The sequence below is a fragment of the Neovison vison genome, chromosome 8 (assembly GCF_020171115.1).
Source record: "Neovison vison isolate M4711 chromosome 8, ASM_NN_V1, whole genome shotgun sequence".
Taxonomy (NCBI): Eukaryota; Metazoa; Chordata; class Mammalia; order Carnivora; family Mustelidae; genus Neogale; species Neogale vison.
Window position 1 is genome coordinate 138,978,643 of NC_058098.1, and position 144,179 is coordinate 139,122,821.

Consider the following 144,179-nt stretch of genomic DNA (forward strand, 5'->3'; position numbering starts at 1 on the left):
ACAAATGAGTGAAACCATATGATAATTGACTCTCTCTGCTTGACTGATTTCACTCAGCATAATCTCTTCCAGTCCCGTCCATGTTGCTACAAAAGTTGGATATTCGTCCTTTCTAATGGAGGCATAATACTCCATAGTGTATATGGACCACATCTTCCTTATCCATTCATCCGTTGAAGGGCATCTTGGTTCTTTCCATAGTTTGGCGACTGTGGCCATTGCTGCTATAAACATTGGGGTACAGATGGCCCTTCTTTTCACGACATCTGTATCTTTGGGGTAAATACCCAGGAGTGCAATTGCAGGGTCGTAGGGAAGCTCTATTTTTAATTTCTTGAGGAATCTCCACACTGTTCTCCAAAGAGGCTGCACCAACCTGCATTCCCACCAACAGTGTAAGAGGGTTCCCCTTTCTCCACATCCTCTCCAACACATGTTGTTTCCTGTTTTGTTAATTTTGGCCATTCTAACTGGTGTAAGGTGATATCTCAATGTGGTTTTAATTTGAATCTCCCTGAGGGCTAATGATGATGAGCATTTTTTCATGTGTCTGATAGCCATTTGTATTTCTTGATTGGAGAAGTGTCTGTTCATATCTTCTGCCCATTTTTTGATGTGTTTGTCTGTTTCGTGTGGGTTGAGTTTGAGGAGTTCATTATAGATCCTGGATATCAACCTTTTGTCTGTACTGTCATTTGCAAATATCTTCTCCCATTCATTCCTGGAAAAATATAAACTACCAAAATTGAACCAGGAAGAAATCGACAACCTGAATAGACCGATATCTAATAACGAGATTGAAGCAGTGATCAAAAATCTCCCAAAAAACAAGAGCCCAGGACCTGACGGATTCCCTGGGGAATTCTACCAAACCTTCCAAGAAGAAATAACACCTATTCTCCTGAAGCTGTTTCAAAAAATTGAAGCAGAAGGAAAACTTCCAGACTCTTTCTATGAAGCCAGCATTACCCTGATCCCCAAACCAGGCAAGGACCATACCAAAAAGGAGAATTTCAGACCAATATCACTGATGAATATGGATGCTAAGATTCTCAACAAGATCCTAGCCAACAGGATCCAACAACACATTAAAAAGATTATCCACCATGATCAGGTGGGATTCATCCCTGGGCTTCAGGCCTTTCTGATGCCCCGATCCTGGGCTGCTCTTTCTCCTGAGCCATAAAGAGCCTTTGATATTCTTGCTTTTCAAATCAGCGAGCCAGAAAAGCCAGAGTAGGTATGCGAGCAATGCATTCATGCTTAACAATTATTAAAAGGTAAAATGGTAGGATGAGCCAAGAGGAAACTTCAGGGCCAGGTTACCTGGGAAGAACTAAGCCTAAGAAGAGCTTTGCAAGAGTGCTTTGCAGACTGGCCTGAACGTCCCTGACAGTTTTAGCTGCATTTCTATGACACAGAGCAGTGAGGTCTGTACATGGAAGCAGGAGACGTCACGGCCTGAATAACTATCCTGTCCACACCACTTAGAAAAACAATTCCCTCGTAGTTCAACCTGGAGCACTTCTGGGCTTCCTGTTCCTTCTTCTTTCTAAGCAAGTTTACATTACAGAGCCCTAAGACATAGTCATAGCTAGACAAGAGTCCCTCTCTAGGTGGAAAAAAGGGACATTTCGGGTGTCTAAGCCAGAAAACCAGAACTCTTTTGGGTAAATTGGCACCAGGACACCCACACTCATACCTGAATTATTTTGCAGTAATAATGGTTGTCTTTAATCAGTAGTATACTAGTGAATGTTTAACAAGTGACTCTCATGGTTGGGGGTTTGTTGATTTTGTAGCATTTGCTGATTTTTTGCCTTTGTTGACTTAAGGCTACTAGGGTGATATTACTTAAGAGGGAGTTGTGAAGACATGCTCAGAAGCACACCATTATATAATATTTCCACTGTACAGACATAATGGAAGCAAATAACCTCAAAAGCATAGATAGTAGTATATAGGCCATGTACCCAAAGCAGGGAAGCATGCAAATTTCTACAGAGAAATGAATCTCAAAATGTGATCCCAGATCAGCGAGCAACAGTAGCAAAATATGGGTGTTGGTTAGAGGTGCAAATTCTCAGGTGCATTCCAGACCTACTAAATCCAAAACTTTGGGGGTGGGACCCCAAAATCTGTTTTAATAAGCCCTTCATCTGACTCTGAGGCACATTACAGTTTGAGAAACACAGATGAGTCTTAAGAACAATATTTAGAGAGAAAGTGTGGTGTGGTGGAAGGCAAAATTTACTCTTAAAGCACTTGTTTTAACAGTCTTGTGCATGGGAAACAGGAAAAAAAAAAAATAGCAAAACCACACCTCCCTCCCCTCTGGCTCACACATTCCCCTTGAATCAGAGCTGTAGGAGAGCACCTTGGTTACAAACCTTAAATGAGAAAGGTATTTCTTGTAATTATGCTAGTGGTAGATACATGTATCATACAGTCATTTCATTAAAAACTGTTCAAGCATTACTTATAAGTTGACTGTCCCTTGACCACAGTCTGAATCCCAACACCCTCTCCTGAGATTTCCATGCTATGATTTGGTGTAGACCCTTATGTTTTCTATGCATGCGTGTGCCTCTGCATACATATGATGGTGGTGTTTTACAGAAAGGGCATCATCATCTAATATGTCTTTCTGCAATTTAAAATTTTTTACATGTTATGTTTGTCACCATACCGTATATCATTATTTTTAATTTTGATTTAAAAATACATCTTAGAACTATTTTTGTAATAATATGTGTACATTCACCTCAGTATACATGTATGGAGACATCATTATTTATTTGGACATTTCTCCATTTTTGGACAACTGGCACCTACCCATTTGATTTTGTCGATTATAGTAGTGAGCCTGCTGCACCCAGTGCTGATATGCGGCTCCTAATGACTTCAGTCAATAAATATAATGCAGTCATAACCTGTGGTGCTGGTCATGCTCCTGTTGCGGTTCCTTTGTTTGGGATTGCTGGACCAGAGCTTATGAACATTTGAAATGTTAGTACGATCTGTCCGAATTGTCCTCTGCAGTTCCTGGACCAGTTTACACCCCCGTGGTGCTGGTCATGCTCCTGTTGCGGTTCCTTTGAGTTATCAGATTTGGGATTGCTGGACCAGAGGTTACGAACATTTAAAATGTTAGTGCAATCAACATTACCAGCCTTCTAGAAATTGCTGATCTTATGGATCTAAAATGGTCTCTGTTGTTTTAATATAAATTTTCTGTTTACTTCCGGGATGACTAATTTTTTTTTCATATTTGGTTATCAACTTACACTTTTCTTGTGATAATTGCCTGTTTATCTCTTTTGCCCTTCTCTTCCATTAGCTCTTTTATGCATTTCTTATTGATTTTCAAGATCTCTTATTTTCTCCTCTCCCTTTCTCTCTTGTACATAAATATTTCACAACATCTTTGGTCACATAAGAAATTTGTCTTCTAATGCAGAAAAGCTAATTATCTTTCATTCAATGGAAACTGTCTTTTTGTCTCAGTTATGAAACTCTTTTGTAGTCTCACATAGCTGAATATGTTTTTGTATTTGTCAATTATTTTTTAGTTTTATTTTCTTATATTTTTCCTTTTATGAATGGTATGAGGTAGGGATAAAAGCAACTTTTCCTAAATTGATCATTGTCATTTTTTGACATCATTTAGGAATATCTTTTGCTTTCCCCACAGATTATCATGTACTAAAACCTATGTGGTGTTTCTGACTCTGTCTCAGACATTGACCTACTGTTTAGTCCAGTGCTATTATAATATTCTTTTAAATGTTATGGAAAAAATATTTCAACTTTATTATTTTGAAATGTGTTTAAGGATTGACAACAATGATGGTATTTTAAAACTTTTGTCCATGTAGTATATAAAAATATTACTATTTTTACCTCACTGCCAAAACTAGTTCTAGTAAGTCAATCCATTTTTGTAAATTGTATCTTTCCTAAAAATTACTGTTGTTTGTGCTCAGCCCATTTATTTCCATATTCAAAGGCAGAAGAGAAATGGTGTGTAAGGAAATCTTTCCCAGCCCATGTGAGACACAGGGCACCTGATGTCTTCAAAAGGTGTCTTGGGAACATGAACAAGATTTGTAACTCCACATGAAGTCTTGGATTCACAAAATTATGTGTGATTTCCTTAACGGGCAAAACCTGAAATCTCTTCCCTATTTATGTTTAATTGATGATTTCCTAATAATGCAGACTAACTGTCTTAAGTATAGCACTTATTTTGAATTTCAAGGGGATTAAGGAATATCGTGTGTGCCCACCTGTATGTGAATTTTCATTAGATCAATAAAAATGTCTTCGTTCCTTAGATCAGCATCACTAAAATTTAGTACATTACTTTTGGGGGGGGGCAAAAGAAAATTTGAGGGACAATTACCCGAACATGCTGATTCTCTTCTTCTTCTTTTTTTTTCCCATTCAATGTGCATGTTTTTTTCAATTTATTTATTTTCAGAAAAACAGTATTCATTATTTTTTCACCACACCCAGTGCTCCATGCAAGCTGTGCCCTCTATAATACCCACCACCTGGTACCCCAACCTCCCACCCCCCCGCCACTTCAAACCCCTCAGATTGTTTTTCAGAGTCCTTAGTCTCTCATGGTTCACCTCCCCTTCCAATTTACCCAACTTTCCTTCTTCAGAGTCTCTAAAACCTTGGCATATGCTAAACAGAGGAATTTAAGTTCATAATTTAGTTGACTATTTCCAAGCCTACCTGGAAGAGTTACTATTTACATCTGTTGTGTTATAATGGGAACTGATACTGCTTCTTCCTTCTCTGGAGGCCTATTTTGGATAATAAATCCTATGGCTTCCTTGTGCTTGAAGTTGGTAAGTATGTTTGTGTCCACTCGGGCCTACAGTTTTGCTGGCTGACAGTGTTGGGCCTTGCTCTTATGTTCAGAGGTGTTGGGGGATTCATGAATGAGGCTAGTCATGAGCTCAAGGAAGATGCATATACTGAGGATGAAAATCCATCATATGTACTTCTAAGAAGGGATATGCTAAGGTAGAGTAGGATTGTTGGGTTGCAGACATCTGCCTTCAGGGGCCCTGTGTTTGCAGGGAGGTTGCCGAGCACCAAAGGCATGGAGACTTTAGAATAGAGGGTCTGGGGCTTTGACATGACAGGGAGCTGTGCCGAGATAGGAAAGCATGGACCTTGACTTTTACATCTGTCACCTACTAGCTATGTGCCATGAAGCCTTTCTGAGGTTCTTTTAAATGGGAAGAATAATGCTCACTTCACAGGATTGTGAGAATTAAGAGGTATAAATGTGTGTGGAATCACAAATGTACTTGCTGGAATCACATATGAGGAAGGTAAGGAAATGACTGCCGGATGAGGACCAGCATAATGACTTAAAGCAACAGAACATGTTTCTGAAATTAGTGTCAGTCTCTCCAGCAATGTTAATGTTTATTCTCAGTAAGTGTGGGGTGGAGGAGGGAGAAGGAGAAGAGATCTTTGTTACTATGTCTAATTGCTTTGAAGAACATGGATTGAAAAACCCAAATTTGACCTTGATATTTTTGTTTTTGAAAACACTTGCTGTCATCTAATTCAACCCCTACTGTCCTGGCTTGACAAATTCAACAAACCTTGCACAAAACCTCATTGTTTGGTGACTGGGAAGAGCCGGAAGATGGATGTACAGAACACTCCCAAACAGAGAAGTCTGTACACAGTGTAAGTGCTGGTCTTAGAGGGTGATTCAGATGGCCCTCCTGCAGGATAATAACAGAAGTGCCAATTGTGGCTTGAAGAAGACCATTATAATTAAAAAAGAAAAAAGAATTATATGTATAATCAAGTTTAGGGATTATATGCTATTCCTCATCTACCAGCATATTTATCTGCTCAATGGGTGCAATGAACAGTAATTATCTTCTCCAGGCTATGAAAACCTGGTGGCAATTGTCAGCAACAGTGGCATCCTGCTGGCTCACAGTTTGAGGGAGCCTGTTACTGGTAATCTCATCAGGTCCCCTTCCTGGGTCAAATTGTGCTTATGTTGCATCAAGTTTTCTTCTGTATCTTCCCACCCGAAACATGATTCTCATAAAGGTCACAGCTTGCTGAGCACATGGGACATGGGCTTCCAGCCTCAATTCTGCTGGACCCTCCAGTTGTACATTTGATCTGGCACCAAAATAGGGCAGTTTTATGACCAGTTTATGACCCTAAACACCTAAGTAATCATAGTGGCACAGGAGCTTTGTTTCTCTTCCATGTAGACAGGGCCCAAGGCAGACTCTTTGTCCTTTCCCTAAGCCCACTCCCAACATTGCATGTAACTTCTAACTTCTCCATGTTGGAGGAAGGCCAATTTAAGGAAGAACAGGACAGTCTGTAGGGAACAAAAGGGGTTTTCCTCCAATAATGGCATTTTAAAGTCCTCATAGTATTGTTCTTCATCTAAAAATGGGCCTCCGTGAATAGTCTCAATCTTGATGAGTGTGATCGTCTTTCTTCCTTCTCAGCTGAGGAATCAGAGAACAGACCCACAGGAGATGCTCTTTCTTCTAGATCAGAACCTCCCAGCTGGTTCTGTAGTGGGTACAGGTCTTCCAAGACAGTCATCCCTCTCTTTCCTCAGTGTAGGAGGGATTCCTGGGCCTGGTTTTTGTTTTAACTGGCAATTTTACAATACTGCTATTTTCTGTATGTATTATAGCATGAAAACACAGAGAAGCTCTCTTCTAGCAAACATTGTCCAGCATTTCATTCTTTTCTCTGTCATCCTGCTTATTCGAACTTCAGACCCAGAGTCAGTTAGGATGTTGTCCTGCTCACTTAGGTTGGAAGGTCTCTGGGAGATAAGAAGATCCTATAGCCTCCACCATGGAAATATTCTCCAGTCACCCTCTGCCTATGTCCATTTGTCTGTCCATCCATCCATCCATCTACTTGTCTGTCATTTATTTCTCATCAAAAAAATATGGGGACCCCAGATCAGGACTTTGGGAATTAATGCCCCATTGATACTGATGCCCCATGTTTATGAAATAGGTCAGGATCAAATAGTACTTAAGTTTGCCCACAAAGCCTGCTCCAAATTAGGCTGAACTAGTTGCTTGTATTCCCTTCCATAATTTATGCTCAGCAGCATTACTGGTGTCCAGGCTCACAGGTTGTGTGTGATGTGTGAAGTATACCAGATTTGGGTGACAACATTGCTCAAAAAAATATGTCAGCCCTGAGGTTTGATGCCATATTATGTAATGTGACAAAGAATATATTTTGCCAGTAGCTTATCTCAAAATAAAATTTCCTCCCACCTTTCCCACAGAGAAAGCAGAGACTAAATGGATCAATTTCCTTCCCCACTACCAAAGACATTAGACCTGAGAGATAACACCGAAGTATCTTGTCTCCCATATGTCTCCCTGCTTAGCCCCGGTTGGAAGAGTATGTCTGAGTGCCTGGCTAGAGTCTGTTTGCTTCTGGAGATTGCAGTCTGGATCTTCCTCCACTGAAATGGATATAAGGCACATTTCAGAAAGTTAATGGAACACAGAGAACTCCGAGTCCCAGTCTTGAGAACTTAAAAGCATCTACAACTGCACAGTTCCTGTCTATACTGGCATGACTTTATTCTTTGCATCGGCATAATTTTCTATTCCAAGAAACTTTCTGGAAACTCTTAACATAGGAAGATGAAATTGCAAATAACTTTATGGCTTGCACCAGGAGCTTCCTTAAAATCTATTTATTTAAAGAACAGACCACTCGACTAGTCATTATCCCCTTCTTGGCCAATAGGTTGCTTAGTTCATCTCATCAAGCAACTCTTTTCTCACCAAACAATTGAGTATCTTTATGACTCCTTTCAAATGTTTATCTTTCTATGTCCAACAGTTCTAGCCTATAATGAATGAACTTCACCCAGTCCTGATCCATGCATCCCCATTAACAGTTAAAGACGTATTTTATTTTATTTTTTAATTTTTATTTTTTAAATATTTCATTTATTTGACAGAGAGAAAGATCACAAGTAAGCAGAGGGGCAGGCAGAGAGAGAGGAGGAAGCAGGCTCCCTGCTGAGCAGAGAGCCCCGATGCGGGAACTCAATCCCAGGACCCTGAGATCATGACCTGAGCTGAAGGCAGAGGCTTAACCCATGAGCTACCCAGGTGCCTCTAAAGACATATTTTAAAACAGAAACCCCACCCCAGCCACAACCTTTGCCCTTCTCTCAGATGTTACTAAGACACTGTCAGAACTGTGTGGTAGATTCTCCTGCTGCTACAAGCAGTAAACTCAGCTTCACTTTGTCAATGGGTTATATTGGTGATCTTTTGGGACAGTTAGTAGTTGATGCTTTTACCCACAAAACGTAGAAAATATAAATAGTTGCCATTTTCATATGTTACCATCAAAGCAGTTTATAATTTAAATGTCAATTTCCTTATATAATAATATTTCTCAGACATAAAATTCCAGGCTTAAAATTCTGGTCAACAGTGAAGATTTCTGGACCCACTTAGATGAATTCTGATTCATTATGTCTGGGATGGAGTCAGGGATTTTCAGTTCTAGCCTCAGAGGTAACAGGCTGATGGTCCCCAGACTGTTTTAGAGAAACAGTGATCTAGACCCAAACATGGTCATTTGCAGCACAGACAATACCAGCAATTGTTACCTGGGGAAAGAGGTGAAGTAAATAAGTATTTTCTTGTTTCAACAAGATCAAATATGAGTACCCCCGGAGACACACTTAGGTCAGTACTATGGACTTCCACTCAACTGAGAACATAATCTCCTGTCAGAGGATTGACCGAGATCAACCATTTCCTGTGTGGCGAAGTAGGGATTGGAGTTGGCACATCACCACTCATCCAGACTATTTCTTCTTGAGTAGCATCTAAAAATATTTTTTTCAAGCATAATAAAGAAAAGTGCTACACTGACATGCATGTTTCTTCAAGTATTTTCTTCTCCAATTTTATAAAGCCTCCATGTTTCTCTTGAAGTTTCCTTATTGCATCTAACATTCCAGTATTGCCATGCTAAGTCAGCTCTAGTCTAACAATGGACTTGACTCTACTTCCTGCCTGAACTCCTAGGAGACATAGTTACAATCTTGCATCCCTCATAGTGCGAGGTCCTGGTCTTTCTGTGTTTGTTCATTCTCTGGTAGGAGTCAAGGTTCTGCTGGTGGTTGATAGCCTGGTGGCTGCTTCCTGCTCAGGCATGAAGTGGGCCTTAGTGTCTTCCTGACCTGGGACACTTTCCTTTTGCCCCTTTGTGTTTGTTCCGGACCACGTATCCACCTCAGCACTCTGATGACATGCACATTCTCACTCTGAGGAGGTCTGTGTGGGGCAGACACGTTTGTTGTCCGGTGTTCCGTTGCTGGGCATCTAGCCATGTGCACTCTATTCCTTGCTTGCTATGCACTCATCTGCTCTGACACACTCTGTCCTTGTCACATGCCACCCCAGCGTTCACTGGGATTACATCGATGGGATCTGAGTCCGTCAGGCGTGTTCTTTATGGGGCACAGCACACCCACTTTGCCTCCCTTGGCAGGGGGACTGGACTGCCCAGCTGGTGTACTCAACACACCAAACACCTACCCCAGCCCTCTCTGGCCCATGAGTCGTGAGTGTACCTGGCCCATCCAGGCCCTTCACAACACACTCTACTCCTGGGACGCTCCCTGACGAATGCCTGGAGTCATCTTCACTGATCTTCCGACGTTCCTTCTCAAATCTGCTAAAGCTTTAGCCTCCCTTTAGTGTGCTGCTTACTCAGAGGAATCAAGGAGACCAATTGAGGGCTGCTTGCCAACAGGGCTGCACACACATGTATGGCCCCGGGGGCAGGCACTGAAGCTCAGCTTACTCCCGGTGATGGGATATTTACATGTGCAGAACTCTAACTCTTCAACATTTGGGTAAGCACTGGCTATTTATTTATGCATTATCATTATTTTGTGCAGTCCGGGCTTCTACCATGAGCCTTCCCAGTTGGACAGATCTCTTTACCGTGTGTAGTAACTAACTTCTGTTAGGAGGCTTTCTGGGTCTTTGGGATTTAATTCTGCTATTACATATACATCTTTGACTTAAAATACAGAGACTAATTGGTGTGGTAGGCAGCCTTTTTGGTCACTTTTATAAGTTAGCTTCTTCAGAAGCTGACTTTGGGAGGAGAATTCATGAACAGGAATTTAATAACAACGTGCGCTCCAGGGAGATCTGAAAGCAGTGGGAGCACCACACCAGAGGGGCCTGGAACCGATGTCTGGACCATCTCATCATAGGAAATGCATGTCCTTTGACCAGGACAATTGAATTGCCCTGACCCAGGGTGCATCATATGTGTTCTACTTGAATCCTGCCCTGTAATACTACTAACCGATTACACATTCTACTGAGGAGAGGTACCCCAGCACAGATTACATGGAGCTGTAGAAGGAGCCTCTAGGAATAACAGCATAGAATATGCTGTCATTATTCCATTGTCCTCCAGGCTACCTGGCCATTGTGTGTCTTTGAAATGGTGTGTGCATGCTGGAAATGAATATATTCTTCTCTGAAGTCCCTAAAATTATTAAACCTGCTAATAAAGCCTATAACTTCTAACTGGTTCTAAACCATCACTTCCTAAACTATGATCTAGTACAATCTTCCATTTCCAATTTTGTTCTATTCCTATTAGAAAACATTTGGATTTTCCTAAAACATATTTACTGTTACTTACAATTTAGTCTTTTGATTGAGGATATTAATTAAACATGGCAACCCATCTAAGTTTTCCTATATTTTTCACATCATTCTTTCTGCTAGGTATAATCTTTGTATTTACAATTTGCAAACACATTTTACTGTTAAATGTCTTGTCTCAAGTTCTCTTCCTAATTGGGTTAGCATAACTGCAATACTTGGTATAGCTTTAATTTTGTTTATGGGGATGTTTTCATGCTTACCTTTTGATACATTTTGAAATTCTGCAGCCATTTTTTCTGATCCAGAGTAGATCTTAATGCCAGGCACTATGCCATCCTAAATTTCATCATCTTATTTTACTTATGTTTTGCTAGGATTCACAGGACTCCAATGTTAGATAGTTCCTGTAAGACTCTGAATTTGAAAATGATATCTGTTCTTCTGTTTTTCTCAAATCTATCTTCTATAGTTGTCAGGGTGAAAACAAAACAAAATTAAACAGAATAATGTGTAAGGGAACTTTAAGTGTCAGTTGGTGGTTTAAAAAAAAAAGTGTGGGAAGTACCCCCGGGATTTACTTGAATATTGCAATATGTCATATAAGAGAAGCTCCTCCAAGTTCTGGTGTCACTGGTTAATGTGAAGAAGAAAGGAAGATTCATGGTAAAAATGAGTCACAAATTTTAGTTTTCATATGGAAAAACAAAGTTCCCAAATTCTTAGAGCAATCTCGTAGACCAAAACAGACTTCATAGGACATAGGAAGCCAGAATAATCCTGCAATCCTTAAAAATAAGAATCAATAATTTAATCTCTTCATCCAAAGATCATAGCAGCTTCTAAAGGGGCAAGCCACAGAGTGAAGGGAGGGAGTGATGCGAATATCTTTTGGAAGAGTGCAAGCAAGAGGTGCCCCCAGTACCAAGGCTCTGAGGTAAGAGCATGCCCAGGGTGTCTGAGAGGTGGTGAAGAAGGTGGAATCCTGGAGCAGAGGGAGTGGGCAGAGAGCAAGGGGGCAGATAGTGGCATCAGAGGCCTTCTAGGAGACACAAACCCCATAAGCCCAAAGACTAATTTAGGAACCTTGTCCTCATCTACAACCCAGAAACCCTGCTCTTGAATATACTCTAGGGGAATGCAACCTTATGCACAAGGTGGCTGATCCCAGAATACCCCACCAGCTCAAGGCTTATAGTCTAGACACAGTCTAGTGCCACCAGCAAGAAAACGGGTATCTACATTGCAGGTGTCTTTCCACAATGGAATGTGACAGACAAGTTCTAGAGCTACATCTCCCTACATATCAGTAACTGGCACAAACAGTGTCATTTATCTGAATGTTTTTAACGCTTTATGTGTGTGTGTATGTGTGTTTCTGTGTAGGTATATGTGTGTTTTACTAAATTTTTTAGAATCTTGAAAAGAATTATGGAACTGATTGCAAGGATGTAATGAAGAAATTTCAATTTTTATGAGTCGCTTAAAAGTACATGGGTGTGTTTTGCTACCTATTTCTGTTAAGGACTCAGATTGGTTGAACTTTACTTATTCTTACTGCTGGAAATCAGATTTCTTTTACAATGGGTTTAAAACAGACACTTTTAGGGTTTCCTGGCCCTCTGAGATGTTATTAATCTCTGGTTTGGGGAGCTGGCAGAGGGAGTCTTCCCCCTCCCCCATTCTACTGTCATCACTAAATGTTCTCACAGCTGGGAGGATTGTTGGGGAATCCTCAGAAAGAGCTAGAAGAGCTACCTCATTTGTTCTGTATGTCCAGATCGCTGCCTAGAATAGATACCCAAAGAAACTGGGTCATGTGATTTGATGTAGAGAACCTGATATACGCCATGTGTACACTCAAGAAAAGGTGGGTCACTATGGAGATGAACTAGAGAACAGTGCTTTGTACGGGGAATGAAGCCTCCCCAATTCAGGGTATATGATTTTATTTATGTAAATGTTTTCATATCTTGACCTGATTTTCTAGTTCTCTGGGTGTTTTGCGCGACAGACAGTGGTAAGGTAACTTTACCTGCTCAGAGACCTAGTCCTTTCGTCCCTGCTCTTTCCCACACCTGTCATCTGGACCCTTGTCCCCGGCCACCCTCGCCACCCTCACAAGCCTACCGCAGCAGAGATTCATTCCTCTGCATCTCAGAATTCAGAGAATTTGAAAAAAATTCCTCCTGAAAAATCATGTGTCCTAGTGACCTGAAGGAAAACATGCTAAGGGGGGAGAGGGGAGAAAGATGTCTAAAAACTAAACTTCTACACACACTTTAATTGTATCTTACAGCTCTGAGAGGACAGCGTTCCCACCCACAACAGTGCAACTCGGGTGTCCAGAAATCTACATAGTCCTAAAGCCAAATCAAATTGAAACAAAGATCAGCAATTTTTAAAATAACTTTTGTCTTCAAAACTCATTTGGTGACAATACTCCTCTACTTACATGAACTGTTTGTGTGTCTCATTTAGTGTAAATACAAGGTTTAACTGGAAATAGGAGTGTATTTAAAGACTAGATGCAGCCCCCAGATACTTATGGGCTGCCAGTGTTAAAGGCCCAAACTTGCTTGCTTTCTTAAAATCTAGAAAAACACTGAATTCTAAAATAAATCTGGCTGAAACATTTCCCAAAGGGAACTTATCAGCTCCCCATTTCATCTACATTGTTGCTTTCTTTCCTTCTTCCTGTACTCCAAATACCAGCATGAAACACTATCTTTTGTAGAAAAAAAAAAAAAAGGTGATGTATTGGTACTCCACTGTACTTAAATCTTAGAAAGGACTACAGTGTGGGGCGCTGGGTGGCTCAGTCAGTTGAGCCTCCCACTCTTGATTTCGGCTCAGGTCATGATGTCAGGGTTGTGAGATCAAGCCCCGAATAGGGATCTGTGCGGCACATGGAGCTGCTTGGGATTCTCTCTCTGCCTCCCCACAACCCTGCTCTCTCTCTAAATTAAATTAAGTTAAATTAAATTAAATTTTAAAAAAACCTACAGAGTACTGAGCAGTTTTGAACAAGTTGTTGTTACATAGGATCTCAGTTATTTTAAGGATTTGGCAAACTTCAGCTGTGAATGTTTAGAGTTTTAGTTAATCTTCTCACACTGGAGTACATAATTATTAAGCATGATGGATTATTCCACATTCAGCTTAAATAATTTAGACTAGCACATTCAATAGTGCTAATGGTAGGCAACTTGACTTTCAGAATGATGGTATGCATTTCTGAAAATAACTTTTTACTATTTTCCATTCCAAAAACAGAAAGAAAAAAAAAAGTGACGAGGCTGAGGTGAGCTCCAGGTAACAATGGGGATTGTTTCACTTAGATTGTAAGTCACACCTGAAGCCCAAGGGTGACAAGCACTCACGTAAATGTCAGGGGAAGCTGTTTTGAAGTCACCGAATCAAAATTTCATTGTGAATTCAGTTTTATGTGCTTCTCCTAAATAAGACAGATTTTATGTGGAGTGCACTCTTCAGAAAAGGCAAAGTCACAACCCCGTCTGGACTGATAAAGAACGAAGAGTCAGCCGCAGTGGGAAGAGTAGGTGTTTTTAAAGCAACACTTGCTGCAGAAGGAGCAATCCAGAGCAGAGTTCTTGTTTTAAATAAAAATGCTAAAGGATCACACGGTGTGCAGGTAGAAGGCAAGATCTCCTATTTACTGCACCTGGAGAGAAGAGAGATTGCTTGAGATACAAGCATTGAAAGAATGGGGTTTTACTCATCAGCCACCGAGCCCAGGAAAGGCTCTGTCCTAAAGGTCAGGTCATAGGAATTCTGGCTCAGCCTGAACCTGGAACTTGTAGCGCTACTTGGAGCAAGAATAATGTTAATAATCGTCACTAATATCTACTATGTGCCAGGTGTTTAATTTAATTCTTGCAGTGTTATCTCCATTATTTAGAAGTCACTGAAGCTTCAGTAGGAGGGCCGGAGGCAGTGACTAAGACGTGATGAGCAGCCTAGTCATCTATAAATCTCACTAGACCACATCTTTTTCCTAGAGTCTAGTTGAGAAATTGTGTCAAATGCCTCCTGTTTCCCTCCCACCTTCTCCCAGCCTCCAGTAGTCTGACTTTCAAGTATTTTATAATGTACATTTGCAAAGTTGTACTTGATGTGGCTCAGTGATACTAACAACAAAAAATCCCTGATGTTTCTTTTAAAAGTAAGATGGCAATGGCATACAGTTAATGAATTTAATAAGTATTTACTAAATTCTTACAATGGGCCAGGTTTACACTTCATAGAGATCAAATCCAGATATGATCCCCACCTTCATGGAAAGAGTTAAAGATATTAATGAAATAATCACATTAACAGATACATAATACAAATTGGATGGCTCTAATTCTGGGTGAGCAGATAAAACTGGATGAGGCTTATTAGGGAATGACGACTGGAGAAAGGGGGCTGGCACGAAGATTTGTAGGTGCTAGCTGAGTGAGCGAGTATCATCCCAGGTGGAGGAGGCAGCCTGACGAAGGCAGAAAGAACACAGACTTACAAGGAACTGAGAAGGCGGGAGAGTGGGGGTTGGGGGGGCATGCATCAAGAGCAAGAAAAAAAAAAAACGCAGAGGTAAAGTAGACAGGAGCCAGACAAGAGGGGTCCCATGTGAGCAATGGCAGACTTTATTCCCAGAGCCACGGGATGTCATCAGCAAATCTGACCATAGACCATAAACTGGCCGATCTAGCTCCAGTGGGGAGAACTGGATGGAGCAAGACAGAGTACATGGAGGGATGCTGGCTAGAAGGCCATGTCTGTAGCTGAGAGATGATGTAGCTTGGGCCAGGATTTTGCAGGGTACACTGAAAGAAATAGATGGGATTGAGAAATGTTTTGGAGGAAGAACTTGACAGGCCTTTCTGAATTGTGTGTGGGGTGAGGTGGGAAGGAAAGTCAGATGATCTCTGGATTTCTGTCTGGTACAACTTTCAAGAGAGTGGAAGCACTCAAAATATCAGATCTGGAGGAAAATCGTAATTTGGCCTTGAAGTTGCATTTGTGATTCCTTAGAGACATTCAAGCGAACGAACTAAGTAAGAGAGGGTCAGAGCTAGAGTGTGTGCTTGGGAAGACTGGGGGAGAAGTAGCTTCCTCGGAGAGTCTCTCAGTGGCCAGACATCCTGATAAGGGCTCAGGAGACCTGTTGCCCCACAGAAAAGGAGGAGGAGCTGGGAGTCGCCGGGATGGAGTCAGGGAATATACAGGTTGGCCGAGAAGAACACCACATACAGAGCCAGCGCTGCCCGTGTCCCCCCTGCGGGAGGGGTTCTCACACTGGACACCATGAACAGCAGCCATCTGCGGAGAGCTTGGCTTCCTTTGTGATCACTGCTTCCTTTTCTAGATGTGGCTTCTAAAGCTCTAGGTGGGAAAGTGGCTGGAGCAGGGCCCTCAGCTAGTCAGCACCACGCCTGACCCTTTCCTCAGACGGTCACTCCCTTCCCTACCCTGTGTCACTCACGTCAGCACGGGGTCTGCTCTCAAAATCCCAGACGTTTCTTCAAATTATGTTCCGGCTCGTACAGAGATGACAGTGGCCATGTTTACGCTGCCCGCTGCTCCAGGCCCCTGCGGTAGGTGGAATTTGGTATTGTCTGGCTCACCCAGTGTCCCTGTCCCCATGCCCAGTGACACTCCTATGCCGAAGCTGGATTTCAGTCGGTGCCGAGAAGCCCCTCAGTGCAGGTGGGACGTGTCATCCTGGCCGAAGTCTGGGTTGATAGTGGGAATTAGTCCAGGTGGAGGTGTAAGGGAGGCCCCTGGCGAGGAGAGGGGGACAAGGAGGGAAAGGCAGAGAGAACTGTTCTGTGACTGTGCGGAGGGCCGTGAGGGGCTTCGATTTAAAAAATATTTCATTTGTTGCAAATTGCAATGAAAGGGTATCAGTTTTTTACATAACTTACCTGAGAAACAGAGTGAAATGGTAGGGGAATGTTTCACTCCCTGCTTGTTAACCGGCTCTCAGTTGTCAGATCTGTGATGCGTGAACAAGTCCAGTAAAGTGTAGTGTTTTAACAAGAGAAGATGTAGCGAGTGTCCACACCAACGACCTAGAGGAGGAAAGTCACGAGAAGCTCGAACACGAAAGCCGCGCCCCGGCCGGTAACCCTGAGCGCGAGGAGCAAAAACGGAAGCGGAGTCCGGGCTCAGAAGGGGCCGTGACGTGTCCGGAGGTCAGCAGGCGGACGGCCAGAAGGGCAGTGTTCGTGCGTGTGCGACGCGCACGCGTGTGCACAACCGCGCGTGAGGACGGTGACCGCAGCGCCCGAGCCGCGGCAAACCCGCCGGAAGCGCCGACGGCCGCGCGCACAGACGCGGAGCTGAGGCCGCGCCGGTGGGGCCGGCGCCGTCTCTCGGTCGATCGCCCAGCCGCACGCACTCCGGTAACACATGCGCCCACAGACGACGATAAACCGGTTTGTTGTTCTTCGTGTTTCTGCGAGAAACAGCATCAAAGAGGAAGGAGTGAGCGCACAAAACGGCCAAGATGCTAAAAAACTTAAGACCCTCCGGTACCCGCCGTGAATGAAATCGCATTTTCGCAAACACCGTCTTTAGAGACCGGGAGCGCCCGCAGCAGGAGCCAGGGGCCCAGCCTGTCGCGGCCGACCGGGTGCCATGCGTGCGGCCTGCAGTCATACCGCACAGCGAGCTTCCAGACCTGGGGTGCGGCACCCCAGAGGCGCCTCCCTCAGCGCCCTTCATTCCGCGCCAAGAGCTGCTAGGAACAAAGCAGGAAGTGCCTGCCCTGGGAGCTCCAGGCCCTGAGGTCGCACCGCCTAGAGGGAGGCCCTGGCACCTCCGTAAGTGCTTTTCCGCCACATGGGAGCCGAGCGCTGCCCCGGAAGTGGGACCAGAAGCCGAGCGTTGTCCCGGAAGTGGGACTGGAAGCCGAGTGCTGCCCCGGAAGTGGGACCGGAAGCCGAACGCTGCCCCGGAAGTGGGCTGGGATCCGAACGCCATCCCGGAAGTAGGACAGGAAGCCAAGCGCTGCTCCGGAAGTGGGACTGGAACCTGAACACCGTCCCGGAAGTGGGCCTGGAAGCTCTTGCATCCTTGCGCAGCATCTCCGTGGAGCAAGTGTGTTGGAGATGGGTAAGCCAGTGCCCCGTGTCTCCTGGGTGAGAGCGTTCTGGAGGAGAGGCCCTTTCCATCCTGCCCACTACTTTCCACAGCCACCCAAGGTCAAAACGAGGCATAGAGCCTGGTGCAAACACGTCGGATTCCTACCAGGGACGGTTCCGCGGGCAGGAACCTCAGGGAGGGAACCGCCTCCTGCCTGGGAGCGCTGCTCCTGAGAAGCTGCTTCCCGAGGCCCAGGAACAGGGCTGGGGGCGAGCCCTGTGCTCGGCCCAGTCATCCCTGGAAGCTTGTCCCTGCACCCCTGCCCCTGCTGTATACCTAGTACGTTCAAGGTTGATGGCCTTGAACTTTGGTTGATGGCCGAGGAGGTTAAGAAAAACGTTATTGGATAAATTGTGATAGAGAAAGAACCCCCTTGTGTCCCACTGATGCTTTTTAGTTGGGGAATTCCCGTTGTCCCAATTCACTTGACTGTTTGGGGTGGTGTTTAGGTTTGTGTTTACAGAGTACTCACTGATTTGGGTGACAAAGCCAAGTGGCACATCGGAGGGGCTTATTTTGTTGAACTCAAGGTTATTGGGCTCCCTCTCCCCTTTCATCCGCACGCCCATCACGCCTGTTTCTGAAGTACTGGTAGGACATGCATGGAAAAGTTCTGCTTTAGGAATGGATTGCGTCTGAGCCTTTCGTGTGTTGGTCGTTTCTTTAGGATTTGAAACACGTACCCTGATAAAGATAATGGCAAAGAATACAGCTATAGATGACTCCAACGATCACTTTATTAGTGCTTAATTTTAATTGAAATAGGCTACCATGGGGGCTACTTGAGGCCTACGTCTGTAAAAAGAGAGTGAAAGGAGTGAAAAACTCGGTTTTGTGGGTATTGTGTTTTCTCAGCACAAAAGAGCACCTGTTCTTCACCCCCCACCCCTACACCTGTTGTAAGCCTTGGTGGCCCCGGTTCTTCAGTACAGAATGAGAAGGGCATACAGGAAAGTTGTTGAGGAGATGGGTGGGCAGAATAAAAGTGGGCTTGTAGAGGAGAAAGAGTAAAACCCTCCAGCCAGTCTGGGTACTGGGATTAGGCCAAATTTTCAAACATCTACACTGTACTAAATGGACAGTAATTTGGCCAGTATCCAACTTCAAGGATCAAAGAAGTGAAGGTCACTCAATCAGTCTATATTTGCGTGGTAAGTTATGATATGAGAAGTGTTTTCACCTACCTTATCTGATTTAATTTGTCCCAAACCTTGTGAAATGGTTGTAACTTACAGATGTCACATCAGTGGAAACAACCAAGGCTTAGACAGCAACTTGCTTTATCCAAGCCAGAAATAAACCCAGATTTTATGATTCTAATCTATTCACTTAAGAGTGCAATTACTACCTACAGAGAACACATCCACACTTAAAATGCTTTGGTCAAAGTGAGGACAGATTTCAATTACTCAATCTGCATTTTTTACCTTTTTTTTCCCCCAAAGAGAATATCTTGGTAAATTATCCTGATCCTATTTCAGATGCTAAAAATTGGTCCCCATGTCTCTGCCTCAGGGAAGGCTGGCTTTATGTGTTCACATGTGTCTTCTTTGAGAAAAGCCCCCCCTGACATCCAGCATGGATGCCTGAGGACCATAGGCACCGTGCAGCCCCGTGCTCTGGCTCTTTATAATGAAATGACTTGAAGGTCCTCAGGAATTGAGCCCAGAAAACCTCACCTTGTTTGTCTCTTGATGCGCCTCAGCCTTCCCATTGAGTTCATCTACCCCATAGCAAAGTCCCCATGAATATAGACTCTAGAGATTCTGTCTGGTAATTGTTCAATAAACTTTGAATTTTACTTCAGATATATCAGTGGAGAAGAAGCCTGCTAAATAAATCAGTTAAGCACATTTCTGCAGAGTATTTATACACATGGCTTCCAAAAAAGATTATTCTTTATAATTAGCAAGATGGCTTTTTCATGTTAACTCAGAAGAACTCAGTTCAGCAGCCATGAACCAAGTCACACATGCCCCTAGGAAATGAACGTGTCATGATCTAATCGAGAAGAGGGCCGAGGCTGCCTAACCTGTCGCATGGCAGAAGTTCTTCCTGTCTAGGTACAACTGGAAATAATGCAGTCCTTTTCTGAAATCCTGTGACAACTGTGTTTGCCCCAGACATTCAAGAAATGGGAGCCATGGTGGCTTAAACATGCAGGAAAGTTATTGGGGGAAAGACAAAATGAAGAGAGAGCCAGGAGGGGCTGGGAGAGCCTTTAGAACATGTGCCAATTGGACCCTGAGTAGAGGAAGGAGGGACAGAGGAACAGAGTTTGGAAGAAAGTGTCTCGAGTGGCCATGAACTTCTCAGGAAAGTTCAGCCAAGCTGCTAGCTATGCTTAGGTCAAAGGTGTCTATCAGAGGAGTCCTGAATCCCCTTAGAAGGACCAGCTTTGGTGTCTCTGTCATGTGCAGACATGCTAGGAGAAGCCCATGGGAGTTTGGCGTTGCAGTGATGATTTCAGGTAATAGCAGCTGGATCCTTGGTCATCTGGAGATCTGAGAGGTGCATTCTCAAGGCCACTACTGCACCTTTCTGATAAGACGAATAGTCATGAAAATGATGTGTGGTTGGCTGAATAATCCCCGTGCTCTGAGATGTCCATGTCATATTCCCTGAAATCTGCGAATACTTCCTTACATGGCAAAGTGGGTTTGGCATCTGCTGGAGATAGGAGCCTGTGTTGGCTTGGCTTGGTGGGACCGGTGTTATCACAAGGGAGGCAGGAGAATCAGAGTCAGAGTAAGAGATCAGAGAGACTGAACTTAGAAGATGCCATGCTGCTGGCTCTGAAAGTGGAATAGGAAGTCAGAGCCAAGGAGTGCAGATGCCTCTAAGAGCTGGGAGAGGCAAAGAAGTCCGTTTTCTTAAGGGATGTTCAGACTGTTGACTTCAGCTTGGTGAAACCCACTTCTGACCTCTGACCTCCAGAACTGAAAGACAATAAATTTACATTGTTTCAAGCCACAGATTCATGGAGATCTGTTACAGCAGAATTAGGAAACTAGCGCCGTTTTTATGACGTGTCATTCACTAAAGGGAGCAAGCCAGAGGAGACCTACACGGTGCTGCCGAATTCCAGTGGAGACAAGAGTCCCATGCAGTCAGAGTGAAAACAGAGGTCGGGGCTTGTGAGCCAGGAAGACCTCGATTCTATTTCCCACTCTGTCGCTGGCTCTGTGGCTTTGGACAAGGCATGTGACCACTCTGCAGGATGTGTTCCTCATCAGGATAAGGGGATTTTCAGGGTTGTCATGAGAGCTAGACATTGAAAGGTACAATAATAATATGGAAGGATCCCAGGAAACCAGCTCTGTTCATAGGACAGCTAGAAGTAATAATAATATTATTTTTATTTGATCATGCTGAATGGTTTTCATTAATTCATTTAGTCAAAGCTTTATTTACTACCTCTTCTGTGCCAAGTGCTGGGCTAGGTATTGAAGATAAATTTGGTGAAATGATAGAATTTGGTGAATTTGGTCAATAACAAAGAGCTCCAATCCTGGGAAACAAGCAATGTAGGCAAATAAAGCATTAAAGAAATTAAACATTTTTGATGGAGGACTGTGACATCTATTGAATATGCAATAATATCTGTGTCCAAGACAACTGAAAAGTACCTTTTAACACACTAGTCTCTACCTTTTCTTCCCTATAGCTACCAGGCTATCATTCACCTGAACTGGCTGCATTCCTTTCTAGCCCCAGGACATTTGCACTTACCAGTTTCCTCTGACTGAAATGGTCTCCCCGTCTCACATATGACATGGTTAATTCTTTATTATTCTTGCCCAAGTGACTGATATCTCACCTTCAGAGGCCTTTTCTAACCATTCAGTTTCAAAGTGGCTCTTGTTCCATTGGTTTCTATTTCTCCCCTGCTGCTTCTTTTATTTTTTAAATTAAATTAAATTTTGTCTTATTTTATATTGGTATTTATTTTTTGAAGAACAGTTAAGGTGCAATGTTATATTAGTTTCATATGAACAACATACTATTTGATAATTCTGTACATTAGGTGGTGCCCACCACAGTCAGTGTACTTACCATCTGTCACCATACACCGTTATTATAATATTATTGACTATATTCCCCATGCTGTACTTTTCATCCCCATGACTTACTTCAGAACTGGAAGTTTGTACCTCTTTTTTTTTTTTTTTTTAGTTTGTACCTTTTTTTTTTTAAGATTTTATTTATTGATTTGACAGAGAGAGATCACAAGTAGGCAGAGAGAGAGAGGAGGAAGCAGGCTCCCTGCTGAGCAGAGAGCCCGATGTAGGACTCGATCCCAGGACCCTGAAATCATGACCTGAGCCGAAGGCAGCGGCTTAACCCACTGAGCCACCCAGGCGCCCTAGTTTGTACCTCTTAATTCCCTTCATCTTTTTGGCCATCCCTCCTTTCCCCCTCTGACAACCTCCAAGTTATTTTTTTTTCTTCAGTATTTATAACTGTTTCTGTTTGTTCATTTGTTTTATTTCTTTAGATTCTACTTATAAGTGAAATGGTACAATGCTTGTATTTCTCTCACTTAGTTCACTTAGCATAATATCCTCTAGCTCCATCCATGTGGTCATGAATGGCAAGGTTTTGTTCTTTTCTATGGCTGAGTAATATTCCATTGTGGTATAAACCTTGTCTTCTTTACCCATTCAACAGTCGATGTGCACTTGGCTTGATTCCATGTCTTGGCTATTGTGAGTAAAGCTGCAGTAAGCATAAAGGTATCAGATATCTTTTCAAATTAATGTTTTTGTTTTCTTTTGGTAAATACCCACTAGTGGATTATTGCATCATATGGTAATTAGATTTTTAATTTTGAGGACTCTCCATACTGTTTCCCATGGTGGCTGCAGCAGTTTGCATTCCCACCAATGGTGCACGAGAGTTCACCTTTTTCTCCATATCGTCACCAACACTGTTTTTTCTTGTTTTTAATTCCAGCCATTCTGAGCCCCTCATTCTTTCATGTTAGCATTTACCACAACTTAATTTCTTTCATTTATTTATGTGATCACTTGTTTGTATTTGCTGCTCTCCTGGGCCCATACGCTTCAGGGAATAGTGACAACGTCTGGCACGTCCAGCATTGAATGTCTACACCCGGGACAGTGCTCAGATCATTGTAGGTACTCAGTGCATATTTATTTTGTTTATGAAGATACTGGGGTTGCTATTGGGGGTGCTTGAGTTATTTTCAGTATTTAAAAACATCAAATAGAAATAACAAGACCTGAATTTTATTAAACTTTTATTCTCAGAAAGAACTTATGATAAAGCAACATAGAGAAAAATAACAAAATTATTTATAGTCATTTCTTATTATTTACAGTAGTTCTACAAAGTTATCATAAATAATGAATTAACAAATACTGAGCCATTGCTCCTGGGGGAAATACAGGGTTGGGTTCCTGAGAGCCTCTAGTAACAGCATCTTTGTCAGTGGATTAGTATATAATTTTGCTAAATGTGTGTTTCCATATAGAGAAATCTTATTTAACATAGAGTATTGATTCATTAGCATTGAACTGAATAGCACTGTACCTCGCACCTGGATGAAGCTTACATAATGTGATTTTCTCCCTACTGGCATCTTACCACCTTCTCACATTTGGAACCCTAGGCTGCACCCACATGCTTGTGGGCGATTTTAAGCCACAAAATCACCAGCAAAAAGCACAGAAATGAACCTGAGAAAGGTGACATAAATCCGACCATGAGAAGGACACTTGTCCACAGTAAGAGAGTGGCAACAAGAAGCAGAGTGTTGCTGTGTCCATTCTGAGCGGAGCACATGCCCGTGGAGTGACTCAAGTATGGTACCTCCCTGCGCATGTTCCTGAGTGACGTTGGCAGACTTTGAGGGTTACATACAAGTTTTAGAGAATAGACAGATTCACACATACAGAATCTGTGAATATTGAGAGTCGACTCTATTTCCTTTTAGCCAAATGTAGCCCCTTAGGATGACAGTAGTGGGCTGTCTTCTGTCAACACCACCTCTGATAATAGCTAACATGGTAATTTCTGGAATTTTCATGTCCGGCAAATGAGTGTTTTGGACATTCAGCATGGGATGTGTGTGGCCACAGCTGCAGGTAAGGGCTGCCCTGCATGCTCTGGGTTGGAGTCCAGGGTGCCGGTGGCTCCTGGCTGGTCTCGTTCTGCTGCATTCCATTTCTTCCACAGAAGTGGATTTGAGAATGATGCCACAGAATAGTTCATAATTCATTCTAGAAAACAACTTAAAGATTTAAAAGGTTAAAAAGCATGCAGGAAGGCAGCATAATATCTGGCAGCTGAGGGCGATGTGGGCTGGAAGTTCTACACTTTTCCTTCAGTTTGTCACAGACTGGCTATTGGACCCTAGGAGCATTCTGACCTCTCAAATTTTAGACTTGTTTATTTACAAAGTAGGGGCTATTCTACTACCTTCTTCAAAAGAGATTCTAATGACCAGTGAGATAATGAAAGTGCTTTGTGAACAGTCACATAAAGTACACACACGTATGTGTGCATCTGACTGTGTGCACATGTAAACGTGAACCTTTTCATCTGGCCCCTCTTCCATCACATCTGTCGCCCTTCACCCACTCTGGTTCTCTTAAAGCTGGTGCATCATATGCACAAGTATCTGAAGGATAAAGGGCCGCTGAGTAGAGCCTGGAAGAGGCAGGCGTGGGCGGGGGCAGGTGCGAACCTGGGGTGCAGATAGGATGCGAGCGCTCTGTGTGGGAGGGCAGGGAGGATGTGGGCTGGGTGTCGCTTGAGCAGGGGACGTAGGTGCCTACTTGCCCTACCAAGAAGGGATGCAGGATCACAGCCTTAAAGTGTATCGTTTTCTTAGCTAATTCCAGAACACGCTGCATCCTTAGACTTGCCCCAGATTTCACTCGTATATTCAGCGGAGGGAACCTGTGGAGTTTCCCATCAGCCAGTGGTGCAGGGCCTGCCGAGCAGTAAGGTTCTGTGATGTGTTTTCCACACAGGTTGCTGGTCCCTGAGCTTCCCACCGATTCTCTCAGGGAAATAGCGCTGAGTGCTGTGAACCTACCTCCTCAAAGCACTGAGGCCTCAGAGCAGAATGTGTTCTGCCTGCACTTCAAATGCATCCCAAGGAGGCCTGGCTCCCCAGTGCTCTTTCTTGGTTCTGAAGCATATGGAGGTGGGGGAGGGGGTGGATAGGAACCCAGAGGCCTGGGCTGTCCAGGCCCAGGGTGGCTCTGAAAGAGAAAATCTGTCACTGCCAGTGTTCACTCCCCTTTGATATGCGCAGAACCCCCGGAGAGTGTGAAGGATGAAACAAGGTGATTTAAAGAGGTAGGAACAGGAAATTCAACCAGAAGTCTGCTTCTACTTCAGACTGCGGCTGGTTGACCTCACTGAGGTAGATGGACGTTTCCTCATCCCACACTCAACAGTATAGAACAGGACCCAGGTTTCCTTTCATGAAGGAGGTCCAGTCTTAACAAGCGAGTCTTGTTAAGACTTCTCAGGAGTCCCCTGAGAAGTTCTGTGGTTGTCACACTCTCTTCGCCCTCGTAATTGGTCAGTAGGTGGTCAGGACAGAATGCCACTTATGGTCAGTCTTCAGCGAGATAACCTAGAAATATACTGGGGCTCCCTGAGCAGTGGGTAGCACGTGTGTAAGACTGACATTACAGAGGCTGACAGAAGGCAGTTGCTATGAGGTGAAGAGAAGAAAAGATCTGAGAGAATTTAACCAAATGGAACTAACTAAGCTTGACGACCAGTTAGAGGTGGTTGGAGGAGAGAAAACATTAGATTTTGCCCACTTGGATTTGATGTGTCTGCGGGACTCCTAAGCGGAGGGACTCAGTGGAAAGTTGGGTACACTGGTCAGGAGTCTGCGGGGCAACAACAAATCACTTTACTCGGAAGTAAGTGGAGGAAAAGGGAGAGATGGCTTGGGGACAGCATGTGCTGGTGGGGTGGGGGATGGGTGCTCACCTTCAGCACCCTGCAGTTTATGCGACTGTCTCCCAGTCCCTGTGTCCTGAAGGCTGGGTTTGGATTCTTTATGCATTACCAGAGTCTTACACAAACGTTTTTCTAGTGATGTTGTCTCTTCCCCTCTGTTATTCAGTAAAATATCCATTGCATGCCTGCGATACGCCAGGTTCTGATCTGATCAGCCTCTGGCAATATGTTTGGTATATATGGTAAAGTATATTTTAGAGGAAGAACAAACTAATTTATGAATGAATGAAGTCTTCACGGAGTTTTAGACTTGTACTAATTAAATAAAATAATTTTCACTGGAAATTCTGTATGACGGCCCCAGAGTGCTGCTGAGTCCCTGGCAAAAAGCTGTTGACCGGTAACTACATGTTGGTATTCCCTGGAAAGAAACCTGCTATAGTTCAGGACGGAACTCTGGGCCCCCTGTGCGGCACAGCTGAATGTGAACAAGTTCATGAACCATACTTGGGTGTGTTCTCATACAGCTATGTCTGGACATTCCTACTAAAGTCTGTGGTGATGATGCAGGCTGTCTCTGAGGAAAGCACAGGCTCTCTCTGGCTCTTGTTTCTCTTTTCTCTTTATGCAGAGCCCTCCCATCTCTGCTTTACTGTTTTCTTTCATAATCACCTGATTTTCAACCCCTCAGCTTTGTCTTGGACTGTCGCTGATGGACCATAGCAGCTAAGGACACCAGCTACAAGTTTCCAAGGGTATCTGGATGGTGGGGCTGACACTGGTCTTCGGTAAAACCAGGGTCAAGGCCAAGTCATGGATGGCTAACACACACATGAGCAGATCGTGAAACCAGGTGGACCTGGAAGGTCTCAGGTGCTTCCTACGTGTGGGTTACACAGTTGCCATACCAGGGTGTAGTACTTCTGAGTGAGGCTTATTGCTCTGATGAAAACTGTCCCAGTGCTTCTTCCTTTATTTTTCACAGAGTGATCCTTGACTCTGCCAGCCTGGCCCACTTTACCAAATGTCCTTCTCCACAAATGAGCCTCTGTCCTGGTATGCGTGTCATCTGTTGTCTTCTGCATGGGTCTGTCTTCCTTGGAGGGCTTGTGGTCAGCTTTCTCTGCGTTTTGGGTTGATCTCCACTAGCATAATGCTCAATTATGGACCCACACTCCCAAGAGAGGAGGGTTCTAGAAGTGGTCCTCAGACTCAAATTGTTACAAGTAGTTGCTAACTGCCTCCAGATCCCAAGCTGCCCTGCATACAAATATGTCCATATAATATACTACTTGGTCAGTTTTCTCTTGATCTTGTTACCAACTGGTATCAATTCTCAGGAGACCAAGGTTACTAGCAAGATCTCCACTCTAAAGAGTACCCCTGAGGGGTGTGTGTGGTGTGCATGCCTCTGTGTGTGTGTGTGTGTGTTTGTGTGTGTAAGAGAGAGAGAGAGAGAGAGAGAGAGAGAGAGAGAGTTTGGGGATGGTGGTGTTGCTGTTGTTATTTTAACTACTCATTTTAAGATATGTCCCCTAGAACTAATGTTGGATTATTAAATGAAAATTATTTTTGTTGCCATGCTGATATTTCAGTCTTTCAAATAAAGTTTCTTTTTTAACCTTCTTTGACAGCTAATCATGTTAGTTGAGTCTGTGTTTAATGAGAGACAAAGGGCAGTGACTAAGACTTAAATAGTCTGGTCCAATCTTAGGACTTACTGACTGTGGTCTTGAGCGGGTCATGAAACCACTGAACCTTAGTTTTTTTCTTACTTGAAAAATAGCATAATCTTTGCCAAACTGGCATAGATGTTTTAAAAAATAAGTTAGATAAAAATGTTCAAATTATTTGTTAACTCTGTGAACAGAATAAATGAAAATCAGTTGCGATGTCACTGTCATCCTCTTTATAATTACTTAATTCTCTTGACCTTGTAGTTGCCTTTTTTTAAACTTTCATGAAGATAGAGATCACATTCGGATGCATATGTTGTACACAGTCATATGAAAACACCCAGCACAGTGTATGGCCCAAAAAAGGCACCCCAGAAATCCTAGACACAGAATGAATAGATCCTCTAGATGGGGGATTTTCAAAGAGAATAGTAAGTTACTAATGGCTCATAAACTGAATATAATGGAACATGTCTAGAAAAAAGAAAAAAGAGAAGGCAGAGCAAAATGAAATGAATGAAATGGAAACAGAGAATTGGTGCAGCACAGCCAGTTCAGCTGGGGACTCCTGTGCTGCTGCTGTGATTTGTCTGTCATTGACGTGCCTGCGAATTTGCATTTGTTTGACTCCCAGGGTATAACACTGGTAGCATTCGTGCTCCTATCCAGAGACACGGTCAAAATGTGTAAAAAACAAAACAAAACAAAAACAAACTATGTCTCTAGACAAGAGGAATCAAGATTTTCAAATCCAGGGAACATTCCACAATAGACAATGTGAGTGAAGAAAATTCTGTGCTGGAAGTAGTCAGGGGTATGTCCCGGGAGAGGGTATGCAGAAGGCAGGCTCCTGCCTTTTCCTCCTCTCAGAAGATGTATAAAAGCAACAAGGAGAATGTAAAAAAGGAAAAAAAAAAGTACAATCTCCACTTTTAGTTGAATTTAGCCACACATTAAATCCACAGATTTCTAAAATATACATAAAGCCTATCAAAAGAACCCAAGATCATGCAGAAATCTGGTGTGAGGAGTGGAAGAGGGGATGCCAGCACTACTGAGAGACACAGCAGGTGACCTTGGAATAGGCAAGATTGTCACCCTGAAGTGACAGTGTTTCCCACGGGAGGGATAGCAATGGTTTGGACACCAGGAAGAGCAGGGATGATGGTAGAACTGTTTCTGGACCTAGTCTGAGTCTGGGAGAAGATAAAGTAGGGCATAGAATGTTCCCCACATTTTATTAGAAGGAAACAGTTTCTGGGGCAGTGTAAACTATAGAGCCTTGAGCTTTGAACTTTGCATCGCTACCCTGCCATACTGGTTTCTCTCCAACACCCACCACTCTCAGAAATTAGTGAGGGGATCTAAGAGGATCCAGCCCATCCAATACTAAGTACAAAGGGAGACAGCAGAGACACAAAGATACTTAAGAAATGAACTCAGAAAACCTGGCAGCGCACAATCGGTCACTTGTCAGAAAGTGTTGTCATGTAGCAATGGAAAATTCCCCAGTTATTTCCTGACAAAAACCACAACAACAGCAACACAAAAGGCATTGAAATAGTTAACTCTGAGAGGAGGGATCCCAGTTCAGAAGTCTAAGACCGGAGGAAGAAATGGCAAGCTGGTGAGAAGATCAACAGTGCCGACATAACCAGAACAAGACGGGAGCAGAGGAACAGAAGCATCCAAACGGGAGGTGTGGGAGAGTGGACGCTTCACCAAATCTACCGAGAGACAGGCTATAAATGAGAGATATGGGGAAGGTGATAGGAAAACAAAGGACTAAAAAGGAGAAAAAAGAACAAGATAGTTAATGAAAGACTAGAAAAGTAATGGTAACACTCACTTAATTGGGGTCCCCAAAGAAGCATCAGAACACAGTGATGTACAAGTACTTAATGTTGCAAGGGAGAGCAGTTACTTTCCTGGAATGAAAGATTGGAATCTACATATTGAAAGTCTCCACTCTGTGACATGGAAAGGTGACAGGTGACAATCAACTTTCAGTCATACTTGAATGAAGTTCATGGTTTTAAAGAGAAAGAATCCATAGGGCAACTGGGCAGAAAGCCACTAGTAAGGGCAAAAAGAATAGTTGGTTCCAAGTTCCTCACCCTCCTCAAACAACATGTTTCTCAAAAGAAAAATGAAGGGTCGGCCCACACCTTAAACTGTATACCAGTATAATTCCAAAATGATCAGGTATTAGAATATAAAAAATTAAACCATCAACATACGAAAAGAAATAGAGGTACATGATCTTAAGCTTGTTTTGAGGAAGACAATTTTAATATGGTTCAAAATTTGTAAGTAACACAGGAGAATAATGATACATTTGACAAAGTTAAAAAAAAAACTACAAAAAGCCCTTCTGCATAAAAATAACCATATAAGTCAAATCAAAAGTGGGAAAGCTAAAAAATGCTTATATTTCCTACCCCCAAAAGACTGACATCTGTCATATATAAAAAATTCTAAGAAACTTTTTGTGAAATGACTAACAGAACAGTAGGAACCTGGGCGAAGGGTAGGTAAGTGGACCTTTTATAAGAGAGGAGCTACAAGTCGCTCCCAGGCATGTAGAACGATGCTCAGATTCTCTCAGGCATGAGAAGAGTAACTACAAACCACACCGAGGACCATTTTTATCTGTGTTTAGTAGAGTAAAGAATTTCATCACACTGTTGGTGTCTGCATCAGTGGCCACAGTCAGACACATGATGGATTGCAAGTCACTAAAACCTTTTGCAGGGCAGTTTGGTAGTGGCTGTCAGAGCTGCATGTGCCCGTGCTCTCGGACAGTTCCCCACGTTGAGGCTTCTGAGGGTGTATCCATGTGTACACGTACGCAGATGATGGTGGAAAAGCGCTGTCCGCCACAGCAGAGTACTGAAATCTAGCAATATGGCCGTCAGTGGGGGCTATTTAAATGATTGGGCCTGTCTCTATTCCAGACATTCTGTCCAGCTGTTAAAACACATAATAATGGCACTCTGTTGGTACATATAAGCATATTCCACATACATTCAACTCGTCCAGAAAAAAGGATGGAAACAAGTATATATTTGTATCTTGTGCTTGAGGAGATTCTGGAAGGATGCTCAGGGAACTTGGTGGTTCTTTGATCTTGTCTGGGCCACCAGATGGAAGGGTATATATACCATACACATGTTCCTTCTGATAAACTTCATAAATCTAAAACATTGGCACATATACACACCTGCAAAATCTAAATTGATGTAAGGATTCTGAGGGATAATTTGGAAGCAAATTTCAAAAGCCTTAAAAGTAAATCTACCTCAAGGGTCCAAGAAGCCCATATATAGGGAATACCCATAGGTGCTAAAAACAAACTTTATGAACCTTCCAATTTCTTGTAAGTATATTAATGAATTGGGATAGAAGGCAATTTTCTTACGTAACAACAGGTATCTTAAGCAAAAGACCATCATTTTTCTTACTTGGAAACACTAGAAGAATTGTAGTTAAAGTCAGCTGAAAACCAATAAAGTGAAGTCTCATCATTGTCATTTAGCACAGTCACTATCCACATTAACTAGAGAAGCACTAAAAACATACCAAAAAATTCAAAGGGATAAGCAAAATGATCTTTATTTGCAGTCTATAACCATTTAATGTATCCCACTGTCTTAAATTGAGGACAACATGAGGCAGGAATATGGCATTTCCCCCAGCCCAATGGGTTTTGTCCTAACATTACTCTTCCAGCACACTATCCATTTGCCCACTGCTTGAAAGGACAGATGCATAGTCTGTTTATGCCTTTATTTTGTTCCATTGGTGTATTTGTCAAGTTCTCTACCAGCCAGTGCTCCTTTAGATTCTATATGTTTGTGCTATATTTTGATATTTGGTATTGTTCACCCTTTTCAGAATTAAAAAGTAATTTTTTCTGTGACTAAAATGACCATAAAGTAAGTGCAAAGAAAGAAGGTATATTGATCAAATACTTAAATACGTAACAACAGCTAAATTGGGTGATGCCCGCCCTTTCCCTTCTGATATTCAGCATTGCTCGGGAGTGGGCAATTGACTATTAGCACCATCCGTGCATGGGAGAGAACCTGAGGCAACCATTAGAAAAGGAAACATTTTCAACAATAATATATGAATTGTCTTTTTCTTATTAATTATTTAACCATCATCAGCCCATCAGTAAAACACCCAGACAGGTGCGATAACAATTAAATTGAACTCAGTTTGTATATTCTGTATTTGTATATTCTGTATTCTCAATTTGATATTCAGTAATCAAACTGTTTTTGAAATTTTGGTAAATTTTAGTTGCACAAAAACTATATAATTTTCAGACTATATTATGAGGTTTTATTTGTCAAGATGGGCAGATAAAACCTACTTTATTTAACGGTTTCTTGGTTTGCTTTATAACTTTCAAATATTTTGACAATGGGCCCCTTGCCACATTCTTGCCCTTGGCCCTGCAAATTGAGGAATGGGCCTCCCCAGTCACTGACCATCACCTCCAACATCTGTGGGATCTGGGTTGTGTTCCTGGGCTGGTAACTTCACCTCTCTGAGCATCAGACCAACCCCCACCAGCCCTGCCGTCCCCAGCGGCTGCTTTTTAGAAAGTCCTGTGCACATCAGAGGGTCCTCTGGCTTGGATTTGGTGGCCTTATCTCCAGAGCAGACTCCAGTTGCCTGAAGGGCAGTGACCACAAGTTGTCTGGCATTTCCCACACATCTAGCCCTCAGGAGTAAGCATGTAACTGCTTCTTCTCAGCCCCTTCTAGTTCCTGCTTCACTTTGCAAAGGAGCCAGGGAACTGAGAACATGGTTTGAGGGTCTTTGACTCCAGGCCTTGCCATTGTTACCCTGCAGGAAAGGGAGGACTGTGGCCTTTGCCCCCAGTCTGGCTGCCCCCATGGCCATTAGGCTGAGAGGATGGACTGGAGAACCCATTGTCCCAATCACGCTCCCTAATCCTGCCTCTCACCACCTGACTCTGAATCCATTGACTACAGTGTTCCTCCTTCTGGCCAAAGCCACCAAAGCATGTTTCCATCAACTGACACCTGGGATGACAAATCACAGTGCCCCCTCACTACACTTCCTTCCCAGCAACTGCCTAATGGCCAGAAAGTATCCTCAGGACAGTGAGTATGGGGAGTGGAGGGAAGAACAGAGAGCAGGCGATTAAAGCTTGTGAGTGTGTACATTCCGTATGGGCTAACATGAGGATCTTAGCTGTGCTGACTCTCTGGAAACCAGTGCTGAATAATTGTTAGTCAATTATTTCATGGAGTTCTTTAGCAGATATGGACGGAATCCATCACTTCACTGCCAAATTTTGTCCTGGATGACCCTTAGCTTTCAGCTCTGCAGACCAACCATCCCTGCCTCTTAGACATCACCTTCCTGCTCCCCAACATGTAGGCCTAATTCAGGCTCCTGGGATCCTACTGTCAATCTGCAGAATAATGCCATGCCCATTGGGATAGAAATTTGAGGAATGTATGATATTTATTTCTAAATAAGTGTTGTTTGGTTGTGGTTAAATAAAATGAAAAATTTGCATTAAATATGCTCATTTATATCTCCTTTTATGAAGCCCTCTTCAGCATTTATCTTGCAGATCTAAAATTCTTTAAGATTATAATACCAGTACTAGAGTTTACTTAGGGGTGCTCTGTGAGTGCCTAATAAAGGTCATCTTTTGTTCAGTGGGAATCTTTGCAATGCTGACAAATTTCATATCCGTGTAATAGTTTTAAAAGATGGGAAAAAACAAAGCAAAATTAGCTATGCTTGATTAACAAGGTCTGGGAAATAATGTTGACATTTTCATCAGAATTATTACATAGTCCAGAAGAAAACAGAAATATTGTAATGAGAGGGAAATTGAAGGGGGAATGATCAGCATTTCTGTGGGCCACTTTGGAAGCCCACTGGTCAGGACCTTTCAGTGAGTAAATTAGTTTAACATGTGTATAGAAATAGTTCTCCGAGTTGGATTTTCTTAATGTACAATTATAATAATTCCATAGGTTCAAATTCCCTCCCCCCCCCTTTTTTTGCAAATAAAGCAATAAAAGACAACATATGTAAGTTTTTAAAGAGGAATCTCCAGGGGCTGGGGGGGGAGGAAACCAAGCCACCATGTCAATTTTATGCCTTTTTTTCCAAGTGTTTTGGACTGTGAAACAAGAATGTCTTCCAAAATCACATTAGTTGAAGCCTTGGGTGGTTGGGGAGTGGAGGCCAGGAGAAATGTTGCAGTGAGTTTTGCTTTCCTGAAGCTGTTGTTGAATTACTCACAGCCCATCTGACTCATGTTCTGCATTCTGGGCTCACCACGAGGTCCTGGTGCCCTCATGTTCCTCTGTATCACAGGCTGCAGAGATCAGGGAGTGAACCAGGGGGAACAGAAACTATGCAGCATCGGCTTTGGGGATCTTCCTAACAGAAGACACTCAACAGTAGAGTGTGCCCCTCCCCCGAAGTACGTGGGGAGAAGAGCTGGACTGTAACTGCTGGGGGCAAAATGGGGGTGAGAGGCACCGAGAAAAACCCACACAGGTTAGAATGTTTTTGTGAGGGGATTCGGGCCCTCAGAGTGATGGATTCAACCAGAGAGTCCCATATTCTTTTGCCATATGCCCATGTGACGAGAGAACAAAATACACAGCTACACGTACAGGTTTTCCTGTTTTATACGAGGGAATTGACATCCTGCAACACCAAGACTCCCCCTGAGTTCTTCTCCAGTTACTGGCACAACAGTTAGGACCACTTTTCATATAAAACCTTTATGCCTGCAATTGTTCATGAATTTCCCCAGGAAATTAACTGCATCAAATATTGCTAAGTGGTTACTTTTGACCCCATTCTCCCAAAAGGTCCAAGAGTAGTCAGAGTTTACTCAATCACAAAAATAGAGCACATGTCTACTATGTGCCAGCCGTTTTTCTAGGCCCTGAGGACACACAGCACACAGAAACTAAGTCCCTACATTTCTACCAGATGCCCCGGTGATGGGAGGTTGTTGAGATAAACAAAAGATGTACATATGTTAGAGCTTCATAAATGCGAAAAGTTGAAATAAAGCAGGATAGAGGGCGAGGAAGTGACAAAGGTGCTGTTTTAATTAGGCAGGACAGGTACTTTCTCGGCTTAGATGGCCTCGGGAGAGGCCTGCAGGAGGCAGCGTGGAGAGCCACGCCGACCTAGACAGGAGGGGATCCCAGTCAGAACAGCCAGCAGTGTCAGAGGCCCTGAGACTGGGATCTGATCTACTGGGCAGGTCTGAGGAACATTCCGGAGGCCAACATGGCTGGAGGAGACTGGTAAGCTGGTGGATCCTGGTGAAAAAAGGTAGTTTGTAGGAAGGTAGTGTGTACAAAAATGAGTTATAAAATGATATTATGCAAGACTGACTAATAATTATGTTAACAGAACTTATTAATGAACATCACATTTACTAAAATAATAATTACAGACTTAAGAAACTTGGAGATCGTATGAAATTAATAATTTGCCTAGTTCCCAAAATTGCCTTGAAGACAAAAGAAATTTAGGGGCGCCTGGGTGGCTCAGTCTATTATGCGCCAGATTCTTGATTTCGGCTCAGGTCATGATCTTGGGATTGTGAAATCAAGTCCTGCGGCAGGCTCCATGCTAGCAGGGGGTCTGGGGTTCTGTCTTACTCTGCCACAACCCCCACTTGTGCGCTCTCTCTCTCTCTCTCTCTCTCTCTAAAAATAAATCTTAGGGGAAAAAAATGAAGAAGACAAAGGAAATTTGAACAGAAAAATAATTATAGAGAAAATTAAGGCTCTCTGAAACAGGGCCTGTCAATTATCAATCTCGTGCCCTCAGATCAATCACACCCTTTCTAAAACAACAGAATTCCTTTAGGTGTCTAAGGGAGTGTGAGGCTAAGCTTTCTCAGTAGAGGGCGCTGGAGGGGTATGGCAGAGAGAAGAGGCTTTCCCTAGAGGGTGGGAGGCCCTGGCCTTGTGGGGTGAGGACCCCGGTAGGGCCAGGCCTCACCCCTGCCCTTCCTGCTTACCCCGTTCAGTCTCATAGACGTGATTTGGCAGAGAGCTTCTGTGGGCCTCTTGACATGGAAACGAGAGTCGTGTGTGACCCTCCGTCCGTAACCTCTTGATAGGACAGCTTCAGCAAACCGCTGTCCTATGTGTACACAGCTCCCTAGGGCCCAGAAGGTCACTCACAGGCCAGCTGTTCCTTTGCATCTCCCTCACCCCATGTTGGTCCATTCCTCTCCCAGAGCAGCCCTCTGTCTCTGAAAGCCGCCTGTGACCAGCTGTTTCCCAGCTACACACTTAAGGGTGACCGACCTACTGTTTGCCAAGTGATAGTTCACCAACCAGCTCCTACCTGGCTAACCCAGAGACCTCTTCTATGTGCAGGGCCCCAAATACACCTTGTCCAACAAAGTCTGAAACCCTTCCAAATTTTAGTCCTTTCTTGGGTGCCCTCCCTCAGTCCTAGGGTACCAGAGAGAGTTCCCTTATCCTGTATCAGTTACTCTTATCATAGTAAATAATTGTTTATATGATATTTCTTTATGTAATCTGTCATGTGGTTTCTGTCTCTGAATTGGACCGAGATTGTTGCAGAGCCCAAACTAGGCTTTTAAAAACCTTTAACTTAGATGATTTGATTTTAATGCAAATTCTTTCTCTGTGTGTATATTTTCACAGAGCCAGCATAAAAATGTAAGAATAAAAAAGCCACTATTCTCACTGATAGATATTGATGTCAAGATATTACATAAAACAACAACAAACAGTAGTACTCTAAGAAAAGAGCACAGCATGTTGGTCAGTCTCCTGCGTCAACCTGGCTGGGCTACGGCCCTCAGATACTCAGGGAAGCGTTCATCTCGATGTTTCTGTGAAGAGACTTTGTAGTTGTCATCCAAGTCCATAATCCATTGAGATTAAGTAAACGGAAATGATCTCAGATGATCTGGGTGAGCCTGATTCAATCAGTTGAAAGGCCTGAGGAGCAGAGCTGCCTCTTCTCTGGAGAAGAAATCCCTGCGTTCGTTCGCACCAGCTTCCTGTCATGCCTGAGAGTTCCAGCGTGCAGTTCCTGATGGCCTGCTGTGTGGGGGCTGGGCTTGCGTGGCCAGCCCCCAGAATGACATAAATGATCTCCTGGCAGTATTATCTCTTCTTTCCAACAGAGTGAAGTTCAGTCTGGGATGTAAAGAAACTATTTTATGATCATGAGAAGATTGGATTGCCATTTCAGTCCTTCCATCAAAATAAAGTGACTAATGGATTTAAAAATACAGAAGAGCACTACTGAGAAAGCAGTTGGTTGTTAGGGAGTGGTAAAGTCTTTCTAGGTATGATACAAAACCAAAAAAGCCATAAAGGAAATAAATGAGATATTTGATCATATAGTGATTTTAAAAAATCTGAATTACAAAAAATTCACAAAATGAAGTCAAAGGTCAAAGGCCAAAGGGACATATTTATAAGAGAACAACTTACTCCCTTCCCATGTAAATAACTAGCACAAATCAAAAAGAAAGAATTAAATAACCCATTGCAAGTAGGCACAGGTAGAAAGAGGCAGAACTTACAAATGGAAGTGACCTCCTGGTCAAATCAAAAAAGACTTCCCTCAGTATCAATTCAATAAATTTAAATTAACAAAATTATAGAAAAACTGATTGTAAACGATCTGGGTAAGGGTTCAAGGAAATAGAGAGGCTCGTGCCCTGCTGCTGAGTATCAGTTATTAGACGAAAATGGGCAATATCCGTTGTAGTGGGTTTTTTATTATGTCCGGTTAGCTGTATATAGGAGTACGTCGTTAGTTTTTGATGCAGTGTCCAGTGATTCATTAGTTGCATATAATATCCAGTGCTCATCATATCATGTGCCCTTCTTAATACCCGTCACACAGCTACCCCCTCCCTCAGTTTGTTTCCCAGAGTCCATAATCTCTCATGGTTTGTCTCCCTCTCTGATTTCCCCACTTCAGTTTTCTCTCCCTTCCCCTATGGTGTTCTGTGCTATTACTTATGTTCCATATCTGAGTGAAACCATATGATAATCGTCTCTCTGTGCCTGACTTATTTCACTCAGCATAATCCCCTCCAGTTCCGTCCATGTCGATGCAAATGGTGGGTACTCATCCTTTCTGATGGCTGAAGAATATTCCATTGTGCATATGGACGACATCTTATTCATTCATCCGTTGAAGGGTATTTTGGCTCCTTCCATAGTTTAGCTACTGTGGACGTTGCTGCTATGAACATTGGAGTGTAGGTGCCCCTTCTTTTCACTACATCAGTATCTTTGGGTTAAATACCCATCTGTATCTTTGCTGGGTTGTAGTATAGCTCTATTTTTTTTTTTTAATTTCTTTTCAGTGTAACAGTATTCATTGTTTTTGCACCACACCCAGTGCTTCATGCAATATGTGCCCTCTCCAATACCCACCACCTGGCTTCCCCAACCTCCCACCCCCCCACCCCTTCAAAACCCTCAGGTTGTTTTTCAGAGTCCACAGTCTCTCATGGTTCACCTCCCCTTCCAATTTCCCTCAACTCCCTTCTCTTCTCCATCTCCCCTTGTCCTCCATGTTATTGGGTTATGCTCCGCAAATAAGTGAAACCATAACATCTTAAGGAACCTCCATACTGTTTACCGGAGCAGCTGTACCAGCTTGCATTCTCACCAACAGTGTAAGAGGATTCTCCTTTCTCCATATCCTCTCCAGCATGTGTTGTTTCCTGTTTTGTTAATTTGTTAATTGTAATGATTTTAGAATGGTCATGCCATTGGAATCAGTGGTTCTATTTTAGGAATTTATCCTATGGAACAATCTCACTGTCGTACAACATCTATGTGAAATCAAAGTCCTTAGGTGTTTGTAAATAGTGGAAAATTTGGAAACCGACCGAATATGTGGTTGTGTTCACCTCTGATCCATAGGAGTGTCATTGGGCCCATTCATTGCACACTTGCCCTCAGAGCTCTCCCTGCTTCTGAGGCATGCAGGTCTCCAAAGCCACATCCAAAATCACCAGAGTGGTCCAAAATAAAGGAGAACTTAATTTTCCTGTTTTGTTTTTGTTTTTTTTTAATTTTCTTGGTTCCAACAATCTCCTTATCTTCACCAAAGAATCCTGTGTATCTCCAGTAAAATCTTCTAGGACGCCCGTCCCAGCCTACTCCTCCAGTCCCCTCTTTCCTCACTCTCCAATACCAACGTCTGTCATTCTGTCTCAGATCAAAGCAAACAGGAAGCTGGTGCAGATGCTTCCTTGGGCCACTTGCATTTCTTATCTCCTCCTCACTGCTTTCAGAGGTTGTTGCCTCAGGTGGTTGGTGCAAGAGTGTGTCCTGTTCTGGGAACCCGGGTCAAGTGTTGAGCAGCCGCATTCCCGGAAGTGTCAGCACAGCTAGTGCTGCGGGGGCACCCACACCGGCCACACGGCCTCGCGTCAGGGTGACTCTGACCTGTGGGTCTCGTGGACATTACTTGAGTCCCGGCACAACCCTCACTTCCTATGTGGAGGCCTCCGTTTGGATACCTTGCTTGCGCCGTCCCTTCCTGAGGTAACTAGGACAGAAACTTGCCAGATCTTCTCTGATAAGGACAGCCAGCAAACTCCATGGTCTGCTTTCCCCCATGCCATCCATCTCCGAGCCAGATTATGAGTTTGGGTGGGAGAGAAGGGGGAATGCCGGGTTTTCTGAGTGCTTTCTTGTGGTGTGTACAGCGCATGACCTAACAGTAAAGGGAGAGTTTAGAACCCTACTGTGGATTGTGTCCCCAGAACAGATACGTGGAAGTCTCAATCCCAGGTGCCTGTAAATGCGACCTTCTTTGGAAATAGGCTTTTGTAAATGCAATCCATTAAGACGGGGCCACACTGGAGTAGGATGGTCCCTTCACCCTGTATGACCGGTGTCCTTGTAACAAGAGGCGAAGACACCCGCATGGGGGGAATGCCATGTGCCAGTGGAGGCAGAGATTGGATGAAGGCAAGATTATTTGGTGTCTCTAAGCCAAGGAAGGCCAAGGCTTCCAAGCAACCACCAGCAACTGGAAGAGGTGAGGACAGACCCTCCCCTAGAGCCTGCAGAGTCAGCATGGCCTTAGGACACCTGGATGAGAGATTTCTGGCATCCCCAGCTCTGAGAGAACAAGTGTGTGTCGTTTTAAGCCAGCCCATCTGTGGTTCTCGGCGGCAGCAGGAGGCAGAGCCAGCCCTGGAGTGTCCCTGTCCCTGCCCTGTCCTTGCTCTCTTCCATCTCACCAGTCTCAGGCCATTCACCTCAAGGAGACTATGAGCTGCTTAGAGACAAATTCTTTTGTTTTTCTTATCCGGGTTTCCTAGAGCAAAGTTCAGCCAACTAAGGCCTGAGGGCCAAATCCAGCCCCCTGCCTGATTCTGTCACTATTGGCCCTCCGCCCCGCCCGTCTGGTCAAGTGCCCTTCGTGGCTGCCCCCCAGCCCCAGATATGAGTCATCAGAGACCACGTGGCTCATGAAACATTGACTCCCTGACCTTTATAGAAAAGGTCTGCCAGGCCCTACCCTAGGCCATAATAAACATTCTTCACATTTTTAGACAAATAAATGGAATGGATTCACGCCCATAAGATTAGCCCATCCACTCTTCTCCAGGGGTGACGAGGGGTGAGGCAGCGACCCTTTGTCTCCCCAGCTCAGCGAGAGGAAGACGGCCTGGGCTCCTCACAGGACTTACAAGAGGGAAACTGCATGGTGACCAGGATGGATTTTCCAAGCTTTAGAAAAGCTTAGCTTGGTTTGAAAGAATTATTTGTGGTGGAAGAGAAGGCAGCCTGCCAAGAGAGAAGAGATTCCTCTTTTCTAAACAAAAGGGTTTCAAAGTGAAACCTGAGGCAGGCGAGCATGGCTTTTGTATGGTCCTCCGAAGGCAGGGGGAGGCCCAGGCGGGATTGGGAGGCCCAGAGCAGAACCCTGACTCCGCTGCTCGCCACATGGGTGGCCCTGGGAGACGTTGGCCAATGTGCCTGGGTCTTACTCTTCTCATTTATAAAATAGAAGGTTTCGATAAGGACCTAAACCAAGGCATGGATTAGAATAACCTGGGCACTTGTTAGAACCTGGGTCCTCAGAAATGTCCTTGGAGACTCACTGCACCGTTCTGAAGGAGGACCCAGGACTTGGACTCTTTAAGAAGCTGCCTGTGGGGCGCCTGGGTGGCTCAGTGGGTTAAGCCACTGCCTTCGGCTCAGGTCATGATCTCAGGGTCCTGGGATCGAGTCCCGCATCGGGCTCTCTGCTCAGCAGGGAGCCTGCTTCCCTCTCTCTCTCTCTCTGCCTGCCTCTCTGTCTACTTGTGATTTCTGTCAAATAAATAAATAAAATCTTTAAAAAAAAAAAAAAAAAAGAAGCTGCCTGTGGGTCAGGCTTCCGGGAGCTGGACATAGGGCATCTCTGAGTGAGTGCGATTGTTCTTCCCACTCACGGACTCTTGACTGAGTCTTGATAACTCAGTAACCTGACCCAGCCTCGTTCATACTGCACACCACCAAACCCCTTTCTTGTGTCTATTTCTGGGGAGACATTCCTCAAACACATGAATGTGTGTGCACGTGCGGGCACCCCCCCACACACACACTATTAAGCTTCCTCTTTTCTGATGTTCTGTGTTCCATATTCATGGGGGAAAACAGTGCATTTTTAACTAAACTGACCTTTCCTGAGGGTGTATCATATTCCAGAAGATACTCAACCCAAATTCGTCTCAGCCACATGTCTGACTAAAATCAGAAGCCTCCTCATTTGCGGGGGGTCACAGTCCCTGCTGACGCAGGACCTGGGCTGGAGCCAGCAGGTGAGTGGGCACCGCTGGGCTCTCTGCACCTGTGTTCAAACAATTTCCCGCAGCATATTGTGCTTTCTTAAATCAGAGAGCGGTGAGCACCCGTGGGTTCAACTCCAGTCTTGGCATTCTCCGGTTTCGATTTTTTTTTTGTTTGTTTGTTTCTTGATGATTTAAGAAGGTGAATAATTTCTGATCAAATTCGGTATATTATCTCAAGAGGTCCAAACAGCTCAGAGGATTAATTTATTGCTTTCCACCAGGTTGAAACAATTTGGCAATTCGTAATTTTCAAGTGGGATTAAGTTGTGTTCCTTTGAACAGATTGTCATGCATTTTAGTAAGTAAGTAGAGGTTAGAGACACATGTGATTACACGGAGTGAGGCGGTGAGTTAAGAAGCATGTGTAAAAAGAGGTTTAAACACCAGACGTGTGCCATTTCTGCTGCACCTAGGGAGGGGAGTTAGGGATACTGAGAAAGGCATCTGTTTTCTCCTTGCCTCTCCTCTTTCTCTCTGACGTGGTTACCTTCAATATAGAGGCTACGGTTGTGTTTCTAAGTCAGTTTTGTTTAATTAGTAAGATGATTCCACAAATAAAATCCATGCCACGATACTATCTGAATGTGTGTTCAGAAACTTCTTAATCTGTTTTTCTGGTACCTTAATACAGTTAAAGCGGCCAGTAATTCTGGCCTCCAAAGTTTTCCTAGTGGCCTTTGGGCAGACATAATCGGCTGTATTCTGATGGGTCGCAGAGGTGAGAATCCAGGCCTGCAGCTCCCACCTGGCTGCAGGAGTCTTTCTCCTTCTCATGTTTAACCTGGGGGGTCATAAGCACCTACTCACAAGGCAGAGAGAGGGGGAAGGTGACCACTCGCCTGGTGCAGTGACCAGGATCTGAAGAGCAGAGGTGAAAGTTGTGTTTCCTGGACTCAAGCACTTCACAGACTGACGGAGAAACAGATATATAAAGAAGTAATTGAAATATGTAGTTATACATGCTCTGCTATGTAATAGCATATCCTTAATATTCTTGATTTGCATTGTGCATTGAGTCGCCCTCCCCAGGTAAGAAAGAGCAGTAAAGATTGTCCTGGGGGGCCAGTCCACTCCTGTGGAGGACCCGAAGCCAGAGACCCGGAGACCCTGACGCGCTTCCAGCAGGTCGGTGCTGGTGGTCAGAGGACAGCAGGGCTTCCCCCACCCCACCCCCGCACCCCAGCAGATCCCTTCTAACTTTTCAGCCGTTCTTCCTTCAAGATGTCACCTCTCTGACGTGGGGGTGGGGACTGAGGGCAATGACACAAGCAAAGCCATCAACCAAGTCTGGCTGCTTGATAACCATTCGTTTTGTTCCTCTTTCCAAATACAGGGCAAGTTCCTTAAGGAGGTTGTCGCGCCGGCACGTCTTTGTCCAAGTGCCACTGAATATAGTGTTAAGAGGGACTGACCGGGTTCAAATCCCAGTGCCTCCCTTACCAGCTATATGTTCCTCACGTATGTGCCAAACAGGGAGATGGTTGCATTTCTCCGCCAGTGTCCTTGCTGAGGGGCCGTGGGTCAGTACGTGCCGATCACCATTGTTCAGAATATCGGCTCCATCTGTGTGTTGCCTCTTTCTGCTGTGCAAGTTGCCTTTATTAAAGACCGTCTGGCTTGAGATAAAAAGGGGCCCACCCATATCTTAGTCTTCACTCGACCGTGGGACCACAGTGGCATTCCATCGAGACCCCGTGATTTGTCTGTCCCTCCCTGAACACACAGAGCTTCCCGTGGCAGAACTAGTAGAAGCAAAGGATACCCAGGCCCCACATTTCCTCTTTGGTGCTGGTTTGCAAGCTTGTGATATATATTAAAAGTGGAAGGGCCCTCAGAGGCAGCTTGTCTACACCCTTCATTTTCTGAAGAGAGAGAGAGACACGGAGACAGAAGGAGGGATTTGTCACTGGCCAACCACTGTCAGAACTTGGCCTGGAATCTAGGTCTCCCAACCCTGCCTCCTGCTGTCTATATGTCTATATGTTAAGAGGCAGCATAGTTGAGTGGAAAGAACATGAACTTGGAGAGTCACAGGCCACGTCCAGATCTTGGCTCCTTGGACGCGTCACCTGATCTCTTTATCCAATAAATAAAGATATTAACTCCTTTCTCACAGAGTTGCTTTGAGGATCAAACAAGGTTCTGTGTGTGAAAAGCACCTGGCTCGAAGCAGGTGCTTAATGAATGTTAGTTTCTCCCCATTGCAATAGAACTTGTATATTTATAGATGCTTGGAAACAGGAGAGAGTCCCAGAATTAACAAAGGCTTCTGACAGAGCAGCTGGCCCAGCGCCTTGCTCAGAGGTGTGCACAGGTGAGTGCCTTTAGGCGCCGACCTGAGCAGAGACTGAGACTTACAGCAGAGAGCAATGGGATCTCTTTTCTCCAGGAACACAAACGGCCTGGCTCAGACGCTGTGGGAAAGGGAAGGCAGGTTGTGAAACTCACAGGTGGCCCAGAGCACAGCAGTGACCAGAGTCAATGTCAAGGCTGTTTTCCTCTGGGCTGTGCCCACCGCCAGGTTTGCGGGGCCCGTGGCCAAGTCAAATAGGGCTCCCCACACCCAGGGCTGCACTTGCTCCAGGCACTCCCAGGGATGAATGCATCAGACTCTCAGGTCAAATGTTCGCCCCCTGTCACAGGGAGGCAGTGCACCTGTGTGGCTCTCATGCGCCAGCTGAGAAGCCCGCCCCTCTGTTCCTCCAAAAAGGCTCCCGGCTTTGCATTTTCTTTAAAGCATCAAGCACCAACTGAACGCCAAGCCCTCAGCCAAGTCTAAACATTTGCCTTGGCACCAGGCCATCCCAACACAAGGCCTTAATGCTGTCCCAGGCTGCCGGGCCTTAAAAGCGATTTGCAAGTTGAAATTCAGTGGGATCATAAATATGCCAGGTAGACAGTTGAATCTGAAGATTAGAATCAAAGGGTGAGTTATTAAATCCGAGGAGAAGTCAGTAAAAGCAAACTTGTTTTACAGCGTCTGGAAGCCCCTCGCAGAGACAAGGCCTTCCCCCTTCCCTTCCTTGAGTGCTGCTCTGCCCACGCCCCTCCTGTGCCCCCCTTCCAAGCCTAAGCAACAATTTATTGTTATCATGACTGCTTTGTTGCTGCATAGACTGAGGCTCACAGGTGACAGGTGACTCTGCACAAGGTCACAGAGCTTATGTGTGATGGAGCCAGATTTTTAAATCAAGATTGGTTTAACCAACAAAAAAAAGAAAAGAAAAGAAAGAAAGAGAGAGAGAGAGAAAGAAAGAAAGCAAAAACAAAAACAAAAACAGCCCACCTCATATTGTTTTTTAGATCCTGTTAACGAAACCAGAGTGAGTGAAAAGGAAATTAGATATCCTCATGACATAAGAGGCTTAACAAAAATTAACCAAAGTGTGGATTTCTTCCTTAGCCTGCTGCAAACAAATGATAATAGCCTCAGGAAGGCAGGACACAAAAGTTCAGGTTTCAGTGCATTGGTGCATTGCCTTTGGGTCTTCAGTATTCTGTGCCCACACCAAAGTGGTTTCCTTTCTAGTGGGGTTCCCCAAGGGCTTTCTCGTTGTCATTGCCTTGCTGTTCCTTCTGCAGAGCACGCCTTTCAGATCTCTGATTTCTGAAACTTTACCCTCCACTGTCCTGCCTGCACGATGGGTTTCTGAGAAGGACACGCTGTGTTCTCTGGGTGCTGGGTAAAATGCAGACTCCTGGGTCCTGCCTTAAAGATGCCGACTCACTTGAGTCTCGAGTGGACCCCCAAAATATCTGTCTGAATAAACATTTAGATGATGGTGAAACAGCAGGTACATGGGGTTCATCTAGTGGAACTCAAGCCTAATACATTTGTGGATTCTCCCCCATTAGGAACCTTCTGTTTCTTCTTATTCATATTTTCTTGTTTCCATATGTTTATTCCTCCATCTTTAGGCTTCCTGCAGGGGCTGTACCTTGTCCATTTTTTTTTTTTTTTAATTCTTCAGTGTCAGACACATAGTAGAGATTCTACAAATACTTGTTGAGCTGAATTTACTACTGTCTTTAAAAAAAAATAAAAACGATTTGGTCAATATTATTTTTATGTTTTTTCCCCTGAAGCAGGTAGAAAGTAAATCTGGGCAAGGATGGGGAAACAAAAAGGTGTGACAAGACAGAACGAGGATGCTGGAGGGAAGTGTCTGAGTGGGGGGGGGGGTCTGTCTTGTGAAAATGCACCTCACAGTGGTGTTCTGAGAGAAAACTGAAGAGGTTCCAGGACACAGGATGTAACTCCTTTTTCAGCTTCAGTTGACTTTGGAAGACAGTCCTAGACTGTCTGAGTGTCCATCTATAGTGTCCATCTATACAGACGGGAGGGTCTGAGTTACACGGATTCCTTTGGACTTTAACTGGGTGAGACAGAACCAGTTGGGTCTCTTGAAAGTTAGTACTTCTACACTTTCGATAGATGAATGTATCAGCAAAAGGCCTCAGACATGATAACCTATGTATGGCCCCAGCTCAAAGCTTCCTAAACTCCACGTGCATTTAAACTCACTAATTTCAAATTTCATAAGGGAATCTGAGGTAAAATAGCCTCAGCCAATTCAAGGCTGAGAACACATGTTGTAGGCTTTGGCATCCAGTGTCTTCCCGGTGGGCTTTAAAAAGCTTCCCCCAAATCCCTGGGACAGTCTCCTTTGTTCCCAACCTCTCCAACTGCGGACCAGATCCGTAGACCATTCCGGTTTGTGTGCGTTGTGTTCATCCAGGTAGGAAGCTTCCTCTCCTTTACCTTCTCCAGATCCAGGGAGATGGTCCTTTACTCCCTTCTCCTTCCTTCTCCCCTCTCTCATCTTTCTGTTGCTCCTAGAATGACTGTTGAATTACAACCTTAGAAGCAAACTCAAAGTCTCTTTATATCCCCTAAAATTATTCCGTTGGGGGTTTGAGAGAGGTTGTTGCTGAGAATTCATTCTTAGCATCCACACTGGTGGATGGATCATACCATGACTTGATTTGGTTCCTTGATATGAAAGGGGACTATAATATCACATTTCATATTTCTGAACCATTGAACAAGATGGCCCTTTTTTGGAAACAACTTTTACTATCTCACTGGATACCTGGGATCTTTGGGGGCAGAGCAGGGCAGGTTTGAACACTTAGGCATTTACAGCTTCCAGCATTTACTTGGAGATTCTTTTAGATGGATATGGTGACGCCACAACTCAAGGAATTTTCAGTCCTCTACTCATTAAATAGGAACAAATGAAAAAGAAAAAATAAACACCACTTATTATGTGCCAGCCACTAATCAAGGTGCCGGGAAATACGATCTTCACTCTTTAAGAACTCACAGACTTTTAGGCAAAACCTAGTAAAATGAAACAAAAACAGATAATTTTGTTAAAACCAGGTAGTTGCTCAGAAGGGGGGTGTGAATAAGGTTGATGAGGCCAAAGAGAAGGACACTATACAAATCCCTGGTCTAACTGCAGAGGGCACAGGTCCTGAGCACAGATCACCTGGATTTGAATCCAGCTTTTTTTTGCCCTCTTTAACCTTTAAGTAGTCACATCATCTATATCTGTATCTGTGTCCACATCCATATATCTACATCTGAACTGGGGTCAGTAATAGCACTTCCACATAAGGCTGCGTTAAGGTGTTGTGAGTTGATGTTTGCAAAGTATTAGAGGAGTGCACGGCATATTTTCATTCCTTTTATTAGTTCATAATAATATCTAGTTTCAGCATAAATGTCTACGAACAGCATTTCATTGATACCATACCTTTGCACTTCCTACTAATCTTGATTCTAAATGAATATGAATGGCCACATGAAACAGAGTGGTGACCTTTGGAAAGATAATGCTCCAATCTTTACAATTTCTGATTTAATTCATCAGTCAATTAATAAGCACCATCATCCCATGGGGGTATGGCTCTATGATAACAGAAGTGTGTTAAGATTGTCAAAGAACTTTTCTTTTTCAAGGTGAGCTGAAAGTTTAGTAGGACAGAGAGGCATGTGGCTCTAATGGACAGTTACAATAGTGAAAATTAAAATAACATGTCAAGAGAGCTGGTCTACCTAAGCCCACTCGAGGGTCTCAGAGGAAGCTTCCTCGGGCAAGGCACACCCGAGCCAAGTCCTCAAGGCTGAATCGAAGCTGGCTGAGCAAGGGTATGAGGAGAAATGTCGGTTTGGTGAGCAGAGCAATGAGAAGCTCTGGTATGGCCCAGTTAGGCCTCCCGGGGGCTCGGAAGGTATGTGGAGGTCCCACTGGGAAGGGACTTCCTGGAGGCATGGCAGATCATGAAAACCCTTGTTAGTAGGGTGTTATTTGAATCTCTGAAGGGAAGTGACTTTCTCAGGATGACACTGTGAAGGAGCTAAGGCAGGAAAACCGTTCAGTCCTCCCAGAACAACAGAAGAGGTGGACACAAAAGCCCACGTCAGAGCTCAGACAGGTGAGTCATCCTGGCCACGTCGCCATCACTCGTGTTCAGAGGCACGCGTGCTCACTCTTGGCCCAGCTCAGGCCACGTGGGCTTTGTAATGGTCTGGCGGGACTGGGTGGGGGAGCTAGCCATGCTGCTGGCTTTCCCTCGGGCCCCACTTAAAGCAGCTTCTTTCTTTATAGATCCAACCTCAGGAAAATGGAAAAATCTCAAAGCTCTGTTCTCCTAATAGCTTAGGTTACTTTCTTTCTACTATAATTGTACATTAAAATGTCGTGCACATTAAAATCTTCTGCAGCAAGCATGAGAACAATCAATGTGCAGTAGTTATGAAGAATGGGGCCTTGCTGACATAGTTGAGGTTGAGTGGTTTACAGGAATTACTTGTATTCTATGGTAGCTAATTTTGAATATCACCAACAGCACTGAAGATGAAACCCAACTTTGCAAAGGCACTTCTTGCATGCATGAAAAGGAAAGGATTTAATGTATGATAAACAGTGTCTGCTTTTGTCATTCCCAGCAGAGGAAAATGTATGGGCCTCATGTTCTGCCTTTGGGCACGGGCTGAGTCTTCCCTAATTTTATGTTGCAGAGGAAGGCTCATTATTTTCTGGAGGTCTCTGCTTACTAAAGTCAGCATCAAGCCAGGTCCCGAGTATCATGGACCAGAATAAAGCACCAGACAGAATGCCGTGTTTGGTTATTTTCAAGACATTTGACAGGCATCATCTCTCATGTCGTCCTCAAAGAAAACTTGGGCAATGGGCTGCGGATGTTATCCTAGTGTAGACTTGATGGATGAAGAAAGGAAAGTGGAGGATATTTTAATTCAACGCAGGCTGATGGTTGTCAAATGGTGTTTGTATCTTTTGATCACAAATAAAGGATTCTGTCCCCTGAACCATGATGAAGGTGGCTCGGTACGACCAACCTGCTTCGGGCTGATTGTAGCCAGTGTAACGTTGGCTAAGTTACGAGCTCTGGACCTCCGCTTTCTCATCTGTAAGACAGAGATAAAAGGAACTGTCTCATAGGACTACCGTAGGTTACATGAGATGGCGGTGTCTGAAGGGCTTAACACAGCACCGGAAACAGAAATTTTAGTGTTTTTCCTCAAGATGTTAATATGTAAATCCCTCTTTTCTATTGCAATTTTGAAGTATCTTCTCTTCCTTGTCATACAAAACAGCTTTTTTAACTTGAAAAATAATCCCTAGCTTGTTTCTGTTGTAGAAGAGACTCATGAATCTCATTTTCATTTCTGAACATTGCACTGACCCGCACTGGTTACGTCACGGAGGGACTTGGTGTGTAGGGACCAAATGCTCCCCGGTCCCTGGTCGCTGATCCTGACAAGCAGGCTGTGGAGGTGACTGAAGACCTGGCCCCAGAATGAAGAAGCCAGTGCTGCTAAGACCGCTTTCCTTTGAGAGAAGCCAAAGGCAACAGACGACTCTGACTCTTTCTTCACATGCGGAAGATTCACTTTGTGCTCTTTCTCTGAGAACAAAGTTGAGGATTCAGCCTTATTTTGACTTTGCCCCCAGTTGAGGTACTGGGTACCCTCATGACCCCTCCAAGCTGACATGTCGCCCACCCACACAGAGCCTGCCGAATCCAGAATGACGTTCCTCCACAGACCGGACCATCGTAGAATCTGAAATTGTTCCAAAGCTCCCACTTTTCTTAATGAAGAAAACTGAAGTCACTGGCTGAGGATTCACAGTTTAAGCACTAGTACTTCCCTGTCCTGTCTCCCCTCCCGCCATCCTCAGACATGCCTGAATCACACCTTTAACAATCACCCGGCGGATAGTTTGTACCTGTTGCTTCTGAAGTGCACAAAGCCTGCATTTTCTTTACCTCTTGCAGAAGAACTGTTCATTCTTTAGGTCTCATTTCTGGGCAGTCTCCGTGGACCCTCAGGTGTCTTTGATCTGTCCTCCTTTGTGTGGACAGACACTTTGTGTGACTCACTGTACCCTCTCTTCCACTGAACCATTGGACACATCTTTCCCTGCTTGGGAAGAAGTTTGACAGGACTGGCATATCCACACTGGGTGCCTGGTCTTTACACAGTGTGGGACCCATAGTAGGTACCTGTTAGAGCTGGTTGAATCAACAAACTTAGCTTCATTCTTGACCTCATGAGCCTAGTAATTGCCACATCCCTGTTTACTGCCTAGTATGTGTCATGTGCTGGTCTAGATACTTGGGGGTATGTGAGGGAGCAGAAAAAAAAAAAAAAAAAGACAAGGAACCCCAACCTTTGGAGCTTATGTTCTAGCAGAATTGTGACTCAGCTCTTCTACTGCTCTTTCTGTCAAAACAGAGTTTTATTCATGTATTCCTTCCTCTCTTCCTTCCCTCATGTATCAAAAATGAACATGCCTTTCCCACGTGTCAGGTGTATTAATAAGGGATTCCCCCATGTGCCTTGTAATGTAATTTTTACAAAATAATTTACAAAAATTCTATGAGGCAGCCATCAATTCATTTCTACTTATGGAAAAACTGTTCAAACTCAAAGAAGTTAACTACTCTACTAAGACCCTTATGACTGTGGGCAATTAAAAAAAAAACTGGTTTACACAGGATTAAACAGTGGGCAATTTTAAAAATCTCAAATAACTACCTTCAGAGAAAGAAGAAACTTCAGGGTTCGTTGTTGGTGTTTTCAGCTCACAAATGAGGCTTAAGTTTTCTCTAGTCTCTGCTCTGCCGTCCGTGTGAGTGACTGCAGCTTCCTCCTGTCTGAACTTTAAACACAGCTGCCAGAAAACCGGGGCTTTGCTCCTTGTTTATATCCATTGGAAGAGGGAGAGTGAGATACACACATGCACACTCGCTCTCATGCACACTCACATGCACACACACTGCGTGAGAGAGAGACTATAGACTTTCTTAAGAAGCCTCTCAATTTTTTCCTCACAAGTTGCCTGAAATTTGTCACATGTTTATTATGAATCAGCTAATTGGCAAAAGAGATGGCGTTGCTCTTACGCTAATCATTCCCACAACTCCATCTGAGCTCAGTTCTCCCAACTTGCATTGCATCCAGGAGACATTAGAATAGATGCTGGGGAGTCAACCACCGTCATGCCCGTGAGCCCCCCCCCCCCCAGACGGCAGTAGGAGTGGGAAGAACCAGAATGTCCATACACGTCTGAGGGGCACCACGAGTCAAAGCTGGCGAGGGGGGTCTTGTCATCACTGGAGGAAAAACAGCTCAGGTGTGACCAAGGGAGCCAAACCTGGGGACTGTGGAAAGAGGAAAGAATGTGGACAAGAATGAGGAGCGAGGACCGGGGAGAAGCCCGCGAGCCCACGATGACAGGCGGGGCCCAGAGCACGGATGCGGGCAGACTGCTGGACGAGGCTGTCCCACCACGGTCCAGTTTATGTCGCAGGCTGAATTTTGACGGAGAGGGGAATGTTTCTGCTGGGCTCACTCGGTGCTGGGTATATGGCACACAGGCATTTGGATGTAGAAACTATAAATGACATTTTTTCACTTTGAAAATAGAATATGCTAAAAAATAGAAATATATTTTTTGATTCTCTTCTTTTATTCACTTTTAAAATTTTGGTTCACAACTGAATATTCATATTTTTCAAACATTTTTAATCCACTAAAATACTATGGCAAAAAGATTGATAAATCAGGCTCCCCTGGGAGCATCATGGGGAGTTTTTTAAGCACGTGGGTAATATTGACAATTAAAGCTGCACAGCCACTGCCCCATCACCAAGGGATTCTGCACCTAGCACACCCTGCAGAAAGGGGTGGCTCCGTTACGGATGGCACGTACAAGGCTGGTCCTAGAAGCGTCCTTTTATGATAGTGCCAAGCCTGAAGCAACCCAGATATCCACCCAGGACACTTGAAGAGAGGAGGTGGGACCTCCAGAATGACCAGGCCAGGAGCGTGGAGCTCAGCACGACTTCCCTCCAGCAAAGTGACAACTAACTGGTTAAAAATCACATCAGAAAACAATCCTTTAAACTCTTTGGAATTTGTCCTAAGCAGACACACACAGTAAATGGGCAAAAATTAAATCAAGAAAACCTAAATCTCCATGTGCCATTTGAGCCACTACCTGCTCCACTAACCTCCCTTCCCGCATTCCATGCTGTAGAAGCTCTCCTGCGGGCAAGTGGAGCTAGAAGGGGGCTCCCTCTTCGCCAGCTTCTCAGCTGGGCAGACAGCAGGGTTTCTTCTCATCCCCAGCCCTGTGTTGCAGAAGCTAGGTTACAGACAGGGGGACAGAGATGACCTGTCTATCGTTCCCCACCCAGTCGAAGCAGATGGGACTACTGGGACTTCTGCGGCCCCTGCCCCGGCTTGCTTGCAGGGAAAGTGTTCCACATCTGGAAGGGCAAGCCAAGAAAAATAGAGGTCGCCCTTCCCAAGTGCCCACTGTAAAGAGAGGTGTGACTCTGGGAGAAGTGGACTCCCGCATGCCGTGCTGGGTGAGTGATCCAGGGGCTCTGTCTATGGGGAAAGGCTGGTCATAAAGAAAAAGCGCTCCATAGCTCTGCACGAGGAGGCTGACTATTTGGAACAGGATGGGAGAAATCCATTCCCAAGGGTATTGTTGAAAAGAACGGAGATCTTGGTGGAGAGTAACGAAGAGTGGGCTGCTAGCTCTAAGAGGCCTGTAAAATGGCAGAGGAGCCAGTTTAATGGGAAGAATCAGGCAAAGAGATGGTCACGAAGAACGCTCTCAGCATCAGAGACAACTCTGGGCGTCAGGAGAGCCGGGAGCGTGTGCTAGACTGCACCCAGTCAGAAGCGGCAGGACGTGCGGTAGACTTGCAGGCGTCCCCTTGAAGGCATCCCAGACCTGTCAACAACCAGCAGAAAAGCCTCACTGGCCAGGAGACTTCACCATGAGCTCTGCCTGAACACTGATGGAAGCAGAGCCTGTCGAGGGACCTCAGCTAGAAAGCCAGGCTTAAGACTGAAACCTCACTCAGTCCTGGCAGCCTGGAGGGTTGTATGGATGTCCAAAGCTGCACTCTCTCGGGGTTTATCATAAAAGGGGATCTCCAAGGTACCAGCCCCTGGAGAGCAGGGGACAAAAAATCCAAACTCCCTAAACTGATAGCAACCTCAAAGCATACAATCATCCAGTGACCAAGGGTAAAGATATTCCTGGGTAAGTGGACTTACGCACAACCTTTGACTAATAAAGAGTTGATGCTGGCCCAGAAGTGAGGCTTCTAGGTAGCAAGGCTAAAAGAATTAAAAAAAAAAAAAAAAAAAAAGCGGGGGGGAGGGAAATGCGAGCAGGAACAAGAGAAACTGCTTTGCAAAGGAAGTAGATGTAATAGATTTTGTTTCAGCCAAGTCCATGAAGAAACAAACAAATGACCAGGCAAAGAACGGCCTCCTCTGAGAGGGAGGATTCGTATAGAGAGTGACCACAGTGCATTACCTACAAAATGTACAGGTTCCCAGTGAAAAGTAGGAGACATACAAACAGACTGGGATGTATGATCCACACACAGAGGGGAGAGAAAGCAGGCATTCCGAAACTGCCTTTGAAGGTGAACTTGGCAGAGAAAGACTTCAAAGCGGATGTTACAAATATTGTCAGGAATCTATGCTTTAAAAATTGAAGGAAAGTAAGATGACACTGATATTGAATATCAGTAAAAAGGAGCTATAGAAAGACCGAGAGTTGGAAAGCATAATAAACCAGATTTAAAATTTCACTAATAATCAGAAATAAGACAAGAGGGCGCCTGGGTGGCTCAGTGGGTTAAGCCGCTGCCTTCGGCTCAGGTCATGATCTCAGGGTCCTGGGATCGAGTCCCACATCGGGCTCTCTGCTCAGCAGGGAGCCTGCTTCCTCCTCTCTCTCTCTGCCTGCCTCTCTGCCTACTTGTGATCTCTCTCTGTCAAATAAATAAATAAAATCTTTAAAAAAAAAAAAAAAAGAAATAAGACAAGGATGCCCACTCTTGCCAATTCTATTTTACATTTCATTGAAGGTTCTAGTTAGGGCAATTACACAATTTAAAAAAAAAAAAAAAGAAAAAAGAAGAAAAAGACCCTCCAGATTGGAAAAGGAAAAGTCAAACTCTTCTTTCAGTGGGCATGATATTATAAATATCCTAAGAAAATCCCAAGGAATCCACTAAAAATCTATTAATAAACTAATAAAAATTCAGCAATGCTGCAAAACACAAGATCAGTATGCAAAACTCAGTTTCACTTCTGTACACTAGCAATGAGTATTCTTAAAATAAAATTAAGATAGTGACACCATTTATGATAGCATCAAGAAGAATAAAATAAAAATAAACATAACAAAAGAAATGAAACTCTTACATACTAGCACTGCAAAATAGTAATGAAATAAAGATCCAATAAAAGGAAAATATCCACATTATAGAATTTAATATTGTCAATATGGCAAGACTTCCAAAATACATCCACAGATTCAACTGAACCTTTCAGAATCTCAGATGCCATATTTGCAAAAATTGACAAGCTTTTCCTAAAATTTATATGGAAATGTTCAGGACCCAGAATAGCCAAAACAATCTTGAAAAAGAACAAAGTTGGGAGACTCAAAATTACTGATTTCAAAACTCAGAACAAAGATACAGTCTTCGGGACGCCTGGGTGGCTCAGTTGGTTAAGCAGCTGCCTTCGGCTCAGGTCATGATCTCAGCGTCCTGGGATCGAGTCCCACATCGGGCTCCTTGCTCGGCAGGGAGCCTGCTTCTCCCTCTGCCTCTGCCTGCTTCTCTGTCTGCCTGTGCTCGCTCTCTCTCCCTCTCTCTCTGACAAATAAATAAATAAAATCTTTAAAAAAAAAAAAAAGATACAGTCTTCAAGACAGTGTGGTAGTTGTATAAGATACGACAGGCACGTGATCAAGGGGATAGAACTGAGAATCAAGAAACAAACCCACAGGTCTTTGGTCAAGTGATTTAGGATAAGGATCCCAAGACCATTCATTTGGGAAAAATAGTCATTTCAACAAATAGAATCAGGAAAACTGGATATGTACTTGCAAAGGAATGACTTTGGGACCCTCACCTCACACCATACAAAAAACTATGAACTTAAAATGGATCACAAATATAAAAACTAAAGTTATAATATTCTTTTAAAAGATAGGACTATATATTAGTGACCTTGGATTACATAATGGTTTCTTAAGTAAAACACCAAAAGCATGAGTGATTGGAGAGAAAATAGTTAAATTGGGCTACATAAGCACTAAAAACCTTTGTAATCCAGACAATACCACCAAGAAGGTGCGAAAACAACCCATAAAATGGCAGAAAATATTTGAGAATCATTTAACTGCTAAGGGATGTGTATCCAGAATACATAAAGAACTCACAATTACAAGTCCATTTTTAAAAGACAACCCACTTTTTAAACGGGGCAAAGTATTTGAATAGGTATTTCTCCAAAGGGTGTATACAAATGGCCAATGAATGTATGAAAAGATGTTCCATATCATTAGTTATCAGGAAGAGGAGAATGCGAAGCACAGTGGGAGGCTGCTTCACACCCACCAGAAGGGCTGTAAGGCAAAGGACAGAGAAAAACCAGTGTTGGTTGGGAGATGGACACACCAAAAATCCTCATACATCACCGGCGGGATGGAAGATTGTTAGACAGTTTGGCAGCTCCTCAGAGTTTAACACAGGGTCACCACATGTCCCATCAGGTCTCCTTCGAGGTGTCTCCCTGCGAGAAATGAAAACACACACCCGTGCGCACATATGCCTATTGCAGCATGACTCATAATAACCAAGACGCAGAAACAACCCAAATGTTAATCAACCGTTGAACGAATCAGTGAGAAGTGGTCCATCTGTACAATGGAATATATTCAGTGATGAAAAGAAATGAAGCACTGATCCATGCTACAGCAGACCTCGAAATTACTATGTCATGTCACAAAACCGCCATCCTGTCTGATTCCATTTACACGCAGCCCAGGATAGGTGAGTGTACAGATGCAGGAGGGCGACAGGTGGCGGCTCGGGGCCGACTGGGGGAGGAACGCACAGGGAAATGGACGCCGAGTCCCTGGGTTTCTTTTAGAACAAAAAACGCTCCAAAATTAGATTATTAGATGATGGTGATGGTTGCACAGCCTGTTAATACACTAAAAGTCACTGAATTTTCCACTTTAAGTGGGTGAATCATATGCTATGTGAATTATTTCTCAATAAAGCCATTTTTAAAAGACTAGAACGGATAAATTGTGATCAATTTGTGCATTAATTACAGAAATAAGAAGGAACCAATTTATACATGAAACATAGGTGTCTATTACAGAGATAATGCTGAGCAAAAGAAGCCAGACACAAACGAGTACAGGATGTTCCATTCCATTTCCATACATGCACCCCTGTGTGCAATGGAGATAGAGCTGGGGTTGCCTGTGGGAGGAGAGAGCAGATGGGGCACAGTCTGGACAGGGCGGGGCTCTGACCTGCTGCTTATGACACTCCCCTCCTCCATCGGGGGCTACTTACATGCCTGCATTCCCTTTGTGACGTCCGTGGAGCCGAGCCCTGATAGTTTCATATAGCTTTTCTACATGCATGTTAAATTTCAATAGAAAGGATCTTTAAGCAGTCTGTAAGTCTTGTTAGGTCATTGTGCACCCTCGTTCAGAGCTCTGGTGAAGAAGCAGCCAAATACACAAGATTCTCCGTTTGGCAACACTGTTCTCTGTTGGGTCAGCATAATATTTAAGAACTGCTTGAAGGGTCTTTGAAAATGCCCTAGGTTTCTGGATCAAGAAAGTGAACTGAACATTGCAACAGCTTTCTCCTTCCCCAAGTCCCCAGGGAATTAGTAGACACCATGTTGTGTAGCTTAAGAATAAGAAGGGGAGCCAGCAGTGGGCCAGATATTTTGAGATATCTTGGAAAACAGAACACAAGATTAGATTGGATGGATGGAAAAGAAGAAAGAAACCATGTGTCCGTAGCATGCTTAGAGCTAGGATACGGATGCCATCCAAGAAGACCCCTGAGGAGCCTAGATGTATAGCCACACACAGAGCTGAGTGGTCCCAGGCTTTGGTGTGATCCGGGAAAGAACAGGAAGTACGTCCGGGGCACCGGGCAGCGAGGCACCACACAGTGAGCGTCAGCTACGGCGGCCGTCCACACCGGGGCTGGGGGCTACAGGCAAGGTGGCTCCCCTAGGGAGAGCACGACTATGGATTCTTCATCTTTGTCCCCTCACTGGCATTGAGAGATCCTCTAAGAGCTCACTGCTCTTGGTGTGGGTTTAGGAGCAGGGGAGTGGTTGGAAATGCAGACTCTCAGGCCCCACCCAGGCCCTACCAGATCAGTCTTCATTTGAATCACCTGGTGGCGTTTATATGCACCTTAAACATTGAGAAAGTATCTGCTACTACTTTCAAATCTACTATAACAATGTCATTAGCACACATTTCAGTAATTACTATGTGTTCTTTTAGAGTCGCTGGAGAAATTTCCCTCCACCCTCAGTGCTAAAAAGTGAATGAGCTCATTGTGTTAGTCGGTGTTCCCCAGAGAAGCAGAACTGATAGGAGGCAAATGTATCTATACAGAGAGCAGGAGATTGATTATAAGGAATTTGCTCGCACGGTTAGGAAGACGAGTCCCAAGTTCTGTGGGCTGACTCTTCAGCAGGCATTTTATTGGGTTATGTGCCAGGGACGGTGAAGAGTGTTGGGACCGGAGGGGACAACAGTGAACACAGTAAATTCTCACAGAGTCTGCTGTTGATCCCATGAACAACCCAGACTTTATAACGGTTATGTTTTCCCATTGCTTTAGTGATTAGGGACTCAGACCGATGGTGGATACTCTCCCCATTTTTGTAAACTCCCCCAGCTTTAATTTTTCTGTACTACAATCATTTCTTTCCCAGCCCTACCTTACTATTTTCCTTTCTTTTCACCGCATTCAGAGTTTTTTTTATTATTATTTTATTCATTTATTTGAGAGAGAGAGAGAGAGAGAGTGAGCAGGGATGGAGGGGACAGAGGCAGAGGGGGAAGCAGACTTCCTGCCAATCAGGCAGTCTGATGCAGGAGGAGACAGTTAGGGTGTGATGGCTGAGTAGAAACCAGGACTCTGCTCCCATTCCACTCACATCACATGGTGCTTTGTTATCTAGTGTTCTTTTAGGACACCTGCCTTTTACTCCCTGCCATCCCTTCTGACCCAGAAAGAATTCTGTACCCCCCCCCATTCATGTATTGAAACTTTAGCTCCTAGGGTGACTGTATTTGCAGATCGGGCCTTTAAGGTGGTGGTTAAGGCTACTCATGAGATAGATTGGATCTGGCTTTGTATAAAGCAGATTCTTAGTTTGACTCTGATTTAAAAAAAAAAAACAAAAACAGATTGAGAACCAGGTCTTAATTGAGGATGGTTGATGTCCCTGTAAGAAGAGGCAGAGACACCTGTGGGGCTCACACGGGAAGGGCCATGTCAGGACACCGGGAGAAGGTAGCCCTGCTAATACCTTGATCTTGGACTTCCAGCCTTCAACCTTATGAGCAACGAATTACTGATATTACCCACACAGTCTGGTATTTTAGACAATACTCTAGGCTAATATGCCTTGTTTTAGCTTAATCCAGACAGACCCTTGGTCTCCCCTATAGCCCGGGACTGCAGCTCGTCCCCTGGCAGTCTTCACTTGCTCACCTCTCCGTCTGGCTGGTTGATCTGATTATCTTCCTGAGTAGCAGCGAGAGGCATTTCGCACGAACTGATCCGAAGGTCATGGAAAGTGGCCGAGCGGACCTCTCCTTTCGGGGTGATGTTTATTGGCCAAACTGACTTTCCTTGACACCCAACAGCATGGCCCACCCAAAAACTCTGTTCCTAACTATCACACGGTTCTTCTCACAGAACCAAGTCATCAGCATGTGAGTGAAGAAGTTGGGGAAGGTAAAGGCTTCTGCAAAGCCCTTCCTGCCTTTCTCTGGATGCATTTGGGTCTGCCCATTGGTGGACCAGTATTCTCTATATCTTCTCTACCTGTCAGGCGCTACTGGTCTGGGACAGAATTAGACAAGAGGGACATCTGTCCCCTTCACTCCACATTAACCTGCCCAGTGATGGCTCATGAACCATGCTGGTTTGTTTTCTTTGGCTCCTTGTCTGATATCTTTTTCCTACTACAGCAGTTCTCAAACCCACGGGGCTTCAAGATCCCCTGTAGCACTTGTTAAAGGACGGGTCGTGGGAGCCCATCCCCAGAAGTTCTGGTTCAGCAGGTCCGGGGTGGAGCCTGGGAGTTCGCCTGTCCAGCAGATTCCTGGGGGATGTTGGCGTAGTTGGTCCAGGGAACCCTCTCTGAGAACCGCCACTGTACTGTGACCCAGAGGGGCTTCTGGGCGGTTACTGACTTTGGGCCTGAAACCCACACCTGGGAGGATGGCAGGCTGCAGGACGCATGGTTAGAGGAAGCTGCTGCCAAGTGAGACCTCAGAGCCAGCCACGCCTCTGCCAAGTATTTAGGCTCTGAGTCAAAGTTCAGATCAGCCATGGGAAATGTGGTTTTTAGCAGCATCGATGAAACCAAAAACTTTGCCCAATTTAAATTGTCAAAAGCCTACATCAAACATCGGCACTGCTTCTTTTCTTCTGTGGGAGTCTCTGCTCTTCTGTATGTGAAAGTTTCAGCTGCTATAGGACTTGGGGTTTGGCAGGGAGGGACATTCCACAATAATGAGATGACTGTGTCCTAGAGGCCTTGACAATGCCGGATCTGTGTCTGCGGTGACTTCCTCCAACAGCCAAGCTCCACGGAGTCTCCCTCCCCAGGAGACTGGCATGCCTCTCCTCCGAGGACTCTGATTCAGGGAGCCCCTTATGGAGGTGTCTAAATAAGGCCACATCTAGCTGAGAGAGCCATCAAACAAAAGTCCTACGGGAAGCACATTTCTGTCACAAAGCTCATGCATTTACTGTGTCAGTCTAAGAGAATCTGACAGGGATACATGACCAGATCACAGATAGGGTATACTAATACGCTAGCATCCCTAGCTAGTGACAGAAGAGAGCAGAATGAATACCTAGAAGAGCTGTACAAATTTGAAAGGACTCCATGAGAGCAGCCATCTGGGGCCAGACGAGGTGACAGTCGTTCCTTGCAATTTACTATCTCTGAGGACACTATAGGGCAACGTTTAGGGGATGTGACCTTCTGAGCTCCCCTAGATGGCCTAGAAATAGAAGAAGGCTTAGCTAGGTTCAAGGTTCACTGTTCTCCATTTAGGAAGGCTAATATATGTATGCCGTATGGTATTAAGATTTCTACGGAAGATAGAGGGACAATGGAAGTGCTCCAAAGCCCAGACTCTGGGCTGAATTTGCATGGAGTTACTAGCTGTGCCATCTTCAATAATTTACTGGGGGTTTCTGGGTGTCAGTGTCCTCATTGGTAAAATGAGAATAGTGATAGTAAGTGTATTATGCAGTCATTAAGAAGACAAAGGTTTTAATGCATGTGAAGTGAATGGCCCATAGGATAATGTTATTTATTAAATAAATAGTCTGGTAGTTCATGAAGTACTTTGTATTGTTTATTAAACAAGTCATCAAAACAGAATTTTAGATGTGTTGCGCTTATAATCATAAGTTGTGGTTATGGAGAGATTTCCTTTTTTGGGGAAGCTCCTTACTGTCTGATTCTGGTGGGTAAGTGAGATGTGCTGGCTGTTTAGGTCTTACAAGAAGGTCTTCTGGAAGGAGAGAAGGTGTGGTTCTCAGAGTTCAACATCGCAGCTCACAGATGCATTTTAAAAGGGCATGTGAAAAGGAAGCCACTGGTCAACAGAGAAAGCCTTGGCTTTGGACTTGTAGGCATCACTTCCCTCATTCCCTGGGCTCACCTTCACCGTCTGTGAAATGGGCACGAGGGAGGGTGAGCCAACAGACGGAAAGGTGAAGGAACTAATTCGTGGTTTCTAGTGCAGTGCTTGGCTCCGGAGTTGACAATTTTATCACCTTCTCTCTGTAAGTTTTTGTTTTGCTTCCATAGCAATATAAATTAAAAGACAAAGTCAACTGTAGAATAACTCAGAAGGAGTTTCATAGTGAGGAGGCTGTGCAGGGCGGCATGCCGTGCCCTCAGAGGACGGGTCTTTCCCCAGTAGGGACTATCCAGTCTGACCTCCTCCCCCTTTCCAGGCAAGTAAGTGGTGGGAACTGGGGAGAGCACTGGGCTCGGAAGGGGGAGGGGTGGGCTGGAGTCCTGGACCCCGCACCTGTTAACTGGGAAAGACTGAGTCCTCGAGGGTGCTTACTTGCCGCTTCTCGGGTGACACGGAACAAAGTCACTGCAGTGCTCTGGAATGAAGGCCCGAGCTCTGCCACAGTATCCTCACCCGGAATTCAGGCTTTCCTCACCATTCTAAAGTGCCTGTTCTTTCCATTGTTTTCACTATAGCATTTGGGAGAAAAAGCACAGTCCGCAGTGCAGTAGTTGGAGTTTCTTGCAGCCTTTGCGATAGCTCTTGTTTTTGCATTTAAATAATGTCACTGACATAATTTAACCTTCCCTTGCAAGCCGAGTTCAAGCGATGTGTAAATGCAGAGCGTTTTTGTGTGTGCAGTCCCTTCCCTCGCACCTGCGGAGCTGCCCATGTTAAAGGCAAAGTATTACCTCCCCTGAGGTTTTGCATTTTTGTCATCTCGTGAATTTTTTTCACAGCTTCACAATGGGTCTTCTATTTCTCCATCTTTGAGCAAACAGAAGCAGTTGGCAGATGTGAGACTGCACCTCACTGAGCCATAGCCAAGTTCACTTCTCGTCTGTTCCTGCCCAAGTGTCTTAGCTTTGGCCCTGAATGTTGACACATCGTTGGGGGCGTACTTTTCGGGGAATTAATCGGAGGGAGATCTTGATGTTTCTTGCATAGGATAGTTGGTTGGGTTATGTAGCTCTCTGCTGGAGTCACATAAAACAGGGACATGCAGACCGATCAAAGCTCAGTTTCGCCTTAGCTGTCCACCCTGTAAAGTGTGAATTTGGTTATTTGCTCACCTGGGCATTGGTTCATCCTTTCGTAAAGACCCCGGCCGACTGCTACATCCAAGGCACGCTGCTGACCAATGTAGCAGGTGCCGAGTTCACAGTGAATGTTCCTCTGCGGCTAAGTGCAAGGTGTTCTGGAACACGGGCTCAGTTTCTCAGGACTAACTGACCACTTCTGCTCCTTACTCCCCACTGGTGTTTGGGACCCACTTGCCTGACTTACGGTGAAGGTGTACTCCTCTGGCTTTGAACTCAGCACTTCTCATAGACCACAGTTTCCAGCCCTTGCCCTCCAGGCCCCTAGGCAGGGTGAGTGGTAGACAGAGATGCACCTATCCATGCTGTGTGTATGTGTGTGTGTGTGTGTGTGCGTGCACGCGCTTGTGTGTGTGTATGTGTGCATGTAGTTTCTGCATCTGTAATGTGTGTGTGGTGTGCCCAGATATGGTATGTATGTGGGGTATGTGTATGTGCTCTATGTATCTGTGCTGTGGTATGCATGTGTGTGTATGCATGTGGTATGCATGTGTGTATGTGGCATGTCTATGTGCTGTGTGTGGTGTGTTCATGTGTGCGGTATATGTGGTGTGTGTGGAACGCACATGTGTAGGGCATGGCTGGGTCTGTGGCATGTATGTACATGTATGTGGGTGTGTGGTATGTATATGTATGTGGCGTGTGTGTCTGTATGTTGTGTGTGTGTGATATGTGTGTGTGGTGCTCATATTCTCGGTCTCCTCACTGTGGACGAATGCTGTAAATCCCCGAGCAGAGTCGACTGGCTGACTCCCTGTCAGTGCGAATGAGGGGTAAAGCCCTCGGGGGAGCCAAGACGGGGCGGCAGCATGGCACAAGGGAGGAGGCCTGGTGCGCCCAGGTTGCTGCGCCCTTAGAGTCACCGTGGGTCTCAGCTGGGGAGGGGGCTTCCTAGGGAGGGGGCGGCGGTGGGAAGGCAGGTGCTGCGGCCCCTGGGCCCACAGTCCTGGGCTCCAGAGCACGAGGTCTTGGGTCAGACTCTGAAGCCCTCACCATGCCCCTACCCCAGGGCTGGAGGTGCTCCCCCATGGAGCCCAGACCTGAGCAGCGCCCAGCTCACCAGCAGCCTTATTTGGTAGCGAAGCCAGCAGGCCTAGCTTGGCCGTCCCTCCGAATTCCGCCTGGGGTCTGGGCTTCCTCAGAAGCACGAGGCCTGTGCTGTTTCGGAGTAAACAGGCTTCCCCGGCCACGCAGTCCTGCTAGCAAGTGATGGCTGCCAGACAGCCGCTGACACAGGCGAGGACTAATTTGGTCATGGGGCGAACTGTGGAGTGACATTTACTGGATCCCTGGTGGAGCTAACCCAGGGCTGCCGGGGGGCCCAGGAGAGGGCCTGGGAGCCCGGAGGTCGGGTGGGGGGTGGCTGGGAACCCCAGACTGGGCCTGGGGATCCGGAGGTGGCCTGGGGTCGGGGCTGGGGGAGGAGAGGGAACCTGCTCCCTAGGGCAGTGGGAGCCCTGCCTGGCCCTGGCTGCTTCTCCATCTTGGCGGGGGGCAGTGTCTGGGATTTCTCCACCTCCCCTGCCCCTCGTCCTCCCTCCATCCCGGCTCACCAGGCAGCAGCACAGTGAGACTCTGTGCCGTGTGAGAGGCAGCATTCCCCTGAGGAAACTGAGCTGGCCCTCGAACTGAGCGGGAAAATTGTGGAATCCTTGGTGGAAAGAAAGCAGGTTCTGTCACCTTTGATTACACTGGGAGTAAAACACATCATTCTCCCAGATTGCAACTGAATTTGATTCCAGGGGCTTGTTATGAAGCAAGAGCTTGTTTTCAGATCTCTTTTCTTCAGCCTGGAGGTCACTGGACTTTTTTTTTCTTTTTTAATCAGGGGACAGTAACTGTTTAAGGTTTTGTGAACTGTGGAGTTTCTGAAGCAGTCATTCAACTTTGCCCACCAGCACAAAGGCAATCCCAGAAAATGTGCAAAGCAGTGGGGAAAGAAGTGTTCCCCTAAAAGTTCATTTACAAAAGCTGCCCCCGGTGGGATTTGGCTCATGACTCTAATTTGCCCACCTCTGTTTTCATTCATCACCAAATATCGAGGAAATGCCTACATTTTCTAGGCCCTACAGAGACGGTGATGACCTCAAACACAGAATCATTGCCCCAGGAGAGTGCATATTTATGGGAGAGAGAAACCAAAACTCCTAAGCAATTAGGCAATAAATGACAGGTTGCAAAGTGTGCTACACAGAAAAACAAAGGTGGGCAAGTGACAGTCTTAACCTTTGTTCAGGCTCTTTAAGTTCCAACCTCATATTCAACCCCCTGAAGACAGGGACCTAGAACATCTCATTTATTTTTCTGTCCCCTGAACCCAGTCAGTATTTGCTCGTGATCGCTTCTCGAAACTGGCCTGCGCAACTAGATAAGAGAAGGAAACCAGTGACGTAACACTTTAAAAGCAAGCAGTAGAAGTGCCTCTTGATGTGTTTATATTCCTATATGAAAAATACCATAAACAGACAGGAAGAAAATTTAGTTAATGCTAGGGATATATGCAATATAGAATGAAGAAGGGGGTTATTATAGCTTCCATTAGTAAATATATCTATTTACATGTAATACACACACACACACACACACACACAGTGGAAGAAATAAAGCCCATGAACAAAAACAACAAAACAACTTAAGAATAAACTTAGGATATATATATGACCTACAACAAGAAAATTTTTAAATATTTCTAAGATAAGGATCAGAAAAATACAAGAAGATAAAAAATAGAAATGAATATTATATTATTGATTAAAAAGACACATCATTATAATGATAATGAAAATTCCCAAGGACAAATGGTTTATTTAATGTAAATATAAATCCCTTCTATTTTTTTAAAGGAAGGTAATTCTCATTTGGAAAGGGACTTCTGTTTTGTGTATTCCTTTAGAGCTGTCTGTTAATAAAAGAGTTTCCTAACAAAAATACAGAGCCTACTTCCAGTCAGCACTGTCAACTGGATAGAAAAATAGGAGAACAGAAAAATTCCTAGTTCTGCCTCTGATTAGGTTAATTATTATTATTATTATTATTATTTTCTTTAGGAAAGAAAGTCACAAGCATCATCTTTGAAGAATAGTATATAGAAATTCTAAATACAATTCCATTAAATTCAATCTGGCATGGCATTAAAATGATCAGATAGGGTGTATCTAAGTAACACATTGATGACTTAATATCAAAATATCTATCAGCATGATATAATATATTATAGATTTGAAGGAAAAATACCATCATTTTAATAGATGAAGAAATGACTTAGGAAATTCTCTGAACATTCCAGACTTTTTTAAATTTTTAAGTTGGATACAAAAATGCAAGGGTTTTTTTGTTCATTTGTTTTTATTTTTACTACAAAAAAGCATCTATCATAAATCTAGAGTAAACATCATACTTACTGGTAAATGATGGAAAAATTTGCATTAAATTTAGGAAAAGATAGAAATTCTTATTATCACCACACTTTATTCTTCAACAGTTTCTTCAGGCATCAGAAAATGCACTATAATAACAAAAAAAAAACAAAAAGAAATAAAAATTTTAGTAATAATTGACAGTATAGTAGCAACATTCTTTCAAAGATTATCTATTTATTTGAGAGAGAGAGTGTATGTGCACAGGAAGGGGGAGAGAGGGAGAGGGAGAGAGAATCTCAGGCAGACTCCGTCTCAATTTAATGACTCTGAGATCATGACCTGAGCCCAAATCAAGAATCAAACACCCAGTGAATCCACTAAGCCATCCAGGCACCCCATAATAAAGTTCATATTTACAGATACAGTCGTCTACATACAAAATTTATGAAAGTCTAAAAACAACCTTTCACAATTAGTGATAGTTTAGCTAAGTTACTAGATATGTCAGTATCATATGAAAAAGGATACAATTTCCTTGCCAGCAAAGACAAATAAATTTGTAAACAAATACACTAATTATAATAGTGACAAAACCATAATATACAAGGGACTCAATCTACTTGATTTCCCCCCCCCCTTTTTTTTTAACTCCACAGTGATGTGGATCCCAAGTCAGGGCTTGAACTCATGCTGTAAGATTAAGACCTGAGCAGGGACGCCTGGGTGGCTCAGTTGGTTGGGCGGCTGCCTTCGGCTCAGGTCATGATCCCAGCGTCCTGGGATCGAGTCCCACATCGGGCTTCTTGCTCGGCAGGGAGCCTGCTCCTCCCTCTGACTCTGCCTGCCATTCTGTCTGCCTGTGCTCGCTCTCTCTCCCTCTCTCTCTCTCTCTGATGAATAAATGGAATCTTGGAAAAAGAAAAAAAAAAATCTTAAAAAAAAAAAAAAAGATTAAGACCTGAGCAGAAATCCAGAGTCAGACACTTAATCAACTGAGCCACCTGGTGACCCCTTAACTGATTTTCTTGTGAAAAGTATTTTTTATGAAAATTATAGATGAAGAGACTTTCTGTTCTAGAAATGGCAGGTTAGGTAATTAAAATAAATCTTTTCATAGTGGACAGTAGTTGCGAAAATGCCAGATTAAAAGTGAGAAAATTCTGAAAACATCAGAGAGCTAATAACATAATAAGAAATAAGTGAACTAAAATCTAAGAGTAGGTGATACCCTGAAGAGATAAACCTTACACTCTCATAGGCTTTTCCTTGAGGGTGACAGATAATCGAGAATAAACATCTGCGATACCAACATTATGGGTTGGAGGAATTTACACGAAGTGTCTGCCCAATGCCTAGCCATGCTTTTAGGTAGTATTCAAAGTGACTTCAACCACAAATAAAGTAGGAATCTGAAGTTAATCAGTGATCATGTGGGTACCAACCTGTGCTTGCCTCTCCTGGGTCTTCCAGAAAATCTCAAACCTCGAATATGGAATTAAAGTGTTCCTAGAAATTGGAAGGGGAGGTGAACCATGAGAGACTATGGACTCTGAAAAACAGTCTGAGGGGTTTGAAGTGGTGGGGGGGTCGGAGGTTGGGGTACCCGGTGGTGGGTATTATAGAGGGCACAGCTTGCATGGAGCACTGGGTGTGGTGAAAAAATAATGAATACTGTTTTTCTGAAAATAAATAAATTGGGGAAAAAAAAAGAACATTTCTCCCATAGCCATTGAAAAGGAAGGAAAATCTTCAGTTAAGAAATATTCCATTTTCATATACCTCAACTTTTTCCTAGAAATAGTCTTAAATATGATCAGCACATAAAAGTAAGCAGGTATCCCACAAAACAGGGTATGAGGAATGAGAATGTGGGAAATCAATAGACAATGGAGATTCAGTTACATAGATTAATGATATGTACACAGCCTGAAGGAGTTATGTGTCCTATACTTAAAGGTCCTTGTCTAAGAGCAAAGGAAGTGGTGACAGTGTACTTTGACAAATTAGACAGTATCACATAGTTTCCACACTGTTAAAGAGGCAAAAAAGTGGAATAATAAAAGTCTCCATCAAACCAAACAAGGCAAGAAAGGAGATAAAGAAGCAGAGAAAAATTAGGTCACATAGAAAGAACAAAATGAAATGGTCAAGTTAACCCACAATACAAAAGCAGTTGTATTAAAGCAGAAGGTACTAAATCCTTCAGTTAAAAGACAAAGATTGTCTGAATAGGTTAAAACGAGAAGGTGATGTATATTATATGTAACTGCACTAATTATTTATTGCTGTGTAAAAATTACCCCCAAACTCAGTAACTTAAAATCATACACTTTTGTCTTTCTAATCATTTCTGTGGACCCAGAGATGATACAGCTGGACCCTTTGCATCAGGATTTTGCAAGTCTGCCTACAAGATATTGAAAGGGGCTACAGAGTCTCTCTTCTGAAGGCATGGCTGAGGAAGGGTCTGATCCGAAACTCACTCATGTGGTGACTGGTGATATTCAGCTCCTTCAAGCACATTGAACTGATGGCCTCTTCCTCACTGGCCACTCTCAGGGTCTTGCCTATCCATAGGGAAACTCACAACATGGCAGCTTGCTTCATCAGGGCAAATGTGTGCAACGAGCCAGAGAGAGAGAGAGAGAGTTTGAGTAAGCAGAAGTAAGATTCCTTTATAATATAATAATAGAAGTGATAGTCTATCACTTTTTCCATAGGCTATTTCTAGCAATTAATGGTTATCAACACCCAAGGACTGAGGACGGCGTAGAGTGTGAGTTCTGGGAGATGGGGATCATCAGAGGCCACACTGGAAGGCTGCCTGACAAAGCTTGTTGTCTGTACTTCTCCATGTAACACTCAGTGGGTTGCTTGTGTGTCTGTTTGGTTTTTGTCTGCGTCCACCCCTTGAAGGATATACCCATGAGTGTGGAAGTTGCACCTATTTTAGTAGATGATCAATAATACTTGTTGAATATGGGAATAAACCAATTCATGACCTGAAAATACCTGAGAAGTTGGCTGACCTTCCTGAAGAACCAGGTAGGCTATTTTCCTTGGAGGAGATTGCAGAAACTAGGGCATACTTTGACAGATGCAGGAGCAGTGGACCAGGGTGTCTCTGATTTATTTTACAGTAGACATTCTTTCTGTTCTCTGACCTCTGTCCTGGGGACAACAGTTTAGAAAATGAAGGGGTGGCAGCACATGATTATGCCATACACACTTATTTAATTGAGGTGATTTCATGTGTAACAGAGATTGTAAATGGAGTGAGAGTCCAGAGTGACAGCTGCTGCTGTCCTCTGTGGGTTGTTCATCTGGACCCTGGGCTTCATGGATCACCCTCTGTAAATCTCTCGTCTGCCTCCCTGGCCTTTCCCCTCATCATTTTCCCCCTGTGCCTTCAAGATGACCTGTCTTCCTCCCCCAGCAGTTGAAATTTAATTATCCCTTGTTTCATGATCTCATGGTATTCCATTTTCTCAACTAACATAAATTCTGGTCAAGGCTCTGATTTCAGTCATCCTCGGAAAGCTTATAAAAGGACAGCCTAAGCCCGTGTCCCAGAGTCTACCTCTCCCCCTGCTCACTTACATTCTTTAGCTCCAGACAGTCATGAAACTTGGACTGACATGCCTGTACCCTTCCCTAGACATTCAGTCTGGACATGCAGCAAGTGAATTGGTAAAGTTAAAGATAATGCTTACCACCCTTTCTAGAATTTGTGTTTTCTGGACCATGTGCTATGCTTCCATTTGCTATTCTTATCCCTCTCACCAAAGCATCCTTGGATTATCTCTAAGAGGGAAAAAAAAAAAGAAAGAAAAAAAAAGAACTCTCTTAACTTTGGTAGTGGTTGTAAATTTCCACCACAAGTACAGATATTTAGATTAAAAAACAATTCTTTTCATGTAGTCAATGATGTTCAAAGCACATCATTTTACAATCTAGTAGCACTGTGATGTTTATAACAAAAACAGGAGACTGGGTTCCACTTCTCTCAATTCTACTCCCACCTCTAAGAGGTGGCCATTCCAGCCTAGAAGCTTCTAGCTGATTTTTCGTATGGTAGTGACTCAGAGTTCTATAAAGCCACCATATGCTTCCATGTCTTGATTTTTCCATTCTAGCTGTTACCTATTGACCTCCTATTATGGAAGATGGGGAATCAACTCCCCGACACCATCCGCCACCAGTGCAGATATGTATCCTCATATAGATATGTCTACAGACTCCTTCCAAAGATAGAGACAATCCCTGTGCTTTATGATGATCCTTCTTCTTGTACATTTCATTTTGTTTTAATACTTCATCTCTTTTACCCATTTATATTTCTAAGTAGTCATAGATAATGCATTCTATATCTCCCTAACTGGAGGGTAAATCTTACCTTAGCATATTGAATTTTTCTTTTTTTTCCTGGAGTCTTCTGTTGTTCTCCTCTAATGAGAGAATTAATAGTCTTCTGTTGTTCTCCTCCAATGAGCTAGACATGTACCTAGCTGTACCCATAGGAATTCCCTTTATAGTTATCCGGGGAATTTGCCTAGTCACATTTTTCCCCCTTGGGGTTAAATACTCTTCTCTTGAAATCCATCTCTTCCTCTTTCATGGTTTAATTCCTCACTTTTTAAAGTTCATCTTCCAAAAAAGAGCACATGGAAAGGAAAATGTTGATTTATTTTGAAACATCCCATGCATTTGCTTAATGGATGGTTTGAATACAAATAGGATTCCAGGTGAAAAATGACTTTTTCCCAAGCAATTTTAAAGATGTTTCTCATTTTCTCCTAGCTTCTTCTGTTGCTGTTGAAAGTTCTTATTCTAGTTATGTCTAGCTGAGTAGAAAACTGTCCCAGATCCTAGTGCTTTAAAACAATAATTTATCATTTGTCATGGGGTGGCTGGCAGTTCTCTTACTGGACTTACATGGGTTACCTCATATGATAGCATCCAGCTAGGTCATAGCTTGGGACTGGGCTCAACTTGGATTTCTTCTCCTTACTGTGTTTTGTCCTTAAGAGGGCAAGGCATGGCTGGGGTTCCTCATGCGGCAGTAGCAGTATTCCAGAAAAGCAAGATTCCAATAAAATGACAGCTTATCAAACATTTACTTGCAACATATTTGATGTTGTCTTCCCATTGGCCAGAGTGAGTTCCATGGCCAAGCCCAGACTGTTTGAGAGCTGATTATACAATGGTATGGGTACTGAGAGGTTTGATTCACTGGGCACCATTGATGTATCAGTCTACAGCAGTCTACCCTCTTGCCGAATGATTCACTCCTCTCCACATGCAAAAGACGCTCATTCCCTAATAAGAACTCCATCCCAAACTCATCAGGTCACAACAATGAGTTTAAAGTCCATGATCTCATGATCTACATCAGGCCCAGATGTAGAGTAGGCTATGTGGATGCTTCTGTCTTTGACCTGGAGATTTGTGAATTATAAAGATATGTAATCTGTCTTTCACACATCTACATACAATGGTAATACGGAGACAAGATCAATGCAACGGAAATTTTGAGTAGGAAAGGTAAGGACAGGAGGCGCATAGGGTTCTCTTGTCCATAGCAATTCTGAAATCCAGCTGATCATGTCAGAGCCTGGGTCTGGGAGCAGGGAATCTTCCTTGGTTGGGGCCAATTCTCCTCTCAGAAGTAGTGCCCTAATTCATGATTTTTCATGGGTTTTGGTTTCTTCCTTCCTCTGGGATTCTTCCTTCTGAAACATCTTTTTATTCCCCTATAAGAAATAGCCCATGTGTTCACTTTCCTTAACCTCTTTCTTGGCTGTGGGAAGTCGAGAATCCCAGAGGTATCATTCCTTTTAATGATTTCTCCCTCTTTCAGTCCAAACTTGTACAACACCTTTGGGAATTTTGTGGTCTTTTGACTGAATCCAGTTGTGACTCACTTCACGCCCCAGAAGCCATGTCCTTACTTTTGTTGGAGTGAACACTTCCTACTCTGGGCCAAGTGTATAGTTGCAGTGAAGCAACAGTTTTAAGATTTTTGGAAGCGCTTTCTCCTCATTGAGAAACTCTACTGCACTGGGGTCTTAAATAGAGTCTTATGACCGCATCCTTGATTTACTCTTTACCCCAAGGCCATCTCTTACTTTGAGAGCCTTGTGCCAGCAGGTGAGCCTGGAAATTTGGAACAGTTTTATTTTCAAGCTAGTGAGTCTGGATTGGAAGTTTTGCTCACACTGACTAGTTCTCTCTGTGGCTCATCTTCAACATCCTGTATCTTACCATACGCAATTAACAGAAGCCAATCAGCACTTTCAGCACTCAGACTAGAAATTTTATCTGCATGCGTAGGTTAATTTGGTACATTTTTTTTCAAGTTATGGAAATGGTAGTTTTGCCACTTGTTTCATTATAGCAAAACATGGGTCATTTGTTAAGCCTGTACTCTCAGTTTATCACTGCACGTCCAGCCTCCAGTATACCTCAAGCATCTCCTGGACCTGCCCCATGACAAAGCAAACACTCCATCCTGGGAGTCTTTGTTATAGCAGGCCCTGTTTCCAGACCACGTTCCCATTTGAGTTATCTATTGATGCAAAACTAAGCATCCTAAAATGGGATAGTGTATGTCACTATGTAAAGAACCATACACCCTTGAGAAATAATATTTTCATTATTAGATAAGCAGATATTCAACCTAAAGATAGAACAACCTCTGTGTTCTCTGTGAGTGGTAAAAAAGAGAGCAAACACCAAACCACTAACATTATTTACTGATTTTTGGAAATGTCACAACTGAAGGTCCAATAAGTGGCTTCCAATGTCTTCATCTCAAACAAAAGGCATACTATGACAGAATTGAGGGGAAAAGAAGTATTTTAAGATGTGTTTTTAGGGGCACCTGGGTGGCTCAGTGGGTTAAATCCTCTGCCTTCGGCTACAGTCATGATTTCAGGGTCCTGGGATCGAGCCCCACATCCGGCTCTCTGCTCCTGGGATCGAGCCCCACATCCGGCTCTCTGCTCAGCGGAGAGTCTGCTTCTTCCCTCCCCTCTCTCTCTGCCTGCCTCTCTGCCTACTTGTGATCTCTGTCGATCAAGTAAATAAATAAAATCTTAAAAAAAAAAGAAAGAAAAAGATGTGTTTTTAATTACAGAGCCGACTGAAAATGCATTTATCTGGAACTAGGGAAGGTGGGTTGGTTTGCCTTTGCTCCTGCCGGTGGATTTCAATAACAAACAACAAGCAGGGATTTCGAACAGGTTCCCACTGTCATCCCTGAGACCAAAGTGTGTGACCTTGGGCAAGCCACCTCATTGCTCTAGCCTGTGTTCTCATTTGCAATGTGGCAAGGTTAGGCCATCTGCTCTTCATCTTCTGCCCTAAACTTAACAGTTGATGACAGAATAATTCGAGCCTTTAAACAAATCTTTCCCATCTGGAAGTTGGACTTAGCGTAAAGAGAAGACAGTGTTAGTATTTGGGAAAACTCCAGAGACAATTTTCATAAAATGTCTTTGAGTTATTCTTTTGTAAAGCACCATAACAATTTTAAGCTTTACTAATAAGCTTGATCCTAAGGTAAACTAATGGGGGTAAATCACTTCCTTAAAACATGTTGATCACCCCCCAGAGACTAATGTGATTCAGGTGATTAATACAGCCTCTATTTAATTGCAGGAAGGAGAGCATATTAAAGACTGAAGAAACCATTCACCTGATGAGCATGGGCACGGTTTGCACAAGATGATCTGTGTCTCTGTCTCTAATAATTTTATTTTATTCTAAGTAGTTGTGTGCAGACAGGCTAGAAAACATTCTCGAGAGCATAATCTGCAGGGATTAACTGAAAATCTCTCCAAAGGAATGAAAAGTACAGAGAATCCTTTCTGCTGCAAAAGGAATTCAACTTTCCAAACTGACAGTGTAATTTCTTTTTGAGTAGATTAATTATTTACCAGATAATTATAGTTTATCAGACAGAAGACTCAAATTCAGAAGTAGAAAGACTCACATCACCTCTGAGACCTTATTAAACTTAACATCAGTTTAAACAAAAACAAATGTAACAGTTAAAGTCTCTTTTGGGTTGCTCTACTTGCAAAATGTATAATTTTGGTCAAATAACTTAGTTCCACTGAGCTTTATCTTTATAGGCTGCTGAAGGATAAGAGATAATAAATGTGAGGTTACTTTGTAAATTATTAATTGCTATTAACATTTGAAGGCTTATTTTCATTCATGATGTTATCATAAATTCTTTTATTGAAGGTTTCTTAAATGGGCAATTAAAAAGCTAGAACCACTTTTAAGCAAGTTTTATTATCCTATATTCTCTAAGTTGTTGTGAAAAGCTGATAGTTATTAATATTATTTGTTTAATTTATGGGAGAAAGAAAGAGGGAATGCAGGGGGGGGAACAGGGAGAGGACATTGTATCTTTTTGTAAAATAGGCAATATTGTAAATATTTTGCGATTTAATGAGTCATGCCCCCAGACTTAACTGGAAGTGCATGTGTAATAGTTAATCTTCAAATACCCATAATTTCATTGGTTGGTCCTTTAAATGTATTTTGGATTTTATTTTATTTATTTATTTTTTTAAAAGATTTTATTTATTTATTTGACAGAGATCGCAAGTAGGCAGAGAGGCAGGCAGAGAGAGAGGAGGAAGCAGGCTCCCTGCTGAGCAGAGAGCCCGCAATGCGGGGCTCCATCCCAGAACCCTGGGATCATGACGTGAGCCAAAGGCAGAGGCTTTAACCCACTGAGCCATCCAGGCGCCCCTGTATTTTGGATTTTAAAAAACTATAAATCATATGACAATAATTTTCATACAAAAATTAGCATCAGGGGCCCCTGGGTGGCTCAGTCGTTAAGCGTCTGCCTTCAGTTCAGGTTATGGTCCTGGGGTCCTGGGTTCGAGCCCCGCATTGGGCTCCCTGCTCCGCGGGAAGCCTGCTTCTCCCTCTCCCACTTCCCCTGCTGTGTTCCTTCTCTCGCTGTGTCTCTCTCTGTCAAATAAATAAAATCTTTAAAAAAAAAATTAGCATCAGTATCTCTGACTATTTTAGTAGGACTAATTCTTAGAAGCTTCTGAAGTCACAGTGATGACACTGGGCCAAAGTTATGAACTTGATACAAATTGACAAATGATTTAAAGGAAACTTTATACCAACTTGTGCTCCAACAGGGGGAATTATTTTCATATTCATACCACATGCTCCCCACCAATACCATGTTTCCAAATATGTTTCTCCTTGTAATAAAAAAGTATTTTATTGTTTTAATTTACATAAAATTTATCATTTTAGAGCTGTACCATCCAAAAGAGTAGCTGCTGGCCACAGATAAATTAAGATGGACTAACATTAAGTACAATTAAAATTCCACTCTTCAGCCGCACTCATCCTGTTTCAAGCTCGCAGTAGCCATGTCATGTGGGCTGTGCACACCATTGTCAGTATTTTTGCTGCTAGAGAGGCTGGACTTTTTTTCATATATTAATTAGCTATCATCCAGATTCTCAATGGCGGATGACAAAGAAACATCACTTAAGCTCGTTTAAAAAGTACAGGTAAATTCAGGAATGTGTTAGCACATGCCTTTTAAGCAGCGTTTTCCTGTCCTTCCATCCTGCGGCACCGGTCACCTCTTCTGTCGTAGTTTGTGGTCTACACTCTCCTCAAAAGCTAGTCCTCCCATTAGAGATTTTGCTTGACTCATTTTAATCACATGAATTAATTATAGATCAATTAGACTAAAATACAATTCACTGATTATACTTTAAATATCTCAAGGGAATTAACTGAAGAAACTATTAGACTCAAAATGTTAGCTAAGCAAAATAGCCATATAAAAAATAGACACGGAAAATTCACAAATTTTCTTAGAAATCAGTAGTAAGTGTTTGGTAGACAAAAGTTTTTAAAAAATGGCCATGTTGAGAATAAGATTAGAAATATGAAGTACCTAGGTGTAAGTTTTGTAGTATTTCTGTGTATACTCTTATGAAATTCAATAAACACAAAAATACTTTAGTGACCTTCTGAAAAAAAGAAGTGAATACGACTGGAGTATACTATGTTCTGGTGGGAAAATTGAGTACTATTAACATTTAAACAAATCATCCTTTAAAAATTGATCTGTAATTAATTCATGTTCCTAATATATTTGGTATTTCTAAGGATATTTTTAAAATTACAAATGGACTGTTTTCCTTTTTTATTTCAAATAGTTCTTAGTTTATTTGTTCTTTTAAAAAAGATTTTATTTATTTATTTGACAGAGAGAGAGAGCACAAAAGGGGGAGCAGGAGAGGGAGAGGGAGAACCAGGCTTCCCACTGAACAAGGAGCTCTAGGTGGGGCTGGTTCCTAGGATCCTAGGATCATGACCTGAGCCAAAGGCAGATGATAAACCCACTGAGCCACCCAGGCGCCCCAATAGATTTGTTCTTTTTCCATTCTCTTAACATTCTGAGCCATTTAAATTTTTTTTTTTATTTAAAACTCTTATTAATAAGGGCACCTGGGTGGCTCAGTGAGTTAAAGCCTCTGCCTTCGGCTCAGATCATGGTCCCAGGGTCCTGGAATCGAGCCCCACATCGGGCTCTCTGCTCAGCAGGGAACCTGCTTCCTCCTCTCTCTCTGCCTGCCTCTCCGCCTACTTGTGATCTCTGTCTGTCAAATAAATAATTTAAAAATCTTTTAAAAAATAATAAAACTCTTATTAATAGTTCTGACAGTTTTTGTTTTGAAAAACTCATGTTGAAAAGATTTAATACAAACCAAGCACATTTTAAGAAATCTTTACTTGGCCACATATGAGATGTTTTAAAAATAGCTAAGGTGTTTTTGAAATAGTATTTTTAAAGAATTTTTGATTACCAGGAAGAGATTCTTTACAATGGAAAAACCCCCAACAACAACAATAACAAAACGTAAGACAAATCCTTAATTCATAGGAAATGCACACAGTTTTAGTGGTCTGGTGAAAGGGGCAAAATAGAAGCACAGAAGGTGTTCAGTGCCATGTATAAAATTTCTTACTGCCACATTTTCACCTTTTCTTTCTGGTTGGGTGACTACACAAAGGAGGCCAAGGTGGTACCCGGGCGTTTACCCAGCTGCATCCTGCTCTGAGCCAGGAGCACAGGTGAGCGTGGCGGTGACCACAGCTGCAGTATCCCTCGGCCTTCTCCTGAGCGAGGGTTTTCCCAGTTGTGGAGCTCCAGCCTTGAGGGGACAGCTGCCCCCACTGATTCTCTCTGTCACCCTTTCCTTGTCGTGCTAGATCTATCTGGCTGCCTTAGTGGGGAGAGCTCCTGCAGGTGCACCTGGGGTCCCTACCTCTCCCCTCCCAGGGGAGTTGAGTGCCCAGGGGGCCGCAGGCCAAGAGCCACCACCTGAACGCTGCTTGATCTCTCCCGTTCCTGTCTTCCTTGCTCTGGGCTGTTTAGTGTGGTGGGCATCTACAGCAGGGAGCACCGCCCGCAGCTTCCTGCTTCTGCTGGACCTGCTCCACAGCCCATAATGCTAACAGTACCTGAACACTTCTTCCAGGGTCCCTCCAGTCCTGCATCACGAAGTGTCTGAACTCAGATTGCTGTCCAGAAATTTTCAGGTTCATTTTTCACTTTTAAGAAACCAACTCATTTGTGGAGCATAACCAATAGCATGGAGGACAAGGGGCGTTAGAGAGGAGTAGGGAATTTGGGTAAATTGGAAGGGGAGGTGAACCATGAGAGACTATGGACTCTGAAAAACAATCTGAGGGGTTTGAAGTGGCGGGGGGGGTGGGAGGTTGGGGTACCAGGTGGTGGGTATTATAGAGGGCACAGCTTGCATGGAGCACTGGGTGTGGTGAAAAAATAATGAATACTGTTTTTCTGAAAATAAATAAATTGGGAGAGGAAAAAAAAAAAAAAATGAAGATGATGATAATGTCCTTTAATACTGTCATGAAATTGAAATACAGTGTTCATGGTAAAGCACCTGGTACAAGATACAATAAAATGATGGGTCTCTTCCCTTTTTTTCTGCTAAAAAAAAAAAAAAAAAAAACCAAAACTTGAAATGTAGACATTATATTATTGGTTCAAAAACACCAATACAGAATTCTGATCAAAGGCCAGTCAAGGACAAGACCTTTGATCTACACTGAAGTGCTGGTGAGCAGATGAGATTTGCAGATTTTAAAAGCAAATTAAAATATTAAACTTAATAACATTTTTAATCAGAGTATTAGATTTTTATTTTTATGCTTTCTCAAATCTTGATAGCAGCATTTTTTAAAGTTATGTTAAATAAATTAGGTAGCAGTACATAAGTCTGTGCTTTGGATTATATTAAATATCCTTTCTTAAATTTTGAAAAAATATATTGATAGCATTATTCTTATTAGTAGTCTAATCAATCTTGCTACTATTCTGACTTTAAAATTTTTACAGAAAATTCTGCATCCGGTGAGATTGTAAAAGTAATGGGTGTTTAACCCTGCATTTCCTCAGTGTCTGTTGTGATGGCACTTTTATGGTGTCTGAGCTCTTCCTTTTCATGTGTCATAATTTTGCTCTGTCTTTGTTCATTATTTCAAACAACTGATTCTTAAAATTTCTCATTTGTATTGTTATTTCTTATGTTTGGTAAGTTCTATTGGTTCCCTTTCCCTGCAGTTGCCCATCTTGTTTTTCAGATTTCTTGAAATCAATGTCAGGTTTCTGTTTATTATTCTTTGATAAATAAAATATTTTAAGAGATGGATTTAACGTGGGTATAGGATTTTGGCAACACCCCATATATTGCAATAAGAGATATTTTCTTTTTATTTTTTTTTCTTTCTTTTCTACACCCCGCCCCCCACCTTTTTGTAAATTGACACTCCTAACCCTTTTGCTTTTAGTAGAGCAGTATTCTATCAACTACCTGATGTGTTTCTCATCCTTGGATAGGCTACCTTTACCGGGATTACAGGTATCCTTGGGCTAACATGCTTGGGTGCTGTTCACTTCAGTCTTTCATATCTGATCCTAGGCTCAGATTGACATGCACAGCACTCCCTTGATGTGTGCTGGGTACAAGGTAGTCCTCTAGTGTTGTTTTGCTAATTTGAGTTTGAATCTTCAAATCGATCAGCTTCTCTGACTATGGTAGAGAGGTAGGGGCAATCAGTAGTCTTGGGGGTAAGCTGAATTTTATAGAAAAGGCAACACAAGGTACGTGAACTCTTCCTGCCTCTGCCTAATTTCTTAAATTAAAAAAAAAAACATTTTTTTTAAGGGCCAGCCTCCTAAAATATAAGGCTGCTCTATATGTGTTCTTTTGTCTTGTACCACTGTGGGCCAGGAGTTCCTGAGTTGGAACAGAGGTGAGTGGGAATGAAATGCTGCAGGTGTCTGCTGTGTTTCAGACCATATACAAGTTGAGCAGGCATGTGACTCCCGGTTCCTCAGCTTGTGTATCTACTGAGTAAGAAGATTTGGGTCTGTGATTATCACAATTTGTGTATTTGTCTTCATTTTCTTGATTTTATCTTGGCTCATTTTACAGTTAGCAGAAGTCCTGGGATCCCTGAGAATCTGGGGGGAATGCAAGTGTTCAGAAGTCCTTTTCTACCATTTTTGGAACCACCTGACTTGTTTCAACAAGTGTAGAAGGTTCAATCGTTAAGCAGGTAGTTTTTAAACAGAATATATAGTTAGGAGAAACACTGTCTATTCTTGGGTCCACTGCCCACTGTTATCTTTAATGTCCTATGCTAGCAGATTCTACATGTATCTTTATTTAATATATTTTACTGTTATTTAGCCATGCTAACTAGAAGTCTTCTTTAATTTGCTAAGTAACATGAAGACTTGGTAAAGATTTCTATTGATTTGAAGTATCTGCTTTGTCAGTATGCGACTCATTTCAGTCTTACAGATAACCTCTAAATCCAGGTTAGGGAGCAAGGAGGAAGAGAAAAAAAAAATCATCATTTTTGTAGCACCTAAATATAATGCATTTCCAAGTTTTAAAACTGCACTAACAATCTAATTTGATTGCCACAGATGGTGGAGAAGAAACAACCCTTGGCCTTGAGCCATTCTCTTAGGTTTCATTTATTCAACAAATATTTATTGTGTCCCAGGCTGTGTACTCATCACTGAGGGCAAAATCATGTATAAGACAGGTGGCTTCTGCCCTTTTAGGGTGTATGTCCTGGTGAAGAGAGGAAGGAAACTGTTTGGTGCATTGTTTAAGACAGCAACACCATTAGTAAAGAACAGCCCATTGAATAAAAGCATTGGCAAATTGCATTTACTGTAGTGAATTTTTAAAAGTAGCTAAGTTTTAAAAAATAATGACTAGGAACCTAGTAGACGAGTTCATTCATCTCTTCAAGAAATGTAATATTTATTACATTTCTCTTCAAGAAAGTAATATTTAAACTGAGGGCCAAACTATGAGAAGTAAAAGTAATTCAGTGAAAGGTAGATAGGAACCATTAAAGGCATAGGTAACAGCACATATAAAGCCCCAGAGGAAGGCAGTTAAGAAAAACAACTCAATATAGTTGAGATCAGAAAGATAACTGGTGTAGCTGTAGAGTTGTGACCAGCAGTGTGGCGGGAGGTGGGGCAGCGAGCTAGGAAGGGGTCAGGCCACACCCAGCATTGTCAGGCCATGGCAAGGGAGGAAGTGAGATGGGCAAGGAAATAGCTGAGGGGTTTAAACAGAACAGTAATATGATCTCATTTACAATTTAGGAACATAACTTACACTGCTGTCAAAGGATAATTAGAGAAGATATGTTAGGACCCAAATAGGTACCTGTTAATAATCCAAGTGAGGACTAATGGTAGCCCGAATTAAGATGGTAGAAATTGGGGTGGAGACGACAAAACGGATTCAGAATGTATTTTGGACACATAACTGATGAACCCATATTTGTATCAATTAAGAAAATATAAGAGTTGATGTAATCCTCTAAAAGAAAGGCATAAGGGAAGAAGATAAGATGGTGTTGAGGTTGGAGAAACTCCAAGCCCCAGGGGTTTAGTAGAATGAAAGTATCTAGCAAAGGAGATGTTAAAGAATGGCCAGAAGACATGAAGTTCACTGAAAAGATCCACTAGACAATAAGCCCCAATATTGGATTCAAAACTGATGCAAGTAGAAGCAATGGACACTGCATCATAGAGAACTCTCAAGAAACATACAACAGGAGTAGAAAGGTAATCTGTTAGCTGAGAAATGCTGTAAGGCCCAACAATGACTCTTTTTTTAAGTTGGGAAATTCTAGGACAGTGTCTGTCTACCAGTGAGAGTGATGCCATAGAAATTAATGAGGTATGAGAGAAAGAGGAAAACCCTGGAGGCCAAAGCCCTTGGGAAGGGGAAATGGAGACAGAATTCAAGGGCTTGTGTAAGTATGAGCGTGGTTTCTTTTTTAATTGTTGGGCAGACAGAAAAAGTCGGAGCATGTATAGACAGGTCATTGGTTTGGAAGTGGAAATATAAGGCTTTATGAGCCTGATGATTTCTATTTTCAGTGAGTTTGAGAGTGCATGTGGGAAGATGGTGGAGCTTTCAGTAACAAGAAGACATGAAAACATAATACCGGGAAAACATAATTCTATTGCCAGGATTCTGTATCAGTTGAGGTTTGTGATTATGAACTTGAAGTGATTCTACCCTGTTGTTTGAGTCCTGCTGGTATGGATTAAAAATCAAACTAACCAATTGTGATGAGGAAAGCAAACCCAGTAATTTGTGATCCTTACCATATGTTGACATGAGGCTCGTTGGTTGCCGTGCCCACTGCCAAGCCTCTCAAGTCAGTTATTACTTTCCTGGCACGCCTCTCATGCCCTGGGAACCCTCGGTTTGGCTACTTGGCGTGCTGCTTTTGAGAGAATGCCAATCCTTACTTTAAAAGTTCCCAAATAAATTTTCATCTAAAAAACATAATCAGTATCTATTATCCTACTTCTTCAAGAAATCTTCAAAAATCCTGAAATATAAATATTTTTATGCCCTACAAAGGGTAGTTTGGTACGTTTCTGTTAAAGCACTTACAGCAACAAACCCTCATCATCTCATTCCATGTTGGCTTCCTCTGCGAGGCTGGGCCATGTTTCTTACCTCTGGTACAGAGCAAACATACACACTGAACTGGTTTTATTTTATTTTTTTTTTTAAGATTTATTTATTTATTTATTTGACAGACGGAGATCACAAGCAGGCAGAGAGGCAGGCAGAGAGAGAGGAGGAAGCAGGCTCCCTGCTGAGCAGAGAGCCCGATGCGGGGCTCGATCCCAGGACCCTGAGATCATGACCTGAGCTGAAGGCAGAGGCCTCAACCCACTGAGCTACCCAGGTGCCCCTGAACTGGTTTTCTGATGAAAATAGTATATCCATAAAAAGGTCTTCCCTAATGTTTCCTACTAGTTTTTTCCCCTTCTGTGTTTAAAACTGTCTACCACTTTCCCCTAAGAGAGCACTGTCTTTCTTCACCTCATGGGTATCTGATGGCTTTGTCATGGGACTTGGTTTGACCAACAACATGTGGGTGGAAAAGACACTTGTCACTTCCAAAGTAGAAGCTTCCATAACTGGCACTTTAGCCCCTGTACCCTCTTTTCCACCCTGAGACCATGGAGGCATGTACCACGGATGGAACACCACTAGTCTCGGCCCCTGACTGGGTGTGGTGAGCCAAACTCGTGACCTTGGCTTCTGAGCTGGCTTGTGAATGGTAAGAACACTCTTAGCATGCTGTGTAAGGGTGGTGATCCCCATTAGGTCACAGTGAAATCCTTAGTGAAACTGCCATCCACAGTAACTTGGGACACAAACATGTTCCTAGTAAGACCATACATAGGTTTAGTCAAGGAAGTGGGAATTCAGAGTTGGGCTGATGTGAGTTTCTTGTGAATGGTTACATTTGATGAAGGTTGATGAGAAAGAGATGAAATTGGGGAAGAAGTGTCCAGTTTACAAGTAGGAAAAAAGAAAGAAAGAAAGGAAAGGTCCATAAATGAAAGGTTGGAGGACTTAGCTGATTCTGAGTCTTCCAACTTTAAGCATGACAGACTAAGACTCAGCCATATGCCAAAGACCAAATCCAAAGGGCGTTTGTACTCTTTGTTAAACCAGGTACAATTTTGTTGAATTGCTTTCAGTTATATTTAAACAGTTCACATAGAGAAAGAGTTGCTTTGTCTCTCCCATGGAAATCTACTAGACTCAAGGCAAATGCAGCTAGATCTAGAGGGGGAAGAATCCATGTCTGAGAAATAATTTTGAGTATGGCTATTGAAATAAAGTAGCTAAGAGACTGACATTTTTGAGAGAGCTGACTGCCCAAAGACCCTCTAGAACTGAAATAGTGGGATCCTTAAGACTTAAATGGAGGCTTGGGCTTACGAACTATGCAGGAAGGGTGCTAAGACATTGCTGGGTACGGAAGAGAGATATCAGTTCCTGATCTCATCAAATGTGGCTCAGTAGGATAATTAAAAGGAGGATGGGACCAAGGAACAATTTGTTCAGTGGATTAAGGAGCAGAGCAGGGTCTTAGAAAGCAGTGCAGCATCTGTCGGAGAGTTTTGGAGTGTCTACTGAAACTAGGCAATCCCTCTTCCTTCCCAGTTGTACTGCTTGCAGGGAGGAAAGATTCTTTGCATGCTGTCCCCTCCCCGCCCCTCCTCTCCCCTTCCCTTTTTTCATTAGATAGATCTCCAGGGCAAAGGAAGCAAATTTGGGGAAGGAATGAGTGTGGGCAAGCAAAAAGGGGAGTAAAAGTAGTATTTGTGACCAGAATCGCAGACTGTGGGGAACTGTCTTATCATTTATAGCTACGTGCTATTCCTCTCCAGTGGAGGCCACTTCCCTCCACGTTGACAAAAGGCTGGCCAAGTGAAAATGAGCATTGTTTTCATCCACGATGATGATCAGAAACGACTTTAAGAACCAGCGTGTGGTCAGCCGTGCTCTCTTCTGTATCACAGCTCTAAGGATGATGCATTAAGATAGAGCCTTATCCACCAGCTGGACGCCTCCTGAGAGCAGCCCCCTCCTGCACCACCGATGAACCTGGGAGGCCGAGGAGAAATAAACTGCTGTTTTGAGCCAGATCTGTGAATTTATGTGGATGTTTTTCCTGAAGACCTTGCCTAATCTAACTTATTCCTCCTGGCATAGCTCTCATAGTATGCTGCTCTTTTTCTGTCACCATCTGATAGGTCATCATTTTTATGCTTTATGAATTGAGGTGAGAAATAGTATTACTCCTTCAGCTGGATATGCTTGAGGAAGAATGATTTTTGTTTAGGAACTTTGATCAGTTGCCTAGGCATAGCAAGTAGGGCACTAAGCACATGAGTTTGAGGGATAAGAAAGAGATGAATTAGGCTTTCGTAAATCATGAGCTGGAATTAGGGGCTAGCTACGAGAGTAGAGGAAGAAGAGACAGGAGCAGAATTCCTGAGTAATTTATGGGACCGAGCTGGCGATGGCAGAGAAGGAAGAGTATCCCAGCTATGGAGAAGTCTAATGCTCAGCCCGATGACTCTGTTGTCCTTAGAGCTGTGTGTACGCCTGCTTGTGGGGCAGCCCCAACGGTGTTCTGTAAGAGGCACTGTTCTTCTGCAAGGCATCGAAGCTATGTTGTATGTTCCTGTTTCCTTTTCAGGACATGTGAAAGATTAAGCCCCTAAATGAAAAATGAAAGCCAAAGTGCATTAGAAGATCTATGGGTCCCCTGAATTTACAGAGCTCTTGGGAGAACATAGGGAATTGGACAGAGTCTTTGGAACTTAAGGGCCCTCTAGTTGATATCTGGCTCTCATGTATTTAATACCTGTCTCCTCCAGTCTCCTGCAAGCTACTTGAGTGCCAGGATTGGCCCCGATTTGTACAATGTCTTTATTTCAGTGCTTGCCTTAGCCCCAGGCATAAAAATCAGTGATGCGTGCCTACATGAATGAATGAATGAACAGTGACTGAATGAATCGGGTAGAATTATTCATGTATATTTTGGTTTTCTCCACCTGAGTGGGAGTGTCAATGAGCCAAAAGCCATATTGCATGTCTCTCAACAGTCCTACTAAATAATGAGCATAATGTTTGGGGAAGCTAGGTATTAAACTAAATTATTCTTTCTTGGTTATTTATTTGTTGTAGTTATCATTATTGTTGTTTTAATGAACTCTGTTTGACTGATTGACTTCCTGAGTCCTTGGAACCAAAACTCTTTGCCTGTAAGTGTGGGCTGCTGTCTCCAAGGCTGCAGGAAAAAGAAGTCAAGTGGAAAATTATGACTTCTGAGGACAGATGGATGTAGGACCAAATCCTAGATCACCCCAATACAATCTTGGGAAAGTTCCTTAACTCTCTGAGCCTCTGCTCCTCTTTATTTAAAAAGGGCATTAATGGAGTGCTTGGGTGGCTCAGTTGGTTGGGTGCCCGACTCTTGATTCTGTCCCAGATCATGATCCCAGGGTCATGAGATCCAGTCCTATGGATTCAGTGGGGTTCCTGCTGGAGATTCACATTCAGTGGGGAGCCTGCTGGAGATTTCCTCTCTCTCTCTGCCCCTCCCCTTCTTGCGTGCATGCTGTCTCTCTTTGTGTCTCAAAAAGTGGGGGGCATTAATGACTGTGCTGCAGTTTTTTTATGATAGCTGAGTTAAACAGGATACTTAATGCCCCCTGCAAAGTGTTTGATAGTAGAGGTTTAGTCTGTCTTAGCTTCCTGGTGGGGGCCCAATGCTGCAGCTTGAAATGAGGAAAGCCCATCCCATTTCCACACAGCATAGCAAGTCCTGGCATTTTTATGTCGTACTTGAAGCTGCACTGTTTTTGTTGCCGCTACAAGGTTATTTCTAACGTTTCCCTGTTACCATTTTAGTTAGTGCTTGGTACAAGTAGTTGAGGTTCCCTGGTTCTGATATCATCCTTGATGCAAATCATGGTTTCTCCAAACAGACAGAAACAAAATGAATGGACAGAAAATGAATAGAACAGAATTAGAGGGTTTTTTTGAAACTTGGGCTCTTCACAGATCCAAAGAAAGACAAACGTCCTACTCATTCAAACTTTTCTTTTCTCCCCTGAGTTCTGGAATCGGGGAGGTGACATGAAGGGAGAATGTGACTGGGAAGACAGTCCGTGATTTTTCTCAGATTTCACAACTGATTTGAAGTGTATATTTCTGACACTGCAGTTAAAAGTTAATTAGACACTGGACACACCAGCTGCATGCGCAGGTCATTGTCATCCTGGATGTGGGTAGATGCAGAAACATGTGGCTAGGGGGTCAGCAACAGCAGTTGCTGCAAACAATCATGCATCCCCCAGGGGTTCTAGTTCCTGAGATTATTTGCAGAGTGAGGCTATGGAATTGTGGAAGACCCAGCCAGAGGGAGTCTGCTTGTGCGTCTGATATCGCCAACCACAGACTGTGTAGCTTCTTCTGTGTCTGGGATCTGGGAACCAAGTCAAAGTGAAGGTGACACCACCCAGGTTGTGGGAACTAGGGAACTGACTGCAGTCTGTGAAGGCTGGATCATCACAGATGCAGGTGGGAGGCCATTACTGCCCCACCTGCCTTGTAAGCAGGAAGTCATGAAGTCATGGGTTCTTAGGAAGAGAAGGAGTAGAGTCCTCATGGCTATTCGTAGGAGTCAGCAGTAGTGCTTTATGCCAGTTAAAGAAATTAATGGAAAACCTGTGCTTCTTTCCTTGTCAGATCTTCCAAGATGTGGAATGTAAGGACCCTTACACAATGAGTTCCTTTTTTTTTTTTTTAGTCCTCTTTTCTATACCTCCTGATGTAACTTTAGAGTTACTGAAATGAAAAATGGATTTTAATTTTTAAAAAAATGAGTTTGAAAAATAAAAGGTAAAAAAAAATGAGTTTGAATTTAAGAAAGCACCTCTGGAGCTCCTATGGCATGTTTGCTGTTTGTTCCATCAGCATATCCTATGGTCATAATCCTGCACCACTAAAACCTTTAACTGGTTCTTCATCACCATCAAGATGAGCCAGCATCATTTCAGCAAATACTCAAGATCTGCCATGAACTGACATCTGGCACGTTCTCAGCCTGTTTCTCTCTGGGCTTTCTGTCCAATTCCACACGTGGGTCATGCTGAACTCTGTGCATGCCATGGGTCAGGCTGGTTTCCACCGTTCTGTACATTTTCATTTTCATCACTTAAAAGTGAGCTCAGGATTCTCCCTCTGTACGCACCCTCCCTCACCCTCCCTCACCTCACCTCAGAAATGATCCCTTTCTGTTTTGTACTGAAATCATACCTGGTAATACTCCTATAACATGTTTGCCTTGTATCATAGTTCACACATCAACTCTCTTCATACCTTGTAATTGATTTGAGGAGAGAGAATCAGTCCAACTGAAGACGAATCCTAAGGTTGGCACATAGAAGGCACAAAATGTTGATGAATTGAGATAGAAAGTTCCTCTTAAGGAAAATATTTTTAATCATTAACAAAATCTGGAATTTTAAACACACATACATATATACACACACACAATAATGAATGAAGAAAATAGCAAAATGACAAAGAAGGAGATAATTATGGCTGATTTAACTCACTTGACCATCAGATCCTTTATTCCTGCTATCAATCACCATGCATATCTTGTAAAGCAGCATAATTTCAAAAGCCATTAATTATTGTCTCCTTACATCACAAAATAGAGACAACAAAACCATCACATCAAGGGAAAGCATGAGACTGACACATCTTGGATAAGCCATAGCCTGTCTCTAGCCAAGGGGCCTAGGAGCCAGGCGGGTTAAAACCTTGGACTAGAGCCGCTGTGACCCTGGCCTCAGGTACAAGAGATGGTAGAAGCCTCTGGTTACATTTGAGCCGTGATGGCTGTTTGGGATGCAAGTGACAAAAGGCGGTTTCTTTCCATCTGCACGCAAAGCTGAAGTCCGTCCTCAAACATGTGCAGCTGCATAGAGCCCAGGAACAAGTTCCCTCGTGGCTCTTCCAGACCATTCCTAAGCAAAAACTAGCTTGCTTTTCTTTTCTCTTTTCTTTTTTGCTTTGAAAATATGTTGAATCCATCATGTGGACATAATTCTCCTCACTGGGCCCCAGCAGCTCAGATCCACATGATATCGTCATCAGGTCCTCTGTAGCTGGACTAGTCACTTCCCTTAGTGTTTTGAGCTGAAGGGAGGCTCCATGAAGCCTGACTGCATGCCCATTTCTCCCTGTTCTCTGCTGAGGAGGTCTCCTGCTTGGTGATGGCAAACTGGCCTTCACGTTTATTAAATATCTGTTCTGGGGCAGGCATAAGGCATCATTTTATTTAATCTTCATGACCAGAGGCAAGGGAGTTGCTCTTGTCCCCTTTTTCAGGATAGAGGAATGCAAGAACAGAGAGGTATACAAACACAACTTCACTCACAGAGCTGACTTAGGAGAGCAGCAATTCCCTGGTTTGGGGCCCTCGAGCCCTTTCTCCTTAATGATACTTCCTTGCTGTCTCTCCTCTGCCAGAGCACCATCTTACTACCCTGCTTTCCCACGTGATAGCCACCGAACCAGAGGCCAGCCAAGGTCATCTGGGAGATGGCTTAGCAGATGCACAGCCCCAAATATAGCCAAGTACCACTTTTAAAAAAAAATATGATAATATCTCACCAACCTCACAGGCTTACCTCCTTAAAACCATTCTGCTTTCTAATATAGCGACGCAATCACTTTTATTGTTAACCAAGAAAACTATTTTTGCCAATATTAATGTTACTCACATTTGAGGGGGAGAAATGAAAATGCAGGAAAGTAGAAAAAAATCATTTGTAGTACCCCGATCCGAGGATAGCCAGTGTTCGGTATGAGTGGCTCATTATCACAGTCCCAACAGACTCAGGTCACTCTGCTTCCAGGTGGATCTTGCTTGGTGGCTCATGTGACCCCAGAGGTTTCAACTCACTGGGGTCAGCCACCGTTCACTGAGCTGGCGATTCTTCATGGGAGTCAAGTGTTCATCTAGAGCACATGCGTAATTTGAAAGGTCACGTGTAGATTGCAGCTTCCTTCTACTCTGAGCATCCTCCCCTTGTCATCCTCAGGAAAGGCTTGTTGTCCCCCCATGTCAGGAGCAGGAGTCCTCCCACAGACTGGGGGTGAGACTTTCTTTGAAGGATCTCAGAATGAGCAAAATAAATAAACTCATTTTAATGCCCACTCTCTGCCGAGTACTTTGACAAGAGATTTTTAAGCTCTGTGAGAAGGAAGATTTGATCTTATTCTCTGTCATTTACCCAAGGAATGTGGGGTAGGACATTTTGGGTAGGATATTTGTTAGGACTGTTTCCAACACACTATGGCATTTAAAAAGTACAATTTGTTATATATTTACAACAATAGAGTTGTAAGATAAACATTTCTACTCGCATTAAAGGACCTGAAAACTAAGGCTTATCGAAGTCCAGGTTTCTGGACAAGGCTGGCCGTGGATGGCACAGCTGCCCTGGGAAGCACTGCTCCGTTCTTTTTTGCTCAGGGCCATTTTGCCTTTTCCCTAACAGTGCATTTGATACACAGGTGAGTGGCTTCACGTCATCCGATTTCAGTCCCGACAAAGAAAAATGTATTGACAGAGGCCTTTTTGGAGTCACCACTGATCCACCCCTTGTCCCCGGACCCCTGTCTCCTGACATGCTGGATCTCCTGACCAAAGCATTTTCGGTAGGTAGTCTCTGTTGTGGAAGAATTTCAAACTACAATGAACCAGAGGATAGAAAATGGGAAATCCCATACAGTGTGCCCTCAAGAAAAAGAAAACTGCAGGGCTGAGAGGCTGATTTCCCATAAATGCCTGATTTACGGAAAGCTGATCATGGAATTTTCTTAAATGATAGGGAGTTGGTCCAGGGTTACCTCATATCAATTTTGGAAGTTTTAATTTTTTTTCTAGAGACGCAACCCAGGTCAGGTTGATCTCACCAAATAAACTAAATTGAGCTTCCTTTGTGTGACTGGACTAGTTTTGTCAGCTTGGAGAATTTTCAGCGATGGTCTTCATTTGTTTTGATTTTAACAGGCTAAATGAACTCTCCTCTATTTCCATCCCTGCCCATGAATACAGCCTATCCCAAACTCTCAACAGACTCACCTGTAGCTTGCCACAGTTTGTGTGTCCTGAATTGCAATTCCTGAGCCATTCCTGAAAAACTCCTCTTTTTGACAATTTTGAGCTTGCCTTGGTATACATCTTTTTATTTAGCTTGACACTGTCTTCTAGAATGTTCTAGATAATGCTCTTTATTTTTTAATTTTTTAATTTTAATTTTTTTAAATTTCAGTGTTCCAGAATTCATTGTTTATGCACCACACCCCGTGCACCATGCAATACGTGCCCTCCAAAATACCCACCACCGGGCCCTCCAAACCTCCCACATCCCTCCCCTCCAAAACCCTCAGTTTGTTTCTCACAGTCCACAGTCTCTCATGGTTCATCTCCCCGCTCTGATTTCCCTCAGCTCACTTCTCCTCTCCATCTCCCAATGTCCTCCGTGTTATTCCTTATGCTCCACAAGTAAGTGAAACCATATGATGATTGACTCTCTCTGCTTGGCTTATTTCACTCAGCATCATCTCCTCCAGTCCCTTTATTTAAAAATAGATAGAATATCAAGAAGTCTCTATCTCCTCCATCTTGATCAAGTATGCTGACTTATCTCCAGTCTCCCTTAAGCCCTTAAGCCACGTTCAAGAATTTGAACTTTATGCTAGGAGTACTGAGGAATCCCTCAGCAAACAGGTGAGGGCCTAATCACATGTGCCCTTTAGAACGATCGATGTGTCCAATGAAGAATGGAACGGAGAGGGGCAAGCCTGGAATCAAGGAAACTGGTTCAAAATTAGTACACGAGTGTAAGTGAGAGAGGAAGGTGGTATGTGGGGAAGAATTGAGCCCTCCCCGAAGAGAATTCTGGATCTGCCCTTTGGCTCCTGGGAGGTGAGGCCTGAGCCCAGGAATGTCATCGCTGGGGAGTGATTTTGTTTGCCTGTGGGCCTTGGCTCACACCCGGAATGATATAGGGTGGAGACTTTGGATCGCATTGTGTCAACTCAGCCTCTGAAGGGACTGCACACCAAGGTCAGCAATGTGGGCAGCCAATCAGGTTTCCATGATTGAGCTCAATAAACACACTGGACACCAAGGCCCAAGTGAGCTCCTCTGGCTGGCAGGGCTCTGTGTGGATTATCACGCAACTTTGCTGAGATGGTGATGTTGCCCACAACACCTCCAAGACAGGACAGCTGGAAGTGCCACATTTGGAACCTTTCTGGACTCTTCCCTATGCACTGTTCTTCCCTTGGCCAATGTTAATGTGTGTCCTCTGGCTGCACTAACCTACAACCATGAGCATAACCACTTTGAGTTCCGTGAGTCCTTTTAAGTGGTCCTGGGAACCCCTAAATTTGCAACTGGTGTCATAAGAGAGGATGGTTTTAGAACTGTCCCCTCAAGAACAGTGTGTGTCAGACCAAAAAAAAAAAAAAAACCAGAAATGGAAATGGAAGTGAGCAGAAGCTTAGAAGAGACGTTTAAGAAATAGCACTGGTGGGACGCCTGGGTGGCTCAGTTGGTTGGACGAATGCCTTCGGCTCAGGGCGTGATCCTGGAGTCCCGGGATCGAGTCCCGCATCGGGCTCCCAGCTCCATGGGGAGTCTGCTTCGCTCTCTGACCTTCTCCTCGCTCGTGCTCTCTCTCACTGTCTCTCTCTCTCTCAAATAAATAAATAAAATCTTTAAAAAAAAAAAAAAGAAAGAAAGAAATAGCACTGGTGAGCCTTGTTGACTAGACATGTCACCATGACATAGTGAGGGGGGGGATGAGGAGTCATCAGGGTGGCATTCAGATTTCTGACGTGGCTGCTGGTGAAGTGCTTTGTGGTACTGACCCAAACTTGATTCTGTCTTCCAAGACATTTTATTCTTACTGCCTAGAACAGGGATGTTTTTGATACAAAATAGATGTTGAATGAAGAATGGTCTGGGACAGTGGGTAAGGGCTGACTCATTTATTGACCAGAATAGGAGAGGATCATGAATTTACCATGGGATATTCATTGGATGGTAAACCCCACTTTCATTTTTAAATCAATCTAGGAGGCCAGGTTTTGGTTTTAATGGATGCTTGCAATTAGAGGCATCCTATTATCTTTTGTTGCTCGTAAAGAGTTTAAGACAGCTTTCAATGAAGAAGTTAGATCTTCTGAAAGATTAATTCCATCAAGCTATGTTAATGAACATTGTCTCATTTCAATTTAGATTATTTCTGCCCAAATAACAGGTATTGCTCCTGTACACTCTAAACATCTGGACCCCCTGAGAGGTGTCACGAAGAAAGCTTACGGCACGGGAGACCTCTTTTTGTTATGTTCTGTAGAGACTGCTGGCTTTCTTTAAATCCATACTTTGGTTACCACAAAATCGAGTGCATCACATTTTCTTTCTCTTTATGACATTGCTAACTTCTGGTTAAGGCTAGATGCTGGTCGCGGTTTCCTTGCTGACTTACATTTTTGTCATTTTTATACTCTGTTCTCTTCAGTAGATGTAGATTACACACCAAGTCTCCCTCATTTAGCTTTTGGAATCACCCTTGTCTCATTAGTATCTCTTGTATGTGTAAGTTATTCAATTGAAAAAAAATCAGAAGCCCAGGTAACACTTCCTGCCACTCACTGCCCAAGGGGTCTGGATAGTCACTGTGAGAACAAGAATATTTATAATAACAATAATACAGGGTCTGCTTGATTTTTAGGTTTTTTTTCAGAAGAATAAAGGTGCTATCATAAGCCCAACTACTGAGTAAAGTTTGAAAAGTTTGAAGTCCTTTGCAACTGTCAGCTATACATGTTTTAATTAGCTGAATTATTTGTGAATGACTTAAATCTATTTTTTTTTGTGAATTCTGGTATGTCCAATTTTAAGGACTTTTCTCCTTAAAAATAACTTCACAACTTTTATCCTACTTATGCAAAACAAGAGTCTCAAGGTGGCTGTTATGACAACTTCTGTAAATAGGAGCCTGAGTGCCAGTGACAGACCAGGTGACTCGCATCAGGCCGCCCAGTTTGGGTTCTGGAGCTGTGAGGTCAGGTAGTCCCACTGACCTCTACAACCAAGCCACTCTCCTTGTCCCCCCGCTTTCCCCCCGCCCATGCCATAGTCCTTTCCGGGTGGGACACATCTGTAAAGTAGGTAAATACCATTTCTTTCTTTTCTGGAACACTTTTCCTTACTTAAAATAGGGGTGTTGCTTGATCATTCCTGTGGCAAGAGGAATCAAGAATAATCAGAAAATCACAGTCCTGGAACAATGTCTTGGTGGAAAATTAAAACGTTTGCAACTGGAAGTCCAGAGTGAAAATGGCATCCTAACTTAAGAGAGAGGCTGCTGTTGCACCCTATGTTAAGGATTTAAAAATGAACACAGGAAGTAAAAGCCTTTTAGTACGTTTGTGTTCATGTGCGGCGTGGGCACGGAGGGGCTCCTGCATACGGAGCAGCCAGCTGTCTATGCGGGTCACGTCCAGCTGACAGAAGGGTCTGGGATGCCATGGGGCGGACACAGGCTCTTTGGAGAGACTACCTTGATTGGGGTTCTCTCTCCAGCAGTTGCTCACTGTAGACCTTTAACTTCTCCGACCTCAACTTGCTCATCCATAAAATAGGGATTCAGTAGTAGCCATGCTGCACCTTCTTGAGCAGGGAGCAGGTGGGCAGCAGCTTTGTTGTTTCTCCTTCTAGGGTAAGCCCCTGCACTGACAGTTAGTGGGGGAAAGAGTTTGGCCTTCATCTCCCCCGTCCAGTGCTGTGTGGTGGGCATTCCATGTAAGTACAGCACATGAAATCATCTGCCTCCTTTGTCTTTTAGAGGCAAAAAGTTCCAAAGATCTGTTTGCATTTAGTGACAAACAGGGACTACAGAAAAGCGGTGACAAAGCTTTGGATCTGAGCAAAACTAGTGCACTCGTTTCTGGCTTTGATTTCCTTAAGTATTCCCAAAAGTCATGGACGTTGTTCAATCTAATTTAGAGATACTGAAGACCGTTCATTGAGCTAATAGTAAAACCTATCTTCCGTGGGTTCATTATGTTTACACCAATCCTATTTAGTTAATGTTGCATTTTCGTAAATTGTACTTTCTGTGGAGTAATTGTGAGTCATAGAGAGAAAGAAAAACATGTAAATTAATCAGCGCTTAAATAGTAAACAATATACCTAAATAGAGACTGAGCCGGAAGGGCTTTGGCAAAGGCGCATGCTTTCACTGTGCGTGTTTCTGAGTCAACATAACTTGCGATGTCCATTTGTTTCTTAGTGTTGTCTCAGTTTGCTGGAGAGATGCTAGAGAAATACCGATGCACTTCTGCATCTCGGGTCTGTGTCCCCGGCAGGGCTGTTGATGGGCGCCATGTGCCCTTCCGAAAGAGAGCAGCATCTCCTCGTTCTCCTGGCTCGTTACCAGTGGGCGTGCAGCTGTGAGGACTCTGTGATCTGGAATGGCCAGGCCCCTCTTCCCCGTGGAGGGTCGCACGGTGCACTCACACATGAGCCACTCTCGTTAATGGTAATGGCAGCTGCATGTGGTTCTGGGGTGATTTAGCCTTTACATATTTCCACTTTGGGGACCCGAACCTTCTACTTGCCCTCCTGATCGGCAGTTTCCTGGAATTGGTCCACCAGAACATCACACATTTCTCAAGTCCTACACCAAACCAGGCTAATCACATTGGCCAGACGGTGTTCTCTACTGCCATTTCCCAAATACAGAAGGAATGCCTGGTAGTTTTTCTGGGCCCTTCCTGTGTGCCAGCCTTGCCAGGCTCTGCTGTTGCCTGACGTAGAACAGTCCCTGATGGCCTGTAGGGAGGTGCTATTCCTCCGTGGAGGTTAGGAGAGGAAGACCCGGTCAACTGTCCAGTGGCAAATCACAAGGCTGCACTTCCTCTGTGTGCCTGTGGATGAGCCAGGCCATCTCTCTCTGCCTCAGTGTTCTCATCTGTAGAAGAGGGATACCATTGTCTTCTTCTGAGGTGATTACCAGGACAGCCACACTGAACACATCACCAGGCAAGAGGAAAGAGCTTCCCATTGTGCAAACCAGGTCAGGTTCTAAAAGGTAAAAAACAGTCCTGTCACTTACAGCTTCCTCGGCTGTCCTAGACAAGAAGACAGTGGTGTCAAACATAGAACCCACTTCTCCCAGGAACTCTTTTAATTTATTTTTTTTAGTTTTTTTAAAGATTTTATTTAGTTATTTGACAGAGATCACAAGTAGGCGGAGAGGGGTGGGGGGAGGCAGGCTCCCTGCTGAGCAGAGAGCCTGATGCGGGGCTCGATCCCAGGACCCTGAGATCATGACCTGAGCTGAAGGCAGAGGCTTTAACCCACTGAGGCACCCAAGCGCCCCCCAGGAACTCTTCTTAATGGAAAGTGGATGAAGTCCTTCATCAGCACCCCTCCCCCCTCAAGCAAGTCTTATGGGTGGCACCAACCTCGTGGTGAGGCAGTTCACTTTTGAAGTCCATCTTCACAATGGACCTTGACCCTCTTCTGTTTATAAAGATCCGGGGTGAACCCTCAGTCCCATCCTCAGCACATCTGTCTTTGTTCTGTCCTTGGGAAAACCTGTCAGAACCAAAGACCAATCATCCTAAAAGCAGTTGGGCTGAAGTCTTTCCATCTTTGTCCTTCAGATAAAGCTGAGAGAAAGGGGCATGAGGACTCCAGAGTGGAAAGCATCTACCCCTTTGGGGCTAGTCATCACTGGCGGGAATGAGAATTATACAAAAGCATAATAAACATATTTCTGATTCTACTGGAATTCTACCTGTATGTGACTGCCACCCCACAGGACAAAGTCCTGTCTCTGCCTCAGAATCCATCAGCACTTTTGCTGGAAAAAAAATTCCGTGTGTAGCAACCAGTCTCCACCTATGGCCTGCGGGTCCTCAGACTGGGCTCTCACCCGCGGTGGGTCTGTCTCTTGTGGTAACCACACACATTTAAGAAACAGTGGGTGCGGAGGGACCCCCCGTTGTGGGTGGTTTCTGGAGAAGCTGAGTCTGATAGTTTAACACGAAGGGAGTTTATCAAAGAGTGTCTTGAGATCCACACCTGTGGAAGGAGAAAAAAGGAGCAGGGTAGGGGAAAGGGAGGACCAAGCTTCAGAGAAGACCCAGGACAGCCTCACGTCTCTTATGGGAAGCTTGTGAGCTAAAATGGCCCTCCCCCAGAACCTCTGACTTGGGCTGAGATGGTTAGAGTCTTATGACTCGTCCCCACAACCAGCCCCTGCTCTGGACCAGTCACACACACGGATTGCATCAGAGGAGGCATCAGAGGGGGCCAGCTCTCTAGAGCCAGCAATCTCTGAAAGGCTGCCCATTGTTGCCCCTGCCCGGGGCCAGCAGTCCTTCAATGAGGGCGGCCAGGCTGGTGCATCATCATATCCAGGAGTGCCCCCCACACACATTCTGCATGAGCTTCCGTGACCCGGTCTCTTCCCCTGTGACCACTACCATGCTCAGACCCATAATGGAGAAAAAAAGTGAGGATAATTTCTCTAGGATGTTCTAGGATTATGAGAGGACAGAGGAGAGGGAAAAGGATACAAGGAAAAGGTAAGAGGAGAATGGAGGGCGAGAAGAACCCAACAGTTAGGATGCAACAGGTTGCGTAGGGCAGCGAAATAGGTGATTTCTATCCTCCATTCAATGCAATTTCCATCACTTTCCCTTAGAACACACGGTGTGGCTAACTGACATCTTAAGGATAAAGAATCTGGGACTCAGTGAGTGAGCGGCAAGTACAGTAAGTGCTTTGTCTCTTTTCTTTCACTTTAAAATCCGTGTCTGGAGCTGTGGTTCCAAGTACAAGCACGTGCACCCGACGTCAGCTTCCCAGGTCCGCGAGCCTGCATCCTCCCTGCCCTCCCAGCCGCTGTGGCCGCTCCCAGATCTGGAGCTAGACTTACCTCCTCTGCCTGTCTTCTCATTTCTTGCCTGCACGCATGCCATTTTCTAGCTTCTACCTTACAAAAGATGCTCAGTAACGTGCCGTGAATCTTGGGTGGTAGCCTGGGGCTCACAGCTGTACCCCCACCTGTATTAACCTAACTCCCTGCTAGAAGAATGTTACAAGTACACTTGGGAGATGACAAGGGACAGCCCAGATGGCTGACAAATTCAAGACATGTGTACAGAAAGTGCTTTCCTGGTCGTATGTTTATATTACACAGTGCACACTCACACGCAGGGAGGGATGGCTTCCATTTTACACATAGTATCTCAATCCACACAAAAAAACACAGATTTCCCCTTGTTTCAGAGTTGAGGAAACAGAGTCGTGGAGAGAGTAAGGCGTGTACCCGAGTTCTGTGGTGCAGCCCAGCTTCAGATCTGGCTCTTTCAGACTCTAAGTCTTAGCTTTGAACTCGGCCCAATGGACACCAAGCATCAACCATCACACCCCACCCTACGGTCTTAGCTGGGAGACCAGCCTGGCAGGGAAGGTCCGTCTGAGACGAAATGCCTATTTTATTTTATTCTCTGCTCTAGGGCACATGAGAAATTGTCATCTTAGACCTCATGGATATGCACACATAATTGCAAACACGGTGCACAGTGTGTGTTCATACGGAATCATCGATATGTATCAATTGTATCAGGGAGCGTCTGTCTTGATCTAAGACCTATGAACAACTGATCAGTAGATCCTGTTTACATCGCACACAAACACACACTCACACTCACTGTCACATGCACAGACACCCACACACACTCTTGCTGATCTTCCCTCTTGGACGTGTTTGTTCAGAGGCTGCTCTTGCCTGCCTCCTTAGGGCGGGGGTGGGGGGGCTCTTGCACAGGTGTGAGTGTGGGTGGAATTTATTCTCTAAACAAGTGCGAAAATGACAAAATGTACAGAAAACCACAAAAGCAGTGATGGTTGTTTATCTTGATTTTTTAAAAATGCAGACTGAAGACAGAGGGAGAAAGGTGACAGGGTGCTTGAAGCACTGGGTGGGGAGAGAGGGACAGAATGGAGGACAAAAGAGAAAATGGGAGAAAAGGAACTTTGTCAGCCTCCCCCCTTAGGAGAAATGAGCCCAGCTGCTGCACATTTTTGAGCCCGTCTTGTCTTATGAATTAGCACATATTAGTGGATGGGGGAGACACCGCAGGGAGGCGTGAAGAGTGGTTTTGATACTGTCAAAGTGCTGATGGCTTTGCTCAAACCAGGTCCAGAGGCTAGAACCACAGAGCTTGTGTGTGAGGGACCTAGTCCCTTAGCTGCTTGAAACTGCATGACTCAGAACATAATGGCAATTCTTCTGGTTTCTGTCCTTCCATGGCTGTGAGACACATGATTAAAAATCCGATTTTGCTCGTCAAGCCTCAATCAGCTACCCTGCTGGGCTGGAGTGAGAGCCTTAGTAATCAGCCTGCTTTGTAGGGAAGGCAGGGGTCGAAATGGGACCTGGGAACACTGCTTTCTTAGGGCTTTCCTTAACTCCAAAAGCATCTCCTTCCTGCAAAATTTCAGTCACAATCTGTAATCCATTAGCTAACTAGCTCCCCCTCTTGAAAGTTTTTTCAGATAAAAACGGCTTAATGCTATAAAGTGGTGATCGAACATCAGACTCATCTTTGTTTATGGCTGTTGCTGGAATCAGTTGTGTCAGAAGGAAAAAAACAAAAAATAATGGGGTTGTGTTTAAATCTGTCTAAAGTGAAAGGTGCAGCTGTGTCATTATTTTAATTAAAGTCTAACAGCTTTCAAGTCATCTTTTTTTACTTAAAGGTGTTTTGACACACTGAAAAGGAAGGGAATCGGAAACACTTAACCTGCAGTTAGCTGAGACCTGCCAAGGCCTTCAAGAGTTAAGGTAGCAAACATGTTTGTCACCAAAAAACACGAGTTTGTATTATTGTCAGACATTGAGTCTCTTGGACAAAATGCCGTGTCATGCCTTGCTTGTTTCTGTATTGTTGCTATTTGATTTTGATTTTGAGCCAGGCATATTCTCTTTTCATCTTGCATTTGAAAACAAGAAAAAGTTTTGACTATCTCTAGAAATCAAGCAATGAATCTACTATGTGATACATGATAGAAATTTCAGAGCAAGGTTCGGGGCCACCGTGTGATACATTTCAGAGGGTGAGAGTCTTAGCAAAGAGATGCAGGGAGCAGAGCTCGGTGCTCAGACACTGTAACCAGCTTGTATCTCTTTAAACCAGCTCTGCTCAGGCCTGGCTCTGAGTGTATTTGAATCCTGTGGCGGACTAACTCATTATTTATACCTGGGTCTCACCCTTCCAGAGGTTCTGATTTCATTGGTCTGGGTCTCACCCTTCCAGAGGTTCTGATTTCATTGGTCTGGGGTGTGACCTGGGTGTCAGGGATTTAAAAAGTCACGGCTTGCATGGAGCACTGGGTGTGGTGAAAAAAAATAATGAATAATGTTTTTCTGAAAATAAATTAAAAAAAAAAAAAAAAAAGTTCTCCGGGTGATTTAAGCATATAGCCATACTTGGGGGCTCTGTTTTAAGCAAACGGTATCATCCGCAGGCAATTTCACTGAGTAATTGACAAATGTAATTTTAAATCACTTGTGATCACAAAGGCAGGCAGCCACCTAGGATCCTCTCATTACTCCGGGTCCTGGTTTCGCTCTGATGCATCTCTCCACACCCCAGAGACCATCTCCAGAGGTGACTCTCTAGAATGGGATGCTTCTGGGGCTACTAACCCAAACCGGCACTCAGACATGCCAGCTATTTGACCATTGGCCAGGATATTAGTTCACAAGAGCTTCCATAATAATGTGCCACAGACTTGAGGGATTGAACATCAGAAATGTATTTCCTCAATTCTGGAGGCTGAAGCCTAAGATCAACTACTGGCAAGGTTGGTTTCACTGAGGCCTCTGTCCTTGGCGTGCAGACAGCCGCCTTCTCCCTGAGTCCTCATGCGGTCCCCCTCTATCTGTGTCCTAATTTCTTCTTATATGGACATCTGTCATACTGGATTACAGCCTACCTCCGTGACCTCATTTGACCTTAAAATTACCTCTTTAGAGGGCCTCTCTCCAACTAAACTCATATGCTGAGGTGGAGGTCAAGTCTTCAATTTATGAACTGAATTGGTGAGTGGGAAGGGGATTCATCTCATAACAGCTAGCCAAAAGCGGAGTTTGCATTGCCAGCTTAAATGCCTCTGTCACAGCTCTCTGGGAACTGTGACTGGGAAGAACTTCAGAGAAACTACCTTGCATAAACGTTTCTGAACTCTCTAAGTTCCTTTATCAGTCAAATTGGCACCAAGGTAGCAGCCAGCAGGGGGCTCTGTGGCCATATCAAAGGGCAGAATTAGTCTGGGAACTGGAATGGAAAATCCATCTTCTACCCCAAGGGCCACCTAAAGGGCCTGAGTGCCTTTTCCAGGGTCCTGGGAAGGGGGAGGCCCTGTCCCCACAGTCCCTGGTGAGTTGAAGGAAAATGGGCTCTATTTCCTCTGCTGTTGCTGGTTCAAGGCAGCTCTGCACCCTAGTCCCCACGCATAAGCACTTGGCTGCCTGCCACCAGAGGCCATGAGATGGCTGGAAAGACCGTGTTTGTTTTCCTCATTAACAGCAGAGCCGTGCTTATTCCTTCAGTGATGGGATCGTTGACGTTTGACTTATTCTTGGTCTTGCCTGAGTTTGAGCCTCACACACTCCTTGGTGTTTTTTGGTTTGGTGTGATTCTTTGAGTCTTTCTGTTCCTTACATCTTAAGGTTGGGTGAACTTCTACTTTCTTAAGTGTTAGAGAAGATTCAGGTGAGCTTTGTTCTCAAATTTCCAAACACAAGTTCTCTGACTCTTTTCACCCACTTTGATTCTCTCTTGGCCTGCAGCCCAGATGACATGGCCTCACCATGTAGAGGCGTTGCACTATATTCTAGAGATTTCTGTAGGCGGTGATTGAGTCCTCTAATTAATGCCTCGGCAGATGTACATTCTTTCAGGTCCTCTTCTTCAACTTTACCAACAATTTTAAACAACAAAATCAGGTTCAAGACCAAATAATAAAATTCAATGAATAAAGTCTTATTTTGAGCTCCGTGAGAACATGGCTCATATACCCATGAGTTTTGGACACTGTGTAGATACACATTTGAAATCCAGTGAATTGAATTGAGTCAGACTTAATTTAATTAAACGGATCCCTTTCTGTCTAAGCTGGGCGGGACCTGTGACTCTGTCTTTGGAGATGAGTGGGCTCCGGACAAGGGCGCCAGTCCCAGGCCACCCAACGAGAGAGGTCAGACCTGGGATTAGCTCTCCATCGCGCAATGCCTGCATTAATTCACAGATCACAGCCTCAAAGCTTCACGGGCACTTTGCTTTAGGAAGATGTCAAAACAGGACACTATTTCACTGTCTTCTGTTTAGCACATCTCCAAATGGCACAAAAGTTTTAAAAATGAACTGAGGTGTGGATAGGAGTTAGACACTGAAAGGCACATGTTCTATTCAAAACACATAGTCTCTTAGACAAGACCATGTGGCTTGCGGGCCACGGGGACAAGGTCACCCGTAATAAAAGAGAGGGATTGAGCTTGCTGCTGGCCAGCCGCACTCAGCTACTAACAGCCATCTGGATTGTCGACGTGGAGGCCAGATTGCTTGTTATGTCCACCAAGTGAGTTGTCTTGCCCTGGAACAACAAAATACAAAACATCAACAAAAGAAACCTGTCATCTCCCTGTCTGCCTCCGTGGAAATAAGCTTTCCTCCAACTTGTGCTGGTGGCATAGCCACGGCGCTCGGCTCTGCCAGTCGGGAGGATGACAGCTGCCAGAGGGGCGTTGGGACAGGAATCCGATGGGCAGGCAGAGGGTTCCCGATGAGGAAGCCACAAGAAGGCATGTGCTGTGTTGTTTCCTCATACAGGCAGCAGAAGTCCAAGAACACAATACTTATTTATTAGCCGAATGACCATCCTTTCCCTCGCTCTCTTGGCTAAATAGAAAATGAAGTCCGGGGCCATTTGTTTGCAGAGCCCTCTCACTCCGCGGCTCCCTTTCTTTTGTTTCTAAGAAAAAGCAAATCACCGAAAGGCTGAAAATCTCTCCTTTAAGGAAGAAAAAATGAGCTGGCCTGATCTGGCGTTTCATTAAGGCTTTTGTGTCTGTTTTGGCTTAGTGCATCTTCTGCTTAAAGGTGGTTGTTCTGACTTTGTTTTCAAGTTTCTTCTTAAGTTGTATTAATTTTGCTGCGTATTATTTTGAGGTGCTGACCCAGAGAAGCCGAGCGCGGGCTTTCTGGAAGTGTGTTCTGCTATCAGGAGTACAGCAGTGTAAATATTTCCCCAAGTAAAATGGCGGCCATTTGTCAAATCAGGTGTAGCAATTTCTTTTTCTTTTTCTTTTTCTTTTTTTTTTAAAGATTTTATTTATTTATTTGACAGAGATCACAAGTAGGCAGGGAAGCAAGCTCCCTGCTGAGCAGAGAGCCCAATGCAGGGCTGGATCCCAGGACCTCGGGATCATGACCTGAGCCGAAGGCAGCGGCTTTAACCACTGAGCCACGCAGGCACCGCATTTGCTGCAATTTCACTTCGCAGTCCTGTGGATTTTGTGCCTCTTCCTAAAATGTCTGTCTCAAAAGGGACACAGGGAGTACACTTAGCAAACTGCTGCATAGGGGAAGCACCTACCAAATCATTTTATTTGCTATAAAAAATTGTTTATTGATTTGTAATTGCAATAACACATCTTACACTGACCTGGCACCAAGGCTGGTTGGTGGGGTGTGTATAATCAGGGATTCAGATCAAACAGCAGTCAATAATCCTACACCACCATTAGGATTTACCTTGAAATTTGCAGGTAGAGTGTAGTAATGCCATATTCTTTCACTGAAGCAGGAAAATACCTGTGGATGGTTTAGATAAAGTTTTCTTACAAGATTCAGAATCTAAAGGATTTATAGAAGAAAGAATCCAATCCAATCCAATCCAATCCAAAGAATCCAAAGAATCCAGATCCATCAGGAGTCTTAGTAAGCCTAGTCTGAGCCTTCATCTAATTTGGTATCCATCATCAGTGCCCGTGTTGGCACACCAGGCTCCACCAGAATGGAAGCTGTATGATACTCGGGGGACAACAGTGGAAGAGGGGCCTCCAACCTGCAACAGCGGTGTCAGTGCCAAGGACTGAGCAACCCTCTAAAGACTGGGAGCTCCATCTCCGGGTGGCAGTTGGTTTTGAGAAGCCTTTGAGAGCGCTTGGAAACACGGCATGTGGAACCCAGATGGCTGAGGTGTTGGATAGAGACAGGGGACAGTACACTACAGTACAGCAAAAGCCAGATGGCCAAGCTCAGGGAGCTGAAAAGACATGTCTGAGGAGTGGTGGGCTTTCTATTTAGCCAGGGAGGCTAACTCATGGAAGATGAGGTCTGCAAAATTGTACACAACCAGATAGAAGTGGTACCTAAATATGAAAGCCAGGGACTTTTTAAAAAAGATATTATTTATTTATTTGAGAGAGAGAGAGAGAGAGAGATAGCACTCCCGAGGGAGAGCACAAGAAGGGGGGGAAGGAGAAGCAGATTGCAGGCTGAGCAGGGAGTCCGACCCTGAGCTCGATCCCAGAACCCAGAGATTATGACCCAAGCCAAAGGCACATGCTTAACCGACTGAGCCACCCAGGCACTTCTGAAAGCTAGAGATCTTTTTTTTTTTTTTTTTTTTTTTTTTTTAAGTTGGGCAAGTATAGCATAGAACTAGAAGTGTAAATTCTAGAGCAATATTGTGTTAGTGACTCTAAACTTATTTATTCACTAATCATATGAACCTGAGACCAATTTCCTAACCCTCAATTTCCTCGTCTGTAAAATGGGACTAAATAATTGTCCACATCTTAGGGTGGTTGTAAGGATATATCAAGCATGGACAGCAGTGCTTGGACCGTAGCAAATACTACGTAAGCATTGTCATTGTTACATACTCTTCAGTTCTGAAGGAAATGGGAAGCAGATGAAATTTTGGGAAGCATTGTGATGAAAAAGTTCAATTCATTTCCCAGAGTATTTATCTATTTATGATTTTATTAGCCCCTCAGATTCTGAGACTACGCATAAAGCAGATAAGGCAAGGTGCTAGATTCTCTGTCTCAGCTGCACGCTTATTCCTGGGCCCAGCTATGATAGGAACAAACATGCATTTTTTTTTAAAGGAAATTTGATGTTTTACTACTGTTTATTTGCATGACTAACAGGTACACAAAATGCTTGGGAGGATGGCTAGTAGTAAATGTTACTAGCATAGATTTGACATGCAAAAAGGTTTACTTAGTATGTGGAAAACCAACGACATCATCAGTAACAGATTTTTACTACTACATTAACAGTAAAGGTACACATCCAATAAATATGTAAAATTAAAGAACAAAACAAAAAACCCACGTCTTACTCTGATAAGACACGCCAAAAGAAAATAACTAAAACAACTACTAAAGTAGTGAGCTACTGACATGTGTTTTGACTGATAGCACCACAGACAGCACAGCTGAGGAATAGGGTGGACAGTTGTAATGACCGAGTCTCGTTCAGGGTAAGCGTGAGGCTTCGTTTCCCTGAGCAGGACCCAGAGTTTTGAGATAAAGCTTGAAGCCTAAAAATGATGATGTATCGGGTATTTCAACCGTTTTCTCTCATTCTTTGCAATGTCATGGCCGAGAAGACAGGCTCCCAGAGTCGGGATGTTGAGATGGCTTGGCTTTGGAGAGATTTTTACAAAACTTTTGTATTCTCCCTTACTACGTAGGAAGAAACTGGTGAAAGCAAATTCGTTCCTTAGGGAAATATGTTTTTGAACTACGTTTTCTTTTAACATTACTTAAATAGCATTGAAATAGTATTTAAATGTTGTAAAAATATAGTATAAACCTTCAAGTATATCTTTGAAAGGAAAGAAGGCCACAACCCTAGCAAAATAACAGAACCAAGTTCATTTTGACACCTTTCTCCAGTCTTCCACATGAAGAAACAATCTGAGATTGCAGTATTTATATCTGGCATATTATTTATTAGCTCTTCTGAAATAACTGTGACACAATTTAAAACAATCTGAGATATTTACAAAACCGGTGCAGAGAGATCTCCTGCTCCTCCCAATGGAAGCACCTGCTAGAACTGTCCAAACCAGGAGACTGACACTCATCCAATCACAGACCTTATTCAGATGACACCAGATTTCACAGACACTTGTATGTGTGTGTATGTGTGTGTGTATCATTCAAATTAGTTTGTATTTTCTTTCTACGGAAGAGTCTTTCATGTTCTATTGGTCAATATATGATTCATAATTACCAAGCTTTTCAACATAAAAACTACATAATCACCTTACAGAAGAAAATAGATAATATTTTTTAAAGCCCGTCTACCTGTGATTTCACTGTTCTAAAGTACTGGCATTAAATCATGAGTTTCCCCACAGCTAGAGGCAGAATTTGTATTATTACTTTTCAAGTTGAGTCGTTGACCATAGTCCTTTCTTTAATGTCTGCTACTCCAGAGGACGGTACCTTCCATGAGCAGAGAATTCCTTCTCTGTATTTGTCGCTTTTTCCTCACCCTGATTATTTTCCCTGGCACTTTATTGGGTATCCCTATTCTCTCTATATGATGTTTTATAGATATTTTTGAGTTAAGTAACTAGTGAGTAAACGTAAAATGTGTACCAACAAATTTTTAATGTGGCAACAACACCAGATTTACTGTTTAGCATATGTAAGATCAACAACAACAATAAGAAATGGCTCACCACCCCCAAGGTGTACCTGAGAGGTGAGGGAAAATAAAGCCCTCTTCCTGGCTACGAAAATCCCATGTCTTTTTTTTTTTTTTTCCAATTTATTTATTTTCAGAAAAACAGTATTCATTATTTTTTCACCACACCCAGTGCTCCATGCAAGCTGTGCCCTCTATAATACCCACCACCTGGCCACCTGGTACCCCAACCTCCCACCCCCCCGCCACTTCAAACCCCTCAGATTGTTTTTCAGAGTCCATAGTCTCTCATGGTTCATCTCCCCTTCCAATTTACCCAAAAGCACATACCCTCCCCAATGTCCATAACCCTACCCCCCTTCTCCCAACCCCCCTCCCCCCAGCAACCCACAGTTTGTTTCGCGAGATTAAGAGTCACTTATGGTTTGTCTCCCTCCCTATCCCATCTTGTTTCATGGATTCTTCTCCTACCCACTTAAGCCCCCATGTTGCATCACCACTTCCTCATATCAGGGAGATCATATGATAGTTGTCTTTCTCCGCTTGACTTATTTCGCTAAGCATGATACGCTCTAGTTCCATCCATGTTGTCGCAAATGGCAAGATTTCATTTCTTTTGATGGCTGCATAGTATTCCATTGTGTATATATACCACATCTTCTTGATCCATTCATCTGTTGATGGACATCTAGGTTCTTTCCATAGTTTGGCTATTGTGGACATTGCTGCTATAAACATTCGGGTGCACGTGCCCCTTTGGATCACTACGTTTGTATCTTTAGGGTAAATTCCCAGTAGTGCAATTGCTGGGTCATAGGGCAGTTCTATTTTCAACATTTTGAGGAACCTCCATGCTGTTTTCCAGAGTGGTTGCACCAGCTTGCATTCCCACCAACAGTATAGGAGGGTTCCCCTTTCTCCGCATCCTCGCTAGCATCTGTCATTTCCTGACTTGTTGATTTTAGCCATTCTGACTGGTGTGAGGTGATATCTCATTGTGGTTTTGATTTGTATTTCCCTGATGCCGAGTGATATGGAGCACTTTTTCACGTGTCTGTTGGCCATCTGGATGTCTTCTTTGCAGAAACGTCTGCTCATGTCCTCTGCCCATTTCTCGATTGGATTATTTGTTCTTTGGGTGTTGAGTTTGTTCTTTATAGATTTTGGACACTAGTCCTTTATCTGATATGTCGTTTGCAAATATCTTCTCCCATTCTGTCAGTTGTCTTTTGGTTTTGTTAACTGTTTCCTTTGCTGTACAAAAGCTTTTGATTTTGATGAAATCCCAAAAGTTCATTTTTGCCTTTGCTTCCCTTGCCTTTGGTGATGTTCCTAGGAAGATGTTGCTGCGGCTGAGGTCGAAGAGGTTGCTGCCTGTGTTCTCCTCAAGGATTTTGATGGATTGCTTTCTCACATTGAGGTCCTTAATCCATTTTGAATCTATTTTTGTGTGTGGTGTAAGGAAATGGTACAATTTCATTTTTCTGCACGTGGCTGTCCAATTTTCCCAACACCATTTATTGAAGAGGCTGTCTTTTTTCCATTGGACATTCTTTCCTGCTTTGTCAAAGATTAGTTGACCATAGAGTTGAGGGTCTATTTCTGGGCTCTCTATTCTGTTCCATTGGTCTATGTGTCTGTTTTTGTGCCAGTACCATGCTGTCTTGATGATGACAGCTTTGTAATAAAGCTTGAAGTCCGGAATTGTGATGCCACCAACTTTGGCTTTGTTTTTCAATATCCCTTTGGCTATTTGAGGTCTTTTCTGGTTCCATATAAATTTTAAAATTATTTGTTCCATTTCTTTGAAAAAGATGGATGGTACTTTGATAGGAATTGCATTAAATGTGTAGATTGCTTTAGGTAGCATAGACATTTTCACAATATTTATTCTTCCAATCCAGGAGCATGGAACATTTTTCCATTTCTTTGTGTCTTCCTCAATTTCTTTCATGAGTACTTTATAGTTTTCTGAATATAGATTCTTAGCCTCTTTGGTTAGGTTTATTCCTAGGTATCTTATGGTTTGGGGTGCAATTGTAAATGGGATTGACTCCTTAATTTCTCTTTCTTCTGTCTTGTTGTTGGTGTAGAGAAATGCAACTGGAAAATCCCATGTCTTATCTAATATATCTACATCTCAGTGGTACTCAGTAGAGCGCGATTACTTTGAGGTTGGATACCATCTTGGTAATTTTGAGAAAGGCCTGGAAACAAATTACTGGGTTTTGGCAGAGTGTAGACTTGTCGTTCATTAAACAGGGATGAGGCAAGCTTCTATAGAGAGGCTTGAACGTGTCAGGAGTGTGACAGGCTAAAAGACCTGGATTTTATAATTTATTTGGAAAGAGACAAGAAAAGTCCTAATGACAGCAAGAAGGATAATTCTAGAGCGAAGCAAGCACAGGGAATGTCAGGACGACTTCTGGTGCTGGAGAGTAATGCTGAGCAGCTGACAGTGTACGGTTCTTCAAGAATGTATAGTATTCCAAACCTGCTCATGAGTGGCTCTGCTTCACCTGTCATCTCTCCTGGAGCTCCTGCCCCCCCTGCCACAGGAGAGGGAACCTTCAGAGCCTTTAAGAACTTTTGTGTCCTTCTGAGGATGGGGAAACATAAATCTCAAAGCACTGATTGGGGCTTTTCCCTGGAGAAGCTGTTTTGCCTACAAAATTAATTACTTGCCCCCAATACAAACACTCTTCCAAAAATAAAAGTATGTTTATTTTCTACAGAAAGCTGGTATCTCATTAAACGGTTAGGTCAATGCTAGTCTCTTCAAAATGCAAATGGGAGAGAAAGAAGATTAAGGTCTTCTACTCACTTGTTTTTTGTTTTGTTTTTGTTTTTATTTCTTTAGTGAACTACTAAACTTATTTTTCTTCCACTGCTTAGCAGAATATAGTGGGGCTATAGGAGTATTCTTAGAAAATGTTTAATGGGGAATGAGTTGAGAAGTTAGCTAGAACTTCTTGGGAATTGAGACCAGTTTAAACAGTAATTAGTGGACCATGGAACCACAGGAAAAGGGATCATAGGAGCATACCATGCTCAGTAACATTTGGGGATACTCATTTGCTCCCTCTCTCCCTTTCTTCTCAGAAGATTGAGATCTTATACCAACAAGTTCATCATGGGTTAGTAGCACTTAGTGGACTGGTCTGAGAACCTAAGCATCCTTTATAACACTGACTTGACAAACAAATGTGGTCTAGCTTCTCAGTCCCCAAATTTCAATTTGGTTTTTGGGCCATAGTGTAGTAAGAGAGACTCCTCAGCACACACACAAGTATATAAAAACATGCTTCTTTTATAACAGCCTGAAATATAAGAGCCATAAGTAACCTTGTGATCATGCCACCACTAACCTTTAATGAAAAAAAAAAAAAAAAGAAAAAGAAAGAAAGAAAAGGTGCTAACAGAGAAGGTAACTGACTTGTAAGGCATACTGCTAGTTAATGAGTAGAGGAGCGAGACTTTGGCCAGTACCCTCTACTTTTGTCTCCTTTAACTTACAGCACTTCTTGTCTATAATAATCAGGTTTCTCTAGGAAAGAGCCAACAAGAGCGAGGGATAGAGAAAGGTTAATTATCAGGAATTGGCTCACATGATTACATAGACTGACAAATCCCAAGATCTGCAGTCAGCAACCTGGAGACCCAGGAAAGCCAGTGTAGTCACAGCTCAAGCCCAAAGGTCAGGAACCAGGCTAGCTGATGGTGTAAGTTCCAGCCTGAGTCCAAAGGCTTGAGACTTAAGAGAGGCAACAGTCCAATTCCCATCTGACTCTAAAGGCCTGAGAACCAGGAAAGCCAATGATATAAGTTTCAGTTCAAGGGCAGGAGAAGACCAATGCCTTCTCATGCAAGCAAAGTTCCCTCTTACTCAGCATTTTTTGTTTTATTTAGGTCACCAGTTAATTAGATGACCTAAATATATTAGGTTGCCCCCACCAGAAAGGGCAATCTTTTTTACTTAATCAACTGATTCAAATGTCAGTCTCATCCAGAAATACCTTCCAAGATATACCAGTATGTTTGACCAAATGTCTGGGCATCTCAAGACTCAGGCAAGCTGACAAGATTAACCATCCCACAGTCCTCCTTTTCTGCCTCTAGAACTATCCCTCTAGAACACCTATCCCTACTCCCACATGCACATCTAGATCATCCCACTCTACACTTGTTTCTGATCCAAATGGAAGAAACTCTCAGCTCTCCCTAGTTCTATTCATCTCCTCTTAGTTGAGACAGTATTGACTTTAATAAGGTAAAGAACCTTCAGGGTTGTCCAGAGTGGAAATGAGGTGCCAGTGAAAGGCTTAGAGCAGTAATTCCTAAGTCTGCTTGGTTCAGAGAGACTTTGAGGAGAAGAGCAGTCAAGGGGCTTATAGACTTACTCCTTAGAAAGGCATTATGATGAAGGATATGTATCTGTGATAGACCCACGGAGCATATAGGAATCATAAGAATTGGCATAATGTTTTAGAAACAGCAGATTTGTCCTTGACTGGAAAACTGAAATGGTAATAGTCAGTAAGAAAGAATTCTCCGTTCAGCTATGAATATATATCCCTACTGTAATAAACTGAAAACAGTTTGCATTGGGGAATTTTAGAACAATATGTATCCCTAAATAGTGAGTGATGTGTTTAATTAGGTAATGCCTTGACTTTTCCAGGCCCTGCCATTCTTCTGGAGTTGGAAGATACGTTGATTTGAGGAAGACTGGGCCATGGGAGCACCAGAGCCAGATCTCAAGTGATCAAGGCAGGTGAATGTCCAGACTAGAATCCACAGTCCAGGTGAGGAGACCTTTAAGCTTCGGAGGGCATGAATAGGCTGATGATGAGAAATCCAGGCAGTCAAAATAGAAAACATTAGGAGCAGCTCTAGTATATTGAGGAAAGCGAGGGGTTAGAGTCAAGCTATTATGGATTTGAATCTTGGCTTTACACCATACATGTTGTGTGACTTTGACAAGGACTTGTCTTTATGTCTAAGAAGCTGGATAGTAACGAATTAAAGACCAATGCCTTCTCATGCAAACAAAGTTTCCTCTTACTCAGCATTTACAATACACGAATGTATTTGGCATTAAAAACTAACACATGGGGAAATAGTTAACACAATGTCTGGCATGAAGTACGTGATTAATAAATGTGAACTAAATCTGAATATTAAAAAGGTATGCATGTAGCAGAGGTCTGCAAGCCGGGACTAAAGATGCCGGGTTACTTGGGCGTTATGTTGATGTAGGAAGGACAGCCAAGACTTGTGGTCTGAAGTATGGAAAGGACCAGGACTCTGGGTAAGGGCACTCTACACTCACCTCATATAAATTGTCAGGGAAGCACCAGAAATAAGACTTTTTGTCTCATAACAACTGTAATTGAGAAGCTAAGACTCCTAAGAGCTTTCTCAAGGACACACAGTTTGCTAGGCAGAATGGAAGAACTCAAGACCATTTGTCCCCAGAGTCTAGATCTTCCCCACAACACCTACTTCTCTTAAACTGAAAGTCTAGAGTTCCAGTTCTGGGTGGGATGGAGCAGGTTCACTCCATCCTGTCTCTTCCCATTGAATGCAACATAGAGGCAAACTATAACACTAAATACTTGAATTAAAAGAAAGCAAGACTGTAAGTCAATGATCTAAGCTTCCACCTTAAGAACCTGGAAACCTAAGAGTAAAATAAACATGAGGCAAGCAGAATAAAGGAAGTAATAAAGAGTAGACATCATTGAAATTAGAAAAAGAAAACCAATAGAGAAAATCAGTGATATTGAAAGTTGTTTCTTTGAAAAGGCCAATGAAATTGATATACTTCCAGTGAGACTGAATAAGAATAAATGACATAAATTGACCAATATCAGGATTGATAGAGGAGACATCAGCACATACTCTGCAGACCTTAAATGGAAAATCAGGAAGTTCCATGAACAATCATTGAGAGCTTGGGAAAACAACATGACCTTTTTTAAAAATTTTATTTTATTTATTTATTTGACTGGCAGAAATCACAAGTAAACAGAGAGGCAGGTGGGGGTGGGGAGCAGGCTCCCCACCGAGCAGAGAGCCTGATGCAGGGCTCCATCCCAGGACCCTGGGATCATGACCTGAGCCGAAGGCAGAAGCTTTAACCCACTGAGCCACCCAGGTGCCCTGAAAATGACATAACCTTAATTCTTAGACCTATAAAGTGATATTGTCATAAGTAATCATGAGAAGATGGTTGCAAGGATTAAATTAACATAGAGAGAAAGAGAGATAGTGCTTAATGAGGCACCTGATATCTGAGAGGTGTTTCACCAACATTTCCACAATGGACAACTGCCAAATGTGCAGTGCTGATCCCACCATTGAGGCCAGAGGAGGCCAGGGAGCTCCATGGCCAGGGGAGATGAGGGGAACATATATGCACGGATTTTTCCTAGAATAACTGAGGCCTGAAGTGAGGCTTACAGACCATGACTGCACAAATGCGAGGGAGCAGGGGACAGATGAAGGGCAGGAAAGTGTCCATGGGGAGCTCCTGTGGTAGGAGGAGAGCGCCCCCAACAGAGAAGATCAATAATGCAGAGGGGTCTGCACATAGAAGGTTCAGGTGCAACGGATGTCACCTGGGGCCATTTCTAAGTGTCCCGAATCCCCGTGTAAGGAGTCTGGACTTGACCCCATCAGCAGTGGGAGGACAAGGTACACCGCCACGGATACGCATGCACTTCCTTGCTCATCTATAATCTCTGTGCATTTTGGGTTTGGAATCACATACCTACGGCATACAGTTTCAAGATTACGCTCATGTTTACTTCTTCCTCCGCATTTCACAGATATCCTTTATTTTTTGTTGGTGGGTAAATACCTGCAGGTTTTCACACCTGTTTCCCTTTCAGGAGAATGCAAACATAAAACAAAGTAATCAGTTTCTTTACTGACAGGTGGATGTTTAGTGAAGTTTCATGGTAATTAAAACCATATTCTAAATATTTAAATAAGCAACATAAAATATGAAAATAAGTTTATATTCAATAATTCAGTGCACATTATTCAAAAATATCAAATGTTTCCCTAGAGCCTTTTGTTTGATTAGAGAGTATGTGAGCCTTCAGAGCACGGACTTACAAAGTGAGCTGTAAATTTACAGCTCGAGCTGCTCCTAGGTAACCTGCGTTGGCATCGGACGCCAATCAACAAGAAAAACGTTTGGATGGAAGAAGGAATTGACAAATCTCGAGGAAACTGGTTTTCTATTAGAATTACAGAAGTCTTCCCTAAAAATATAAATAATAGGATAATGTCAACTACTTGTAATGGGCAGAGAGCATGAGTTTTGAAAATTCAGATGGCTAATAATGCATATATTTGTAAGTTTTATGTTAAACCAAGCAATTCTGTTTATGCGGCCATTTCTATTCCAGACCAAATCAGGAGATAAATGTGTCAGGGATATAGAGCGTTGAGATAAAGGGGGGGGAGGCTACCATCCGCGTAAGGAGACCGTGACCGCCCAGGTGATGGCCGCGTACTGCCTTGTGCTCTAAATCGCCTAGTGTTTGCCTCCCAAGTTGTGCTACACAGAAATGGGGAAAGTCCACCTCTCCCGATCCAGCATAGGTGGCGCAGTTCAGGCCTTCAGGGATTTGAGATCTCCTTTCTTCTTTCTCCTCTGGAAGAGAAAATCAGAAAATCAGCTTTACTAATCAGAGCACAGAGTAATGCCTATTTCTCTATCCCCCATTATCAGTGTATACCGTATGCCAGTTCCAACTATCTTCTCTCTATATATGTATGTGTGTGTGTGTATACATATATATATGTATACACACATATATATAGTGTATACAGTATCACTAAACATGATACTAAACTCTTCTAAGTTACTATGACCACTCAGTTCCACTTACATACGATGTCAAACAGTCACCTGGATCAGGGCGGCCGGTGACTCACACCATCCAAACTCCCAGGGCACGGACACTATGTAGCAAAGCAGTAATTCCTGTTGACAGACTCTGGCCACACCATTCTTGACACTGGGCAAATGAGCCAGGCCAGGAGCGAATCAAAAGCAGAAACAGGTGTGAAATCACCTTCCTGCCTCCCAGGATGAATGCTCTGTACACTGGAGGCAATGCACCTGCACTATTGTTTCGGAGGAAAAAATAGCTTTTAAGAGCAAATACTCGTGAGCCTTGATAGAGACAAGCGACTCCTGTGTAATTTGAGTATAAATGGGTCCCTTTCTTTTTCTTCTTTTATGATGGTTTATAGTATGTTAACTCTTTGAGGAAATGGCTCTCAAGTTCAGTTTAAACATTTAACTCCCACTTGCTTTAAATAGTGAGGGGAGAGGAGGCTTGGGAGGGATCTAATTTCTGGAATGGCCACAGGGGACCCCATAGTGCTGTCTGTCCCCATTTCTTTGTGACCATGAGGTTCTTGGCTTGTTTCAGTGCTCGCTGATCTCTTCTGGCTGCTCTGAAGTGACCTCCGTCCACACAAAACCAGATCCCACCCCTCAGAGGATCCATAGATAATGTTATGGTGAACACCTGGGGCCCATCCTCAATACGTAATTCAAACTAGAACTCTTAAAGGCATTGGCACGAAATCACAGGAATTCCTCCTTTTTCCTATGCTAACTATTTTAGTGCCTTTTAAAATATAAATTTTTATAGGTTGTATTTTTTTTGTCTTGGCGGCTTTTTTTTTTTTTTTTTTCCTTCTTCTTCTTCTACAAACCGATAAGCTTAATGCCCACTGGGTAGTGGAGGGCTATCCCAGTCCTGGATTCTCACTCCTGTGCTGGCCTGAGCACTCCACAGTGAGGACCCCTGGCTCCCATTGCCACCTGTCCCCTTGGCTCTGCCCTGCTCTGAGTTGAAACTGGAAGGATAGTGAGACAAGGATGATGCAACCATAAATTCACATTTACTGAGTCAGACTAGTTCCACAAGACAGATAATGGTCTAAAATAGCTCTGGAAATCCTCTTTACCTGCCTCATTTATTGGATCTGAGTTCCTGCCTGGGGCAAGTTGCTTTGTTCTCCATTTCTTCCTAAGCCAAGGTCCTGCCTTCCTCTGATAAATTCCTCATCTAGAAACTGGAACTTTTCTCCTGAAAAGTCCAAGCTTTGGGAGAAAAAGGCAAGCCCTTGTTTCTGCTGGTCCGAGCTCCTGAGTGTGACTTCCCCATGGGATCTGCTTTCCAATATGAATTCCTGGATCTCATTGCCAACCGCTTGCCTAAACTTTTGTTGTCCTTGCTGAGTCCTTTGAACGTGTTTTGTGTTTGTCAGAATGAACTCTCCCTTGGCAATGACAGGTACCTTCAACACCTGCCCACGGGGATATAAGCACCTGTTCACAGTCTGTCCATATCTGCTCTGGGAACCCAGGTGTAGCCTGACCATGACTTAAGTGACATTCTAGCTGGACACTCTTTGCCAATACTTAGATAGCCAATGTCTAATTTTCTCTAAACCCTATTACTGTGATAAACAGATTATAAATTAGGTCACAGTGATCTTCTTGATATTTCTAAATCAATCACACATTCCCCTGGGTCTCCACTGTATGCTAGGTGTGCATTAGACATTTGGGATGGACAAAGGAATAGTGGTTGCTTTTGTCTTTGAGGATCTTGCAAAGTATGATCTGCCTAGCCCAGATTCCAGCTCTGTCAGCTCCCCCTGGGGTTCTTTGGGCAGGCTTAAAATGATCACCCTCTTTGTTTTCCTATTTGTAAAAAAGAGATAATAATTCTTACGTCTTGGGGTCCTGAGAGAACAAAATCAAATAGTGTATCTCATGTCATGATGATTTTCCTATAGCATCTTTCTGGGGCAGCCTCACTTCCTAGAAAGGCACTAGATTTTTTTTTTTTTTTTAATGTAGAATGAATTGTTGGATCCATGTGGACCAGTCTTTTACATTTAAAAGTTTTCTGATTCTAAGTGCCAATACAATTTCTTTCAAAAAGTGAGTACGCTAAGCACTTACAGCGGCAGCTTCCACAGAAAGGGAAATGTTCGCTCTCCGTTCTCTCCAACATGGCAGTCGCTCGCCTCCTGTGATGAACCGAAGAAACTGACTTCTGATTCTGTTCCATTTTAATTAATTGACATTTAGGCAGACTAGCCAAGGAACAGACTTACTTTATTCTCCTGTGTTTATGAACCAAATTGGAGTGGGAGAGTCTTAGCATAAGTCACTTTGGATGTCCTCTCTTTCAGAAGTCAAAGTGCTACCCTCAGCTAAAAATATGCACCCCTCCTTTTGTTCATGCTGCTAGGGAAATGAGAGAAAATTGAATAAAGATACACAGGGCAGTTTCCATACTTCTGTAATTTCCCCCGAATTGCTCACAAAGTGACGATTATTTTCCTCCCATTAAACAGGGGCCATCTGGGGCATAGATATGCAGGAGGATAAAAATGTGACTGCACAGAACCTATTCTTTAAACATGGATTTGTTCTTTTGTGTGGTGTGGAGGACAGAAGGATTTTCTGAACTTCTGTGGGAGCACCCCGGCATCTTTATCTCTTTCACATCTGCCGCTGCACGGAATTGATGGTAATCGGGCTTATTATTATGGTGTCTTCCTCCACTTAATACAAGGCCATCTGGGGTTTGTGTGGTAGGGGATGGATTAGCATTTTTTTTTCAAGTGCTCTTCTTCTTTAGTAAAAATATTTTACGGAAATTATTTCAGAGAAAGGGTTATGATAATAATGATGATAATACTAATAATAGGGTTATTATGTGAGATCTCCTTTTTAAAAAGCCTCTAGTAAGCATAATCCAGAGCAGGCAAGGCCAGGACTTGAACACCTGGCCTGGCCTCTGGAAGCAGCCGTGCGCAGCTCGCGCGGCCTCCGGGCTTCTCAGCAAACCAAGATTAGGACTGTGAATTGAAAACGGAGCAGCAAGATGGTGGAAGGGCCATCAGACACAGAGTCAGACAGCTGGTCCAGAGTCGAGGTCTATCCGCTCTGCCTGTGGGTCTTTGGGCAAGCTCAAAACCAACGACCCTCTTTGTTTTCCTATTTGTGAAAGAGGGATCCTAGTACTCACTTCGGGGGTCCTTGAGAGAACCAGACCAAAGAGTGTGGGTGAGAACACGTTGCACAGTGCTTGCTCTGTGGTCTTGGTAAATTTTCAAGTAAAAACGAAAAGAATATTAGAATGCAAATGCCCAACTGAAGTGGCTTTTCAGTTTCCTTATTTCTTGACAGATTATCCCAAGAGCAGTTAATATTAGAATCCACGTAGCATTTCTACATTGTGGGGTATAATTAGCTTAAGTTACAGTTAAATGCCAAGAGGTTGGGTGAATCTAAAACCTTATTTAAATTGGTTCCTAATGTATGCCTATAACACAGTGATGTACGGTGATAAGAACAGAATTTGGAGTCCTACAAAAATGTCTTTGAATTATTGGCAGAGGGCCCTTGAAGAAGCCATTTGTCTCTCTTAGCTAAGTGTTATTTACAGTACTAGTTGCTTGAGGAAGGTATGTCTCATGTTTATGAAGAAATTATTCCAGTTACATAATTTAATGTAGAATGTATTATGCAAAGGCACATAGTAAGTGCTGGTTTTAATATCTGTGTGTATGATAAATTATATATGAGCTATATGAATTGAGTGTATATGGGTATGTGATAAGTTATATATATGTATATGTATATCTGCAGTGTGTGTGTGTGTGTGTGTGTGTGAGAGAGAGAGAGAGAGAGAGAGAGAGACTCAGTTCTCCTTCCCAGCACTCTGGTACAGCGTTGTCTTTCTGTCCTGTGGAAATTATGTGGATCTAACTGGCTTGACTTTCTGATGGCTTGGCTTCCCCAATAAGGTACATAACCTTTCATTTCATCTTAACTGCACTGCTTTCCACTTATGGACTGTGGCCTCCTCCTTCACTATCTACTCTGTTACACTGGATGCCCGTCGGAAAGGACTTCTCCTTCCTGAGATCCTGCCCGGCTCTGGGACGCCATCTTTGACAGGTGGATTTATAATGGTTGCATACATGAGAAACCAGACTTTGTTTGGAAGACACTGAACTAAATAAAGGTACATTGTTTTCTAATAACATATGTTAGCCTATATTTTAACTTGATGAGAAAATCTCCTTTAAGATTAGAAACCCAAATCTGTTTACTTACACAAATGTTTATTTTACTCCATTGTGTAGGCACGCGCCTCTGATATTATAGCACTGTCTAGAATAGCATATTTGCATCTGTTTAGCAAATTAAAAAAAAATGAGAGTCTGGAATCCTATATTCTTGGCATCTCTTCCAAGTTGAAAGGCATTTCTCCTGTTGAACCCTTGTGCCATGCTCTGAATCATAGGTCTGACCAAGGGCTGCTCAGAGACTTCGAGATGTTCGAGCCAGAGGGAAAATGAGATTCATGGGAGTCTCGAGACTTCCTTTGCAGATCCACTCCTTTCTCTTCCCTTTCTGCTCTGAATCCCCAAAGTCGAGCCCTGTGGGCTGCCTTTCCCAGGCCCCCAATGCCAATGGCGTTCAGCTCAGTCTGGTCAACGGGAAGCCCTCCTGGAAGTGGAAAGTTGGGATGAAGGCAGGAGTCAGCTCTGGTTGTCTCTTTCTCTCCAGGGTGGCAGCCCTCACAGTGGTCATGTCCTCCAGTGTTGAGGTCCTCCACTGGCCGGCACTTCCCCGAGTGGCCCCTGTTCTCCTTCAGTGTCACCTCATTATTGTGCTCCTCTGTCTTAAGCCAGGTGGTGGCTGTCACCCGTCACACCTGGGTAGGACTTGCAGAGCTGGGGCAGAGCTGCCAATCTAATGGTTCTTGCATGCATGACACTGAGTCTGGGAGGAATAATAACACTGATGTGTGTCTGTGTCTATGACTTGTGAGTTGGAGCATACGTAACCTCTGGTCTCACTCTCTGCAAAGGTGTTTTGTTTGCTAAAAATATGACTGAATGAAAGAATTAGTTGATCATTGGGGAAGGACATCGCATCAGTGTCCGTGAGGTTTGCCTGTGCACCAGTAGGGATAAACATGCGTGGAGAAGAAGCATTGCTTGAATGAATGAGACACTATACTGTGTGTTCTTCACAGCCTCAGGTTTGTGATGCAAGTTGCCACCCACTGGTAGCTGTGGATTTTTGTTTACACTCTGGTGTTGATTTGCAAGGTTACTTTGGGCAAGTTCTTCCTTCTGTGTGGACCTCTTTTCTCACCTGTAAGACGTGGGGGTTCTCACAGCACACAGCCTTTATCGTGAATGTAAAGGTGGCCAAGTTGAGTGGCTGCGTGTTCTACTCTAATGAGAAGGACACTGGACTAGCCTGCAAGCCTCGGGGGACAAGAGCGCTCCGATCCCGCTAGTGGTGCCGGTGATGGGGACACTTGCCGCATGTCTGCCTGGCCGGAGCTGTTCAGGGCAGACCTGGTCTGAAAATCTCATGGAGAGATTTTCCAGCTGGTCTCATCAGACTCATTACAAACAGCCTTGTCTCCATCTTCTTCTGCACATGGAGGCAGCGGGAAGTCACTGCTGCTCAGAATCGAAGAACGTGAGCACTGCCGGATTATGAAAGCAGCTGATTTATAAAAGCAGTAAACTTCTCTCTGCCTACCTGTCTTCTACAGTGAGATGAGAGTGCTCTGGGGACCAGGTGTTTTGTCTGCACCGTTGGAGCCTCAGTGAGGGACACGGGTTGTAGCATGGGCTAAACAGGAGGCTTGTTGGCAGAATTTGATTATATGTGATCCATGGGATGCATCAGCAGATGAGCCAGGGGCCAGACATACATATAATTCTAACATGTGAAGGTCAGTATTGGGCGGCCTCTCTGTCTTAGCCCATGGACTCTCAAAGCAGAGCTTCAGACGGGGGCATGCATGCAGGGAGTTTCTTTCCGGAAGTGGAATCAGGAAAGAGTGCGGGAAGGAAGGAGAGAGAGAGCTAATCACTGCTAGGGACAACCGGGGACCTGTATCGTGTAGGGGTGGAGGAGCCCATAGGTATGGACATTCTCCCATCCATCCTCTGATGTCGGAGTGTTGCTCCATGGCTATGAAATTCCTCAGACTTCTGGGCTCATGCAGGCGTGGGAAAGCTCAGCAGTGGCCTTGGTAGGGACACAGATGTACAGGGCAGAAAGCAGGATGTGGCAGAAAGTGCCCTTATGTACACTCCTCGTTTCAGTGGCCACACTAAAGAAACAGAAGGCCAGAGAGGAGGAGAGGAGTCGGGGGATGGGGATGATGCAAAAGCTGAAGACGGCTCCTTTCTTTAGCTCCTGGGAGGTGACCTGAGGGTGCTGAGACACCCATGTCCAACTCAGTTCTGCATCTCCTGAAGCATTTCCTGAAGCCACACAGAGGCCTCTCTTCTGCACTGACCTTCGGCCAGCAGCTTACCTGGACTTGAACTGTGCCAGCCCAAGACCAATTTTCGTAGAACTCGGGTAGGGCTCGGTGGGCACAGACTGCCCCAACTCCTTCCCTACAAGACATAGGGACTCAACTCTCTGGGGTTTGAGGCTACCTCAGTTGTACTGGTCAGCTCTTTCCGAAGGCTCCCCATCACAAGGTGGCCACTCGGCCACCCCACAGAGCTTCAGGAGTGCTAGCAAGGTTGAGGAGGAGGCAGGAGCAGAGAGATGGGCGGAAGGCATCAAGGGTGTGAAAGGGGTGTGGCCCCATCAGGACAGGCACACGGAGCTGTGCGTTGCACAACTTAAGCGTTGATGGTAAAACCATAACATTAACATAAAAGTGTAAGATAATATCTTCCCTGTGATGAAGAGAAGCTAAGGACTGTTAGCCATGTCCAGGGCACTAAATACGAGACAAGAATTGATAAAGATTTGGTTACCTCAAAAGTTTTCTGTTCTGAAAAGGAATGGGGGAGAAATGATTCTGAAACAGGAGAGAGATTAACATCCAAACTGGAAAAGTAGCAGCTATCAGTCGCATGGAGAGATTTTCCAGTCATTAGTGTCCAGAGGAATAAGAAATACGGAAAGCTATTACAACAAGCCTGTTAGCTTCCCTCCCCTCATCAAAAAGGCCGTAACAGAGGCTGGTTGCCTAAGGTTAACAGGCACTGGGGGCCGTAGGAACGTGTTTTCTAGTGGGGATGTGGACTGGCACAGCCATTCTGAAGACCAGCATGAGCTCAGTCAATCAGCTAGAGTGGAGATACATTCTGTGACTCCAGCAGCCCTTTCTCTGGGGCTGCCCCAGGGAGGAAATTCTCTCCCATATCCATAAGAAGACGGGGACAAAGATGCCCACTGGTCATCAATCATCATGGCGAAGACTAGAAGGCGCCTGTGTCCTGCTGGGGGAGGGCTCTCCCACGGGGGCAGACATACACCGTGGGGTAGTAGTTAGGGCGTGGTTCGGATGCTTAGCTCTACGCCTAGTACCAGAGACGCAGCTTAAAAATACAATGCTCAACAGAAACGCAAGAAAACAAGTAGAGGTATACACAGGGACCGTCATGTCACTTACACCCATTAAAAATCTCAAACTAGGGGCACCTGGGTGGCTCAGTGGGTTAAGCCGCTGCCTTCGGCTCAGGTCATGATCTCAGGGTCCTGGGATCGAGTTCTGCATCGGGCTCTCTGCTCAGCGGGGAGCCTGCTTCCCTCTCTCTGCCTGCCTCTCTGCCTACTTGTGATCTCTCTCTGTCAAATAAATAAATAAAATTAAAAAAAAAACCTCAAACTAACAGAAAGATACTCACTGTATAATACTAAAATGGCTGCATGGGGGTCGGAATGTGTTAGGAAGATAAAAGAAAATAGATGATAGGACAAGAGAATCTCACAGGAACCAGTGCTGACGGTGTGCAGTGAACTGAAGAGTGTGTCCATCTCTGTCCTGTGCATTTCTGCGCTTGAAGTTAAAAATCAATACAATACTATATGTTACCCTGTGTCACTCCTTATTGTAATACGATGCGGGAATAATGAAGGAGAACCATGGAGTTGGCAGGTGCACACAACCCTACACAGAATGGTGTGGCCGTTATGCTTGCAGGTAGCACGGTCTAACACGGTCACTGTGGTCCCCCAGATATCAGCAGCAGTGTCCTCAGAATGGTAGGATTTTTCAGACCTGTGACTAACAACTGGTTAAGTTCTCAGAAGACAAAATAGAATCTCCCTGTGGCTTACAAAGTAGGTGTGTTCTTGGAAAGTTCAGTGTGTAAGAAAGCTCTGCAAAGAAACCTATGCATTTCTATTTGTAAAATGAAATTACATTCTAGGTTGAAATAATTTTTAAAAAGATTTTCACCTGCATGAATTTCCCGTGAGGGTTTTGAAAGTTTCAGAGTATAAAGGTAAGTGTTTTTGTTTGTTTTGTTTCGTTAACCTCTAAATCATTGTTCCATGAATTAAAAGGGCATCCAGCAGGCCTGGCCCTTGCCTACCAAATGCCGATAGCCTCCTCCCCTCACCTCCAAACACTTGGACAGGAGGGGCACCCAGAGTTGAGGATTCTGCCTAAGGGCAAATGCGGCCCCACTGAGCACTGTGGAGGCATGGGATTTGGAATGATTTGGAATGACTGGAGGGCCAGTGTCTTTTCCTCCATATTGGAGGACTTGTATATCCTTTGATCTAGGAACTTGACTTTATGTGGCATCATGAAAGTGAAGGCTAGAAAGGTGGCAACATCTCCTCTGAACTGGTTTATAGATGAGAATTTTGTTCAAATTTGCCTTGGTTGGGCAGGTCTTGGTGGTAACTGTCATGCTTAATCATCAGTCTGATGAGTAACAATAGACGCAATGAGCAAATGGTTATTTCCCAGGGAAAATCCAAAATCCTGGTTCACTTCGAAATAACTCATGCAGCTTGGGAAAAGCTGAAAATAATCAATGATTAACCAGAACATGAATTCTGGGAAACTATGAAAACTTACAGTATAAGCAATTTCTGCTTTTAGAAGCAGAATTAGTATGGTATTGGCCTACTTTAATGTTTTTCAAACTTTTAAAAAAGAAAATATCATTTTCAAATGAGCTATTAGGTAGATGCCTGAATATGAAGCAAATAAAATTGGTGTTTCCTTACTAAAGATATATCTTATAAGCTCAGATCTATAATACCTCATTATTACATCAAGCAGTTACAAAGTGAAGCTGTTTTATGGCATAAATATTTGAAATCAAGAGCAGCAATGGCAGTTCAGGGTCATCTTATCACCTGCTTTATTCTGGTATTTTCCTATAGCTGTGAAGGATTTAAATAGCTTAATTCGTACAGATAGGACCATGGAAGTAGTGATTTTTTTGAAAGTTTACCTTGTACTCTCAGAAATTAATTTATCAACCTGTTGTAAAAGCTTTAAATATAAATGAGAAAAATTACTTGAAACTTGAATGAATCTCTAACTTCGCTTATAACCAAGACACAAGAGCTAACTATTTTCATAGTCAAATCATAAATATAAAGCTAGATGAATAGCCAAATGAAACAAACCAAGCCAAACTAAAGCAAATAAAACAAAAGATAACTCTCTTAAGGCCATGAGCTACCCACAGTAAGACCTATTCCCACGGGGACTCGTCATATGTTCTCCTATTATCGCAAAGATGGTAACAAAACCGGGAGGGGAGCATGAACCTTGCCGGGGCGCCTGACCCTTGCCTCGCATCTATTGAGCAGAGGAAATGGGAAGAAAGCAGACCTCATGTCATGGTCTACTTGACTGAGCCCTCCATGACTACAAGCCCTGTGATTCCTGAGCTTCCTGAGTCTCCTTATGCCCTGTTTTAATACTAATCAGTGCTCTGTTTACTGAACAGGGTGGCTTTGAGAACTAAATAATGGAGTTTTGTGAGAATGTTTTGAACATTCGAGTTCTCTATGAATATTAAAGACTATAGCTTGCTTCATGAACAAGATCTGAGATTCTCCATACTGGCCATGAGGGGGTAGATGACTTCCTAACACAGACTCTTTAGTCCAAAAAGAAGTTTAATTATAAAGTAATCACTCATAAAAAACTTTGAGTTATTTAAAAATGTTATTCTTTACTCTACTGTGAAGTATTATGCACATATAAATATGAAGAAAAAATTATCGGGAAAAAGAGAGAGGAGAAAAATCACTCTTAACCACCATGCTGGAAGACAACCAATGTAGACAACTTGATTCACTTCCTTCCTGTCTTTTATTTCTTGTTTATACTCTTATATTTAAGCATGACCATGTTTGCATATAATTTTTATTTCACTGTTTTGTCTTAATGTTAAAACAAATATTTCCTCATGTCAAACCGTAGATTTTTATAACTGCAACTTCAAGAGTATGCGGCAAGCTGTTTTATTTCCCCAGAGGCAACGTATCTGACTTCCATTTCTACCTTTGCCCTTGGCCAACTGTCTCGGTCTGTTCACATAATTTTTTTAAGTTCATGAATAAGGGATGGTGACTTTTGGAAAAAGAACAGTTTTAAGATCATTCAGTAGGTACTTCATACTATCTAAAATATGGGGTGAGATTTTATAGGGGGCATTAAGCTTCATTGATAAATTCAACATCCATCAATATGGTGTCTGTCACACTATCTCAACCGCAGGGGCAAGACCCTGGGAAAAGAAGAACGTAAAAACAATGTGCAAAGTCTGTAATTGGAGACAGTACAACTAGAGACAGACTGTTTGGTACAGAGGCTGTTACAGGCTGAATTGTGTTACCCCAAAATTCCCATGTTGAAGTCCTAATTCCTGGTACCTTAGAATGTGGCTGTATTTGGAAACAGGGTCTTCAAAGAGGTAATTAAGGTCAAATGACATCATTGGGGTGGGCCCCGTCCAATATGGCTCCTGTCCTTATAAGAAGAGGAGATTAGGATATAGACACATACAGAAGGAAGACCTGCAACACAAGGAGTGAAGACGGAAGGAGAAAAAAAAAAATCCATCTGTAAGTCAAGGAGAGAGGTTTCAGAAAGAACCAGTCCCGCTAACACCTTGATCTTAGAGTTCCATCCTCCAGAACTGTGAGGAAATCAATATCTGTTGTTTAAGCCTGCCTGTCTAGTGCTTACATATAGCAGCCCTGGCAACTTAACCCAGCGGTGAAGCACTAGGGAGACAGTCTGCCTGGGGTGAAATCCCAGCTCCAACCTTACTAACTGTGCCTGACTCATCTGACTCATGCCTTCCATGGCTCCGGCTCTTCATCTGTGAATTAGTGGTGACGACACCTGCCTCTATCCACTGCACAGAGTTATAGAAACACAGAGGTAAGATCCCTACACCATACCTGACATACAGGCAAGTCTGTGGAAGTGTTAGTTTCTGTTATTTTATTAATGTAAATATAATGTAAAGAGCATAAACACTGGCTCAGACAGACCAATGTTTAAATCCTAAGTCTGCTACTAACTATCACATCTCTACAGGCAGCATCCTTGGAGAGACTCTTCTCATATGAAAAATGGGGTAGCTCTTATGGATGCCCCTTGAGTACAGGCTATTATATAGGAGGTGGGGATTGTGAATTGGTAAATATCATTCCCTGTATCCAGTTCCCAACCCCACTGTCTACCAGGCAGGGGTGAAAGACAAAATTTCTGCCGTTATCAGAGGCATTTTTGAAGGATGCACATCAGGTAAAGTAACTGCAGGGGCAATGGTGCCCAGTCAGACTGATCCAAGGAATGCCCCATTTTAGGAATGAATGAAAGTCACAACCACCAAGATTTCCCATTTTATTTTTCACCTTATTGGTCTCAGGGATGCACTAGTTTTCCTACACAAGGTTAGGATTATTCCTTGGGCCACATGGTCACTCCACACAATACCGATTTTCCATGTGAACACTGGTCTCACTTGAGCTCCGCTCTTCAAGATTCTTTCTGACAATGTTAGGATTTGGGGAGGAGAGGTATTTCTCTATATCATGACACAGCCTCTTCTTTAGCTATCTTCTGTGATGGGTACCTACTTCTCTCTTGGTGGCCCAGAAGGAGGGCTGGATTACATGCAGGAGCCTGTTTTCCAGTTGTCTTGGCCTTACTAGCCAATTATTCTTATTATTCAGATGTATCTGTTGAGCACCCCCTAAGTGCAAAGCTTCCTCCAACACTTTCACATGCTCTACTTCACTGAATTACCACAACTCACGAGGGCACCATCATGGTGCACAAACATTATGTATGATACAGAGACTGACACTCAAAAGAGTTAAATCACTTTGCCAGGGCCTCAGAACCCATAAGCCCATGGTTGCAGGGTATAAACACAGCCCTGCTGACTCTGGCTGCCTTATGTACAACATGTCACACTCCTTCTCTGATTCCCATCTTGGTTTACCTGTCACTTCACCTGGCCTAAAACTCCCAATGGAATTCCTATGAAAAGGATTCACAAGGAAGTAAGTTACACTCTGGGCTAATTGCACTGCAGTCTTTGAAAAAAGATGCTGTAACCACATGTTTTGCCTTAATGGATCTGATTAACTTTCAGTTCTGTTTTCTTCCTAAGCTGCAAGCTTGGTTCTCATCATTTTCCTCCATTTCATCACTATCTGGTATTTCAGCCCAAAGCCTCTCTCGCTGGCTTCTCCTCCTCCCTCTTCAGTCTTTCTCCCTTCCCAGGATATAGTCACTTCCTCTTGGAGGAATTTTTTGTCAGATGGAATCCCTTGCCTAGTGGCTGATATGTGGTTGTGGTCATTAACTTCTTGTTTTCTTCACGAAAAGGAGATTCCTGATGGGAATCATCAAGGAGAGACTATTACCAGGAACTGGCCAGAGACCTTTCCTGTCAGGCTGACCTGGGCCTTACTTACACAGAAGCAAACATGGTATTTTTAGAAGGTTCTTCATTTGGCCCAGGGGATGCATGCAAGTTCTGCTTTCTCCTGGCTCTGTGTCCAAGAGCTCTTCAGTTACTTTATCTGAGCCTCAGGACCTCCCCTCTAGGACAGCAGTTATAACAGCAGTACTTCCTGTAATGCATAGAGTGACATCCTCATAAAATTCATATGTTGAAGTTGTAAGTAACCCCAAGTCTCTTAGAATGTGACCTTTTCTGGAGATAGGACCTTTACAGAGGTGATCAAGTCAAAATGAAGTCATTAGGGTGGGCCCTAAATTTCTATGACTGCTATCCTCATAAGAAGGGGAGATTTTGACATCCATGCATAAAGGGGAGAGGGTGTAAAGATGCAGGGAGAAGATGGGCATCTACAGGAAAACAGGCCTAGAACCTTCCCTCTTATCCCTTCGAAGGAACACACCCAGGACACTCTGATCTTGGACTTCTGGTCTCTGGAACTATGAACTAATAGGCTTCTGTTGTCATTCAGTAGGTGGTGCTTTGTTACAGCAGCCTAGCAAACTCACACACAGCCTTGGGATTTTTGTAGGATTAAATGAAATCACATATATAAAGTGCTCAACAGTTATATAATGAGCCCTCAAAAATGTACTATCATAATTATCATCTTCATTTTATCATTGGTGACATGACATCACTGATATTGGAAAGAGAGTTGGTGCCCTAGATGAAAACCCATCTGTCTCCATGTAAGAGCAGGATGTCTGGGGTGTGTGTGCATGTGTGTGTGCGTGTGTGTGTGTGTGTGAGAGAGAGAGACAGAGAATGCATGGTTCTATTTCGCAGTTTTTCAATGGAGCAAATAGTGATTCTTTACCTTTTGTACCCATAGTTACTTTGGTCATAACATAAAGATTTGGGACTCTACGTCTAGAAAGCTGTGAAGGTCTCTTCTGGTTCTAGCATCAAGGAAGCCATGATTGGGCATGATTGAGCAGTATCATGCTATCATTGTAGAACTCTGAAGCTGTGTAAGGGCATTGAATTCAGAGTGGGCTCTGGGTCTCTCAGTAAGTATGTTTGGGCCTTTGGACAAGTCACTTGCCCTCTCTCAACCACCTGCCGGTGTAGGGGCACAGCAGAGCCTCGGCAATCAATAAGGCCTCTCAGAACCCATGACTCACACTCTGATACTGACGACCACCTAATTTAGGTAATAACATTCCTTCAATCTGTGGGCAGCCCAATCTCGATGAACAATGGAGCACATCACCGAAAGGGTGTTGTGTGTGTGTGTGTGTTTTTTTTTTTTTAAATGTAGTTTAATCATCCTACTGCCATACAATTAGCATTTTCAAGTGGATCTGAGTTAGTTGAAGCAGATGGTTTATCTTCTCTTATAGTGTTTCGACTTGGACATTATATCATTTCTACATCTAACTCCGTCCTTGCAGTGCTCAAGGAATCATTCCAAATTTTGCGCACTGTGTTTTGACTTATTTAATGCAGACGTACTTTACCCGCGGTAAACATGATTACCAAAATACTTTAACTTGAGAGCTTCTGCTTTCCTCTCTGGTGTAATTAGTCACACTGCACTCTCTCTGCATTTAGGGGAAAGGGAGGGAAGGAAGGCACCACATGCAGCATCTTGCAAATGTGTCTTTATTCTCTCCAGCTGCTTGCCTCACTCTTTTGAGTTTTCAGAGTGTCAAACTCCTGAAACGGGCGGAAAAGTGGAAAGTACCCGGAGTTGTCCCCTATGTACATACCTTCAAAGACAAGGGATGAGAAACCCCATGGAGGGGAAAGCTTTGGAAACGAAAAGACACAACCTGGATGGTTGGCCTTTGCTGTCTTTGTTGCTGCCCCAAGTTTCTCAATACTGGGGTGAACGCTTTCCCCCTTCTGATGAGGAAGCAGCAGGTCCCCGTGGATAGTAACAGTAACGTAGAGCTGTAGAAGACCTCATGAGCTATAGCACATCCTTAAATCTGATCCCCAAAGATTTTATACAGAAGGAGATGACCACTCTAATGATGTCCATGTGAATGGTGCGGTCAGGCCGGGCTTGGTCCAGTCACTTTCCTGAGAGACTCTTGCAAGGTTTACAGTCCGTCTGCTAAGAAAGAGTCTGACCCAAGGCAAGCTTTCCATTGATAATGTCCCTTTCACTTTTCAGATGAGGAAACTAAAGCTCAGAGAGAGAATATGACTTACATGTATTGTATAATAACAAATAGATCCAAAATTAAATCTTAGCTTCTTATTTTTGATGGAAGAACAAAGTACAAATAGTGAGAGGCACAGATTTTTAGTATGTGTTTGATCCCTAACCTGGCTGGCTGCAGAAAACTCCATTCCTCAGACGCCTGGAGCCCAAAGACTGCGTGTGTGTGTGTGTGTGTGTGTGTGTGTGTGTGTCCTGGCACCATGGCACCACTGCTGGGCACCCTGGGGGTGTCTTGGGCAGGATGTAGTGTTCTAGGAGATAGAGGAGCTCTGTGCCTTCTACATATGAGTCTCACCCAGAGTGCTTCCTTTCTTTCAAGGGGTAAGGCCCTCCATTTCTGCCTACATTGCTTTACTCTTCAGTGCCTTCAAAGATCTATCTATGTCTGCACTCATGAATCTATGTACCCACCAAGCTTCTTAGTTTGATAACAACCTCTTCCCCAATGACCACATCACCGAAACCCAATCTAATTTTGTTCATGTGTTTTTCTTCTTTAAATGTTCTTTCCACTAACACCATACCATTTTTTCCAAAGAGTTACAAAATTAAAAGAAATATGCCCACACGGTATCTGCATATAGACATATAAATATATACACACACGCTGCCTGGGTTATATGGAAACATTTTAGTTATCCCTAGTCATAACCATATAATTTCTTGTCTCTTAATTTCCTTCTTTTCTTTTGAGAAATGTGATCTTCAGAAAGAAAGAAGAAGGTACTAGGAAGGGCTACGAAATCCAGGCTAAGGGAGGGAAAAAGAGAACCTGAAGAACATGTTTTATGTGACTTTAACACTCAGGGAATGAAACCAATATAAAAATTGAAGGAAGCCATTCTTGAAGAACTAGAGAACATTAGAGAGGGGCTGCAGATGAGCAGAACTGACAGAGCTTTCTTTGATTTTCATTTATAAATTTTAAAAAGAAGGAAATTTGAGTTTTGATTGTATCAATTGAGAAGTGAGTCAGTGAGTCCTCGCCAAAGGCAGAGGTGGTTGATAAACTTAATCATTTGGAAGCACAAGGAAACACAAGTGGCATTCCTCAGCCCATAAGTCACCAACTTTGCTTGGTCACACCATGACCTTCCTCTTCCTTACCCTACTAGGGCCTTACCCTACCTCCACGCACAGTTTCAGACCCCCACTCATGGCAGTGACTTCAGCTGCTGCATTCAATGTCCGGTGGTGTAGACTAAGGCCTGCTCCCCTCCAGGGGGGCTGGGGCTGGGGTAAAGAAGAGCTCTATGCGTAGCCCTCTAAGAGCCTCAGGTGGTAGGACAAACCTGTAATGCCAATCCTATATCTTCATTAAACATTTAAATACTTTGTTCATCGTGGACTTTTTTTGCACCGATTTTTATTTTATCCCTATTGCATTAAAATAGTGTTTCTCTTGACTACTGAGAGTTTTTGGTGCCCTGTGAATTTGCATTCACAGGGAGAGCCTCATCCTTCCCCTGGGACTGCCTTCCATTTCCCATCAGATCAGTATCCTAGTGAGTAACTGGGTTGAGGTCTTGTTCCCGGAACGAGTCCCTATTCTGTTTCCTGGTCCTGCACCCTGAGTCTTTGCCTCAGGATTATACTTTGACCAGTTCCCCTAAGACAAGTGTCGTAATACTCCTGCCAGCCCCCATCCAAGTATGAGTTTCTGATGTTGGGTTTCTACCCAGTACAGCTCCTTCTTGCAAACTATACAAAGATCAATTTCTGTCTTAAATTTCCGAATATACTAACTTCCCTCACCTGTATGTAGACGTGTTAATGTCTTGTGTAATTTTAGCTGTAATTTTACATCAGAGAAGGTAAAGCCTTAAAGGAAACACGTTGACCTTTCAGTACTTTCTATCACAGTTGGTTCTCAGTGAATGTTATTACGTCATTGAGTATGAGTTAATATCTGGTATTATTTTATATAAGAGCAAATAATAATCTCACTATTAGTATTTTCTCTTGAAAGATATCTGTTACCCATTATGATGTAAAAATCCACTATTTTTGGATATAATTTTTATGACTCTAAAGTTATATTTATCTTCCCCACCTCCACCCTTGCTTTCAATGAAGAAAAAAAAAATTAACTCTCCACTGGGGGAAGAAGCATAGAAGTCAGCATACCTGTGATTCATTAGCTCGGCCACCTCATCTCATAAACCAAGTAAGCCTCCAGAATAGTGCCCATCAATTAGTTGACCTTCAATGTTTGTTGAGTGAATGAGTGAGTGAATGAATGAACAGGTGAATCAGAATGATGATCTGAGAGTAAAGACAGACTAACATTTTCAACTAAAAAGTTACCCAGAATGAAATTTTGAAAAGCTCTGAATTTAGAAGCTTAGGAAGACAAATGTGATTACTGGGGATAATTGAGTTCCTTCTTCTGTTTGTTTTTTTCTTTTTTAAAAATTCCTTCCATTCTTTCTTTCTCTAGGCCATGCATCCTTTAAGTCTTCACAAAATCAACAAATCTGATAGCAAAATGTTTTATGGAGGAGAGATGTGCTAAGCTAAAGTGCAAAGGACAGTACGATGCTTCCAATGTGGTGATAGGGCACAGGGGAGGGTCTGAACAGGGGATTCTGGAGTCCATTATTACCAGCTCTGAATTTTTATTAAAGCCTTCTGTTCAACTTAGTAAGTTGCATGACCCATGTTTTGCTGTCTATTTAAGTGTTAATGCCAGATCAGCTCAGAATCATATGTGCAGGTAGTTGAATGAACTCAGAATGGTTCTAGAAAGACCATATTGCAGATACTTGCTCACATTCAGTGTCTAGTGTCTTTAAATCCAAAACACTTTAGGTGTTTCCAAGTTCAAGACGGAAACGTGCATTTGCTTCTACTCCATCTCATTGAATATTAGGGGGAGGAAAAGTGAACGCCTCTCATCTGATTGTATTGGAATAGGGGCATCAGTCCTTTGACTCTTGTGTTGATGAGTAATTGTCTGAGTTCTTTGCTTTAGATTAAAGGGAGGCAGGGGAAAACAAGAAAATTTATGATATGTCTACTGTTTGCCAGATGCTGAGCTAGGTATATTATATTATATTAATGCATATATATGATTTGTATATAATTTATATATACTTTCACTGAGATCTCATAGGTTCTCTAAGATTGATACCTTGTCAGTACAGCAACAAAAACAAAATACAAAAAAATGGAGGCCCAGAGACATGTAGTATTTTGCCCTAAATCAGTGCCAGAGCTAGGATACAAAAGTAAGTATCTCTAACTACAAAATCTATGCTCTTTCCACGATGCCCTGTTAAAATATCATCAGCACACATTAAACTTTGGAGTAATTACATCTCCTGCTTGCAAAAGACTATCTGTTGATTCTCAGACCAGCCCAGAAAGATCGGGTAATTTGCATTTTCAATGCATCTGTCCAGCTGGGCACTTCTGCTCCCTGCCTTGGGACTAAATAAGTAGGAATTTTGAGGAGAGACTACCCACAGTGCAGATTACCCCACTTCCAAAACTGTGATTGTTCAGGTCCAGGAAAGAACCTAAGGCTGTGACCTTTGCAAGTGATTCAAACAACTCAATTTAAGAAATACTGTCCCAACAAAGTTATCAAAAGCAGACAATCCAAACTTCTTCCTTATTGCTAACCTAATTAAATCATGTATTTGCTCTTACAAAACAACTACAACAACAACATTCTTTGGTTGGAAGGTATTCCCATTCAAAAATGATGTGTGCTATATTAGATAGAAGTAAGTAAGCCTGTGTATTGTATCCCAGTTGAGACTGAGAAGAGGGGATGTTGTCAGGGCAGTGGCCAGCCAGAGAAGCAGATGAATGAAGGAGACTGTAAACCGTTCAGTGTGAATACACCTTGTCAGGCTGGCACATGGTTTACAGTCTCCCTCATTATTACTTTATTTACTGTAACATCAATACTGTTGTTTATTAAACACTCCAATACAAACTACAGTTATGGAGATCAACAAGATAAAGCCTCTGTCTGCCAGGAGTCCACAGCCCAGTGAGAGACAGAAGTGATAACATGAAGTTCGTACCCAGCAGAGTAACGTGTATGATAGAAGGATATGCAGAGGCCATGGGAAACCAGAGGTGGGGGAGTGGCAAAGTCTCCAGTGAAGGAAAGAGTTAACCTGAGTCACATGGGAAGAATTGGAATTCTGTGACAGTGTGACCTAAGTGGTCCTCTGAGAAGATGCAAATTTGAGAGAACAAGGAGTGATAACCAGCCAGGAAGAGTCAGGAGGATCACCTCAAGGGCTTTGTAGGTCATGCCAAGACCTTTGGTTGTGTCCTGTAGTAGAAAGTGAACCCAAGAGCACCATGTGTGCAGATGACTAGAGGACACTTCTCATTCTGGAAAGTCACAGAAGACTTCTGGAGGATTCTGTGTTTAAGACCTGACAAATGTCTGGGGTCTTGTGGGAAGATGTGGACCAAAGAATATGCTAGCCAAATATCATAGTACACATGAGGCCTTGTGTGGGGAAGAAAAACAAAAAACAAAAAGCTGTGACACAGCAAACAAAGCTGAAGCAAGAGGAGGAGGGATTCATAAGAAGTGACATTCTTCCAGTTATCATCATCTCACTTAATTCTTATGAGAAATCTATGAGATAGATTAACTTGATATGTCAACTAACTGAAGATCTGCTCAGATAGCTGATAAACATTATTTCTGGGCCTATGAAGGTGTCTCCAGAAGAAATGAGTATTTGAATCAGTAGATTGAATTAGAAAAATGACCCTTGCCATTGTGGGCGGGCATCATCCAATACATTGGGAAATTCAGTAGAACAGAAAGGGAGAGAAAGGGTGAATTTTCCCTCTCTCTGCTTGAGCTGGGATGTACATCTTTTCTTTTCAACTCGAAATGAGACTTAGACCACCGGCCTCCTGATTTTCAGGCCTTGGGCTCAGACTGAATTACACGATTGACTTTCTTCATTCTCCAGCTCTCAAATGGCAGAGGGTGAGACTTCTTCATCTCATCATTGTATGAACCAATTCCTATGATAAAGCTACACACACACACACACACACACACTATTGGTTGTGTTTCTCTGAAGAACCATGACGAATGTGGGTAGGTATTTTTATTTCCATTCGGCCAATGAGAAAATCAGGACTCAAAAGAATAACTTGGGAAATGTAGAGATGGAATTTGGATGTGAATGCCTTTGACCCCAGAGTCTGGGACTCCTTCTTTGATGCCATGAAGTTTACAATGTCTGGGAGGAACTATGTGTCTTTGTTCTTACTGTGGACATCATTTGGAAGTGTCTGCCATTTCCAAAGATTCGCTGAGCTTTTCTTTCTCTCTGAACACGATGGTTTGGATAACACTGAAAGAACGTGTTCCATCCATCCTGCCTCTGTAGAAAGGAAAGAGGCAAATGATTTTGGCATGAATCCAAAAAAGGGAGAAATGAGAAAAATGGGTAGGGTTTCAGTTTCCATGACGAGTTCTCCATTAGGCAACTGGAAATCCTTTCTCCACAAGAAATTGTCCAGCAAAGCTCCATGGGAAGGGGAGCTTAGGACAGCTGGTCTGGATGAGAGAGCTCACATTTTCCCATTTCCCTCTTCAAGCTCAAGGCAGGAGACTAATTAAAGCCAACAGGACTGGAAGCACTTGACCTTTTGCAGCTGAAGACACACTTTGAAATTTACAGGGAACCATGAAAGAGCTCAGCCTGTTTCCAGGACCTAAATGGAGGTGACAGAATGGTTCAGTAGCCAGAACTGGCCATCTCGGCCTACGGAAGAGTGGTGTGGGAGCTGATTCGTTCCAGAGAGAGACACACCAGCTGGCACATCAGTGGCAAAGCTGCCTCATGGTTCCTGGGACCATGTTGGAAAATCAGATGCCTTTAATGTTTCTGCCACCTATCTGTCTGTCATTCTGGTAAAGTCTGGGTTTTTGTTTAAAGAATTATCTTTTCAAGGAAAACAGTCTTTTAAAAAATCCTCTTCAGCATCAGAATTTCATAGGTTTAACAAAAGAAGAAAGAGGAATCAAGGAAGGAGACCGCGTGGGGCTCCTGCTCCAAAGGCAAACAGTGGAAGTTCCAGGGTGAAGAGAGGGGTCCAGGGAGAGTGTCTTCTGGTTGACATCTTCAAACACCAGTTCAGTGTCCCCCTCTGGAACTTTCTTTCCTGGAATCTGCATCTGAACAAGACTCTCTTTAAAGAACAAACTAAGAGGACAGAGTGGTTAGAGTTGACACGTTCCAAGGGGTGAGGAACAGAAAGAGGAGAAGGGAAGCCAAGGAAGGCTGAGATCCAGCTCCTGGCCCCAGCCCTGCAGGTCCAGCTGCCCAAGGACACAGTGACCATCTCCCTTGCACAGTTCACATCTTCACTTTCAATCTAAGAATGCCAAGATGGCCACCTGGTAGCCCAAACCTACAAATCAATCTAGGCCCCTCACTGGCCTGCCCATCCAGTAGGAGTGCCAAGGACTTGCCTTCTAAATAGCTCTTGAACCTGCTTTCATCCAGACCGTTCCCCCATGGCGTCACTCACGGAGTCCTCCCCCTCGGCCTGTGCAGCCGCGGTGTCCGGACTTGTTCCTCGCCTCCTGCAACCTGAGGGATCTCTCCAGAATGTTTATCTGCTTCTGTGGGGGGCCTTTCCTCCCCTGCTTCCAATTCTCCATCAGGATTCCAGGCTGTCAGGGTAAAATTCAAAGCTACCAGCTTATTTTTCAGGGTTTGATGCTTTATAATCCTTCTCAACTTATCTCTGACCCCCCTTATCATGTGGAATAGTCGCTCCATCATTTCCACTTTCTGCTTTAATCTCTCTTTGCCCATTGCTCCTTCTGTTTGAAATGGCTCCCACAGCACTTCCCCCAAGAAGGCCCTTCTCTGCCTGGCTAGTTTGTCCACATCCTTGGGTATACGTGGACGACCATCGTCTGCACACCCTGCCTCCCCGGCCCCGCTCCTTCTGGATGCCCTGTCCTCCTCAGTGCCCTGATGACGCCCCGGGCTGGCCCCCAGTACTGCAGCCGGCTCCCCCTGCACTCTCCCCTCCCGTCGGCTGTCCCTATGTGCGTCCACCGTTGGTGTGTTCGACACATAGCACAGCCGGCACTGCATGAGAACGTGGCCAGCACCTGTGGAATAAAGGCAGGAGTGGGAAAGGATAAAACAGAAGTGGGGGAAAGAAAAAGGAATGAAGGCCTGCTGCTGATGAAGAGAGCAAAGGACTTTGTGCCATCTTGGGAAAGTTCTTAAATACGAGTTGTGGATGTCCTAAAGAGAGGGGAACAGAAGGTTAGCAGCCCTCTCTCCTTGGCCTCGGGGGGATGGTTAACCTCAGTGCCGCGAGGAGCTGGATCTTCCGGGCCCAGCCGGCTGTGCCGTGGCCACGCGGTCTCTTGCCCACAGCCTGGGTGCTGTGTTGGCTTCCTCTGTTTCCTGCCTGCCCACTCACATGTGATCTGGCCTCTTTCTCATCAGAGAAGCTATTTTCTCCCACAGCATATGCTTATTTTTTTTTTCTACCCATCCATCTGAAATGCTCACATCTTTCTTTGACATTTGTCAAAATGGCTTCACCTCCTGAGGATTTTGCAAATTCACTTATGTAGAGGCTTCCTGGGAGGGAAGAACTGCTCTTGCAATTTAGGGATTCAGACACCAGGTGGCAGAATAGTGTCCAAACGGCGAGGCTGGCTTGTCCCACATTCCCGCCCATTCCCCTGCGGGTCCCCACTCAAGGCAGGAACCCCCTCTGCCACCCATCCAGGGTCAGCCTGCAGCCTCTGCTTGGGTGCTTCCAGGGAGGGGGGCTGCGCGGCACCCAGGTCTGTTCAGGTGACTCAGCAGCAGAGGCGAGAAGTAACAAGTCGACATTACGTTGTGGGCAGATACCAGGGGTCCGGCGTTTTTGTAAGAGCTGGACATACACAGCTCTGCTCTTGGGCGTGCACATCATGTATAAGTTTTCCTTTCACAAAAGTAGAATTCTGCCTCAAAAATCCGCAGACCCCTGACTGGCTCTCAACACTGCCATGTGTCACTAATCCATACTCCTCAGACCCCAGAGCCCCTCTGCTCTGCTCTCTTTGCCCCCTTGTCCCCAAAGGAGCTAGAAGAAACCAAGAGAAAACACATAGGCCACTGTGGCTTGGTTCCTTGGGCTGTTCTCTTCCTTTCCTCCCCATTAGGGCAAGATTCAAATGTCCCTCCACCTGGGTCCCGTCGGTCGGCCTGAGTTAATTCCCTCACCAGCTGTTAAGGCTGTTCTGTCCTTGGGTGAGACTTGGCCGTTCACCCGCTCTTTGGAGCCGCAACTGGGCCTGGCCTCATTAGAAGCCATGTGGCCTCCAAGCTGGCACCAGGGCTGTCCTTGGAGTCAGCCCGGATTACATCAGCTTCCTCCCATGGCCAGAAGCAGATTTCACTCGTTTTCCTCTTTCAAATCTGTGCTGTCTTTTTTGCTGCCTTCAGATTTTGCTTTCTGTCTCCGAGACACGTCTTCAGTTCCTACCTCGTTTTCATGTGGGGGTGTTGCCATGCTTTCGGAGGGTGCTGTCTTTTTTCCCTTCTAAATTCCAGGCCCCCAACCAAGATCCACTGGGGTTACAGTTCTGAGGAATGGTTGTCCAAAATATTATCTTTCTATTTTAAGGTTGCCCAAGAGTCTTGAGCAGACGGGATGAACGATAGAATTTTTGGCAAACTTAAGAGCATGATCCTTCCTGACAGATGCTTAGGAGAGCAGCAAAAGCTCATGCAGGATGGCTTTGTGTTCAGGAGGCTCATTAGCATTCCACGGGCCTGACCCGCACTCGGTGGAGAAGATGCCGAGGAGGCTTTCTGAGAGAATTAACAAGACTGGGAAAGATCTTATTTTGATCTTCGGATTTCATTAGTTGGTGTCGTTCAGAAGCGTGTTGAATTTGGGCAAGAAAGCAAGCCCATACCGAGCACCTGCCATGTACATGTCAAACATTCTGTAAGTCCGCTTGTGTAGCCCCACGGGAATTTTGTAAGAATCCTATTATTACCCCTTTTAAAAAGCAGGGAATCTGAGATCCAAGGATATGTATGTGTCACCAACGTTGCACAGATAATAGAGTCAAATCAGCAAACAATTCTAAGTCTGCTTGGATTCAAACCTTGCTCTCTTAGAAAGTAGCATATTTCTTTTCCAAATTAACTTTGATTTCCTTTTCTGGTGATAGAAGCAAAATATGCTTAATGGAGACAATTTGAAAAATGTAAACTAAGTCCCCTTAATCACCATTAATCCATTGTTTAGTAACAGCTACTGTTTACATTTTGGTATATTTTTCTTCCTCTGATGATTTCTCTACATAACCAGTTTGTTGATCAGATAGAGAGAGAAACAGGCAGACAGACAGATCGATCCTAACACATTGAGTTATTTTTCTTTTAGAGATTTAGGGGCTCATTTTCTTCCACAATGAACACTTCTTAGATTAGAGTTGTAATTTTTTCCTTCAGGACTTGGAAATGCTAGCTCAAAGTGTGAGTGCATCTCTGGTTCTAGACGCCTATGTCAGATGGATTTCTAGAAACAAATTAATACCATTTCACATCAGTGCATATCTCTCTCATTTTGGAAGAAGCAACTATATAGTGATTTCTGTGGCCTTTGCTTATTTTTTTAGAAGAAAGTGGGGCCTCATTGTTTTAATTATGTTACTAACCAGATCAAATTATTTTCCATTTTGGTTACTTTCGGTCATTTTTTCAAAATTTAGGGTTCTATGAGTTATATTTTTCATTCATTTTCTCTATTAGAAGTTTAGACATTTCTATATTCCAAATTTTTGACCTCTCATTTTATGATAAAAAAATCTACATTCTTCCCCTGTAGATCTATAAGGTCTGCCTTCCCATTATTGGAAATGAAAGAGCTAACTGCCCCTTTCGTGGATGCCCCTCCATGAAAAGAGAGGGGTTGGGGGCCCTTTTTGGCCCTTTATGGGGCCAAAATCCTCTCTTTGGGGGCAGACTGGTTAATGAGGAAGTTCCCCTAAGTCCTCACTGTCACAGTAAAGCGTTAACCTGCCATGCATACCTGCTCCTTTCCCTTCTAGTCTGAAGCTCCAATTTAGACTTTCCACATGTTGACAAAGTCTTGCAAGCAAATTTTGGTTTATTAATGAGGTTTTTCTGATGTTACTTCACACGGGAGCTTCAAAGATATATATAAAGAAGACTCTTTTTCTTTAGATATAATCAATTTTTGGGAGCTGTGTTAAGTACACTTGTAATTTAAATAACATTATTAATTTTTGAGGATTATTTTGGGTCCCTCTGGTTGCTTACAAGATAAGACCTTTTTTTTTTTTAAAGATTTATTTTATTTTACTATTTATTTGGCAGACAGAGATCACACGGAGGCAGAGAGGCAGGCAGAGAGAGAGGAGGGGAAGCAGGCTCCCCGCTGAGCAGAGAGCCTGATGTGAGGCTCCATCCCAGGACTCCGGGATCATGACCTGAGCCGAAGGCAGAGGCCACCCAGGCGCCCCAAGATGAGACCTTCTTTAGAATAATTTTATTTTAGCACGTCTGGGTGGCTCAGTTGGCTAAGCATCTGACCCGATCTCAGCTCAGGTCTTAATCTCAGGGGTCGTGAGTTCAAGCCCCATGTTGGACTCCACGCTGGGCTCCTACTTAAAAAAAAAAAAATACTGACTTTGTGTCTTTTGAGGGTTGTTAATAATATAAAATATAAAATTTAACATTTATGATAACTAGTAATCAACCAGTAAGTATTCCTTGGATCAATTGCTGAAAATCCTTTCCATATCTTTATCAATCCAAATCTAAACTGTTTTCTAAGCTCAGCCCAAGCCCTTTGCCTGCCCTGACCAGACTACATGGAAAGTTCTTGCCTTCTTTAAAGTTTTATCTGCCTGTTCAGTCTCCCTTGGCACAAAGCAAAAACCAGCCGAATGTCATTAAACTTCCCATGTGTTTGCATTTTATCTTCTCAACTAGCTTCATTAAGTGTGCATCCATTCAATTCAATTTATTCAATGATTTATTAAGCTCCTCCTAAGTAAGACTTCGAAAACTTATGCAATCTTACACATTTGTAAACACACACACTTGTAATGTGGTACTATTCTAGGGAAAGATGAAGAAAGCCTAGAGACTGAGCCACAGACCAGTCTGTTGGAGCTGGCTCCTCACTGGCCTTCAGGAGGCTATTGCTGAATTTTAGGGAGTACTGCAAGTTAGCTATTAAACATGGCCATTACTAAAAATCAAGTGTGCTTACTACGTATCTCTCCCCAAATTTGCATTCAGTGAGATCGTTTTGGTAGCACATGGGTGGAGTATTTATACCACAAAAATTGGCAAACATTATAACCCGAAGCTGATCATTGCTTTGTTGATTGTCTAGGCTTAGGGAAATTATGGAGACAATGTTAATAATGCAGATTAAACTTAAAAGTGTGCTGAGCATGTAGTCAGTACCTTGTGAAGAGCACAGCAAATTCTTCAAGTCTTTGAAGCCTCTCCTCCATTGAGGCAGAGAGCCCACTCAGGTCATTGAAGCATGAGTGACATTCTGACAAACACAGTGTATGCAGTTTGTGTGGCAGTGAGAAACAGTTTAACAATAGGCCACGTATAAGACTTAATGAAAATAAACTTAACGGGAAAGGAACCTTCAGGAAGGGATACGATTCTGTTTTCACATCATGGTTGAATTGCAGCTATAGATTGGCTACAGATACAAGAGTCTGGCAAAAATCGGTGAAAGCATTCCGTAAGCATGAGTTGCTACGTAGAATGTACAATAAAGGGCACTGAGCATCTTATCATTATGTGTAAATCACGTCTTCCATATCCTTTATGTGAGTCAAATTTGTGATGAAGCCATATACATGTGTATACATACCAGCGCTATTGTCACTGTTGCTACTTAGTGCGCTTGAGGAGCATTCATCTGCACACCGCTACAGGTATTCTCCATGCAAGATGCAATCGTAGTGAATTTTGAACCAGAAATTGGAGGGCCCTGGCTATACTCCGGGCATCATCTGCATACCCACCCTGGAGATGCATCCTTCCCTACAGCGAAATATGGAATTTATGAAATATTTATGGTATAGGTTTTTTCCAGGGGCCCCCTTCAGAATAATCTCATTTCTGTTCTGCCTGTAAAATAGTTAAACATGCTTTCTTTTTCTTCTAAACACGAAAAGCATATACATCAAATCTTAAAAAGGAACCTGGAAAGAACACTCGCGCTTCCTGAGTATCAACAGGGAGCCTCTGGAGTGTATGTTCTGACCTGCCCCACGACACACAGTCCTCTAGCTCAGGAGCTCGCGCCCCCCGCCCTCGCTCTGGCAGCTCTCCTCCCCACGAGACATCCCATAGGGTGGAGATTCATTCCCGAACGAGAGAGACCTCACAAACATAAATTCACATTTTGTAAGAAAGAAAGAAATCCTTCAGGACTCATGGAAGCCGCCTCACGGCCTTCCACGTCAATCACGTAGCTCGTCCGCCCTCCCCGTGTACTGAGGGTGCTGTCCGCAGGAAAAGGGCTCTCTTCGGCCTGAAGCTCTTTTGCCTGTGTCTGGGGTATTCAATGTTGGTTTCTCTGGGTTAAATCTTGGAGGGCAAGGCCTGCTGGGAAGGCACAATGCTGGGCTTCTGTGACATCCTCCGTCACCCTGCGTGACCTCACCTGTAACGCAGCATCAGCTGAGGAAGTCTCACCTGAATTACCTGCATTAAAAAATGCCTGGTCCAGGCCTCCTCTCCCTTTCTCTACTCTTAAAACCTGAGCCCTACCTTTATCCTATGAACCTGAGAAGATACCCATTTTTTGATTCCTGAAAGGTTTTCTATAAAGAGTAAATCAATTTGATTTAATGAATAAAGCATGACTTCTGAAATCCATCTATCTGCTTAAGATATTTAAATGCCAGGAAAGATGGAGGTACTCATATTTGGTTACGTATGTGTGGATGAGATAATCACGGTTTAATGAAAACCTTCAGTTATTAGCTAATCAGTTCAGCTTGGTGACTATTGGTCTGTTATGGCAGGACAAGAATAATTAAGCGACACTTAAAGGTATGGGAAGAACGTTAGTCAGAAATTGATGTGCCTACAGAAGGCTCCAAATGGCCGACGTTTAATGGTCCTCTCTGTGTTGCCATGGCAACTCACTTGGGTAACTCACATATCCTCAGCGTAAGAAAACAAGGGGCAGAGTGTTCTTAGGAAGGTGCAACCCCCTTTAAGCAGATCTATAAGCATCGCAGATGAACAGAACTTTAAACATTCCGCCATGAATATTCATGAAGTAAGTTGTTTTTTGTTGCCTGCCTAGTCAGCAGTCACAAAACACATGGTGTGTGTTGGCAGCATCTTGCCTAGGTAGAGGGCTATGGACTGAGGCAATGGCAGGAACCAGGACCTGTGAGGCTGACTGACATTTCCATCTGTAGCGAAGGCTGGTAATTAACAGGAAGGAGTATGCCTGCAGCATTGCACCATCTGCTAGGGAAACGGCTCAATAAGAAAGGAGCTGGATAGCATCTCAGCGGTGGCTCGATCTGGTTCCGACATGAGGCCGGGCATCTGTTAGCTGAGGAGACGGACTATTAGGGAATTCGACTGGGAATGAACAACATGGAAAGAGCACTCTGACCTAGCCCATAAAAGCAACTCTTTAGAAATGGTGTCTTTTTATCTTACTTACCCAAGCCTTCTGAAAATGGTTTGCTGAGGGACCATTACAGATCTGTTTGAAGTAACACAATGGTTTCAAAAACGCTGTTTTATTCCAACACGAAATTCTTGAAATCAGGATACAGCTGTCATCTTTTGACAATAGAGCTAATTTCAGAGCGAGGATATGAGGTTAAATTCTTCCTTTTGTCGTTTAGATTGGGGAGCAGTGGGGGTGGGGAAACAAAATGATCATTTGAATGCTATGCTATTCAAAATCAAGGAGACAAAAAAACTCTGGGATGCCCTGGCAGAAAGTGAGCAGATCAGAAATCACCCCAAAGTTCTTGTAATGTCTTCAAATTCTGTTTTGTTTGTTCATAATGTCTCCTAAGGCAAATCTTTCTAGTCATGAAAACCACACTTCAGGATTTGGGGCACTGACCGTACTTGACTAGTCTCAGGACCTTCGTTGAGGAAGGTACTAGTGCTTGAGATACCAAATCTAGGAGTGGGAGTCCAGTTCAGGATGGGGCAGTGTGTGTTTGGGGCAGGATGAATGGGCAGAGCTTCTCTAACACCCTTGCGACCCCCCCATTCTTAAGAAGTACATAAAGTTCTTCTGCAGGGAACCTCATCTTTGAAAGGAGTCAGCAGGCAGAAACCTAGGTCACACTATCATCTCATAGGTTAATGCCACTTTTAAGTATATAAATGTGGCATTGATCTTTCAACCACTGGGGAGAAACTATTCACTCCAGCCATCTCAGGCAGGTTGGAGCTAAGAATCTACTAACACCATCCCTGTGACTGGGACTACTGACTCATGTACAAAGTCCCCCAGATGGCAGATGACTTGAATTTGTGTGTGTTACTGTTACTAAATTAGAGCCATTGAATGATATTTACTGAGACCTCATGGTACCATATGGAATCAAAAAATATATAGACCTTGGAATTTAAATTCATCTGAGAAAAGTGGACACAGCATTCTTTTTTAGAGCAGTTTCTTCTTCCCTCCCTCTCTTGTGAATGCTGACTATTTTCCTAATCTGTGGGGATGCTGGTGTCTGAAAGGGCCAGGACGAAACAAGTAGAAAAATCTCATCTTTACTCGATATGAGAAAAATAAAAATGGCACTGACTGTGAAAAATAACACATATTTTATCCAGTGGTGTGCCAGTAAAGTTTAATAACTGTCTCTCGGGGGAGGGGGTAAAAAGGCCCTGATTTGTAGCTTTTGCCAAATTCCATGGTGTAAATATTCCCACCGTGGCTGATTTCAAATTAGCCATGTTGAGACTTGAGAATAGATTCATATCAGCTTTTGGAAGCCAATGGGGATCGGTTCCAACACACCACTGATTTCATCCCTGGATGCCTCATGGATAAAGACTTGGTAATGCTGGTTTTGGTTATGCTGGTGAAAGTGGTCTGTTTGATTCGATACGCTCACTCTCTTCGCATACGGAAAGCAGGGTAAGTCCTCTTTGCATCGTGTATGATAACCTATAAAATCAGCTCATCTTCCTTAGTTCACTCGGCCTCCTTCATTCCACCACCAGCTAGGCAGAAATTGAGGCTCGGTGGCATGCCACAGGTTCACCATTTAGTAAGTGAGGGATCTGAGCTAAGGATGCACGTGTTACTCTAAGACTTTGCTTCTGAATAGACACCTGCTTATCTGGGACATATGACAGACCAACTCCCTGGACAGACACATTTCTTTGTTTCACCATTTCTGTCTTATGCTGCCTTACGTTGCTGCATTTCGGCCTCAGCCTTCTCTGTACTTCATCACAGAGTTAGTATCTGAAGCTGTCTTCGAATATTCATAGCCTTGTCTCAGAGTGTGTTCATACTTCTCAACCGCCGCAGCTGCTCAGAACGTGGCTCTCACTTCCACCTCCCGGGTCCAGTCCAGCAGGCTTGGGTTATATCGAAAATCATTCCAGGAACCTGGATCTCAGGCTGTGTTCCAGGAGCTCATTCAGTATTACTCATGGCTCCTAGGTTATACCAATAAAGCAATTTAAAGAGTCATTAAAATGAAATCTGGAGTAGGACAGCATCCTGGCCAAGGAGGAGGCTGGAGAGCATCATAACACTGCATATTTGAGAGACAAACCTCGTGGCTAGAACCCTCCCTAGTCATTCAGTCGTTTAAAGAGTAGCCAATGTTATTGAGTGGAATCCTGTGGGGCAAGTACTTTGCTACACATGGGGGATGCAGAGGTTAATGAAATGGTTTCTACTCTTAAGGATCTCACCCTAAATATTGTTTTTCCAGAGGAAATAATTCTGACCATGAGGTCTGCAAATTCTCTAAACAGTCATACTGCTTAAAGTCACATCATAAATCAATAAGACCATAACTTC